This window comes from Phoenix dactylifera, chromosome 15 (genome assembly GCF_051530095.1).
Source record: "Phoenix dactylifera cultivar Ajwa chromosome 15, Ajwa_hap1_PhDact_Kaust_v1.1, whole genome shotgun sequence".
In the NCBI taxonomy this organism is placed as follows: Eukaryota; Viridiplantae; Streptophyta; class Magnoliopsida; order Arecales; family Arecaceae; genus Phoenix; species Phoenix dactylifera.
The window spans coordinates 11,316,113-11,460,291 of record NC_143204.1 but is presented as its reverse complement, the minus strand read 5'-3'; the positions used below and the strand labels follow the sequence as shown (position 1 = coordinate 11,460,291).

Genomic DNA, 144,179 nt, shown 5'->3' with positions numbered 1-144,179 from the left:
TTTTGGGACTCTGAGATTCGAGTCGACTCCCGCAGTACGCGAGTCGACTCCGAGACTCCGCGATCATCAACAGACAGAAGATCAAGTTACTGCCTCTGAGATTCGAGTCGACTCCCAGACATCTCGAGTCGACTCCAAGACAGCTTCACATCAAAAGGCAGAAGACCAAGTTTCGGAAACTGAGAGCCGAGTCGACTCCGAGGAAATTCGAGTCGACTCCAAGACTAGACGAGCCAAAAGACAGAGGATCGGGAGTTCGGGCTCTGAGATTCGAGTCGACTCCCAGGACAGTCGAGTCGACTCGAGTGGACAAAATTCAAAATTGGATCCACGGACTTCAGTGGATGAGCCGACTCCAAAATTGCCAAGTCAGCTCCAGAAGTTGGCGAGTCAACTCCAGGTCAAGACGAGTCGACTCCCAGTCGTGAAGGCAACTTTAATTCAAATTTGGAACAGTTGCCGAGTCGACTCCGGAAAAGCTCGAGTCGACTCCCGCTACAGCCGAGTCGACTCCTGATCGCGCGAGTCGACTCCAACCCACCAACGGTCATATTGTCAGGAAGTGCAGACTGTGTCCAACGGCTCTATTTTTGTCTCTAACGGCTAGATTCTTGTTTCCACGCCATCAAAAGCTATAAAAACAAGAGGAGAGCTAGGGGAGAAGGCATGGAAATGGGAGAAAACATTTAGGAAAGAGATTACAAGAGAAATCTCCCATAAGCACAAAAGGGCCATCCGAAGTGAAATAGAGAGAAGAAGAGCATCCAAGCGAATCCCAAAGCTTCCTCTCCATCCGTGTGCTGCCTCGGTGATCTCTACTTCGTGCAAAATCAGAAGAGGGTCAAGTAAAGAAGAAGCCGAGCTCCTTCATCTTCAAAACTCGTTTGAAGGCTTCTCTTTACTCTATTTGTTTATATTGTTATATTTGCTTATTTAATAAGCTTTGATTTGTTTTAAACCTTTATTTTAATATCTTGTAACTTGATTCAATCAAGGGATTGAATCAAGGGGTTAAGGTTTGTTGGTGAGCCAAAGGGAAAACCAACGGTGTTAGGTTTGTTGGTGAGCCGAGGGTAAAACCAACGTGTAAGGGTTCGATTGTGATCCCGGGAAAACAATCGGGGTGGTTCTAGTCGGTGAGCCTGAGAAAACCGACCGAGTTCGTTGTGCGCTCGTAAAACAACAAGTTGGGTTGTGAGCTTGTAAAACAACCGGCTGTAATCTGTAGGATTATAGTGAAATTCCCAAGAGGTCTTGGGGAGTGGATGTAGGTGCTGGGATGCACCGAACCACTATATGTTTGTTGTGTTTGCAATGCCTCTTGTCATTGTCTAACTAACACACTTACTTACTTAGAAGATTGCTTGCTTAACTGTTATCCGCGCATCCTTTAGTTGCAAGCATATTCAATCAAGTCACATTCTATACATCAAACTGTTGCAAAGTTTGACTTTCACTGTGCATCCATACAACTTAGCATAATTAATCAAAAACTTTCAGAAGTAGGTTAAAAGTTTTAAAAGACCCAATTCACCCCCCATCTTGGGTTGTATCTACTGGGCAACAGGCGCCCATTGGATCACACACACCTACAGAAAAGCGAATGGTGCAGCTGGTTGGGTTGCATCCTATGCGGCCCACCATTCTGAAGGATTCGTATAAATGGAGCATGACAGAGTGTCGGGTGCTTTATCTACTTTGTTGTTTTCTAATTTTGGCTGCATCAACACCCGTAGGGTATGAACCGCCGTTGTACCAGAAAAAAAAGGTGGGCAAAGGAAATTCTATATAAAGTGTTTTCAAATTTATCATTTTTTAGTATTTATATGATTTGATGAATACACTCTCACTTTTTAGATATACGCATTATCTATTTTTTTAGTTCAAATATAGTAAAAGCTTAACCAAGGGTTGAATTTATCATAGACAAGATGAAGAGAGGAGATGTGAAGGATGGTAGAGGTAGAAAATATCTCGTGCATGCGTATAAGAGTTGGTCCATACGCATTTGACAAAAAGCTTTAATGAGATGATGAGATCAGCTTTTGATATTTAAATGAGATGTTTTCAATATTTTATAGGTATATATAAAGTGGATGTTTTTAGAGTGTTGCTTGATAAAATTATAATTTGGCCTTTTCTATTACTAAAATTTGACATGTTTGTTTACCCGTGAGAAAAGATAGATTTGTGCTGAAGGAAAGAAATTTTGCATCCTAAATCATTTTCCAACACATTGGAATCAACCTCACATGCAGCCACAAAACAATGCATATATCCTTCATGTTATATTATTGATCTTGGTATGTGCAATGCTGTGAGATGAATCATGGATGAACGTGATTTTGTTATATGATTGATGTGTCATTATTTTATAACTTGATAATACACATTGAGTTCTATCCAGTGCAGTACAAAGCAAGATCTAAGATAAGTGATGTGTATTTATTAGATGGAAGAGTACCTATAAAGTGTTAATAGTGCTATGGTAGAGATGTGGACCATAGTTTCGGGCTAATATGTGTCAATTACGTACAAAGATTAATTCTGATTTAGAAATGCAGTTATAAGGCGGTTATATTTCTATATGAATACCTTTAGAAATAAACATTGATCTAAACCATCAATCATGTACATATCGTCTATCTTTACCAAATAATGCAACTGTCCGGCTTTTCTTAATCATTTAACCCATTATAACAACTAATATCAGCCATTATACCAACTACTATTAATTGGGAGGAGCTTCATGTTACTACTTGTATCCAATTATCTGGTAACATTGTTTGTTCCGTGATCATTACTGAATTCCAAATCAAAATTTTATCCAAGGCTGGCTGCTCAAGTTAGGTAGATGAAGGATGTGTTTTCTTTTGTTTCCTTCTTCTTCTACTTGTTGTTCTTTTAGGTTTTTATGATGCGTTTTTTCTAACAGTCAATAATACTAATAGTGAGGGTATTATTAAGGGAGAGCAGCAACATTGAAACCTATTCCAAGGATGTGATGATCTAAGGTTAGAAGTTTGGGTTGGATCAAGATTCAATATTGATTGTGATACAGCTTGGACCAACTTCTGAGTCTAATAGTTGGACACTGATAATTGGATACCAATACATTCGCTTAGTATTGGGTTAAGTTGTATCCATTTTTGAATTAGGACCATGCCATGTCCAAGTGCATGGTGCTAGACAAAAGTTCTTGAACTAATTTTCATTTATCTACTTGGGTATATTCAAGTTTAATTGAGCCAGGTTAATTTTTACAAGATCCATTACTAGCGTGATAGGGCTTTAAGCATCAATTAGTTTGGGACCAATAATGAGTCCATGTCCACAAGTCGAATTGGAGAAGCGTTAGATCTAGATTTACTCAACCTATTTACACCTCTGGCTACAGAGTCAGTGTCATTTGGAGTAAAACCAATTCTTTCATAATAGGGTATGGCAAGTTAATTAATCTAATTTTCAGCTTGATTCAACTAATCAAGATTATACCCTTATCTAAAATTACGTGTATACCCTTGCAATTTACTATTTACATATACTTTTATAGATTTTTTTTTTTTTTTTTTTTTGCATATATAGCCTTAACTCATTAAGAGAAGATATGCAAAATGAAATAATTTATAAGGGTATATGCACAAAAAAGAAATTTGCTGGAGTATATATGCAAAAAGAAATAATTTATAAATGTGTACGTGCAAATAGCAAATTTATAAATGTATATGTCTAAATAGCAAATTTATAAGGACATTCATATAATTTCAGAGATTTATCAGAATATACCTGTAAAAACAATAATGATAATGATATATACACAAATAGTAAATTTGTAAGGCTATGCATGTAATTTTAGAATTTTAACATTCATAAAGGTATACATGTAGAAAGAAAGTCAAAAAATCATATCTTTAAGCTAAATTTCAAACTGATCACAAATCGATCAAAGCTTTAACTCCACTTAGAATGTGAGAATAGAATTTTATTTGGGTCAAAATGATTTAGGCCGGATTTGAGTTATAATCTTAGATATTTTGAATAGATGATCTTATTATAGAAGTAGTTGTTTAAAACATCTTACAAATTATTCACTAAAAATTGTAAGAACTAGATTAGGCATATTAAATTGGGTCCACTAGGATTGAGTCTTATAAAATGAATTAGGCCATGGGGCAGATGATATAGATTGGGTCATGGGTGTTGCTGATCCCATGGGTGGCTATGTATCAAGGAATCTTGACACAATACTAGGTCAGGTTTGACATGGTCGAGGGTTTTGTATGTTCCTAACTTAAGCAAACATTAACACAAATGATTGCCTCTCATATTTAATAACTAGATTGATTTCAGATTTACTGTACAACTAGTATTAACTAGCCCTAATTAAAAATGGGTTGCTACCGTGTTTGCATTTGTTCATGCTAGTATATGGCCGAAAGCTCTTAAAGAAATCCTGTGGTTACTCAAGGTTTGGAATTAAACAAAAGTTTTCTTTAAGAGGAGTCTTGACCAAACACAAGTCAAGATGAGTTTGCTCTAGGAGCACAAAATGCTGACCTTTGTGGCGACGCTCGTGAAATATATGGCATGTTGAATGAGTTCGAGTTTTGTTTGAAAAAGAACATCATGGGAGTCCTTTTCCGATGCCAAGTTTTACGCTAATAAAGGCATGTTTGGATAGTCTTATAGGATTAGACTAAAAATCCTACATTAATCAAACTTGCTGGCCCTTGTAGCTTGTATTTTCTAAGAGCATATACAAACTCAGCTCAGATTCTAACCTTTAGGTTGTACGAAGAAAAAAAAAGACCCATGGAGATCTTTTTTTTTCTTCTTACGTGATTTGGGCTGAGTGGTGTTTGGTTGATACAGGGCCATGCTTAAATGGATGGCCCAATCCATGAACGCACAGGATGTTTATCCTATTTCTATAATCCAAACAACCCTAAATGGTGTGCAATTCCTTGGAAACAGGGTTGTATAGGTTGATTGTGAAAATAGCTTTAGAATGTGAGTGTGAGGGTGAGCATTATACTGTCATTTTAAATAATATCTTCCAAGCCTATTATCCACATCCTCCTTAATTGTTTCTTGCTTACCAAACCCATTTTTTTAATTTCTCTTTCTTGATCCTCCTTAAATGATTAGAACAACGAGGCAGTCATAATGTTAGGGTGCATGGCACATTGGGTTCAGCCCATGTGGGACTCGTGTAATAAAAAAATAAATAAATAAGTGAAGGATGTCCGATTAGGAAGGAATAATGTTGGGGTACATGGCACATTGGGTTCAGCCCATGTGGAACTCCTGTAGTCAAAAAATATATATAAAAAAAGGGAAAGAAGCCCGATTAGGAAGAAAGTTGTTTTTGGCCATAAAAGAGCTGCCCGATTCTTTTAGGATTATTCTTTTTCTTCGCTTTATGGCGCTAGGTTTTGGCTTATACTTTAAGAGCAATGCTTTTGTCCAGAATTCTTTGAGTTTGGCTTGCCTGGAAAGCTGGACGTTTAGTGTGATTATGGAGGAACTGTAGTACTCATCCCAAAATTCAAGTGTTGGTCGTCATCTTCTCATCAATTGCACCAGGAGGAATTTTTTCTTCATTTTGTCTAATTTCACCATTGTTGATTGCCCCAAAAAGTGGATAGGTGATTTTGAGAAATATTTATTAAGACATCTAATGAGGTAACCTTTGTATTTATGTCCAATCAATGCATACCTCAAGTTCTTGGGCATAATACTTGAGAGGATCCTCTTGCAATCACTATTTTATTTATAGTGAATTTTATTTGGAGTTGCCCTATGAATTTTTCCTCCATAAAGAGAGGAGTTTTCACGCAAACTTTGGCGTCTGCTCTTTTGCCCAATTTTATTTATTTATATTTATGAATTTGGGCCCTTCAAAGTGGTATCAGTACAGTTGGTTTTGTTGTTATAGTGAATATGGCAGGTACAAAATTTTTGAGATTGGGAAATTCAATGGTAGAGTTGATTTTTCCCTCTAGAAGTGGAGAATAAAAGATCTACTAATACAACAAAGTGTACATAAGGTACTATTGGGTAAAGAAAAGCAACTAGAAAAATTATCTGTCGAGGATTTTGAAGAGATGGTTGAAAGGGCTCCTAGTGCTATCCGGTTTAATTTGTCAGATGATGTTTCAAATAATTTGAATGATGTGGAGACGACCATAGAGATTTGGCAAAAGCTAGAGAACTTGTACATGGTGAAGAATATGACAAATAAGCTATATTTGAAGAAGTAGGTATATTCACTTTAGTTGGAGGAGAGATGGGTTTTTTGGTACATTTGAATGTGTTTAATGTCCTGATCATGCAGTTGGCAAATATTGATGTGAAAATTAATGAAGAAGATAAAGCCCTACTTCTTTTAGCTTCTGCCCAGTTCCTATGATAATTTGGTTTTGATCATGTTGCATAGGAATGCAACTCCTATGTTGAAGGATGTTACATTTGTACTATTGCTTAATGAGAAGATGAAAAAATAAGAATCGTAGGCTCTTCTGATAGAGAACAGAAGTACAAGTAAGAGTAGAGGATCTAAGGGTCACAGTACATCCGAAGGTAGAGCAAAGTCAAAAAAAGACAGAAGATGCTACCATTGTGGTAAAGAAGGGAATCTAAAATGAAATTGTAGGTTCTTAAAGTGGAAGTAGGAAGAAGAGAAGAATCATAAAAAGGTGGATGATACAAATACTACAGCAAATGTGCCAAAAAAGAGAGTGATGATTCTAACATTTGGAGATGAAGAGTGCAATTATGTTTCTGACCATGATGTTGAGTGGGTTGCTGATTCTACGGCTTCCCATCATGCCATTCCCACAAAAGAGTTTTTCATATCATACAAAGCAGGAGACTTTGGGTATATGAGGATGGGTAACAGTAGTCATGCACAAATTGTGGAAATCGGTAATGTTTGTATAAAGACTAATTTTGGGTACATATTGACTTTGAAGGATATGAGTGACGCGCTTGCAAAAATGCTTTCGCGAAACTAATCTCCCAAGTATAGGAGAATGCACAAGTAGTAAATTCTCGAGAGTCCAAGGTCGAATCCTCAGGAAACGAAATATATATGAGATTATTTAGTATAATTTCAGATTAATTAATTCAATAAATTTATGGATTAAGATGATGTTTTGATTTTCAGAAATTAAAAGCAGAGAATAATATATCAATAAACAAAGTTCTATGAAATAAAAATGGTAGGGATCTGAAATCCCCCTTGATGATATTGCATCCAAGAAATAAACTCTATGGTTCTTGATTAAAGATTAACTGTAGGATAGATCTAATCATGGTATATGTTTCATGAACATATGAACTCAATTTCTAAGCATTCATCGTGCTTTCTACGTCTATGACGAATCAAATACTAAAGCAATCCATATATCAATAATCATAATCCATTAAAGAGCTTTCTACGAAATAACTACGCATGGATCAAGAACATATCAGTAAATATAAGTCATTCAAAGCAAAAGTTTAGAGTTTACTTCAAAGAACAATACATCAAAAGTTCCTCCATCACCCTTCCTAAGAAATCAGCCACTCATTTCAAACATTAGTCCCCCTTTTCTCTTTTTTTTTTTCTTTTTCTTTTCGAAAATAGGGGATGCCCTGTTTCCTTTTTTTTTTCTTTCTTTAATGGCTCCTCTATTTTTCCGAATGAGAACTCCCCTCTCGGTTTTTCGAATGAGCACTCAGAGACTTTCAGCCGAGGGAGAAGATGATATAAATATCCTCCCAAACGACTTCATCCTCCCTGATCGCACGTGGTGGATACCCATTGGCTGAGATGAATCCTCCGGAGAAGATGATGGACGCGGACGGCTGGATGAGGCTGTGGATGCGGGAGAATCGGACGGGAAACCTAAGATCTGGGACTCGGATGATTGCGAATCCGGGAGAGCTGGACGCACGGAATGATCCCAGTGCCTTGGACGCGGGAATATGAGATCTGGAAGGCTTCACGGACGGCTGGGAGGTGCATGAGACGGGCGGATGAAATCTGGATGAGCGGAAGTGAGCTAATCACGGGAGATTCACATGCGGACGCGAGGACCTGAGATTCCGGAAGATTGCGATCGCCTGGGTGATCTGATCGTGGATCTTGAAGCAAGGGATGCGGAAGGGAAGATCGGGACTTTGCTGGGAGGTTGCACGGACGCGGAATGATGGGCTGCACGCGGACGCTGGGAGAAGCTGGGAGACGCGTGAGGCGGGCGGACGCTTGGAGACGCTAGGATTCAGATGATGCGTTGGATGGTCACCGAGCTGAAGATGAAGCTTGGAGTGATGTGGATCACTCACGGGTTAGGCGGACGACTGGAAGCTGAGACTTGGGATGCTGGATGCTTCGTGGACGCACGGGAGAAAGACCTGATCGCGGGTTTCAAGAGCGAGAAAGGCTGATCACGGCATGATTCGATCACGGATCCTGAGACGCGGACGGGTCTTGAGAGGGCTGATGTGGCTCACGGACGCGGCAAGGATGCTGAGGTGCTTGCGAACGGCTAAATCTGGGCTCTGTTCTGCAGCTGGGAAGAGATGAATTTATATAATGATAAAAATTATAATAAGTGCTAAGGATAAAATATTTAATCATGTAAATGTTAACACCTATTATTTATCATTATTTTGCTAGCATTAGGCTAAGTTAATTAGTACTTAGATCGCACTTTTGTGTTCTCATCACACCCCCCAACTAGCTTATTGCTAGTCTCTAGCAATTAACGAGCAAATAATAAAATGAGAGTGCAAAATGTGTGGTTTAACCTATGATGTTTTATTAGAACTAATTGCATAAAATTAAGATAAGTACTCACTTTCGTAGGAATTATGATTGCATTTAGCACGTGCAACAAGCCGTTAAACCTCTAGGTTATCCTAGTGGATGAGTGTTGTCTCATGAGGGTTTTCAGGGATGTTACCCACAAACATCATAAATTATATGACATAATATTCTAATAAAAATAAATTCTAAGCTAATACACATGTAATTAATTGATATATATTTTCAAGCATGGCAACTGTCAAAGCAAGGAAATATAAAAGTGCAGTGTGCATCAAATCGCATGACTTTCTCAAAGTACTAATACCTCCACCACAATCGGGCACCGCCTGAGTTTTAGGTGTACTACTCAAGTCCACAAGTGTTTTCTACAATTTATTAGAACCTGATCCATCAAATTTTCAGAATATCTCATGTTGTCTAAATTTGTCAAGAATGGTTCGCATGTAAAGAAAGAGCTATCAATCCCAACTAAACAACCCTGGTACAGAGAGGTCCAAAACAATGGAGTCAAACCAGTCATTACCACATGTCACTGGGTTCAGTCCGACCAACCCTATTCATGCTTATTTATTTTTAAACACGTATGACGATTACAATAGTCCAACCCCATTAGGTTCTAGTAAGGTCCATGTAGCGAGCTTTCAGCCAATGACCCCCAATCCAGTTGGCTCAAGACATTAGGTGAAACACCCCTCAGGCTTAATTACTCGAACTAGACTACGCCACGAGGCCAGACTTTCATCATAAGGATTTTTTTTTTATTATGCAAGAAAAGAGAAGATAGACTGAACCATATAGATATATTTTTATTATTATTATTATATATGTGACTGCATCGTGACTATAGGTCAACCAAGGTCGGATCATAAGGCACCTAAGTAATCTAACTGGGATATTCAACCTCTATCTTTATGTGAAAACCAAATCATGAATCTTATGGTACGAACAAGGATACTCGTACTTCTTTTACGGATAAAACTAACAAAAATGCAGTTAACAAATGTGAACTCCTGAGGCCTTCCTATTGTTATTAAGTACACGTGTGGGGATCTAATAATAGGTCTCTGATTAGTCATAGTATGCATGTGTTCCTTGCCTTAATAGTTGCACAAACTTAATATGAAAATACACGTGCATTTGCTCAGAAAAGAAAGTAATAGAATAAATCAAATGTAAAAACAAGTTTTTTTTTTTGCAAAATATTTCCCTCCCCCCAACTTAAACATTGCATTGTCCTCAATGTAAAAGATGCAAGAAAACTATATATGAGAGACAATAGAGAAAATAATATTGGAGAGAAGAGAAATACCTTGAGCTGTTGATATCCAGAAAACAAGACCTACAAAATCAGAAGTAAACTAGAAATAAAAGAAAAATAATTCTAACTAATATACACATACCTTTATCGTCAAGCTCAGTCATAAGAAGGCTCCCCCAAGAAAAATGAGTCCTCTTCATCTGCAAAATTCTCAAGAAAAGATTTTAATCTGTGTCCATTTACCTTAAAAATTTTGCCATTCTGTGGATTCTCAATCTCAACTGCCCCATGTGGAAAAACAGTTTTTACAATGAAAAGACCTGTCCATCTTGATCGTAACTTTTTAGGAAACAGATGTAAGCGAGAGTCATAACAAAGAACTTTTTGTGCAAGTTCAAAAGATTTTCTTAGAATTGATTTATCATGCCTAATTTTCATTCATTCTTTATAAAGTCTAGCATTGTCATACGCATCCCGACGAATTTCATTCAACTCACTTAGTTGTAATTTTCTAGCTAAACCAGTATCTGACAATTTAAAGTTTAATTTTCTAATGGCCCAATACGATTTATGCTCTATTTCAACATGTAGATGACATGCTTTTCCATAGACTATCCGATATGGGGACATACAAAAATAGTTTTATAAGCAGTACGGTAAGCCCACAATGTGTCAGAAAGTTTTAAAGACTAGTCTTTGCGTGATGGATTCACCGTTTTCTCTAAAATTCATTTAATCTCCCGATTGGCTAACTCTACTTGGCCACTAGTCTGCGGGTGATAAGGGGTTGCAATTCTATGGGTGATACTGTACTTTCATAATAAGATCTCAAAAGGCTTATTACAGAAATGTTTTCCCCCATCACTAATTATAACCTTGGGCATCCCAAACCTAGAAAATATGTTTTCTTTAAGAAATTTTAAAACTGGTTTGTGGTCATTTGTTCGACACGACACAGCTTCTACCCATTTGGACACATACTCAACACCAACTAAAATGTACTCATATCCAAAAGATGGTGAAAACGGACCCATGAAATCAATGCCCCACATGTCAAAAATTTCAATAGCAGTAATGGGCTGAAGAGGCATCATTTGCCTGCGAGTTAGACTCCCAATACGTTGACATTGGTCACATGTCCTACCGAACTCGTGGGCATCTTTAAATAGTGCAGGCCAATAAAAACCACATTGCAACACTTTAGCTGCCGTTTTCTTAGATGCAAAGTGTCCTCTGCAAGCACTGGCATGACAAAAAGAGAGTACACTTTGTATCTCATGATCCGGAATGCATCTTCTAAAGATTTGATCATTGCAATACTTGAATAAATAAGGGGCATCATAATAATAACTCCTTACTTCACGCAAGAAATTATTCTTATCATTCAATCCCCAATGCTCCGGCATCCGGTTCGTGACAAGAAAGTTTACAATATCAGCATACCATGGCATAGTAGAAAGTGCAAACAACTGCTCTTTGGGGAATGAGTTCTTGATGGAAAACTATGGCACCGAATCATTAAAAACTAGCCGTGATAAATGGTCAGCAACCACATTCTCTACTTCCTTTTTATCTTTGATAGTGATGTCAAATTCTTGGAGTAGAAGTATCCATCGTATTAAGCGTGGTTTGGCCTCTTTCTTATCTAGCAAATATTTTAGCGTTTTATGATCCGTAAAGATAACAATTGGAGCACCAAGGATATAAGAGCGAAATTTGTCTAATGCAAATACTACTGCAGGCAATTCCTTCTCGGTGATGGTGTAATTCATTTGAGCACCGTTTAAAGTTTTGCTTGCATAGTAAATGACATATGGCTTATTATCCTTGCGTTGTCCCAGGACAGCTCCTATCGCATAGTCACTAGCATCGCACATGATCTCAAAAGGTAATGACCAATCGGGTGGTCGCACGATGGGTGCAGTGCCAAGCATAGACTTCAACTTTTTGAATGCCTCTTGACAGGTTTCAGTCCAATTAAATGGTGTATCAAGGGATAGGAGGTTACATAATGATCGAGCTATGATACTAAAGTTCTTGATGAACCTCCTATAAAATCCGGCGTGACCCAAAAATGATCTAATATCTCTAACCGTCTTGGGTGCAGGTAGCTTGGCAATTAGGTCAATCTTAGCTCTATCAACTTCTATGCCCTTCGATAAAACAATATGTCTTAGGACAATTTCCTTTGGTACCATGAAGTGACATTTCTCCCAATTCAGTATCAAATTCTTTTTTATACACCGAGCTAAGACAACTTGTAAATGTAATAAACAATCATCAAAAGAATCGCCAAAAATAGAAAAATCATCCATAAACACTTCCAAAAACTTCTCGTTCATGTCTTCAAAAATACTGAGCATGCATCTTTGAAACGTTGCAGGTGCATTACACAACCCGAATGGCATTCGTCGGAAAGCGAATGTACCAAAAGGACAAGTGAAAGTAGTTTTTTCTTGATCCTTAAGTGAAATTTCGATTTGATAGTACCCGGAATAGCCATCGAGAAAACAATAGAATTTGTGTCCTGCAACTCTTTCCAAAACTTGGTCTAGGAAGGGTAGGAAAAAGTGATCTTTCCAGTGACCAAATTCAATTTTCTGTAGTCAACACACATGCGCCAACTCGTCGGAACGCGAGTCGGGACTAACTCACCCTGCTCATTTTTGACTACCGTCAGACCTGCTTTCTTAGGCACGACTTGAGTAGGACTCACCCACTTGCTGTTGGAAATTGGGTAAATAATACCCACATCAAGCAACTTGAGGACTTCTGTTTTAACCACGTCTCTCATTGTAGGATTCAGCCTACACTGCATTTGCCTTTGGTTTTGGCATTGTCCTCCAAATATATCTGGTGCGTGCAAATTAAAGGGTTAATCCCCTTCAAGTCGGCAATAGACCACTGATGAGAGTACAAAAGTACAATCATCGTATCATCCTAAGTAGTATTATAGTTAATGATAAAATTAATTAATTAACGTTGTATTTTTGTTTGAGTGCAAGGAATCCAAGAGATCCAATAACATTGGGTTTGAGTCCAATGCTCGGCAGCCCGAGCTCAACAAAATTCTCCAACTGCCATACAAGCATGAAATCCCGCGCCGTCCATCAGATCACCTTCCAAATCAGTCCCACATCAAGGCCTCGTGATTATTTCCTTCTCAACCATCCAGCCAATCATCAACATCCCAAATAAATCCATTCCTCCCAGCCTCCCGCAGTGCATCACGGTCGTCCATCCTCCCTAGCTCCAAGCTTCCAGATTCTCACAAGCATCCTGTAAACCTAGCTCACCCCACGCGCGCCCCATTCCGTGCGATCACGGGAGACCCCATCCCACGCGCATCTCCATCCTTCTATGATTGATCCAGCATCACACGCTCGTGAATAGCTCCTCCAATGATCCTAGCCAGCCGTCCGTGTCATCCTTCCGCATCCCGGACGACCCTCTTCCCTGATTCCAGCGATCCCGCGCCCATCAAGCATGCTGTGATCAAGCCGCCGTCCCAGCCAAGAGCGCGTCCGCCCTCTCCTTCCGCCCATGATCCAGCCATCCACGTTTGCCGTGGCGCTATAAGGAAGGAAAAATGGGAGGAGAAGAGGGGGCTGGAGGTGGTGGCCGGCGGGTCCAAGGAGGAGAAGGTGTGCTCGGCGGGTTCAAAAGAAAAACAGAGGAGGAGTTCTGTTTTGGGGAAGAAGAAAGAAAAAAAAAAGGAAATGAGTATTTTATGTTCCACCGTGAGAGAGAGAGAGGGGGAAAAGAGAAGTAATTTATTTTTTTGTTTTCTTTTCTTTATTTTATTTGCAAAATAGAAGGAGTATTAGGCCTCTAATCTCCATTTTTATTTGTAATCAGTTTTTCTTTTTATAAAACTCATCAATTTTCTTTCATGCAATCCCTGTTCTAGATTCAAGTTAATTTATGTTTTTTTTTATGCAATCTTTTAATTTTTCTTTTATGCAATACATGTTTAAGTTTTAATTTAATATTCTACAATTTTATTATATGCATTCTAGAATTCTTAATTTTAAGATAACTTTGGAATGAATCTTTGCAGTTCGATTGATGATTTTAATTTATATTCTGTCTTTAGAAATCGACTCCTACTCTGCATCAAATTTTAATTGCAAGTTTTCTTTCTTTTCTTTGTTTATTTTCAAATAGAAAACATTCTCTAATAGACTGGAGAATTATTCCACATCCCCGAAGTAATGTTTTTCCTTTATCATTCAAAAATCGATTTCAAATTCGAGTGAACGTTCTAATTTTTATGCAACTCCAATCGCCTTCCTGTGGATCGACCTCTTACAACCGCTATTCTTCGAGTAGGAAAGGTAAGAGTAAAATTAAATTAAACTTTGTTTGTCGGTTCTAACAACGATCTGTTTAGCATATTTTTAAGTAAACAGAAATCAGATAACAGAATTTTGGCGCCATTGCCGGGGAGGCAAATCGAGAAGCAAGAACGATCACGAAAATCAAATCGAATTTTGGATGCCCGGAGTGAATGCACTCTGGTAGTAAGTTTTTATTTTTATTTTTATTAATTTTTCTTATTTTGATAATTTTTAGTTAATAATTTCGTAGTTATTAAATTCTGAAATTTGAAATTTGAAATTTAAAATTCAAAAAAATTAAAAATAAAAAAAATTCAAAATTCTAAAATTCAAAAAAAAATTAAATTAAAAATTTGAATTCTGAATTTTGAAATTCAAAATTTAAAATTTTGAAAAAAAAATTAATTAAATTAAAAAAAATTATTATTTTTGCTAGTAATTGATAAGGTGCAATCCCCCGAGGTTATCATACCTCTATTGGGACTCCTCACGGAGTAACCTCCAGAGCTTATTCAACGGGCATTCAGAGATTGACTGATGCATAAGGATTGTGTTTAGTTTATATTCAAGTTATTGCTATATAAAAATTTAAATAAAGAAAAAATAAAAAAAAATTAAGAAAATAGTAAATATATATAAAAAAATTTGCTTGCTCATTTAATTAGTACAACCTAATGACATTGCATAAACTTTAAAAAAATTATTGATTATTTGCTGCATTGAGTATTAAGCATTTGCATAAAATAATTTAAGGGCAAAATTCATTAAAAAGATAAGGTCGGAAAGTCATTACCTTTCCTTAGCCCAAAAATCACCACCTTGCATACTTATCCAAAGCCAAATTAAATTAAAATCAAATTAGACGTTGGCCTTAGGATTTTCGAGTTTGGAAAGAAGCGGCTGAAAGCCACTGCAGTGAGAATTTAGTAATTGGTGATGTCTAGAAAAGTTTTACAACAGTGAGAACTGTTATGGATATTGTGGTATCGGTGTATCCCTTCTAGCACCACCACATACCCCGGGACTTTCCTGATCACTGGTTACTAGATTGCTTAACTGGTAAGCTCAAGCTTAATCTGAAAGGGAGATTAGGAGCTGTCTAATCTAGGAGAGAATTTCAGAAACTTTTTAACCTGATAAATCTCTGTGCAACTAGATTTAAGAAGCTACTAAACCTCACTTAATTCTAAGACTAATAGGGTCAAATTGTTGTGTGGTGTTGGTTGTGGTCATCTGTGTCTAGCCCTTCTCTTCTCTTAGGATTTCATTTATTTTAGGAGTCAAATCTAATAAATTGTTGATAATGTATGCATGGTAGAAGGTCATTAAGGGATAAGTTAACCCCATTTGATCCTGAGATTGACAGAACTTTTCATTACAATCTGCGAACTGTAAACCAACCGTCAATCTCTACAATGGGTGAACATATTAGAACTTTGAATGAGTTGTTTGCACCCCCATCTGCTAGTCCCCCTACTTGCATAGTATTACCAATTAATAATGCAACCCAATTCAAGATTCGGGCTGCAACAATAAACATGTTACCCAAGTTTTATGGGTTCGAGAGTGAACAAACCTACATTCATCTAAACAAATTTTTGACAATCTGTCAAACATTTAGAAATCAAAACTTAGATAAAGAGGGTATTAAATTAAGGTTGTTTTCCATGACTTTAGAGGATCGTGCCGCTGTATGGCTGTATTCTCTTGCTTCTAATTCCATCATATCATGGGAACAACTATCTAGGAAGTTCATGACTAAGTTCTATCCCATGGTAAAAACTGAAAAAATTAAGGATGCCATCAGAACTTTTAGAGGAAAATTTGAAGAGAAATTTTTCCAACTTTGGAAAAGATTCCATGATCTTCCCGCACCATGGGCTTGACAAGGCTGATCTAGTACATTTCTTTTACAAAGGACTACCTCCGGCACATAGAAACATGATCGAGTCCATGCACAAAGGTAGGTTCATGAACCAAACTCCGGATCAAGCCTATGAATTTCTTGTTGACTTAGCCGAGAACGCCCAAAATTGGAGTAGCTATGGTGAGGAAGTAAATAGAGATGAGTTCGGGTCTAGAAAACCAGGCAATTATGAAATGAAAGCAGACCCAGAACTAAAAAATGTCATGTCCAATCTGGTGACTGGAATGAACAACTTAAGCAAAAAGTTTGATGCTTTCACTGTTTCCACTAGCTCAAGTTCATATAAAGAGTTAAATTCCATCATAAAAGTGGATCACGAGTCACAAAGTTTATGTATCTTGTGTAACAGTTCTGAGCATCTAGTGGAGTGTTGTCCTAGTTTACCCAACATTAAGGCTGAGCAGGAAAATGCTCTAAACTCATATAGTGCCTTCAAGAAGCCCACTCCCAAATCATTCAGCCCAGTCTGCCACCCTGATAATAGGTTCCACCCAAATTTCTCACACAAGCAAAATGAACCTATTCAGCATCAAGGTGGTCCACCAGGTTTTCAGAAAAATTTTTCCAGAATAGGTCCATCACAAATAAACCAATCATTGGCTCCACCTATTCCTACTTATAATGCCCCTATCCCTCAGCAAACTACATCATTGGAAGCCATGATAGCTAACATGATGAAGCAGCAACAAGACTTCATCCAACAACAACAACAGACCAACATGGCTCAAACCCAGACTAACCAATTTCATGCGCAAGCGATTGCAAAACTTGAGGTTAGTCTGAGCGAAATAGCTAACTCTCTAGGGGATAGGAAGAGAGGTGAATTGCCCAGTCAGCCAGTGCCTAACCCTAGTAGGCAACAGAATCAAGGGCCGAGAGGCCAGTTTCAGATTGATTCTAATGGAAACCCTACCCATGAAGTCCAGGCAATTACCACTTTACGGTCTGGCAAGCAAGTGGACAACAAGGTCCAACTTCCTGTACAAGAAAAAGAAGAAAAGCATGAACCAAACCCCACTCAGAAAAAGGCACAAGAACAGGGAACACAAGAAATAGAGGAAAAACCAATAGAGACGTACACACCCAAGGCTCCCTTTCCTAGTAGACTACAAGACTCAAAGAAAAAATCTCAGTATGATGAAATCATGGAAGTCTTTAAAAATGTCCAAATAAATTTACCATTTCTAGATGCCATCAGACAGATCCCCTCCTATACAAAATTCTTAAAAGACTTAACCACAGTAAAAAGAAAAACCAGTATTCCTAGGCAAGCTGTGATGGCGGCACAAGCCTCATCTCTTATTCAACAACAGATTGCCCCAAAATACAAGGACCCTGGTTGCCCACTGTTGAAATTAAAATAGAAGAAACTATCATTCGGAGAGCCCTATTAGACTTAGGAGCAGGTGTAAACCTATTACCCTATTCTGTCTACACCGAACTAGGTTTGGAAAAATTAAAGCCCACAAACATTACTTTATCATTAGCAGATAGGTGTTAGAAACCCGCCCATGCCGCAGAAAAATTTCAAAAATTTCAGATGCAGCGGAAGAGGCATGCGCGGGATCAACCGTTCATCGCATGAACGTTGTTTAAAACCGTTCGTAGATAGATAAGGATTAAAAACTTTTTAAAAATATTAGAAGATCAGATCTTCACCTTGTGCGGGTAGATGATCACTGCAAACTGATGATCGTGGTTTTTGGATGAAGGTTCACTTGAAGCCGTTCAAGTGTCCGGCCTCTACGGGTATCCACACGAAGCAGGAATCGATCCAAGCTTTTTATCTCTCCGGGGTGCTAGCTCCCTTGCAGAGATAACTTTTGATGGCTAATGTACTCCCTCTTAATCAACCCTTGATTGTGCTTGGGAGGAGGAAGAAGAAGGATGAAGAGATGAAGAGGATCAAAGCCCTTGGCAGCCTTCTTCTCTTCTCATGCGTTGAAGCCAAGGAAGAAGCCCAAGAGGAGGGAGACGCCTCCTCTTCTTTTCTCTTGCTGTTGGCGGCTGAAACAAAGGGGGAAAAGGATGGCCACGGCTGGAGAGGAGAGGGCTTTCACATGCCCTAGGGCGCCTCCCTTCACCTCCTTTTAAAGGGATCTAGGGCTCCTACAAATTAGGAGCCCTTGATGCCTAATCATGAGGGCGTCGGCCCTCCTTCTTGCCGCACCCAAGAAGAGAAGGAGGAGGGGCGTGATCCCCTCCTTATGATGCCCTAATCCTCCTCTAAGGAGGATTAGGTGTCCCTCTTATGGCTAAGTCTTAATCCAATTAAGTCTTAACCAAATCATGAATCAATTGGGTTCAATCCATGCTAGTCCTAATCCAATTAGAACTTGAATGAACCATGACTCAATTGAACTCTTCAATCCTAATCCAATTAGGAGTCATGTTGATTCATTAGATTAATAATTAATTAGGACTTAAGAAACCCTAATCCAATTAGGACTTATTTAATTTTAGTCCTAATCCAATTAGAACTTTAATTTGAATTCGAAGTCCTAATCCGATTGGGACTCTAGGAATCCTACTACAAGTAGGAATCCAAATTTAATTCAAAACTCCTAATCTAATTAGGATTATAGGAATCCTACTCCAAGTAGGAATCCTAGTCCTACTCCAAATAGGATTTCCAGTCCAAGTAGAAATTCTAGTCCAAATTCAATTAGGACTCTAGGAATCCTACTCCAAGTAAGACTCTTGTTTCAAGTCCAATTAATTAATTTCCTTTGTTCCTTCTTCAACTTATTATCAATCGAATTGATTACTTGTGATTCCTGATCACGATTCAACCATCGGATCGTTCAATACCTCTAGTGTGTGTGACCCTATAGGTTCTACTCTGACTGGTAGTGAGATATATTGTGATCTCTTATCACAATATCATTGAAAACTTCTTTCAATGGATCGAAACGATTCCAACTCTACTCATTAGGGTTAATCGATCATCGAGATAATCCCTGTGAGTCCCACCATCCACCAGTGACTCCTAGCAGCATGTAGTGGCTACCCAGCAGAATAGAATGATGAACCTCAAGGTGCAGTTATCATGTGATACAGTCCTTCTATCGTGGATCCCTACAGGACGGAGGTCATGGATAACTCGTCAAACCCCTTCGTCTGTCATATGTCAAGATTTATTCGACTTAAGCTCGAGAGTGGATAACTCTTTTTTCACTGTGCAATCTGCCCCGGCCGAGGTCTTACGAACTCAGTCTTATAAATCACATAGGATCTCTCCTTATCTATCAAGGTCGATAGATTCCTTGTAGATGCATACCCTACTCCTACAGTGAACCTACTGCAGCCAATCTATACTGCATGGACCCATATGGCTAGAGACCATGTATATGTGCAGTCAAACTACAATAACCTCACTGTGAGTAGCCGAAGCATCGCAGGTCAAAGGACCAGTCACACTACTGCAACATCAAGCAAGTCACTGACAAGTGGATAGACATCCAAGTGACTTCTTGTCTTGGTCACGCTCAGTACCTTTGTTCTTAACAAGCATCTGCACTATTACTTCAGTGTCGCCACACTGTGGACTCGAGTCTCGTCCATCCATAAGGAAAGCAATGTGTGCACTGATCGGATCGATCACCATCCTTGTGATGATCCATTGATCAGGAGCATTCAGAAATTAATCACCAATGATGCATGGCTCAAATTCTTAACTCTTAAGGATACGCATCATCATCTTGTTAATTCTTGGACGATTCATAGACACATAAACAATATGAATAAAAAGATGCCTTTCATTTATTCAATAATAAATAGTCGAGTACAAAATTATGTCCCTAGAATTAACAATGTGTCAGCCAGATTGGCTTCTAGGGCATACATCTAACAATCTCCCACTTGCACTAAAGCCAATTGGTCATATATCTTAGGCCCATCTTCTTAAGTGGGCTTCAGTCTTTTGCTGACTCAGCTGCTTAGTGAATGGGTCTGCCACGTTGTCTGCGGAGTCTACTCTCTGTACCTCGACATACTTCTTCTCAACATAGTCGCGTATGAGGTGGAAGCGCCGCTCTATATGCTTGGACTTCTGATGAGACCTTGGCTCCTTAGCAAGAGCTATGGCGCCATTATTATCGCAGTATAGTGTTATGGCATCTGATGTCATCACGTCCAACTCTGCAATGAATTTCTTGAACCAGAAGCCTTCTTTAGCAGCTTCAGATGCGGCGATGTATTCAGTTTCCATAGTAGAGTCAGCAATGATCGGTTGTTTAGAACTCTTCCAATTTACTGTACCACCATTGTACAAGAACACATATCCAGATGTTGACTTTCTATCATCGACGTCAGTCATGAAGTCTGAATCTGTGTACCCTTCTACTTTTAACTCTGATGATCCTCCAAAGACCAAGAATAAATCTTTAGTTCTTCTCAAGTACTTAAGAATATTCTTCATAGCTGTCCAGTGTTCTTCACCTGGATTCGACTGATATCTGCTTGTGACACTCACAGCAAGGGCTATATCAGGTCATGTACATAGCATGGCATACATGAGGCTCCCTATTGCTGATGCATAGGAGATCTTGCTCATGCGTTGAGTCTCTTCAGATGTGTTGGGGCACATCTTCTTGGAGAGATGAATTTCATGCCTTAGGGGTAAGAGACCCCTTTTAGAGTTTTCCATGCTGAATCTTTTCAGCACTTTCTCTATGTACATCTTCTGTGATAGGCCAAGCATCCTTTTAGATCTATCTCTATAGACCTTTATTCCCAAAATATAGGATGCTTCCCCAAGGTCTTTCATGGAGAATTCTTTTGACAACCAGACCTTGACCGAGGTTAGCATGGAAATATCATTTCCTATCAGGAGGATGTCGTCCACGTACAGTACGAGAAATACGACAGCACTCCCACTAACCTTTTTGTAAACACACGGTTCCTCTTCGTTTTTGATGAAATCAAACGTTTTGATTGTGTCATCGAAACGAGTGTTCCAACTCTGAGATGCTTGCTTTAGTCCATAGATGGACCTTTGCAGCTTGCAGACCTTGTGATCTCCATCACTGGTAGTGAAACCCATAGGCTGTTCCATATAGATGTCTTCATCAAGATATTCATTCAGAAAAGCAGTTTTCACATCCATCTGCCAGATTTCATAATCATGATATGCTGCAATGGCAAGCAATGTTCGGATGGATTTTAGCATGGCTACAGGTGAAAAGGTCTCCTGATAGTCAATGCCTTCGCGTTGACTATACTCTTTCGCCACTAGCCTTGCTTTATAGGTCTCTACCTTTCCATCCGAACCTATTTTTCTTTTGTAGATCCATTTGCATCCAATAGGTACAATACCTTCTGGTGGATCTACTAAGGTCCAGACTTGGTTGGTATGCATGGAGTCTAACTCTGACTTCATAGCTTCCAGCCATTTCTTGAAATCTGATATCGTCTCGTTGTAGGTTTTGGGATCCTATATGTGATCCCTATCTCCCACTAGGAACATTTCCTCGATATCCTCTTCTAGTATACCTAAGTATCTATCGGAAGGATGGGAGACCCTACTAGATCTGCGAGGTGGTTGAGGGACATCGTGTACTGGCTCTATATGAATGGGTTTGATAGGATCCATGACTCGTTGCTTTTCAGAGACTCTCTTTTCAAGCTCAATTTTCCTCCCACTGCCTCTATCAAGGATAAACTGGTTTTTCAAGAAGATGGCGTGACGGCTCACAAACACATTGTGATCCTCTGAGACGTAAAAATTGTATCCTAATGACTGTTGGGAACCCGCCCATGCGGCTGATATTTCAAAAAAAAATTCAGATGGCAGCGGAATCGGCATAAGCGGGATCGACGTTCATCGCATAAACGTTGTTTCATGAACCGTTCGTAGTTAGATAAGAATTAAAACTTTTTAAACCTTTAGGAAGATCAGATCTTCACCTTGTGCGGGTAGATGATCACCGCAAACTGAAGTTCGTGGTCTAGGATGAAGGTTCGCTTGAAGCCGTTCAAGTATCCGGCCTCTACGGGTATCCACACGAAGCAGTGATCCGATCAAAGCTCTCTTGTCTTCCCGGGGTGCTAGCTCCCTTGCAAAGACTTCTTTTGATGGCTGATTTCCTCTCTTTCAATCAACCCTTGATTGTGCTTGAGAGGAGGAAGAAGAAGGATGAAGAAGAGGAAGAAGAAGAATCCCCACGCAGCCTTCTTTCTTTTCCCTGCGTTGGAAGGAAGAAGGGAGGAAGAGGATGCCGCCAACACCTTTGGCTTTTATCTTCCTTGCTTGTGGCTGAACCAAGAGGAGAGGAGAGGGAGGCGTACGGCAAGGAGGAAGAGGACTTCTTCTATGCCCTAGGTGCCGCCCACAAGTCCCTTTTTATAGACATGTGGAGCTCCTAACATTTAGGAGTTCTTGATGTCTTTCCTAAGAGGGGGCGCCGTCTCTTCTCCCTTCTCCACGTGGAAAGGGGAGGGGCTTATCCCCTTCCTCATGGTAAACCCTAATCCATATTAGGTAGGGATTGGAATGCCCTAATGTGGTCAAGCCCTAATCCAATTAGGCTTAGCCCAAGGGTGAACCAATTTGGATCCAATCTAGGTAAGTCCTAATCCAATTAGAACTTAAATCAATTTTGACTCAATTGAACTCTTCAATCCTAATCCAATTAGGAGTCTTATTGATTCATTAGATTAATAATTAATTGTGACTTAAGAAACCCTAATCCAAATTAGGACATATATAATTTTAGTCCTAATCCAATTAGGACTCTATTTGAATCCGAAATCCTAATCCGATTAGGACTCTAGGAATCCTACTCCAAGTAGGAATCCAATTTTGATTCAAAACTTCTAATCTCATTAGGATTGCAGGAATCCTATTCCAAGTAGGAATTCCAGTCCTACTCCAACTACGATTCCCAGTCCTAATCCAATTAGGACTCTAGGAATCCTACTCGAAGTAGGACTCTTGTTTCAAGTCTAATTAATTAATTCTCTTTGTTCCTTCTTCAACTGAATATCAATCGAATTGATTACTTGTGATTCATAATCACTTTTCAACCATCGGATCGGTCAATACTTCTAGTGTGTGTGACCCCATAGGTTCTACTCTGACTGGTAGTGAGATATATTGTGATCTCTATCACTATATCATTGAAAACTCCTTTCAATGGGTTGGAACGATTCCAACTCAACTCATTAGGGTTTATCGATCATCGAGATAATCCCTGTGAGTCCCACCATCCACCAGTGACACCTAGCAGCATGTAGTGGCTACCCAGTAGAATAGAAAGATGAACCTCTAGGTGCAGTTACCATGTGATACAGTCCTACTATCGTGGATCCCTACAGGACGGAGGTCATGGACAACTCGTCAAACCCCATCGTCTGTCATATGTCAAAATTTATTCGACTCGAGTTCGATAGTGGAAAACTCTTTCTCCACTTTATATTACTGCCCTGGCCAAGGTCTTAGAACTCAGTCTAACAAATCACATAGGATCACTCCTCTTCTATCAAGGTCGATAGATTCCTTGTAGGTGCATACCCTACTCCTACAGTGAACCTACTGCAGCCAATCTACGCTGCATGGACCCATATGGCTAGAGACCATGTATGTGTGCAGTCAAACTACAATAACCTTACTGTGAGTAGCCGAAGCACCGCAGGTCAAAGGACCAGTCACACTACAGCAACATCAAGCAAGTCACTGACGAGTGGATAGACATCCAAGTGACTTCTTGTCTTGGTCACGCTCAGTACTCTTGTTCTCTAACAAGCACCTGCACTATCACTTCAGTGTCCCTACACTGTGGACTCAAGTCTCGTCCATCCAGAAGGAAAGTGATCTGTGCATTGATCGAATCGATCACCGTCCTCGTGATGATCCATTGATCAGGAGCATTTAGAAATTAATCACCAATGATACATGGCTCAAATTCTCAACTCTTGAGAATATGTATCATCATCTTATTAATTCCTTGGATGATTCATAGACACATAAACAATATGAATGAAAAGAATGCCCATTTATTAATCAATAATAATAAAGTCAAGTACAAAATTATGTCCCAGAATTATTAATGTGTTAGCCAGATTGGCTTCTAAGGCATACTTCTAACAATCTCCCACTTGCACTAAAGCCAATCAGCCATAAACCTAAGCCCCATCTTCTCAAGATGCGATTCAGTTTTCTGTCGACTTAGCTGCTTGGTGAATGGGTCCGCCACATTTTCTGTGGAGTCTACTCTCTGATCCTCTACTTATTTTCTTTCGAGGTAGTCGCTTATTAGGTTAAACTGCCGCTCTATGTGCTTCGATTTCTGGTGAGACCTTTGGCTCCTTAGCTAGTGCTATGGTGCCTTTGTTATCGCAGTAGAGTGTTATGACATCTGATGACATTATACCTAACTCTGCAATGAACTTTTTAAACCAAAAGATTTCCACTGCACCCTTAGAGACGGCTTAACATTCAGCTTCTAAGGTAGAATCTATAATGATCGGTTGTTTGGAACTCTTCCAATTTACTGAACCACCATTGCACATATTCTGATGTAGACTTTCTATCATCAATATGTGTGCATCCTTCTACCTTCAACTCTGATCTTCTTCCAAAGACCAAGAACATGTCCTTAGTTCTTCTCAAGTACTTAAGACTGTTCTTCACAGCTATCCAGTGCTTTTTGCCTGGATCTGATTGACATATGCTCGTGACATTCACAGCATGTACTATATCAAGTCATGTACATAGCATGGCATACATGAGGCTCCCTATTGCTGATGTAAAGGGGATCTTGCTCATGCGTTGAATCTCTTCAGATGTGTTGGGGCACATCTTCTTGGAAAGATTAATTCCATGCCTTAGGGGTAAGCGACCCCTTTTAGAATTTTCCATGCTGAACCTTTTCAGCACTTCCTCTATGTACATCTTCTGTGATAGGCCAAGCATCCTTTTAGATCTATCTCTAGAGACCTTTATTCCCAAAATATAGGATGCTTCCCCAAGGTCTTTCATGGAGAACCTTTTTGACAACCAGACCTTGACCGAGGTTAGCATGGGAATATCATTCCCTATCAGGAGGATGTCGTCCACGTACAGTACGAGAAATACGACAGCGCTCCCACTAACCTTTTTGTAAACACACAGTTCCTTTTCGTTTTTGATGAAATCAAACGTTTTGATTGCGTCATCGAAACGAGTGTTCCAACTCCGAGATGCTTGCTTTAGTCCATAGATGGACCTTTGCAGCTTGCAAACCTTGTGATCTACATCACTGAAAGTGAAACCCAAAGGCTGTTCCATATAGATATCTTCATCAAGATATCCATTCAGGAAAGCAGTTTTCACATCCATCTGCCAGATTTTATAATCATGAAATGCTGCAATGGCAAGCATTGTTCGGATGGATTTCAGCATGGCTACAGGTGAAAAGGTCTCCTGATAGTCAATGCCCTCGCGCTGACTATACCCTTTCGCCACAAACCTTGCCTTATAGGTCTCTACCTCTCTATCCGAACCTATCTTCCTTTTGTAGATCCATTTGCATCCAATAAGTACAATACCTTCTGGTGGATCTACTAAGGTCCAGACTTGGTTGGAATGCATGGAGTCTAACTCTGACTTCATAGCTTCCATCCATTTCTCGGAATCGATATCAGATATCGCCTCGTCGTAGGTTTTGGGATCCTGCGTGTGATCCCTATCTCCCACTAGGAACATTTCCTCGGTATCCTCTTCTAGTATACCTAAGTATCTATCGGGAGGATGGGAGACCCTACTTGATCTGCGAGGTGGTTGAGGGACATCGTGTACTGGCTCTGTATTAATGGGTTCGATAGGATCCATGACTCGTTGCTTTTCAGAGACTTTCTCTTCAAGCTCAATTTTCCTTCCACTGCCTCTATCAAGGATAAACTGATTTTCCAAGAAGATGGCATGACGGCTCACAAACACATTGTGATCCTCTGAGATATAAAAATTATATCCTAATGACTCTTTAGGATATCCTATAAAACGAGCACTTATGGTCCTAGCCTCTAACTTGTCTGCCTGTAGTCTCTTGACGTGGGCCGGACATCCCCAAATCTTGAGATGACCAAGACTTGTTTCTTACCATGCCATATCTTATACGGTGTGGTAGGAACGGATTTAGAGGGAACTCTATTCAACAAGTAAATAGCTGAAAATAGGGCATTTATCTAAAGAAACAAGGGTAAATCAGTGAAGCTCATCATAGACTGGACCATATCAATAGAGTCCAATTCCTCCTCTCTGACACTCCATTGAGCTGAGGTGTACCAGGAGGAGTCCATTATGAAACTATACCATTCTCCTTGAGATAATCACGGAACTCTCCATTAAGGTATTCACTTCCTCGATCTGATCGAAGAACCTTAATGAGTTTTTGTGCTTATTTTTCTACTTCATATCTAAGCTTTTTGAACCTTTCAAAAGTTTCATATTTGTGTCTCATACACATATCCATACCGTGAGTAATCATCGGTAAAATGAAGTAAAAATTACAACCCCTAGCCTGCTCATCGAATGGGCCACACACATCAGTGTGCACTAGGATAAGTATTTCAGTGGACCTCCCTGTGTCCTATAAAGGATAATTTGGCCATCTTTCCTTGAAGGCAGAATTCACAAATCAAATATGACTCGAAAGTCAATGAGCCCAAAAGCTCATATTTCTCCAATTTATTTATTTTGTCTTCTCCTATATGGCCAAGCCTGAGGTGCCATAAATACTTTAGATTTATCTCATTTTTGGATCTATTAGATCCTATGGTATTCACTGTTTGCTCAGATATATTCACAGATACATCTATATGTATGTGATAGAGACTATGAATCATAAAACCATTTTGAATCAATTTAATTTTTAAATAAATAAAAATCTTTCTGTGCTAAATAAAATACAGAAATCAAATTTCTGCTAGCAATAGGTAACAGTCCCTAAGTATCCTGAGCATATCTGACATACCTTCTGAAGGTCTGTCACCCTTTATGTTCTTTATGCTTTTCCATGTATGTAGGACAGTTCCTCTTCCAATGGTCGTCCATGATGCAATGAAAACATTTTTTCTTGCAATTGGCCTTTTCTTGGAACTTCCTTACTTGGTGTTTTCTTAGTCTTCTGCTTCTTCGCAGGCTTCTTCTTCTTCCAAATAGACTCTCTTTTGGAACCAGAAGTCAACTCAGCAGCAAGGACATTGCCCCTTGAACCTTTCAAGGCTCCCTCATGTAGTTACCAATTTATTTAACAATTCTATTTTAGTGCATACAACCTTATTCATATGGTAGTTTACTATAAACTATTCATATGAAACTGGAAGGGATTGCGGGATCAAATCTGTTTGCAATTCCTTGTGCATGGTCATGCCAAGCTTCTCAAGCTTCTCTAAGTCCTTTATCATGGTCAAACCATGATCATGGACAGACTGCCCATCATGCATCTTGGCTTTGAAGAGCCTCTTGGACACTTCAAATCGAGCTGCGTGACTCTGATCACCATACAACTTTTGCAGGTGATTTAATATGTCCCTGGCAGTCTCATGTTCTCATGTTAGCATTGTAATGCATTGGACATGGATGTCATTGTGCAGCACCTAACTTTATTTTCATTGTTCGTCCACTTAACAAGCGTCTTACGCTGATCAGTGATCGGACGGATTGGTAACATGGGGATTCCATGGTCTAGCATATACCCGAATTTCTCACAATTCAAAACTATTTTGAAATTTACTGAGCCAATCTTTATAATTGGGTTTGGTCAAACGGTTGTTCTATAGGATATGAGTTAAGAGTCTAGAAGCTGACTTTATAATCCTCAGAGAGTAAAGATTCTAGTTAGACTTTTGTACTTGATCCTAATCTATTCTAAGGTCTTTTAGAACAAATGTAACTCCCACTATTTTCTCGAATTTCTCACACTCCTCTGGTAGGAAAACGGAAATCCCACACGACTAGGATTTCTAGTGGGTACTGCGGTCCCACCGATTTACATGCCACCTCACCTAACAGTTATTGGTGACACATAAATTGATGAATGTACAACTCTTGTACAATGCTTTTCAAGCATGTTGTAGTGCTACTTGGTCTCTAAGCCATGAAGACCTCACCTAACAGTTATTGGTCCCATTTCTTAGTTAAGTCAGACCCACCGTATAACCGTAGGAATAAAGTCGTCATTGGATCCTCACCTAACAGTTATTGGTGCCCAACCCCACCTTTACTCTACAACATCTCATGTCTATAGAGAGGTCCAGTCCCCCGATGCAACTTGACCACTGTATCCAGCCGAGACAAATCAACATCAGAAAGGCCTTAGCTGCTCCACTACAGTGGAAGACCTATTGACTTAATATTGGTTAATCAGGTCTTAGTGTTTGCAACTTGAGCTCTTCATAAGAGGTAATCAAACAATTGGCCAGGTAAGCAGGTGGGAGGCTCCCCTTACTCAGAGAGTAAGGTCCTAATTAAGTAACCACCTTTCATGCTTTCCTAGACACCAATTAGATCAATTAATCTAATATGACTCGCTCATGTTGGTTCACTCTCGACTTGATTGAGGAGGTTTTAATTTAGGTCTCAATTGGATTTGCTACATCACATGTAAACCTATCTACCCGACTCTCATTCACATCACATGCAAACGGCACATTGCAGGCAGTTATAATCGCAGCAATAATTAAAGCTAAACTTTAAATGGGTGATGATCATGGATTCTAGTTAGGTCGTATTACAAGCACATGCACGTCAATCGATCAACTGGTCTTCAACTCTTGAATTGGTTCAAAGCCTCCTTGATCCGATCCTCGCTCGACTCTTGATCCAATCGCCATCAACCGCTTAGATCACCTGTTCATCTCATGCCTAGTCTTCAACTTGATCATTGACGTACATCACATCACACAAATACAACCAGATTGTAAAATAAAAATAAAAATAAATTACATCTCCTTTTAGGAGGCACGCAGGCCTCTCAAAACATCAAATAAGATGCATGCAAGCATCTGAAAAATTACATGACATTGCAGATCACATCGCAGGTCATTACATTTATACCAAAAGGGTTTAAATCCTATGATCATCACCATATGCAACAATTATAATTTTCAGATCTGAAAACTAACTGATTATATCATGACATAGGTTGCTGATCATGCTGATCATGATTCTAAACTTTGTAATCTCATTAACAACGCAATTAGAATCATCATTTTATCACATAAAAATCAGCATGCAAAAATCAGCACTCCTGAAAAATCTGCATGCAGAAATTTTCAGCATGCATGATCATTCAATTTTCAGATCTAATAAGCCTTTAAATAATTAATTCTTACCTTAATCTACGAAGCCTAGGCTCTGATACCACTGTTGGAAACCCGCCCATGCCGCTGATATTTCAAAAAAAAATTCAGATGGCAGCGGATTCGGCATAAGCGGGATCGACGTTCATCGCATGAACGTTATTTCATGAACCGTTCGTAGTTAGATAAGAATTAAAACTTTTTAAACCTTTAGGAAGATCAGATCTTCACCTTGTGCGGGTAGATGATCACCGCAAACTGAAGTTCGTGGTCTAAGATGAAGGTTCGCTTGAAGCCGTTCAAGTGTCCGGCCTCTACGGGTATCCACACGAAGCAGTGATCCGATCAAAGCTCTCTTGTCTTTCCGGGGTGCTAGCTCCTTTGCAAAGACTTCTTTTGATGGCTGATTTCCTCTCTTTCAATCAACCCTTGATTGTGCTTGAGAGGAGGAAGAAGAAGGATGAAGAAGAGGAAGAAGAAGAATCCCCACGCAGCCTTCTTTCTTTTCCCGGCGTTGGAAGGAAGAAGGGAGGAAGAGGATGCCGCCAACACCTTTGGCTTTTATCTTCCTTGCTTGCGGCTGAACCAAGAGGAGAGGAGAGGGAGGCGTACGGCAAGGAGGAAGAGGACTTCTTCTATGCCCTAGGTGCCGCCCACAAGTCCCTTTTTATAGACATGTGGAGCTCCTAACATTTAGGAGTTCTTGATGTCTTTCCTAAGAGGGGGCGCCGTCTCTTCTCCCTTCCCCACATGGAAAGGGAAGGGGCTTATCCCCTTCCTCATGGTAAACCCTAATCCATATTAGGTAGGGATTGGAATGCCCTAATGTGGTCAAGCCCTAATCCAATTAGGCTTAGCCCAAGGGTGAACCAATTTGGATCCAATCTAGGTAAGTCCTAATCCAATTAGAACTTAAATCAATTTTGACTCAATTGAACTCTTCAATCCTAATCCAATTAGGAGTCTTATTGATTCATTAGATTAATAATTAATTGTGACTTAAGAAACCCTAATCCAAATTAGGACATATATAATTTTAGTCCTAATCCAATTAGGACTCTATTTGAATCCGAAGTCCTAATCCGATTAGGACTCTAGGAATCCTACTCCAAATAGGAATCCAATTTTGATTCAAAACTTCTAATCTCATTAGGATTGCAGGAATCCTATTCCAAGTAGGAATCCCAGTCCTACTCCAACTAGGATTCTCAGTCCTAATCCAATTAGGACTCTAGGAATCCTACTCGAAGTAGGACTCTTGTTTCAAGTCTAATTAATTAATTCCCTTTGTTCCTTCTTCAACTGAATATCAATCGAATTGATTACTTGTGATTCATAATCACTTTTCAACCATCGAATCGGTCAATACTTCTAGTGTGTGTGACCCCATAGGTTCTACTCTGACTGGTAGTGAGATATATTGTGATCTCTATCACTATATCATTGAAAACTCCTTTCAATGGGTTGGAACGATTCTAACTCAACTCATTAGGGTTTATCGATCATCGAGATAATCCCTGTGAGTCCCACCATCCACCAGTGACACCTAGCAGCATGTAGTGGCTACCCAGTAGAATAGAAAGATGAACCTCTAGGTGCAGTTACCATGTGATACAGTCCTACTATCGTGGATCCCTACAGGACGGAGGTCATGGACAACTCGTCAAACCCCATCGTCTGTCATATGTCAAAATTTATTCGACTCGAGTTCGATAGTGGAAAACTCTTTCTCCACTTTATATTACTGCCCTAGCCAAGGTCTTAGAACTCAGTCTAACAAATCACATAGGATCACTCCTCTTCTATCAAGGTCGATAGATTTCTTGTAGGTGCATACCCTACTCCTACAGTGAACCTACTGCAGCCAATCTACACTGCATGGACCCATATGGCTAGAGACCATGTATGTGTGCAGTCAAACTACAATAACCTCACTGTGAGTAGCCGAAGCACCGCAGGTCAAAGGACCAGTCACACTACTGCAATATCAAGCAAGTCACTGACGAGTGGATAGACATCTAAGTGACTTCTTGTCTTGGTCACGCTCAGTACCCTTGTTCTCTAACAAGCACCTGCACTATCACTTCAGTGTCCCTACACTGTGGACTCAAGTCTCGTCCATCCAGAAGGAAAGTGATCTGTGCACTGATCGGATTGATCACCGTCCTCGTGATGATCCATTGATCAGGAGCATTTAGAAATTAATCACCAATGATACATGGCTCAAATTCTCAACTCTTGAGAATATGTATCATCATCTTATTAATTCCTTGGACGATTCATAGACACATAAACAATATGAATGAAAAGAATTCCCATTTATTAATCAATAATAATAAAGTCAAGTACAAAATTATGTCCCAGAATTATTAATGTGTTAGCCAGATTGGCTTCTAAGGCATACTTCTAACAATGACTCTTTAGGATATCCTATAAAACGAGCACTTATGGTCCTAGCCTCTAGCTTGTCCGCCTGTAGTCTTTTGATGTGGGCCGGACATCCCCAAATCTTGAGATGACCAAGACTTGGTTTTTTACCATGCCATATCTCATACGGTGGGGTAGGAACGGATTTAGAGAAAACTCTATTCAGTAGATATACTTCGGTAAGTAAGACATCTCCCCAAAGAAATATTGGTAAATCAGTGAAGCTCATCATGGACCGGACCATATCCAATAGAGTCTGATTTCTTCTCTCTGACACCCCGTTGAGTTGAGGTGTACCCGGAGGAGTCCATTGTGAGACTATGCCATTGTCCTTGAGATAGCCCCGAAATTCTTCACTAAGGTATTCTCCTCCTCAATCTGATCGAAGAGCCTTAAGAGGTTTTCCAGTTTGTTTTTCTATTTCATTTATGAACTTTTTGAACTTTTCAAAAGATTCAGATTTGTGTCTCATAAGATACACATACCTATATCGTGAATAATCATCGGTAAAGGTAATGAAGTACGAATAACGTCCCCTGGCTTGCACATCGAATGGGCCACACACATCTGTGTGTATCAGGATAAGTATTTCAGTGGTCCTCTCCCCATGTCCTACAAAGGGTAATCTAGCCATTTTTTCTTGAAGACAGGACTCGCAAACGGAATATGACTCGGAAGTCAATGAGCCGAGAAGCCCATCTTTATCCATTTTGTTCATTCTGTCCTCTCCAATATGGCCAAGCCTGAGGTGCCATAAATATTTTTGGTTTATCTCATCCCTGGATCTCTTGGATCCTTTAGCACTCACTTCTTGCACAGACACATTTACAGATACATCCATATGCAAATGATAGAGATTGTTAATCATAAAACTACGTGCGACTATTTTATTTCTAAAATAAATAGAACAGCAGTCTTTGTCAAATGTAAAAACATAACCTTTCTGTGCTAGACATGAAACAGAAATCAAATTTTTGCTAGCAGCAGATACATAATAGCAGTCTCTAAGTAATAAACTAAAACCAGACGGTAGTCGCAGATGGTAGGTGCCCACAGCCACAGCAGCAACTTTTGCACCGTTGCCAACCCGAAGGGTTACCGCACCTTCCTCCAGCCTTCTACTTTTCTTTAGATCCTGCATGGTAGTGCACAAATGAGCACTAAAACCAGAATCTATTACCCAACTAGAAGTAGAAGAAACCGTTAGATTAGTTTTAATTATGAGCAAGTCTATACCTTCTGAAGGTGTGTCACCTTTCTTGTTCTTCAGGCTCTCGAGCTATGAAGGACAGTTTCTCTTCCAGTGGCCGTCGACATTGCAGTGGAAATATTTTCCTTTGTCATTAGCCTTTTTCTTTTGAACTTCCTTCTTTGGCTTCTTGTCTTTCTTCTGCTTCTTAGCAGGCCTCCTTTTCTTCCAAGTAGACTTTCTCTTGGAACCAGAAGTCAACTCAGCAGCAAGGACATTGCCCCTTGAACCTTTCAAGGCTCCCTCAGCAGTTACCAACATATTTATCAGTTCAGTCTTAGTGCATTCAATCTTATTCATGTGGTAGTTTACTATAAACTGACCAAATGAATCAGGTAGGGATTGAAGGATCAGATCTACTTGCAATTCCTTGTGCATGTTCATACCGAGCTTCTCAAGCTCCTCTAGGTCCTTGATCATAGTCAGACTGTGATCATGGACAGATTGCCCCTCGCGCATCTTTGCTTTGAAGAGCCTCTTGAACACTTCAAAATGAGCTGTGCGACTCTGCTTACCAAACAACTCTTGCAGGTGTGCTAGTATGTCCCTAGCAGTCTTCATATTCTCATGCTGGCATTGTAGGTCATTGGACATGGATGCCATGATATAGCACTTGACTCTGATGTCATCATCTGTCCACTTTTGATGCATCATACGCTGATCATCAGTAGGACGTGCTGGTAGTATAGGGATATCATTTTCGAGTATGTAGCCCAGTTTCTCACAATTCAAAACAATTTTGAGGTTTCTTAGCCAGTCCTTGTAATTGGTTCCAGTCAATCGGTTGGTCTCAAGAATACAGGTCAAAGGGTTTGAGGCTGACATTATGATCTGCAGAGAGTAAAGATTCTAGTTAGACTTTTGTACTTGATCCTTAATCTGTTCTAAGGTCTTTTAGAACAAATCTCCTGGTAAGAAAACGGAAATCCTACGCGACTAGGGTTTTTAGTAGGTACTGCGGTCTCACCAATCTACATGGCACCTCACCTAACAGTTATTGGTGACACATAGATGGATGAGTGTACAACTCTTGTACAATGCTTCTCAAGCATGTTGCAGTGCAACTTGGTCTCTAAGCCATGAATACCTCACCTAACAGTTATTGGTCTCATTTCTTAGTTAAGTCAGACCCACCGTATAACCGTAGAAATAAAGTCGTCATTGGGTCCTCACCTAATAGTTATTGGTGCCCAACCCCACCTTTACCCTACAACATCTCATGTCTATAGAAAGGTCTAGCCCCCCGATGCAACTTGCCCACTGTATCTAGCCGAGACAAATCAATATCAGAAAGACCTTAGCAGCTCTACCATAGTGGAAGACCTATTGACTTAATATTGGTTAATCAGGTCTTAGTGTTTGCAACTTGAGCTCTTCATAAGAGGTAATCGAACAATTGGCCAGGTAAGCAGGTAGAAGTCTCCCCTTACTCAGAGAGTAAGGTCCTAATTAAGTAACCACCTTTCATGCTTTTCTAGACACCAATTAGATTAATTAATCTAATATGACTCGCTCATGTTGGTTCACTCTCGACTTAATTGAGGAGGTTTTAATTTAGGTCTCAATTGGGTTTACTACATCACATGTAAACCTATCTACCCCGCTCTCATTCACATCACATGCAAATGGCACATCACAGACAGTTATAATCGCAGCATCAAATAAAGCTAAACTATAAATAGGTGATGATCATAAATTCTAATTAGGTCATATTACAAGCACATGCACGTCAATCGATCAATTGGTCTTCAACTCTTGAATTGGTTCCAAGCCTCCTTGATTCGATCTTGATCAACTCTTGATCCAATAGCCATCAACTGCTTAGATCGCCGTTCATCTCATGCCTTGTCTTCAACTTGATCGTTGACGTACGTCACATCACAGAAATACAACCAGATGTAAAATAAAAATAATAATAAATTACATCCCCTTTTAGGAGGCACGCAGGCCTCTCAAAACATCAAATAAGATGCATGCAAGCATCTGAAAAATTACATGACATTACAGATCACATCGCAGGTCATTACATTTGATACCAAAAGGGTTTGAATCCTACGATCATTACCACATGCAGCAATTATAATTTTCAGATCTGAAATCTAATTAATTATCTCATGACATAGGTTGCTGATCATGCTAATCATGATTCTAAACTTTGTAATCCCATTAACAATGCAATTAGAATCATCTTTTTATCATATAAAAATTAGCATGCAAAAATCAGCACCCTAGAAAAAAAATCTGCATGCAGAAAATTTTCAGCATGCATAATCATTTAAATTTCAGATCTAATAAGCCTATTAATAATTAATCCTTACCTTAATCTACGATGCCTAGGCTCTGATACCACTGTTAGAAATCCGCCCATGCCGCAGAAAAATTTCAAAAATTTCAGATGCAGCGGAAGAGGCATGCGCGGGATCAATCGTTCATCGCATGAACGTTGTTTAAAACCATTCGTAGATAGATAAAGATTAAAAACTTTTTAAAAACATTAGAAGATCAGATCTTCACCTTGTGCGGGTAGATGATCACCGCAAACTGATGATCGTGGTTTTTAGATGAAGGTTCGCTTGAAGCCGTTCAAGTGCCCGGCCTCTACGGGTATCCACACGAAGCAGGAACCGATCCAAGCTCTCTATCTCCCCGGGGTGCTAGGTCCCTTGCAGAGATAACTTTTGATGGCTGATGTCCTCCCTCTTAATCAACCCTTGATTGTGCTTGGGAGGAGGAAGAAGAAGGATGAAGAGATGAAGAGGATCAAAGCCCTTGGCAGCCTTCTTCTCTTCTCATGCGTTGAAGCCAAGGAAGAAGCCTAAGAGGAGGGAGATGCCTCCTCTTCTTTTCTCTTGCTGTTGGCGGCTGAAACAAAGGGGGAAAAGGATGGCCACGGCTGGAGAGGAGAGGGCTTTCACATGCCCTAGGGCGCCTCCCTTCACCTCCTTTTAAAGGGATCTAGGGATCCTACAAATTAGGAGCCCTTGATGCCTAATCATGAGGGCGCCGACCCTCCTTCTTGCCGCACCCAAGAAGAGAAGGAGGAGGGGCGTGATCCCCTCCTTCTTGTGATGCCCTAATCCTCCTCTAAGGAGGATTAGGTGTCCCTCTTATGGCTAAGTCCTAATCCAATTAGGTCTTAACCAAATCATGAATCAATTGGGTTCAATCTATGCTAGTCCTAATCCAATTACAACTTGAATGAACCATGACTCAATTGAACTCTTCAATCCTAATCCAATTAGGAGTCATGTTGATTCATTAGATTAATAATTAATTAGGACTTAAGAAACCCTAATCCAATTAGGACTTATTTAATTTTAGTCCTAATCCAATTAGAACTTTAATTTGAATTTGAAGTCCTAATCCGATTGGGACTTTAGGAATCCTACTCCAAGTAGGAATCCAAATTTAATTCAAAACTCCTAATCTAATTAGGATTATAGGAATCCTACTTCAAGTAGGAATCCTAGTCCTACTCCAAATAGGATTCCCAGTCCAAGGAGGAATGCTAGTCCAAATTCAATTAGGACTCTAGGAATCCTACTCCAAGTAGGACTCTTGTTTCAAGTCCAATTAATTAATTCTCTTTGTTCCTTCTTCAACTTATTATCAATCGAATTGATTACTCGTGATTTCTAATCACGATTCAACCATCGAATCGGTCAATGTCTCTAGTGTGTGTGACCCCATAGGTTCTACTCTGACTGGTAGTGAGATATATTATGATCTCTTATCACAATATCATTGAAAACTTCTTTCAATGGATCAGAACGATTCCAACTCTACTCATTAGGGTTAATCGATCATCGAGATAATCCCTGTAAGTCCCACTATCCACTAGTGACACCTAGCAGCATGTAGTGGCTACCCAGCAGAATAGAATGATGAACCTCTAGGTGCAGTTATCATGTGATACAGTCCTTCTATCGTGGATCCCTACAGGACGGAGGTCATGGATAACTCGTCAAACCCCTTCGTCTGTCATATGTCAAGATTTATTCGACTTAAGATCGAGAGTGGATAACTCTTTTTTCACTGTGCAATCTGCCCCGGCCGAGGTCTTACGAACTCAGTCTTATAAATCACATAGGATCTCTCCTTATCTATCAAGGTCGATAAATTCCTTGTAGATGCATACCCTACTCCTACAGTGAACCTACTGCAGCCAATCTATACTGCATGGACCCATATGGCTAGAGACCATGTATATGTGCAGTCAAACTACAATAACCTCACTGTGAGTAGCCGAAGCATCGCAGGTCAAAGGACCAGTCACACTACTGCAACATCAAGCAAGTCACTGACGAGTGGATAGACATCCAAGTGACTTCTTGTCTTGGTCATGTTCAGTACCCTTGTTCTTAACAAGCATCTGCACTATTACTTCAGTGTCGCCACACTGTGGACTCGAGTCTCGTCCATCCATAAGAAAAGCAATGTGTGCACTGATCGGATCGATCACCGTTCTTGTGATGATCCATTGATCAGGAGCATTCAGAAATTAATCACCAATGATGCATGGCTCAAATTCTTAACTCTTAAGAATACGCATCATCATCTTGTTAATTCTTGGACGATTCATAGACACATAAACAATATGAATAAAAAGATGCCTTTCATTTATTCAATAATAAATAGTCGAGTACAAAATTATGTCCCTAGAATTAACAATGTGTCAGCCAGATTGGCTTCTAGGGCATACATCTAACAATAGGACTGTGAAGTATCCTAAGGGAATTGTAGAGGATGTAATTGTAAAGGTAAATGAGTTTTATTACCCTGTGGATTTTGTAGTCCTCGAAACTGAACCAGCGAAAAATCCAGGTAGTCACATCCCGGTAATTCTTGGTAGACCATTTTTGGCCACTTCAAATGCTGTGATCAGTTGCCGAAATGGGATAATGACTTTACCATTTGGAAACTTGACCGTCCAATTCAATGTCTTTTACAGTAGTAATCAACCATCTGAGATGGACGATTTAGAAGAAATTCACATGATTGAAAACATAATCAGCAAGTCCTTCGAGGAATCAAGTTATTCTGATCCACTAGAAAAATGTTTGAATTCAGTCAAGATTTTGAGGAAGGAGAGACGAATCAGGAGGTTAATGCATTGCTAGATTCCATTCCTGTAATGGATACTAGCAGATGGGCTACTAAATTTGAATCATTACCTATACCTGAATCCCAGCTAGTACCTTCAAGTGTCAAACCTCCCCAGCTTGAACTTAAAGATCTGCCTGAAAACCTAAAATATGCATTTCTAGGGGACAACAACACCTTACCTGTTATTATTGCATCAAATTTAACTAAAGAACAGGAAGAGAAGTTGTTAAATATCCTTCAGAAAAATCAAGAAGCGATCGGCTGGTCTATAGCTGATATTAAGGGGATTAGCCCTTCTGTGGTCCAACATAAAATTCATCTAGAAGAGGATGCAAAAACCTCTAGAGAACCGCAAAGGCGACTTAATCCAATCATGAAGGACGTAGTTCGAGCCGAGGTCATCAAGCTTTTAGATGCAGGGATTATATATCCTATTTCTGATAGCCAGTGGGTGAGCACAATTCAAGTCGTACCCAAGAAATCTGGAATTACTGTGATCAAGAATGACCAAAATGAGTTAGTCCCAACTCGAATCCAAACTGGATGGCGAGTGTGCATCGACTACAGAAAGCTGAACGCCATGACTAGGAAAGACCACTTCCCACTACCCTTCATTGACCAAATGTTAGAACGTCTAGCTGGCCACTCTCATTACTGTTTTCTTGATGGTTATTCTGGATATAACCAAGTTCCAATTGCTCGAGAGGATCAAGAGAAAACCACATTCACCTGTCCTTATGGCACTTTTGCCTATCGTCGCATGCCTTTTGGGCTATGCAATGCACCAGCTACATTCCAACGGTGTATGATGAGTATTTTCTCCGACATGGTGGAGAAATTTTTAGAAGTTTTTATGGATGATTTTTCTGTATCTGGATCCAATTTTGATGAATGTATGCACCACTTGACACTTGTTGTAGAACGCTGTAAAGAGAAAAACTTAGCTCTTAACTGGGAGAAGTGTCATTTCATGGTAGAATCAGGTATTGTTTTAGGACACATTGTGTCACAAAAGATAATTGAAGTGGATAAGGCCAAAGTAGAATTAATTGCTAAATTGCCACCTCCTAAGACTGTTAGGGAAATTCGATCATTTTTAGGGCATATAGGTTTTTACCGCCGCTTTATCGAGGATTTTAGTAAAATATCAAAACCCTTATGTGATTTGTTGGCTAAAGATGCTGTTTTCAATTTTTCACCAATTTGTGTAACTACTTTCGAAAGACTGAAGTCTGAATTGACTTCAGCACCCATCATAAGGTGTCCTGATTGGAGTCGTCCTTTTGAAATCATGTCTGATGCATCCGATTATGCCATAGGTGCTGTCTTAGGTCAGCGAGTAGAGAAGCTTCCCCATGTTATTCATTATGCGAGCAAAACTCTGAATGACGCCCAACTCAACTATTCCACCACTGAAAAAGAATTGTTGGCAGTTGTTTTTGCCCTAGATAAATTTCGCCCCTACCTGATAGGATCTAAGGTTCTTGTTTATTTCGATCATGCCGTCCTTAAGTACCTTCTCACAAAGAAGGATGCTAAGGCAAGGCTTATTCGTTGGATCCTATTGCTCCAAAAATTTGATCCTGAAATTCGAGACAAAAAGGGATCTGAAAATGTAGTAGCTGACCACTTGTCCAGATTGATTGTTGAGTCATCTACAGAATCCTTATCTGTATCCGAAACTTTTCCGGATGAACAACTAATGATGATTTCCCATACCAATGTTCCATGGTATGCTGACATAGTCAACTACCTCGTTACTGAACAAATGCCCAGCTCTTGGACCAAACAGAAGAAATTTCGCTTCCTAGCTCGTGTGAAATGGTATTTTTGGGATGAACCATACCTATTTAAATATTGCTTTAATTAGATCGTTCGACGGTGTATCCCTGAATACGAACAAAGGAAAGTCCTTTCCTTTTGCCATGACCACGCTTGTGGTGGTCATTTCAGTGGTAAAAAGATGGCTGCAAAGGTTTTGCAGTGCGGATTCTATTGGCCCACACTATTTCATGACTCACACGAGTATTGTAAAGCATGTGACCGATGTCAAAGACTAGGAAAAATTTCAAGAAAAAATGAGATGCCCCTGAATCCGATCTTAATTGTAGAAATCTTTGATGTTTGGGGTATTGATTTTATGGGTCCTTTTCCTATGTCATTTGGGCACCAGTACATACTCCTAGCTGTTGACTATGTGTCTAAGTGGATTGAGGCTATCGCATGTAAGACCAATGATCACAAAGTAGTGATCAAGTTTCTTAAGGAGTCTATCTTCGCTCGCTTTGGCACCCCTCGTGCTATCATTAGTGATGGGGGGAAACATTTTTGCAATAGAATTTTTAAAGCCCTTGCTAGGAAGTACAACATCACCCACAAGGTCGGTACATCATATCATCCACAAACAAGTGGACAAGTTGAGATTTCCAACAGAGAAATCAAGACCATCCTTGAAAAGACTGTCAACCCATCTCGAAAGGATTGGTCCCTTAGGTTAACAGATGCATTGTGGGCATATCGAACGGCCTACAAAACACCAATTGGAATGTCCCCATGTAGAATTGTCTGTGGCAAGGCTTGCCATTTACCTGTCGAGTTAGAACACAAGGCCTCTTGGGCAATCAAACGCCTAAATTTCGATCTCGACAAGACAGGAGAACATAGAAAGCTACAGCTCGACGAGCTTGAAGAAATTAGGAACGATGCTTACGAGTGTGCCAAGAAGTACAAAGATCGCATGAAGATCATGCATGATAAAATGATTATTCATAAAGAATTTCACCCAGGACAGAAAGTTCTTTTATATGACTCTCGATTACATCTGTTCCCGGGGAAACTTAAATCCCGTTGGACTGGCCCATACATTGTGGAGAAAGTGCATCCGCATGGTGCGATAATTATAGGCAGTACGAAGGATGGCAGATCTTTTTAAGTCAATGGACGTCGTTTAAAACCATACCTTGAGTATCTGAGTCCAAAAGTCGAGGAGACACTTCTGACCGATCCTGTCTATTATGAATGAATTAGAATTGTCTGGCTGAAGACATAAAACTTAGCGTTCTTGGGAGGCAACCCAATATGTAAATATTATAAAAAAGAAAAAAATCATAAAATAAATAAATAAATAAATAAATAAATAATTTACTAACATGTAGGTTTGGGGATTTTTTGGCTCCAATTGTCACTTTACCCACCCATATCAAGTAACTTCTCCTCTGTCCTATTACTGCTTTAAATCTTCTTTAACATTGAGAAAAATGTTAGATTTAGGTATGGGGATAAGAATATTTTTAATTTTTTTATGCCAAAAAAAAATTAAAATTAAAATTTTAAAAAAAAGAAGTTCAAATTTTTAACTCAAACTCTAATCTTTTTGGCTGTACAAACTAGGAATTGCTTTGACAATAGCTTTGAGTTAAAGAATATGATAGCAGTTCTAGCTTGAGTTTTCGTCCCACCTATCTTCTGCTAATATCATACAAGATGATTTAGAACCAACACGTAAGCACATGAATAGTGGGGTATGTATACTTGCAACTAATATGAATACTTTTAATCTTCGGGATAATTTAAAGTTATATGTGTGATGAACACCCTAATAAAAAAAAGAAAGATAAAATAAAATAAAAATAATGAGTTTATTTTAAGTCTTCTTACTGAGTAACCGGACCTCTTGCCTGGCAAGCAGCGAGTGTTCGCGTAAAAAGATGAGGATGATTGAGATTAAACTCTGAGTAACTAATTTGGTCTTGAAGCCTAGTTAACTTGAGTTATTAAGCCTGTTAGGGTGTCTCTACACCTAGTGCCCTGAGCCATCTGGATCGGAAGTCATTGGCCTAACACTCGCTACATGGGTCAGCTAGAAAGCTTAATAAGGCTAGATATTGCACAAGTCATTCTTCTTAGCATTCAGTCTGATAAATAAAAAAATAAAATAAATAAATAAATAAATAAGGGTGTTCATTACCATTTAACTCTAGAAAATCTTGAAAATTAGAGTGATCATGTTGGAAGTAAGTGAAAGCCACTCATTTATATGATACTATCTTGCACCTCACTATATTCTTGACTTGTTAGCAGATAGATGGGGGGTAATGAAACTTGAGTTAGAGTCTGTTTAAATATGATAACAACAGGTCTCTATTGTCCCTGCAATTCTAGTTTCATACAGTAACACTTGTTCAAATTTTGAGTTAAAATTTGGAAATCCCTGACTAATGAAGTTTGTGGGTAACTTCTCTGCAAACCCTCACGAGACAACACTCGTCCACTAGGATAACCTAGGAGTTTTAACGACTTATTGTACGTGCTAAGTGCAATTGTAATGCTCTACGAAAGTAAATATTTATCTTAGTATATTTATATAATAAATAACACTTTTGCACTCTTATTTTATCATTTTCGCACTAAATTGCTAGAGACTAGCAATAAGCTAGTTGGGGGGTGTAATGAGAGCACAAAAGTACAATCGTCATACCATCCTAATTAGTATTATAGTTAATGATAAAATTAATTAATTAACGTTGTATTTGTGTTTGAGTGCAAGGAATCCAAGAGACCAAAAAACATTAGGTTTGAGTCCAATGCCCGGCAGCCCGAGCTCAACAAAATTCCCCAACTGCCATACAAGCATGAAATCCCGCACCATCCATCAGATCACCTTCCAAATCAGTCCCACATCAAGGCCCCGCGATTATTTTCTTCTCAACCATCCAACCAATCATCAACATCCCAAATAAATCCATTCCTCCCAGCCTCCCATAGTGCATCATGGTCGTCCATCCTCCCCAGCTCCAAGCTTCCAGATTCTCACAAGCATCCCGCAAACCCAGCTCACCCCACGCGCGCCCCATTCCGTGCGATCACGGGAGACCCCATCCCACGCGCATCTCCATCCTTCTATGATTGATCCAGCATCACGCGCTCGTGAATAGCTCCTCCAATGATCCCAGCCAGCCGTCCGCGTCATCCCCGCCTTGCAGCCGGCCCGTGCATTGCCTCCCATCGATCACGGCAGACCCCAGCTCCTCCTCAGCCCGCGTTCTTCATGCGGTGAACATCCCGTGATCAGCTCCTTCCTCTTCGGCGCATCCCGATTTCTTCCGTCCCAGCAGCACCCGTCAACAAGCATCAGCCGTCCGCGTCTCTCCCGGAGTCCCAACTGCAATCACCCAGCGCATTCCTAGTAGCAAGATCAGCGGCCTCTTCTTCCATATGCATTCACAACATGAGCCATTCCGGACATCCCGCCACCAGCTCTAGTGATCCCACGGCATCCTAGTTTTCGGATTAGCATCTCCTCCGTGATCAAGTATCCCATGATGCATGCAGAGATCCAACCCGTCCCAGCCTCCTCTGGCCATCCACGTGTGTCTCGCATTCATCCTTCCGCATCCCGGACGACCCTCTTCCCCGATTCCAGCGATCCCGCGCCCATCAATCATGCTGTGATCAAGCCGCCGTCCCAGCCAAGAGCGCGTCCGCCCTCTCCTTCCGCCCATGATCCAGCCATCCACGTTTGCCGTGGCGCTATAAGAAAGGGAGAATGGGAGGAGAAGAGGGGGCTGGAGGTGGTGGCCGGTGGGTCCAAGGAGGAGAAGGTGTGCTCGGCGGGTTCAAAAGAAAAACAGAGGAGGAGTTCTGTTTTGGGGAAGAAGAAAGAAAAAAAAAAGGAAATGAGTATTTTATGTTCCACCGTGAGAGAGAGTGGGGGAAAAGAGAAGTAATTTATTTTTTTGTTTTCTTTTCTTTATTTTATTTGCAAAATAGAAGGAGTATTAGGCCTCTAATCTCCATTTTTATTTGTAATCAGTTTTTCTTTTTATGAAATTCATCAATTTTCTTTCATGCAATCTCTGTTCTAGATTCAAGTTAATTTATGTTTTTTTTTATGCAATCTTTTAATTTTTCTTTTATGCAATACATGTTTAAGTTTTAATTTAATATTCTACAATTTTATTATATGCATTCTAGAATTCTTAATTTTAAGATAGCCTTGGAATGAATCTTTGCAGTTCGATTGATGATTTTAATTTATATTCTGTCTTTAGAAATCGACTCCTACTCTGCATCAAATTTCAATTGCAGGTTTTCTTTCTTTTCTTTGTTTATTTTCAAATAGAAAACATTCTCTAATAGACTGGAGAATCATTCCACATCCCCGAAGCAATGTTTTTTCTTTATCATTCAAAAATCAGTTTCAAATCCGAGTGAATGTTCTAATTTTTATGCAACTCCAATCGCCTCCCTGTGGATCGACCTCTTACAACCGCTATTCTTCGAGTAGGAAAGGTAAGAGTAAAATTAAATTAAACTTTGTTTGTCGGTTCTAACAACGATCTGTTTAGTATATTTTTAAGTAAACAGGAATCGGACAACAACCACCCTAAAGCTCTTTTATGATTCTTTAGAACACCAAGTAATTTTCTTTCTTGGTCATGATTAAGATCAGACGAGATGATTATAGGGTAAGTGTCCTTGGGTCCAAGAAAGGCATACTTGAGTTCCTTCGGTAAAGGTTTTAACTTGAGCTTAGGTACTTGCTCATGGGATGGTACTATCTTTGCTTCTCGAGGTGGCAACTGTTCAAATTCTTCTACTTTTGGTCTCCATCCATTGATCATCATGGCATCCGAATTATCTAAAACAGGTGGGACCACATCATCAGCAGTACCTTCAGAATACCAATCTATTAAACCATTGTCAGCCGATTCAGTAAATATTTTTTTTAATAGATATTCTTCCGCAATGGTTTCAATCCATTCAACCTCTTTACTTTCTTCATGATCACTGGGTTGTTTGCCTATACTAAAGACGTTCAGTTCCAAGGTCATATTGCCAAAAGAAAGCTTCATGACACCATTCCTACAATTGATCAATGCATTAGAAGTTGCAAGGAATGGACGTCCTAAGATGACCGGAATCTGAGATGGTGAATTGGAAGCCGGATGTGTGTCCAGTACGATAAAGTCAATAGAAAAATAGAACTTGTTTACTTGGACCAACACATCTTTGATAATCCCTTTAGGGACCTTCACTGACCTGTCAGCTAATTGTAAGGTGATAGTTGTTAGCTTCTGTTGAGTTACGCCCCGTTTGATGCGACGTTCGCAGCGGAATTTAAACGGGATGTTGTTCATCGCATGAACGCGCATCGGATTGTAGAATTCAAAAAAATTTTCTGGATCCAAATCCAGAAGATCTTTGAATTCATTAGGGAGGAGAGATTAGGATCTGAGGAAGCTTGATTAAGATTCATAAAACTGAAACTAAAATCAGAAAAAATTAATTTGAAGATCTCATCTTCAAAAATTCTGCAGGTGAAGAACACCGCAGCCTGATGATCTATCTAGGTTCTTGTTTGAGCCACACAATTGTCCGGCCTCTACAGATATCCACAAGATCTAATCATCTAAGATAGGGTCTTACCGGAGTGCTAGCTCCTTGCAAAGACCTCTCATGACTATCATATAGATTAGAAGATAAAAATTTGCAACATACCTCCTTAAAGAAGAACCCTTTCTTCTTCAACCCCGCTCGCGATGGAGAAGAGGAAGGAGGAACCTTGCACGTGGATCTTCCTTGCCTTGCTACCATGGAAGAAGAGGAGGATGAAGACCCCTTGCTGCCGTGGAGAAGGAGGAAGAAAGAAGAGGAGGCATGGAGAGGAAGAGGAGAGAATTAATTCATAACTTCTCCCTTGCTATCCTTTTATAGATTGGGTTTAGGGCTCCTCCTATTCTTATTAGGAGTATGGGACTATAACCCATCCTTGGATTAATGCCAAGTGTCCAATCCTTGTGCTCATAGATGCATGACATGTGTCTATTTAATCAATTGATTAATTTCCTAATCATATTAGGATTTCTAATCTCATTAGGAGAATTAATTGATTTGGGAGCATGCATCCTACGACGCCATGTGGACTTTAACGTCCGCATAGTGTGAACATGACTTAAGTCATATTCATCCTACAACGACATGTGGTATTTAAAATCCGCACAAACCTTAGTTTAATCAAATTGACCCAATCATGAACCCAAATCAATTTGGATCGAACCCAATTTGATTTGGCTCATTAAATCAGCCCAATTGCAATCCAATTGCAATCAATTCCACTTAATTCTTCTTCCATTAACTCACTAATACTTAGTGGGTTAATTCAATCACCAATCATATTGATGATTGATTTCTATTATGATTCCAAATCACAATTATGATAGTCTGACTAATTAAATCCTCTATGTGTGTGACCCCGTAGGTTCTATTCTGACTGGTAGTGAGAAATATTGATATCTCCATCTCAATATCACTGAAACTCCTTTCAGTGGACTGAAACGATTTCAGTTCTACTCTTAGAGTTCACTGATCACCAAGTGAATGCCTTCGAGTCTTACAATCCACTAGTGACACCTAGCAGTATGTGGTGGCAACCCAGCAGAATGGAATATCTGAACCTCTTGGTGTAGTTAGCGTATGATACAGTCCCTCTATCATGGATTCCGACGTGACGGAGGTTGTGGATATCTCGTCAAACCCCATCGCCTGTCATATATCAAATTTATACGACTTCCAGTTCGAGATATGGAAAACTCTTTTTCCAAAATACCTAGCCAGAAATTTATCGAACTCAATCTCATAAATCACATAGGATCACTCCTAATCTATCAGGATCGTTAGATCCCATCTAGATGCAACCCTATTCCAAAATGAACTTGCTGCAGCCAATTCGCACTACCAGGATCCGAATGACTAGAGCCCAAATTCACATGCTCGTCAAACTACAGCAACCTCACAGTGAATAGCTGAGGCATCACAGGTCAAAGGATCAGTCATACAACTGCAGTATAAGTAGTCACTGACGAGTGGATAGGCATCCATATGACTACTATCTTTGGTCACGCTCAGTATCTTGTTCTCTAACAAGTACTTGAATAATCGCTTCAGTGTCTCTAAACCGTGGACTCGAGACTCGTCCATCTGACTAAGTGATCTGTGCACTAATCTCAGCGGATCGATCACCGTCCCTCGTGATGGATCCATCGATCAGGAGCATTTAGAAATTAATCCCTAATGACACATGCCTCAAATTCTCAACTCCTTGAAATTATGTGTCATTATCTATTAATTTTTTGGACGATTCATGGACACATACAAACATGAATGAAAAATAAATTGCCCAATCTTATTTATTAAGATGTGTCAAATTATAAATTTATACCCCAGATTACAAATATGCGTCAACCACGTTGGCTTCTAGGGCATACTTCTAACAATCTCCCACTTGCACTAAAGCCAATTAGACATATATTTAAGTCCCATTTTTTTCAAGATGGACTTCTAATTTCTTCTGACTCAGCTGCTTAGTGAATGGGTCCACCACGTTATCAGTGGAGTCTACTCTCTGCACCTTTATATATTTCTTTTTGAGGTAGTCGCGAATTAGATGAAATCGCCGCTCTATGTGCTTGGACTTCTGGTGAGACCTCGGCTCCTTAGCCAGTGCTATGGCGCCGTTGTTGTCGCAGAAAAGGGTTATGGCATCTGATGACATGACTCCTAGCTCTTCGACAAACTTCTTGTACCAGAATGCTTCCTTCGCAGCATTCGATGCAGCAATGTACTCTGCTTCCATGGTAGAATCTACAATAATCGGTTGCTTGGAACTCTTCCAATTTACCGATCCTCCATTGCATAAGAATACATATCCTGATGTAGACTTTCTATCATCAGGGTTAGTCATGAAGTCTGAATCAGTATATCCTTCTACCTTTAACTCTGTGCCTTCCCCAAAGACCAAAAACAGATCCTTAGTCCTTCTCAAGTACTTAAGGATATTTTTCACAGCTATCCAGTGCTCCTCGCCTGGATTTGACTGATATCTGCTTGTGATACTCACAACATGTACTATATCAGGTCGAATATATAGCATGGCATACATGAGGCTCCCTATTGCCGATGCATAAGGGATCCTACTCATGCGCTGAATCTCTTCAAATGTTTTGGGGCACATCTTTTTGGAGAGATCTATCCCATGCCTTAGGGATAACAATCTTCTCTTAAAATTTTCCATACTGAACCTCTTCAGCACTTCCTCTATGTACATTTTCTGTGATAGGCCAAGCATCCTCTTAGATCTATCTCTATAGACCTTAATCCCCAAAATATAAGATGCTTCACCTAGATCTTTCATGGAGAACTACTTAGACAGCCATAACTTGACCGATGTGAGCATGGGAATATCATTCCCAATTAGGAGTATATCATCCACGTACAATACGAGAAATACTGTAGCCCTCCCACTGACCATTTTGTACACACATGGTTCCTCTTCGTTCTTGATGAAATCAAACGATTTGATCACATCATCGAAACGAGTGTTCCAACTCCGAGATGCTTGCTTTAGTCCATAAATGGATCTTTGCAGCTTGCAAACCTTGTGATCATCATCAGTGGAAGTGAAACCCTGAGGCTGTTCCATATAGATATCTTCCTCAAGATATTCATTAAGAAAAGCAGTTTTCACATCCATCTGCCATATCTCATAATCATGATAAGCTGCAATGGCAAGCAACGTTCGAATGGACTTCAGCATAGCTACCGGTGAAAAGGTACCTTGATAGTCAATGCCTTCGCGCTGACTATAACTTTTTGCCACCAACCTTGCCTTATAGGTCTCTACCTTGCCATCCGAACCCATTTTTCTTTTGTAGATCCATTTACACCCAATAGGTACTAGACCTTCAGGCGGATCTACTAAGGTCCATACTTGGTTGGAATGCATGGAGTCTATTTCTGACTTCATCGTATCAATCCATTTTTCGGAGTCGATGTCTAACATCGCTTCGTTGTAGGTCTTGGGATTATTACTTGGATCTCTTTCTCCCATGAGGAACTCTTCCTCTATTTTCTCTGTAAGCATACCTAAGTATCTTTCAGGAGGATGGGAGATCCTACTGGATCTATGAAGTGGACGAGGTTCTTCATGTATTGGCTCAATGTGAATAGGTTCACTAGGCTCAATTGCTCGTTGCTCTTCAGAGACTTTCTCTTCGAGCTCAATTTTTCTCCCACTGCCTCTATCAAGGATAAACTGTTTTCCCAAGAAGATGGCATGTCGGCTTACAAACACTTTGTGATCTTCTGGGATGTAAAAATTGTATCCTAACGACTCTTTAGGATATCCAATGAAACGAGCACCAATTGTCCTAGACTCTAACTTGTCTGCCTGTTGTCGCTTGACTTGGGCTGGACATCCTCAAATCTTGAGATAACCAAGACTTGGTTTCTTACCATGTCATATCTCATACGATGTGGTAGGAACGGATTTAGAGGAAACTCTATTCAATATATAGATAGCTGTAAGTAGGGCATCTCCCCACAAGAATAAGGGTAAGTCAGTGAAGCTCATCATGGATCTGACCATATTCAATAGGATCTGATTCCTCCTTTCTGACACTCCGTTGAGTTGAGGTGTTCCAGAAGGTGTCCATTATGAAACTATACCATTTTGTTTGAGATAATCGCAAAACTCTCCACTAAGGTATTCTCCTCCTCGATCTGATCGAAGAATCTTAATGAGTTTTTCTGTCTGTTTTTCTACTTCAAATCTGAATTCTTTGAACCTTTCAAATGCTTCAGATTTATATCTCATAAGATAGACATAACCATACCGTGAGAAATCATCAGTAAAAGTAATAAAGTAGAAAAATTGATCCCTAGCCTGTATATCGAATGGGCCACACACATCAGTGTATACTAGGGCAAGTATTTCAGTGGACCTCTCCCCATGTCCTACAAAGGGTAATTTGGCTATTTTTTTCTTGAAGGCAGGATTCACAAATCGGATATGACTCAGAAGTCAATGAACTCAAAAGCCCATGTTTCTCCAATTTGTTAATTCTATCTTCTCCTATATGACCAAGTCTGAGGTGCATAAATACTTTTGATTTATCTCATCTCCAGATCTTTTTGATCCTATGGTACTCACTGTATGCTCAGATACGTTCACAGATACATCCATATGTAAGTGATAGAGACCGTCAATCATAAAACCACGTCCAAACAGTTTATTTCACAAATAAATAGAAACATAGTCTTTATTGAAATTGAATTCATAATGTTCCTATGCTAGACAAGATACAGAAATCAGATTGCTGCTAGCACTAGGTACAAAATAATAATCTCTAAGTATCAAACTAAATCCTGACGGTAAATGCAAAGAGAATGTGCCCGCAGCAACAGCAGCAACTCTTGCTCCATTGCCAACCCTTAGGGTTACCGCACCTTCCGTAAGCCTTCTACTTTCCTTTAGACCCTGCATGGTAGTGCACAAGTGAACACTAGAACCAGAGTCTATAACCCAACTGGAAATAGAAGAAACCGTTAGATTAGTTTCAATAATGAGCATATTAGACATACCTTCAGAAGGCGTGTCACCCTTCTTGCTCTTTATATTTTCCATGTAGATAGGACAGTTCCTCTTCCAATGGTCGTCTTCATTGCAATGGAAACATTTTCCTTTGGATTCGGCCTTCTTCTTAGAAACTTCCTTCTTCGGCTTTTTTTTTGGTCTTCTGCTTCTTCGCAGGCTTCTTCTTCTTCCCAGTAGACTTTCTTTTGGAAGTAGAAGCTAGCTCAGCAGCGAGAACTGTGCCCCTTGAATCTTTCAAGGCTCTCTCAGTTGTCACCAACATATTCAACAATTCAAGTTTGGTGCATTCAATTTTATTCATATGGTTGTTTACAATAAACTGTCCATATGAAGATGGCAACGATTGTAGGATCAAATCCATTTGCAAATCCTTGTGCATGGTCATGCTAAGCTTCTCAAGCTCCTCAAGATCCTTGATCATGGTCAAACCATATTCATGGATGAGGATCCTAGTGTTATTTTGATGCTTACAAAGCCATTGAGGCCATATGGAAGTGCTAATGCTATTAACTCAATTGATCCAGTACATAAGTGAGTAAGGAAGAAATATTCGATACATCATTGATAAATGATACACCTCGATACATAACCTGAAACTCATGTTTTATCTCAAATTTTTGGAGTTTCATCTTTAATGAATTATAAATGAAAGGGAGAGTAATTCAAAAAGTCAAATTGGCAACATTTGAATGATATAGGGGGAGACTTCACTCTTATATTTTGAAAAGCTGAAATTCAGCAAGTTAAGCCCTTTCAAAAACTAAATTTAAGATAAGTATCAATAGGCTCATACTCTTTATTTTGTAATCATCAAAAAGGGGGAGATTGAGGATGATAGTGTTATTTTGATGATTAACAAGCAATTATCTAGAGTATGTTATAAGTTAAATCGATACTACATTTATAAGTCTATTACTCTCAGTATATTTGTATAAATTGATATAGATACATTTCATTGTTTATTTGAATGAATCTAACCTTGAGATGCAGCAAAGTGTGGATTGAGTCGACCCAAAGGATGATTGGGTCGACCCCGGCACATCAAGAAAGCATTTGGCACACTTCTGCAAAAATGGCACAGATGAACAGTGAGTTGGGTCGACCCAAGGAAAGCATGAGTCGACCCAAACATCAAGATACTCAAAACAACTCAGAAAATGGTTCTCTGGATTTACTGAGAGGGTCGACCCAAGATATAGTTGAGTCGACCCAAGCTTGAGTCGACCCAAACCCTGAGAGGGTCGACCCAAAGGCAAGACAGAAAAGAAGACAGAATAGGTTCTCTGGAAACCCTGTTAGGGTCGACCCAAGAAGAAGTTGAGTCGACCCAACTGAACCTTGAGTCGACCCAAAGAAAGGTTGGGTCGACCCAAGTGAAGGAAGGCTGAATTGCAAGTTTCTGTGTTTCTGAGAGGGTCGACCCAAGGAATGGTTGAGTCGACCCAAGTGAAAGTTGGGTCGACCCAAGGACAGGTTGAGCCGACCCAAGCACGGGCAGAAGCATAATGACTAGTTGTGCAGAAGTGCTTTTTGGACTCCCAACGGCTATAAACGGCTAGTTTCTTCAATCCAACGGTCAGGAAGGACTATTTGGAGGTTGGAGAAGTATTTAAGAGGGAGTATTCATCAGAGAAAGCAAGCTTTGGAAAATACATCAAGTGCATTCAAGAGAAAACCCTAGCAAGGCAAGCTTCATTCAATTGCTTCATTCCAAGAGCCAAAAGAAAGTGGTTGAGCAGATTCCAAGAGACATTAAGAGCTCCACCAACCCTTGAAGAGTGAAACAATCTTGACAAAGAAGAGAAGAGCCTTATTAAAGGGATAACTATATTCTAAACTCTTCTTTGTTGCTCATAATTATTTTATTTGCTCATTTAGGAGCTTTCATTCTTTACTTATCTATTCTTATTGTAAGGTTTGTTGGTAAGCCCGTAAAACCAACGGTGTAGGTTGTTGGTAAGCCCGTAAAACCAACGTAGGTTGTTGGTAAGCCCGTAAAACCAACGTAGGTTGTTGGTAAACCCGTAAAACCAACGTAGGTTGTTGGTAAGCCCGTAAAACCAACGTAGATTGTTGGTAAGCCTGTAAAACCAACGTAGATTGTTGGTGAACCCGTAAAACCAATTGTGAAGGTTCGTTGGTGAGCCCGTAAAACCAACATAGGTTTTTGGTGATCCCGAAAAACCAAATTGTAAAGGTTTTGGATTGTGAGCCCGGAAAACAATCCTACTGTAATCCGAGGGGTTATAGTAAAATTCCCAAGGGGACGCTTGGGGAGTGGACGTAGGTGCCTTGGGGTGCACCGAACCACTATATATCGCTGTGTTTGTGTTGTGCTTGTTCTTATGCTTATTCTTGCATTATCTTTCATCTTTACTCTAGTTTAATTCATTCAAGTAATTTAAGAAAACATTTAAAGCACCAAAAATTTAGAAAAACCCAATTCACCCCCCCCTCTTGGGTTGTCACCTTGGGCAACAAGTGGTATCAGAGCAGGTGCTCTATAATTCCTTGCCTTTTTGATCTTGACCTAACCGTCAAAGAGCCAAAGATCATGACAACTCAAATAGACAGTTTTCTAGGAGAGGGACAGTTAATTGATCGACCTCCACTATTTAATGGCATAAACTACACACATTGGAAAGCACGCATGCGCATTTTCATTCAAGCACATGACTATGATTTATGGAGTATCATAGTCAACGGGCTACACACAAACACTAATCATGATAAGAAAATGGCTCAGCAAAATGCAAAAGCCATGAATATTCTATATTGTGCATTAGATGATAGTGAACTTAATAGCATATCTTTTTGCATAACTGCTAAGGAAATCTGGAATATGCTTGAAGGTAAATATGAATGCACTAACATTTTTAGTGAATCTGCAACTAGCTCTGAAGAAGAAGAGCAGCAAACTGAAATTAAAAATCCTTGCTTTATGGCACATGAAGATAAGGTATGTATTGGAACACAAAGTGATTTCTCATTCCAAGATAAAGTACATGCTGAAACTCAATCTGATTTTACATTTGATGAACTTCATGATGCTTTTTCTGATCTATACTTAGAATATAAGAAGCTTAGTTTAAAGAATAAAAAGCTAAATCAGAAAAATCTATCTCTTGCTGAAAGCTATGATATAATTCAGAAAAATAATAAATTGCTTTCAGAAGATAATGAAAGGTTAACTAAAGAAGTTAACAAATTTAAGCCTATAGTTGAAAAATTTACTATCAGCTCTGAAAAGCTGAACTTAATGATAAATAATCAAAGAGCTGAATTTGAAAAGGCTGGATTAGGATATCAATCTTGGTACACACAAAAATTTCTTAATAACATATGTGTTAAATCCTCCACTATCTATTCTAAAACAGATTCTAATTTTTCTGATGAACCTAATAGGCAAAAACAGAAAATTGTAAGTTTATCTACTACTGATGTTAAATTTAACAAGAGGATGCAGAAATACACTCCTTGTAATCCTAAAATCTGCAAGCCTATGGACAAAATAGCTATTAAGAAAATATGGGTTCCAAAAGGAACAATAATAGCTAACCTACAAGGACCCAAAAGAGCTTGGGTTCTTAAATTGAAAATCTAAATATTTTCTGTAGGTGTGTCTAGCACTCAAGGCTCCAACAAAAGATGTTAATTTAGATAATGGGTTCTCTAGACACATGTTAAAGAATGAAACTTAAAATGTAATTAAGAAGAGTGACTAAAATGGAAGAAATAATGAAATTAGTAATCCTTGCATCCTCTTATATTGAAATTGTAGCTAGTATTAATCATTTCTGTGATATAAGTGATACTTTTGGCATGAAAAGAAAATATATCCAAATCACTCCATCTTTCTATATTATGCTTCAGTTATTGATGGATAATTTGCTTAATCAATACTCTTAGAATAACTCTTTAAATTCTCTATATGCTTGATTGAGAGTTCTTATCCATGGCATTATCTTCTATTGATCATAAACATAAGAATGTCTACTTGGTATATTTTTTAAATATATGCATTAAGAATACCAAGATTAAAGAGTCTAGTTTTGGCATATAAAATCAACTCATACTAGTATGGACTTAATCTCAAAAGACCTTGTCATTGGTTCACTTAGATTAATTTTTGCAAGGTCAAAGTTTGCTATGTATGTCATCTAGAAAAAATAAACTAGAATCATTTCTAAATCTGAAAACATTGTTTCCACCTTTTAGCCTTTGAAAATTCTCCATAAGAACTTATTTAGATCTCTAGGATTGTGAACCTAGGAGATAAGCTCTCTAATTTTGTAATTATGGATGATTTCTCAAAGCTAATATTGGTTTTTGGCACTTAAATTGAAATATTTTCTGCTTTGGCACAAACTTACAAAAGGTTTCAAATGAAAAAGGTTTGCAAACTGTGAAAATTCATGACACAGCTTTGAAAATCAATTTGTTAATAAGTTTTGTACAGAAAATAGTATTGAATACAATTGTGCTTGCACCAAGAACACCATTGCATATAGGGTTATAAAAACATAAAAATAGAACCCTTGGAAAATTTGTGTAATAACAATGCTTTGTGATAGTATAATTAATGCTATCATCACAGCTTGTCATATTATAAGGTTTCTATTAGATCTATGTTTGAAGAAAACCCCTTGTGAACTCAAAAAAAAAAGGAAAATCAAATGTTGCACACTTTCATGTTTTTCAATTGTACATGTTATGCTCTCAACAATGAAAGATATGCCAAATCTGATAAAACAGTGTTTCTTTGGATATTACTCTCCAAGCAATGCATATAGAATATTCAATGAAAAGATACTAGTTGTAGAAATATCAATTCAAACTATTCTTATTAAAACTAGATCCTTTATTGAGAATATAGTTTATCATTTTGATTCTATGTAACAATCTGAATTTTGAAAGAAACAACTGTTTAAGATAATTTGATTAAAACTTAGCTAGCACGTCTTATTGATAATTATCTTAAGCAAATAGAATCTAAGCTAAATTGATTCTGAAAACAAAAAATTGATTTGACCTTGATAAATCTTCCTATTGCCTCACATGCTTGTTCTTGAACCATCTTGGTTAATGAAACTATCTCTTTAGTTCAAGTGACATGTGCTTGCTTATATTTAGACAATCTCTTGAGTAAAGTGACTCAAATTCAATTATTGTCATGTCTCATGTTGAGTCATCTAGTTAAGAAATATGTTGTATGAATGTTTTTGTATCCTAGAGAACCTAATGAATTGCCTTCAAGAAAGGAAAAAGATTTTGCTAATGATACAGGATTTATGAGCAAGAAATTTCAACTTGAAGGACACCTCGATGAAAGATACAATAAACATTCCCTTGGAAACAAAAAAAGAATGCTAAATGCACTGGTAATCTAAACTCTTCTCTTGTGAGTTAGTTGAGCAAAATCAATAGTCTGAAATTATATGGTAGCATGATTAAACCTTTAATTGCTGATCATCTTCATATCATGCTTCATTCTCATGCTAGTGATAATTGTTTCATGGTGTGATTAAATTGAAGTTTACTTTTTCCTATATAATGCATAATCATGAAATACACAAGTTTATGCCTCAAATCTCTAATTCAAAATAACTTGTGATAAGCTATGAATCATTGGGCATAATGAAAATGCTGTTTGCATGATATACATTTATATGCAGCATATTAGATTAATTCTTTATTCTGCTCTTTCATGTAAATTACTTGAGAATAACAAAAAGAGGGAGAGATAAAGAAAAGAAAATGAACAATTATTGAAGAGAAGTAAAATCTAAGTAAAGGCAAATACTCCAATCTTTAGGAAAAGCAAAACAAGCATAATATATTTGGCACATTTGTGAGACTAATATGAACATTCCTTTGGAAGAGATAAAATCCGTAATTAATTACAGAAAAAGTTTGAAGTGAACATTTTAACCCTTCTATATTGCTCATCATAGGGATGGTGTCAATGGGGAGGCTAGTGGTAGTACCCGACACTATTTGACCCAACTATTCGGTGTAGGTCATATTAGGGACGGCACAAGAGAGAGGCTAGTGGTAGTACCTCGTGCCCCTTCCAACTCCACCGGATAGGGAGCAAATAGAGTATAGAGCATAGAAAAGTAAAACCGAAAGAAATGAAGATTAGAATGTTCACTAAGTGGTTAAAGGAAGAAATTCAAAAATGAGAAAATGAATGACAAGATAAATGAAAGTATATATATATAAAAAAAAAACTTGTGAAAAGCTAAATGAAGTTTCGATCTCTTGAAAACACGCCTTAAGGATAAAATCAGTGTAGAATTATATATAAATAGGGAGAGTTTATTTGAAAAGAATAAATTTTGATCCTTGACATGCTTGCTCTTAATGTTTTAATACATGATGTTATGACTTAATGCATATTATGTTTTGCATGTGACATGATGTTATGAATTATGTATTTTTAATATTCAAATAACAAAGATCTTTCCTAAATATAACTTGTAATGCTTCATGCCTATAAAATTTGATTGAAACATGTTATTATCAACAACAACATCATTTTGTTTTAATGAATATATTTTGAAAAATAAAAGAAAAGAATAATTTGAATTTGCAAATTAGGCAAAATGAATTGATTCTGATTTATCTTTTATCTTGCCTAACATTAGTACATAATGTCCTCCAATTTGTACCAAAATTCAATATGAATTACAAAGATTCTGGATGTGCTCTAATATTCTTGAAATATGTGTTTTCAATCTTAATAATTTAAGATGAGCTACAATGTAGAAGATGCATATCTCAAATTATAATCCTGAAAGCCTCCTTGAAAATTTTTATGAAATTCAGAATCTGATTTTATATAAAAGCTTAAACTTAATTTAAAAATGCTTCTATCGTTGTATTTTTGTAACTTTCATTATATGCTTAAATGATTGCATCATGCTGGAAAATAATTTACTATGATTCTTAGATAAAAACTACAGCTTAAGAAAAATAGAATTAATTTTGATACCTTGGTTGTTTGCTCCGATACGCATCTGAAACATATCATTTCTTATCTTCAAAGTGTACTAATATTGGTCTAAATATGTGTCTTTCGATGATCTTGATTGCAAACAAATATTTTTAAATATATGATTTTATTTTGATATTGAAAAGATTTATTGTGCTTCATATATACATTGCTGAAAAACTTTGATTAAGAAATTGAGTTCTATAAATATATATACTTCAATGATCATCTATATGTTTTTTTTTTCTTCCTACATTATTAAAGACTTCCATCAAAATATATATGTATATATATATTATTAAAAGAGTGAATGATCTTAAGTCTAGAAATATTTCAGCTCACTCAAATGATTCTTAAAAGAAAGAAAATGTAAATGCTTTTGAAAGAATTTGAGCTTCAAATGAATCATTTTCTGATTAATATTTCAGTACATTTTCTCAAAGATTAAGAGGAAGCATAACTTGTTCTTAAAAGATTAAAAAGAGTGATTGCTATAAATTTTGAATAATTCTGGATCACTCTACATTCTTGATATCATAGAAGAAAAGAAAGTTTGAAAGAAAATGCATCTTTTGAGGGAGAGCTTTAAATACTCAATCTCTTTATTGAAAATTATCTTCGAACTCTAAACTCTCAAATGGGATAATTAATTGAGGAGGAGAAATAAAATTTTAGAGGAAGAGATCATATAGAACTTAATCGTGTAAATTCATATTAATGATTACTCTATGTAAATTTGGCAAAGGACTTTTAGCATGCTTTTAATGTCAAATTGGTTTCAAACTGATATCAATTTAAGCATATTTTGGTATTAGACTTTGTGCTTCATTGAATATCTTTTGAAAGTTGGATTTTCATCTGTACTTAATTGGTAAATCACTTGTTTGAAAACTAAGTGAAAAGGATTCCATTTGTCTTAGTATTGGAAATTTACTTTGGAATCTACAAATGAGCTCTTATTGGCTTGCACTTTAGTGTTTCAATCCTGAGCCAATTTATTTTAATTGATTTTGATGCTATGATCTTTAAAGGAGTAAAAGAAAGTCTTTAAGAGAGCTTTAAAAGAACTTTCAAAGTCCTGAATTTTATGTATCCTAAATTGCATAAATTCATATTTTGGTATCTATGCCTCAATACTTTTATATCATGAAAGAACCTTGAAGTCATTAAGAATTAAGGATTCAACATAATCTTATATTTTTCGAGTATATAAGTTTTGATCTTTATCTGCTCTTATACTATACTCTGAAAATTAATTAGATTGCTCTCACATTGCTATATACTTAATATATTAAAAAAAAGGGGTGTTAGATTTTCATTCGTGCTTTCTTTGAATATTATTCTTGATACTCCTTGAAATAACTTGAAAAAGATTCCATCTACACTTGATTTGAAAACTATCTTTGGAATCTACATTTAGAGATCATTTCTGGCTCACATCCTAAACGTCTCATTCTTAAAGCCAAACTTTTCATCCTTGATTTTGATGATATCTATTATCCCTGAAATTGTTTCAGATTTACTCTTTTTTTAAAGAAAGGTAAAAGAACTTTAAAAGAATGTTAAAATCATCAAATTTGATGTGATCTCATCATAATTTTGAAACTACCTTAATTGGCTCTGATCTATACTCATTATCTTGCCCTGACATTATTGCCTTGAGTTACGTGATTCATATGCTTGCAATAATTTGACATCCACTGAATGAAATATTGCCTTGTGCTTTATGTTCATAATGCTTTATGTTTTGAATTGAATATAAATCAGCTTAGATTGAAATATGTTGAATATGTTAAAGCTGATTAACTCTAAAGCATTATCATGAAGTATGTTCTTAAAGTATCTCTCAAACTTTGTATTTGTTTTGACTTATATTTGTTCTTTGTGGTAGTTTGTATTTCTTTTCTAAAACATAGTGCTTTTGGCATAGACAATGTTTCTCTTGAGTCATGATCTTTGTGATTGTCCTAACAATACTATCCATTGCTATTCATTCTTTTTGATGATGACAAAAAGGGGGAGAAAGTATAAGAGAGAAACTAGAAGCAAATTCTATAGGAAAGATAATTCTATAAACAAAGACCGTAATAGGGGAGAAAATATAAAAGGTATATATTGCATACTTAAGGGGGAGACACGTATTATACACTTAAGGGGGAGACATTTGACAAAGAGAAAATCTGAATTTGGCATATAATCATAGAGATTTTTCTTGCCTCGATACATAGCTTGAAACTCTTGCTTTAAGGGGAAGCAAAGCTAAAATTCATTAGGCATTCTACTTGGATAAGATAGGGGGAGCTTTTGGTTCATTGATACATTCTCTAAATTGGACTATTTGAAACCATTATACCAAAAGCATTTTCTATACATTAAACCTTACTTCTCACATGAATATCAATTTGCTTATACTCAATGTTTTGTAATCATCAAAAAGGGGGAGATTGAGGATCCTAGTGTTATTTTGATGCTTACAAAGCCATTGAGGCCATATGGAAGTGCTAATGCTATTAACTCAATTGATCCAGTACATAAGTGAGTAAGGAAGAAATATTCGATACATCATTGATAAATGATACACCTCGATACATAACCTGAAACTCATGTTTTATCTCAAATTTTTGGAGTTTCATCTTTAATGAATTATAAATGAAAGGGAGAGTAATTCAAAAAGTCAAATTGGCAACATTTGAATGATATAGGGGGAGACTTCACTCTTATATTTTGAAAAGCTGAAATTCAGCAAGTTAAGCCCTTTCAAAAACTAAATTTAAGATAAGTATCAATAGGCTCATACTCTTTATTTTGTAATCATCAAAAAGGGGGAGATTGAGGATGATAGTGTTATTTTGATGATTAACAAGCAATTATCTAGAGTATGTTATAAGTTAAATCGATACTACATTTATAAGTCTATTACTCTCAGTATATTTGTATAAATTGATATAGATACATTTCATTATTTATTTGAATGAATCTAACCTTGAGATGCAGCAAAGTGTGGATTGAGTCGACCCAAAGGATGATTGGGTCGACCCCGGCACATCAAGAAAGCATTTGGCATACTTCTGCAAAAATGGCACAGATGAACAGTGAGTTGGGTCGACCCAAGGAAAGCATGAGTCGACCCAAACATCAAGATACTCAAAACAACTCAGAAAATGGTTCTCTGGATTTACTGAGAGGGTCGACCCAAGATATAGTTGAGTCGACCCAAGCTTGAGTCGACCCAAACCCTGAGAGGGTCGACCCAAAGGCAAGACAGAAAAGAAGACAGAATAGGTTCTCTGGAAACCCTGTTAGGGTCGACCCAAGAAGAAGTTGAGTCGACCCAACTGAACCTTGAGTCGACCCAAAGAAAGGTTGGGTCGACCCAAGTGAAGGAAGGCTGAATTGCAAGTTTCTATGTTTCTGAGAAGGTCGACCCAAGGAATGGTTGAGTCGACCCAAGTGAAAGTTGGGTCGACCCAAGGACAGGTTGAGCCGACCCAAGCACGGGCAGAAGCATAACGGCTAGTTGTGCAGAAGTGCTTTTTGGACTCCCAACGGCTATAAACGGCTAGTTTCTTCAATCCAACGGTCAGGAAGGACTATTTGGAGGTTGGAGAAGTATTTAAGAGGGAGTATTCATCAGAGGAAGCAAGCTTTGGAAAATACATCAAGTGCATTCAAGAGAAAACCCTAGCAAGGCAAGCTTCATTCAATTGCTTCATTCCAAGAGCCAAAAAAAAGTGGTTGAGCAGATTCCAAGAGACATTAAGAGCTCCACCAACCCTTGAAGAGTGAAGCAATCTTGACAAAGAAGAGAAGAGCCTTATTAAAGGGATAACTATATTCTAAACTCTTCTTTGTTGCTCATAATTGTTTTATTTGCTCATTTAGGAGTTTTCATTCTTTACTTATCTATTCTTGTTGTAAGGTTTGTTGGTAAGCCCGTAAAACTAATGGTGTAGGTTGTTGGTAAGCCCGTAAAACCAACGTAGGTTGTTGGTAAGCCCGTAAAACCAACGTAGGTTGTTGGTAAGCCCGTAAAACCAACGTAGGTTGTTGGTGAACCCGTAAAACCAATTGTGAAGGTTCGTTGGTGAGCCCGTAAAACCAACATAGGTTTTTGGTGATCCCGAAAAACCAAATTGTAAAGGTTTTGGATTGTGAGCCCGGAAAACAATCCTACTGTAATCCGAGGGGTTATAGTAAAATTCCCAAGGGGACGCTTGGGGAGTGGACGTAGGTGCCTTGGGGTGCACCGAACCACTATATATCACTGTGTTTGTGTTGTGCTTGTTCTTATGCTTATTCTTACATTATCTTTCATCTTTACTCTAGTTTAATTCATTCAAGTAATTTAAGAAAATATTTAAAGCACCAAAAATTTAAAAAAATCCAATTCACCCCCCCTCTTGGGTTGTCACCTTGGGCAATAATGGATGAACTGCCCATCACGCATCTTGGCTTTGAAGAGCCGCTTGGACACTTCAAACCTTGCTGTGCGACTCTGTTCACCATACAACTCTTGTAGGTGATCAAGTATGTCCTTAGCAGTCTTCATGTTCTCATGCTGGCATTGCAATTCGTTGGACATTGATGCCAAAATGTAGCATCTAACTTTATTGTCGTCATCCAACCATATTGCATGCGTCTCACGCTGCTCATTGGTTGCACGGGTTGGTAACACCGGGAGTTCATGGTTAAGAACATAAGCTATCTTTTCGCAACTCAAGACAATCTTCAAGTTGCGGAGCCAATCTTTATAGTTTGATCCGGTCAACCTATTGTTATCTAGAATTCGAACTATCGGGTTGGAAGCCATTGACATCTGCAGAGAGTAAAGATTCTAATTAGAAATTTATATTTGACATTAATTTGTTTTAAAGACTTTTAAAACAAAATTGGATCAAATCCTCCCACTATTTCTCGGATCTCTCACACTCCCCTAGTAAAGATACGGAAACCTGCGACTTAGGATTTCGAGTGGGGTGCTGCGGTCCCACCAATCTACATGTCACCTCACCTAACAGTTATTGGAGACACATAGACGATGAGTGTACAACTCTTGTACAATGCTTCGTAAGCATATTGAGCTAACCTGGTCTCCAAGTCATAAGAACCTCACCTAACAGTTATTGGACCCGTTCCTTGGTTAAGTCAAACCTACCGTATATCCCGTGAAAATAAAGCTGTGATTGGGTCCTCACCTAATAGTTATTGGAGCCCAACCCTACCTTTACCCTACAACATCTCATGATAATAGAGAGGTCCAATCCCCCGATGCAACTAGCCCACTGTATCCAGCCGAAACTAATCAACGTCGGAAAGATCATAGCAACTCTACTACGGTGGAAGACCAATCGACTTAATATTGGGTAATCAGATCTAGTGATTCCAACTTTGAGCTTTCCATAGGAGGTAATCGATCAATTGGCCAGGTAAGCAGGTGGGAGGCTCCCCTTACTCAGAGAGTAAGGTCCTAATTAAGTAACCACCTTTGAGCTTGCCTAGACACCAATTAGATCAATTAATCAAATATGGCTAGCTCAATGTATCGTTCACTGTCGATTGATTTAGGGAGGTTTTAGATCTCTTGGAATTTACATCTAATATAACCATCTATCCCATACCATATGTCATTCGATTTACATCTTATGTAAATGTCACATTGGTTCAGGTTTACATCCTATGTAATTATGAAACCCTTTCATATATTATGTGATTACATCTTATGTAAATGACATAATTGTTTCAGTTTACATCTTATGTAAATATCCTATTGTTTAAGAGTTTTATTGACATCTCATGCAAATAAATTTTTGTTTAACTAATATATACATCTCACGCATACGTTGTTTTAAACATAACCTTAAACAAGTATGAACATTATGATTACCATATGCATCTCATGTATATTTTCAGATCTGAAATTTTAAACCTATTATGCTATTCTCTAGATTTCAGATCATGCATTACTTGATTTAAAACATTGTAATCTAATTGCAATTCTAAAATAATTTGCAACATTATAGCAAATAAAAATCTGCATGCTGAAAATTTCAGCAACCTGAAATTTCAGCACGCAGAAAATCCAGCAAGCATAATTCCTTTAAAAATCAGATTAAAAACGTGGTAACCAATTCTTAGGTCCTAATCATGCTTCCTAGAACCATGGCTCTGATACCACTGTTGAGTTACACCCCGTTCGATGCGACGTTCGCAGCGGAATTCGAACGGGACGTCGTTCATCGCATGAACGCGCCTCGGATCATAGAATTCAAAAAAAATTTCTGAATCCAAATCCAGAAGATCTTTGAATTCATTAGGCAGGGAAGATTAGGATCTGAGGAAGGTTGATTAAGATTCATAAAACTGAAACTAAAATCAGAAAAAACTAATTTGAAGATCTCATCTTCAAAAATTCTGCAGGTGAAGAACACTGCAGCCTGATGATCTATCTAGGTTCTCGTTTGAGCTACACAATTGTCCGGCCTCTACAGGTATCCACATGAAGATCTAATCATCTGAGATAGAATCTTACCGGAGTGCTAGCTCCTTGCAAAGACCTCTCATGGCGATCATATAGATTAGATGATAAAAATTTGCAATATACCTCCTTAAAGAAGAACCCTTTCTTTTTCAACCTCGCTCGCGATGAAGGAAGAGGAAGGAGGAACCTTGCACGTGGATCTTCCTTGCCTTGCTACCGTGGAAGAAGAGGAGGATGAAGACCCCTTGCTGCCGTGGAGAAGGAGGAAGAAAGAAGAGGAGGCATGGAGAGGAAGAGGAGAGAATTAATTCATAACTTCTCCCTTGCTACCCTTTTATAGATTGGGTTTAAGGCTCCTCCTAATCTTATTAGGAGTATGGGACTATAACCCATCCTTGGATTAATGCCAAGTGTCCAATCCTTGTGCTCATAGATGCATGACATGTGTCTATTTAATCAATTGATTAATTTTCTAATCATGTTAGGATTCCTAATCTCATTAGGAGAATTAACTGATTTGGAAGCATGCATCCTACGACGCCATGTGGACTTTAAAGTCCGCATAGTGTGAACATGACTTAAGTCATATTCATCCTACAATGACATGTGGTCTTTAAAATCCGCACAAACCTTGGTTTAATCAAATTGACCCAATCATGAACCCAAATCAATTTGGGTCGAATCCAATTTGATTTGGCTCATTAAATCAGCCCAATTGCAATCCTATTGCAATCAATTCCACTTAATTCTTCTTCCATTAACTCACTAATACTTAGTGGGTTAATTCAATCACCAATCATATGGATGATTGATTTCTATTATGATTCCAAATCACAATTATGATAGTCTAACTAATTAAATCCTTTATGTGTGTGATCCCGTAGGTTCTATTCTGACTGGTAGTGAGAAATATTGAGATCTTCATCTCAATATCACTGAAACTCCTTTCAGTGGACTGAAACGATTTCAGTTCTACTCTTAGGGTTCACTATTCACCAAGTGAATGCCTTCGAGTCTCACAATCCACTAGTGACACCTAGCAGTATGTGGTGGCAACCCAGCAAAATGGAATATCTGAACCTCTTGGTGTAGTTAGCGTATAATACAGTCCCTCTATCATGGATCCCGACGTGATGGAGCTTATGGATATCTCGTCAAACCCCATCGTCTGTCATATGTCAAATTTATACGACTTCCAGTTCGAGATATGAAAAACTCTTTTTTCAAAATATCTGACCAGAAATTTATCGAACTCAGTCTCATAAGTCATATAGGGTCACTCCTAATCTATCAAGGTCGATAGATTCTATCTAGATGCAACCCTGTTCCAAAATGAACCTACTGCAGCCAATTCGCACTACAAAGATCCGAATGACTAGAGTCCAAGTTCACATGCTCATCAAACTACAGCAACCTCACAGTGAATAGCTGAGGCATCGTAGGTCAAAGGACCAGTCATACAACTGCAGTATAAGTAGTCACTGACGAGTGGATAGACATCCATGTGACTACTATCTTTGGTCAGCTCAGTATCTTGTTCTCTAACAAATACTTGCATAATCACTCCAGTGTCTCTACACCGTGGACTCGAGACTCGTCCATCTGACTAAATAATCTATGCACTAATCTCAGCGGATTGATCACCGTCCCTCGTGATGGATCCATCGATCAGGAGCATTTAAAAATTAATCCCTAATGACATATGCCTCAAATTCTCAACTTCTTAAAATTATGTGTCATCATATATTAATTTTTTGGATGATTTATGGACACATACAAACATGAATGAAAAATAAATTGCCCAATCTTATTTATTAATAAGTGTCAAATTACAAATTTATGCCGCAGATTACAAATATGCGTCAGCCACGTTGGCTTCTAGGGTATACTTCTAACAGCTTCAACTCACCCAAATCGAGTTGCTCATATACCGTATATGGCAACAAATTCACACTCGCTCCTAAATCTAGTAATGCTCGCTCAATCCTAAAATTGCCAATGATGCACGAGATAGTTGGGCAACCTGGATCTTTATATTTAGAAAGAATGTTATGCTGTAAAATCGCACTCATATTTTCAGCTAAAAATGTCTTCTTCTTGACATTTAATCGACGCTTGACAGTGCACAAATTCTTCAAAAATTTTGCATATGAAGGCACTTGTTTGATTGCATCAAGAAGAGGTACATTGATTTTTACTTGCTTAAAAAGCTCAAGAATTTCAGAGTTTGGTTCAAGCTTTTGCAAGGGCTTTAATCTTTTTGGAAATGTTGCTGGAAGAGGATATTTGATTTTTTCAATAGATGTTGGTGCTTCAGTTTCTTCGTTATCCTTTTCTTTTGTCTTTAAAGGGTCAGAATCAGGTATGGCTTGAGTTTGTTCTGGGTTTGGTCGGTCAATAATCTTTCCACTTCGCAAAGTTATTATTCTCTTCGCTTGTTCTTTATGCGAAGTTGAAGATGATGCATTGCTACCGCCGTAGACTTGAGGGTTAGGTTGTGGTTGAGTTAGTAGCTTACCCTTCTCTTGAGAACTTAAAGCAGTGGTCAGCGTTGTCAGTTGATTTCTTATTTCATCATTGATTTTAGCTTGACCTTGCATGAAAGATTGCAAAGTTTCTTCGATACTGGGTTTTTGAGGGTGCGTGTGTGCATAATGAGGTTGCGGAGGTGGAGGAGTTGGGTTATATACTTGTTGAGGTTGGTCATTCCTCCACCTGAAATTTGGATGGTTCTTCCATCTAGGGTTGTAAGTACCCGAAAAAGGATTATTAAAAGATTTTTGATATGTATTCATAACATTGGCCTGATTGTGCAAGACTTCCTTGAATGCGGGTATTGTGGGGCAATCAATGGTGAGATGGCCAGGCATCTCACAAATCCTACAACACTCGCTGTTATGTTCTATGGTCTTGACGGGTTCAATCCTTCTAAGTTCAATTTCCTCTACCTTCCTAGTAAGGGCTGCCATTTTAGCCTGAATATCATTCTGAGTACTAAGGTTGTAAAGGCCCCCGTGTCCAACGCTAGTAGGCTTAGGCAAAGGTTTATTCACTCTATCCCCTATATCCCATAATTGTGCAGTCTCTGCGAGAGAGTCTAAATAGTCCCATGCCTCATCGGGTTGCTTTTCCAAAAATAGACTATTGCACATAGTATCTATAAATTGTTTTAACTGTGGAGACAACCCTTCGTAAAAGAAACTAATGGTTCTCCATGTTTCAAACCCGTGATGAGGACAAGAGAGAAGCAACTCTTTAAATCTCTCCCAGCATTCATAAAATATTTTATGGTCTTTTTGTTGGAAATTACTAATGTGCCTTTTCAAAAAGTTAGTCCTTTATGCGGAAAAGAATTTTTTCAAGAATTCTCTTTGTATATCATGCCATGTTCCTAGCGATCTAGGTCTCAAGGAGTTCAGCCATGTTTTGACTTTATCCTTTAAGGAAAAAGGAAACAAGGTCAATTTAAGGACGTCTTCTGATACATTTGGCACTCTAAATGTGATGCTAATTTTCTTAAACTCCTTAAGGTGAAGATAAGGGTTCTCGAATTCCATCCCATGATACTTGGGCAGCAATTGAATTACTCCTGGTTTGATTTCAAAGTGTCCAACATTTTCAGGAATAATCATGCATGAAGGTTGACTAGTTCTAGTAGGGTGTAAGTATTGTCAAAGTGTCATAACTGGAGGTCTACCTTCATCACCATAGTGACTTTCTATATCATCATCAGCCATCTCACCATATCTGAGATTTTGCGAAAGAGTTTCAATAATATGATCTAAGGAATTGTCAAAAGTTTGTCAATTCAGACACCCAATGTTGTCCCTATTCCAACCTAGCATACAAAATTTTAGAGTTTATTTATTTATTTATTTATTTTTAATGATCACCCTTAATCTTTTTTTAAAGTTCTTATCAATTTTCAACTAGCAACAAGGGTTAATGAGATATGATAATAATAAAATTCTGATTCTAAAAAAAAAAATTAAATACAAAAAATTCAAAACAGACACCAGCAAAGTTTCATATTAATCTAATGGTCTTTAAAGTCTCAGAATATCAATCAGACCGTTCAGATGAAAGAAACATGTGTCCTGCACCAGCCGACCAAATTTGAGTCCAATCAGACTGTGAATTACTCTGATATCAGAGTTTGATGCAGACTATGCAGGGGAAAAAATTAGCAATAAAGATTCAATTTTTTTTTTCCGAAAGAAAAAGACTAACTACTAAAGTACTAATTAAATCTAAAATTATACTAATAACTCAGCCGTTTTCCGGCAATGGCGCCAAAAACTTGACGCGCTCGCAAAAATGTTTTCGCGAAACTAATCTCCCAAGTATAGGAGAATCGCACAAGTAGTAAATTCTCGGGAGTCCGAGGTCAAATCCTCAGGGAACGAAATATATATGAGATTATTTAGTATAATTTTAGATTAATTAATTCAATAAATTTGTGGATTAATATGATGTTTTGATTTTCGGAAATTAAAAGCAGAGAATAATATATCAATAAACAAAGTTCTATGAAATAAAAATGGTAGGGATCTGGAATCCTCCTTGATGATATTGCATCCAAGAAATAAACTCTATGGTTCTTGATTAAAGATTAACTGTAGGATAGATCTAATCATGGTATATGTTTCATGAACATATGAACTCAATTTCTAAGCATTCATCGTGCTTTCTACGTCTACGAATCAAATACTAAAGCAATCCATATATCAATAATCATAATCCATTAAAGAGCTATCTACGAAATAACTACGCATGGATCAAGAATATATCAGTAAATATAAGTCATTCAAAGCAAAAGTTTAGAGTTCACTTCAAAGAGCAATACATCAAAAGTTTCTCCATCACCCTCCCTAAGAAATCAGCCACTCATTTCAAACATTAGTCCCCCTTTTCTCATTTTTTTTTCTTTTTCTTTTCGGAAACAGGGGATGCCCTGTTTCTTCTTCTTTTTTTTCTTTCTTTAATGAAACCTCTGTTTTTCCGAATGAGAACTCCCCTCTCTGTTTTTCGAATGAGCACTCAGAGACCTTCAGCCGAGGGAGAAGATGATATAAATATCCTCCCATAGGACTTCATCCTCCCTGATCGCATGCGGTGGATACCCGTCGGCTGATATGAATCCTCCAGAGAAGATGATGGACGCGGATGGCTAGATAAGGCTGTGGATGCGGAAGAATCGGATGGAAAACCTGAGATCTGGGACCCAGATGACTGCGAATCCGAGAGAGGTAGATGCACAGAACGATCCTAGTGCCTTGGATGCGGGAATCTGAGATCTGGAAGGCTTCACGGATGGCTGGGAGGTGCATGAGACGGGCGGATGAAATCTGGATGAGCGGAAGCGAGCTGATCATGGGAGATTCACATGCAGATGCGAGGACCTGAGATTCCGGAAGATTGCGATCGCCTGGGTGATCTGATCGTGGATCTTGAAGCAAGGGATGCGGAAGGGAAGATCGAGACTTTGCTGGGAGGTTGCACGGACGCGGAATGATGGGCTGCACGCGGATGCTGGGAGAAGCTGGGAGACGCGTGAGGCGGGCGGACGCTTGGAGACGCTAGGATTCAGATGATGCGTTGGATGGTCATCGAGCTGAAGATGAAGCTTGAACTGCTGTGGATCACTCACGGGTTAGGCGGACCGCTGGAAGCTGAGACTCAGGATGCTGGATGCTTCGTGGATGCACGGGAGAAAGACTTGATCGCAGGTTCCAAGAGCGAGAAAGGGTGATCGCGGCATGATTCGATCACGGATCCTGAGACGCGGATGGGTCTTGAGAGGGCTGATGTGGCTCACGGACGCGGCAAGGATGCTGAGGTGCTTGCGAACGGCTGAATCTGGGCTCTGTTCTACAGCTGGAAAGAGATGAATTTATATAATGATAAAAATTATAATAAGTGCTAAGGATAAAATATTTAATTATGTAAATGTTAACACATATTATTTATCATTATTTTGCTAGCATTAGGCTAAGTTAATTGGTACTTCGAATTGTTCTGGGTTTGGCAGCGAGCTTGGATTTTGAGCATAGGCTTTGCATAGAGCTCATTAGCATGGACTCCAAATAAGGATTTGTGGTGCACCTTCCCTATGGACTAGAGGGGGAGATTGTTGGGGTGCGCAGCATGTTGGGTCCAACCCATGTAGGACCTATGCAGTCAAAAAATAAATTAAAATAATAAAGGAAAAGAAGGGAAGGAAGTCTAGCTAGGAAGGAAGCCATTTTTGGCTATGAAAGAGCCTCTCTATTCTTTTGGGCTTCTTCTTCTTCCCTTCACCGTTCTAGGGTTTGACTTATGCTTTAAGAACAGTACTTCTATTTGGATTTCTTTGAGTTTGGCTTGCTGTTGGCTGTTGTCTATTCAGCAATCACACTAAAAGGAATTTAGCCTTTATCCATGTCTGATTTCACAGTTGTTGATTGCCTCGGAGGGTGGACATGTTGTTTTGAGAGGCATCTTATGATGTAACCTTTGTATATGTCTCCAATCAATATATACCTTAAGTTTTTGGGTATAGTACTTGAGAGGATCCTATTTTAGTCACTATTTTAATTATAGTGGATTTTATTTGGATCTCCTCCACAAAGAAAAGGTATTCTACATAAATTTTGGTGTTTGCTCTTTCACCCAATTTTATTTATTTATATTTGTAAATTAGGGCCCTTCACATAATACATGCTTAGGATAACTTTTGAGGCTCAAACATGACATAAATCTAGAAGGATGTGCAAAAGGTCAGGCTCCTGAGGAGAAGGTCTAGCTCCTCAATAGAAGGTCTATAGAGTCAACAAAGTGCTATAGAAGATGTGGTTGGGAGTATGGGTTACAAGTACTTAGGGCTGGAAATGGGCTAGGCCACACCCCTTCTCGAGCCTGGATCGAAATTCTTTTTCGAGCCTCGAGTTGGGCCTAGGCCCAAAAATTTTAAAAATTCTATGCCCGAGCCTAATTAGGCTAGTCTGATGGAATAGGATGTTATACACTCTCCATCCTGGCCTAAGCCGGCTCGAGCTTCGTTGGGTCTAAATGACGTCTAGATATATAGATACAGATCTGCATTTCAAATGACATCCAGGTAGATACACATCACAAGTTATCTAGGTGAAACTAGTCATTGTAATAGGCTACTGAAATCAAAGTAAAATTTACCAATCTATAAAAGGCTATTTAAACAATAATAATAATGTCATTCCAATAATTAAAACAATGAAGAACAAATAAATCCATCAGAACTACTATGAACATTGAACCTTTTGGGCATGTGTCCTCTATAAGATAAAATGCAAACAACTAATATTGCTTTTGTTATAGCTATAGATATTAAATAACATACATATTAACAAACATGACATTAAAGAAAGAGACCGTCAGCCATGGTCACTACAACCATAACCATGATCAAACCATAAACATATGATCAATGTGTGTCGAGAAAATTGACAAATTGCGCAAACAAAATAAATTAGTTAGGAAATTATCAATGCAATAGCTAAACAAAATATTTCTCAGCAAATATTTTTGTCCATCTTCATTCATCAATTGTCATAAATACTTACATTTTGAATAAAGTAATAATTAGAACATGAAGAAAGTTAAATATGGAAACTTGTAAATTGATATGGACAAAAAAAATTATGAAGATGATTACTAAATATCCGTGTCTGATATTCTCATATTTATTGCTAGGCCCGCTTCGGGGTGACAACATCTACATTCAACTTTAAAAAACTCGAGCAATTTGTAACTTTTAACACACATATTAATTATAAATCATTGAAATATAAGAACAATAAGCAACTAAAAAATATTACATAAATATAAAGATTTATATACCTTGTTCATATTCTTCATGAAGCCAATCCTAGGTACAAACCAAGGCTCTACCATAGATGAGCTTAAACAATTTCGATACTGATCCACAACTCTACTACCAATGCTAAATGCCGACTCAGATAACATAGTGGAGATTAGAATAGCTAGATATCTCAAGCCATTCTTGATAGTATAGGATTTACTGTTGCATTGCTCTTCCACCATGCCAAGATATCAAACTCTTTATCCCTAAAATCAGAAAGCACATCATCATCCAAATAACTATCTAGCTTAAATCCTTTTGGGCGTTTCAAAGAACTTGACTTCTAAACTGAGCAAAATCCATGCTAAGTATTTTTTTTACCCAAGTTAAGAGAATAAACTGACCTTGTATCACTTTGTCCATGAAAATCAAATGTTAGCTCACTTGAACTCTCAAAGGGCTGCACTCTTACTGCATCTATATACTCATTATAAAGTTTATAAAGGCAAGCACGAATATATCAATCTTTTTCTTGCTCTCCATATAAAATGCCCTTTCATACCAAAACTCTACAAACATCAACTTTGATCTGGGATCCAAAATAGAAACTATTACTAACAAATTATTGCACTGAGACCAATATTTGTTGAACTTCTTTTGCATCTTATTTGTTAGTTGCTTTACTATTTCATTAGTATGAATACTCTCATCCATCAACAAAGCCCTAATTCTCCATACTTCTTTTAGGTACAAATTAGATGCTGGATACTTACAACTAGAAAAATACTTTAGTGGCATCAAGAAAGCTTTCTAAGAATTTAAGAATTACATCAGCCTTTTTCTATTCATCAATGGTGAAAAATACACATGAATGCTCAGTTGCATATCTAATAAAAATATATTTGTAGCTAAGTGCATCATGCAACATTTCATAAGCAGAATTCCACCTTATAGCAACTTCCAAAGCGAGTCTTTTTCGGGCAGGAAGTTTTGTATGCTGCGCAATTTTATTAGATGCTTGCATTCGAGATGGGATGACAGAAATATATCTAACAATCTCTCTTATGCATTCAATAGCTTCATGAATTATTTTCATCACATCCTAAACTATAGTATTTAATATATGTGCCCAATATTTAATATGACTGTACTCCCTACCAAACAATATTGTATAACAAAAGTGATCTTGGATCCTTCTAATTACAGCATCATTTGTGGTGCAATTATCCAAAGTAATGGTACATATTTAGAATTCAGTTTTCATTCAAAAAGACACTTTCTAATAGCATCTTCATCGCAAAGTTTGTATGAGGGTATAGTAGTTTCTTAAAGCTAATTATCTTCATATGCAAAACGAAATCAAAATCAATATAATATGCTGTGATAGTTTTGTAACCGATTTTTTGATTTGATGTCAAAATATCACTAGTGAAACTAATCCGAGAACTTAATTTCTTAAATACATCATGCATTTTTTTTCTCTATTCTTGAGACAAAGCCATATGATCATTTTTTACAGTCTTATGACCCGTACTATTGAATAATAGCTAAAGATATCTTATAAAGTCTAGAAAATTTGGATGCTTAACAATACAAAATGGAAGCTCAGCACATATGATAAATTTCGCAAAAAAATTTCTATTCTCATTTTGATTGAACTTAAAAAGGCTTCACCGGCTCTTTTGAACTTGCTACTATGAACATTTGATTAACTGGATTCTTTTGATTCTTCTTGCAAACATTTTTAAGATGGCGTTTTAGATGACTCATTCCTCCTTTAATACTACTATTTAATACTTTTTCCAATGTTTGCACTCAGGTATTGATCCGTCAGGTTTTTTCCCTCATCAAAGTGATTCCATATCCAAGACCTTTTTTTAGAACTTTTATCAAAATCATCTTTAGTATTATCTTCATTTCTATCATCCTTAACTCTTATATTTTCCACAGTCTCATTTTCACCCATTTTAGAATGAGACATTACTAAAAACAATCTGCCCAAATTACAACATAAATTACAAAAAAACATCAATAGTCACAAAATGACACTATAGAGATTAAAAAAAAGGCAAGTATCTGTAAAAGCATGTACGTCAATAAAACAGATTTGCCTGGCATACATATTGAGCATGAAAAGAAATAAATCTTGGATGCAAGGAGCCTTCCAAATATAGCTGCTTTGTTTGTAAGCAGTAAAGCAACAAATGCTATCCAGCAACATGTACTACTCTCTATTCAACAACAGCTAAGAATTGAGATTTTTTTGGTTCCCATCACACTTGAGAACATTTAATCAGACAATGAGACATAAGATTGAGTTATTACATTTTGTTTTCCAGTTTTCTCAAGGTGAACTTTGACGGCAGTGTCAAAGAGAATGGATGCAGCGGTAGTGCCGGGTTTGTCATTAGAGATCAGAAGAGCAGATTGATGGCGGCCAGGGGTCGGCGAATCTTCGATCAAGCTGTCAACGGTGCCGCGATCGGAGCCACTTGGGATGGTGTCTTCTATGCGAGGTGGATGCTTGGTGCGGATCATGTTATCCTTGAGGGAGACTCTACTATGGTGATCGAAAAAATTCCGGATCCGGGCATGTTGCCGGTGGGATGCGGTTGTTGTATGACATCCGTCGTCTTTTAAGTGAGTGCGCCTTCCATTGGGCTACTCATGTTTACAGGGAGGCCAACAATGCTGCGGATTGGGTGGTATCCTATGCAGCTTGTCATTCTAGAGATTTTATTTGAGAGAACCACGTTTCTATTCCATCTTCCTTGTAATTACTTTTATTTTCTAACTTTATGGGCTGCACCCACATCCGTTGTGTGTGAGTCGCTGATGTACCAAAAACAAAAGGTTACTCATGGAACTTTTTCCTCTCTTTTCAAAGAAAATTGAGTTTCCAAAAAGTTTGAGCCCAATTTTACACACATGCTTACTTCCTTATACATAATCCCTTAGTTTATAGTTGATGACCCAAAGATTGATTCATAGATTGATTTTGATGATCACAAAACCTTGAAGTATAGATACTAATGTTTATGTTGCAAGGAGAAAGATATTTATTTTGCAAGGAACATAGCAAGTTGGAAGAACACAAGAAGGCCTCCAAAGCTCTCAAGTTGGAAGAAAGCTACAATTTATTGGCCCAAGCTTAAAGTTCAAAGGATTCAATTTGGAAGAGTAAAATCAAAGAAAAAAATTCAAAAGAATAGTCTTCGAGTCGACTCCTGAGGATTTCGAGTCGACTCCAATGTTTACCGAGTCGACTCCGGGGAAGTATGAGTCGACTCCTAGGAATCACCGGCAGAAAAGTCAGAGAGCAGTTTTCGGGTCTGAGATTCGAGTCGACTCCAGTGGAACGCGAGTCGACTCCGATGGTTGGTAGGTCGACTCCAAAGAAAGCAAGAGTCGACTCTCAGCGGAACACAAGGAAAAAGTCAGAGAGCATTTTTGGGACTCTGAGATTCGAGTCGACTCCCGCATTGCACGAGTCGACTCCGAGACTCCGCGACCATCGACAGACAGAAAACCATGTTACTGCCTCTGAGATTCGAGTCGACTCCCAGACAGCTCGAGTCGACTCCAAGACAGCTTTACATCAAAAAGGCAGAAGACCAAGTTTTGCAAACTGAGAGCCGAGTCGACTCCAAGGAAGTTCGAGTCGACTCCAAGACTGGACGAGCCAAAAGACAGAGGATCGGGAGTTCGGGCTCTGAGATTCGAGTCGACTCCCAGGACAGTCGAGTCGACTCGAGAGGACAAAATTCAAAATTGGATCCACGAACTTCAGTGGATGAGCCGACTCCGAAATTGCCAAGTCAGCTCCAGAAGTTGACGAGTCGACTCCGGGTTAAGACGAGTCGACTCCCAGTCGAGGATGCACCATAATTCAAATTTGGAACAGTGGCCGAGTCGTCTCCAGTAAAGCACGAGTCGACTCCTGCAACAGGCGAGTCGACTCCTGATCGCGCGAGTCGACTCCGATCCCAACGGTAATATTGTCAGGAAGTGCAGACTGTGTCCAACGGCTCTATTTTTGTCTCTAACGGCTAGATTCTTGTTTCCACGCCATCAAAAGCTATAAAAACAAGAGGAGAGCTAGGGGAGAAGGTATGGAAGTGGGAGAAAACATTTAGGGAAGAGATTCCAAGGGAAATCTCCCATAAGCACAATAAGGGCCATTCAAAGTGAAATAGAGAGAAGAAGAGCTTCCAAGTGTATTCCAAAGCTTCCTCTCCATCCGTGTGCTGCCGCGGTGATCCTCTACTTCGTGCCAAATCAGAAGAGGGTCAAGTAAAGAAGAAGTCGAGCTCCTCCATCTTCAAAACTCGTTTGAGGGCTTCTCTTTACTCTATTTGTTTATATTGTTATATTTGCTTGTTTAAGAAGCTTTGATTTGTTTTTATTCTTTGTTTTAATATCTTGTAACTTGATTCAATCAAGGGATTGAATCAAGGGGATAAAGGTTTGTTGGTGAGCCGAGGGTAAAACCAACGTGTAAGGGTTCGATTGTGATCCCGGGAAAACAATCGGGGGTGGTTCTAGTCGGTGAGCCTGGGAAAACCGACCGAGTTCGTTGTGACCTCGTAAAACAACAAGTTGGGTTGTGAGCTTGTAAAACAACCGGCTGTAATCTGTAGGATTATAGTGAAATTCCCAAGAGGTCTTGGGGAGTGGATGTAGGTGCTGGGATGCACCGAACCACTATATTTTTGTTGTGTTTGTGATGCTCTTTGTTGACTGACCTCCTCACTCACTTACTTAGATATTAAGCTTGCTTAACTCTTCTTCGTGCATCCTTTAGTTGCAAGCATAATCAATTTACTCAATCATTAAATTGAATAGCATACTAGGGCAAAATTAGACTAATCTTTTATTGAACCCACTGCTTAATAGTTGATTAGATTAGAATCATACTCTTGCTAAGGTTAAGCTTCACTAACCATCCATATAACTTAGCATAATTAATCTAAAAGATTAGAAGTAGTTTAAAAGTTTTTAAAAGACCCAATTCACCCCCCCCCCTCTTGGGTTGTCACCTTGGGCAACAAGTGGTATCAGAGCAGGTGCTCAAGATTAATTATTGATCTCACGATCAAGAGCCAAAGATCATGACAACTCAAATAGATAGTTTTCTAGGAGAGGGACAGTTAATTGATAGGCCTCCACTGTTTAATGGCATAGACTACACATATTGGAAAGCACGCATGCGCATTTTTATTCAATCACAAAACTATTATTTATGGAAAATCATAATAAATGACCTTCATACACTCTCTAAGACTATTAATGAAAAGGACTTAGCACAATTGAATGCTAATGCTATGAACATATTATATTGTGCTATTCATGAAACGAAGTTTAATGAAATTTCTGCATGCTTATCTGCTAAGGAGATCTGGGATACATTAGAAAATATTTATGATAAATCTCAGATTAGCTCACATGTGCTTCAATTACATACTAACAATGAGACTGCAGAAAAAGGTGTTGAATCCTCCACAGTAGCCGAGTCGACTCCCCGTTTGTCCGAGTCGACTCCTAGAGAAGAACAGTCTGAAAGGCAGAGACACAGTCTTGAAGACCCTGTGAACGAGTCGACTCCAAGTATTTCTGAGTCGACTCCCAAGTTAGCCGAGTCGACTCCAACAAGGCTCGAGTCGACTCTGAGGCAGATTAGTTCAAAAAACAAAGAGTCCGGTGATGGAAACAAGGATCCATTCGCAAACACCGAAAGATTCAAAAGCTTCCTAAAGACAAGGAAGAAGAGGAAGCAAGAAGAAAGGAGGAAAAAGATAAAAAGCAAGAAAGTCTTGACCAAGGAAGAGTCAAGCAAGAAATTGAAAGCTAGAAGCAACAATCAACTACAAGAGGTAACTAACTTATATTTTATGGCACTAGAAGATAAAGTAGAATCTGAATCTAATGAACTTCATGAAGAATTTTCTTATGATGAACTCTTAAATGCTTTTCATGATTTGTATGGTGAATGTAGAAAATTAGCTATGAAAAATAAAAATCTTAAAAAGCTAAATTTGCAAATTTCAAAAGAAAGAAATTCTATTGCTGAAATACAAGACAAACTAAATTCTGAAAATGAAAGTTTAAGGTTAAATTCAGAACAATTGATTCAAAAAAACAGTATTTAATTAAAGAAAATCAAAAGTTAAGTGAAGAAATTAACCAATCAAAATATCTTATTAACAGATTCACTGTAAGTTCAGAGCGATTAAAAATGATGTTTGAAAGCCAATATGTTGCTTATGATAAATCAAAACTTGGCTTGACTCCTTTACTTAACAATAAATCTCTAGAGAAAAAGATTATCAATTCACCAAGCAAATCATTAAATAAGATAACATATTTCAAACATGAAAAGAATGGACATAACAACTTTACCTATCGTTCTAACATAATTAAATCAAGTGGTAAAGTTATTACAATTAAACAAATTTGGGTTCCAAAAGGAACCTTATGTTCTAACTCTCAAGGATCCAAGCAAGCTTGGGTACCCAAAATGAAAATATGAGGATGTAGACATAGGTGTGCCAAGATACCCATGGAATAAATAGAACTTTCATACAAATGGGTGTTCTAGTCACACGTCAAAAATGAAACTTAAAACATACTTATGAAAAGTAATTTTAAATAATAAAATAATAATAATAATAATGAAATCAGTAAACCTTGCATTTCATCATTATTTTTGCTTTAGTATTTGATTAAAATATGAATTGCAAGTATTGACCAATTTTGTGATATAGAAAATACTTTTGGAAATATAATCAAATCACTTCATTTTATAGTATACTTTACTCACTATTGGATAAGTTGCTAAAAGATTAATCAATTTATTAAGAATAACTCTATGAATTCTCTATATGCTTGATTGAGAGTTTTTATCCATGGCATTATTGTTTATTGATCATAGATATGATAATGTGTACTTGGTGTGCTTTTGAATATATGGACTATGAATACCAAGATTAAAGAAACCATCTTTGGCATATAAAATCAACTCATGCTAGTATGTACTTAATCTCAAAAGATCTTGCCATTGGATTACTTAGATTATCTTCTGAAAGGTCAAAGTTTACTATGTATGCTAACTAAGGAAACAAACAAAAATCAATTTCTAAATCTAAAGATGTTGTTTCCATCACTAAGTTTTCAAAAGCTTACATTGGATGTGTTCTTGGCAAATAAAATTGAAATATTTTCTGTATTTGCTAAATCTTGTAAAAATGTTTCAAATGATAAAGGTTTCCAAACTGTGAAGATAAAGAGTATCATGGCACAGTGTTGAAAACTAAAATCCTGATAAAGTTTATACAGAAATTAATTATTTCAGCACCAAGAACACCTTAAGTAAAATAGGATTAATAGAATTCTTGAAGAAATGAAAAAGACAATTGTGTATGATAGTCATCTACTTAAATATTTTTTTTTAGGCTATCATCACTGCTTGTCATACATATGACTTCTATTAGATCTACTTTTGATGAAAACTTCTTTTGATCTTCTGAAAAATAGAAAATGAACCATTGCATATCTCTCATATTTTTCAGTCGTACATACTATGCTTGATATGGTCTTATGAAAATAATGCCAAATCTGATAAAGATATTTCTATTCTTGGATATCATTCATCAAGCAATGCATATAGAATATTCAATAAAAAGATTTTAGTTGCAGAAATATCAATTCATTTTATTCTTTATGAGACTATTGATTTATTATCAAGATACTAAAATCAAATTATATATGTATATGGTTAATCTTTTACATATAACAATCTGAAAACATGTTAATAATTAGAACCAAATTGAGCTTTTCAGAAATGCACTTAATGAAGAAAAATTGATGACTACTAAAAGACTAAATCAAGAAAAGATGTAATAGATCTTGATTCTTGCATGACTAAAAGTAAAGATCACCACTATCATTTGCTTGCCTCATGAGCTTTATATTCTGTCAAATGAATGTGTAGAATTCACTCCTATGTGGTTATTTTATTAAAAAGGAGATCTAAATAAAATAACCACCATATTTAAAGATTACACATTACATATATGATAAAGCAATATGTGATTTGGAACAAGCATCAAAAGCATGATAGCTTAAGTAACCTTTTTGATAGAAAGTAATCGTGATAAATCTATGCATCAAAAAGAAGAACCTGTGAGGTCTTATTTGCTCAAAGTATACATAATTTTTGGTTCTACTAATGAAAAGTTATATGAAGATTTTACTTAGCTCATGTTAAGTGAGTTTGAAATATATATGATGAATGAATCAACATCTTCTCTCAAACTCCAAATTAAGACAAACAAGAAAGGAGATCTTCATTGACCAACATTAGTCCACAAGAAAACTCTGATAGAAGATTGGCATGAAGAAGGTATGTCTATGACCCCATCTTGTAGAATTTGTAAAGGATGAGCAAAGTAGATCTATTGTTTAAAGTTGTATTAAAGCATGATAGAGTAATTATTTTATCATACAGCTAGTAGACCAGATTGTATGCTCATTATGTGACCTTGTGCAAGACTTCAATCTAACTTTAATTAATCATATTTTATCGATAACAAATACGTCATAATCTGAATTTTGATAGAAACAAACGTTTAAGATAAGTTGATTAAAACTTAGTTAACACATCTTATTGATAATTATCTTAAGCAAATAGAATCTAAACTAAATTGATTTGACCTTGATAAATCTGCCTATTGCCTCACATGCTTGTCCTTGAATAGTCTTGGTTAATGAAACTATCTCTTTAGTTCAAGTGACATATGTTTGCTTATGTTTAGGCAATTTCTTGAGTAAAGTGACTCAACATTCAATTATTATCATATCTTAGGTTGAGTTACCTAGTTAAGAAATATGCTATATGAATGTTGTGTAAGAAACTAAAGACTTTCTTTCAAGAAAGAAAAGGAGTTTGGTAATAATGCAGAATCCTTGAGCAAGAAAATGAGTGATTTTAGCTTGAAGGACACCTCCACATAAGATACAATAAACATTCACATGCAAACAAGAGAGAGGATCTTCTTCAGCCAAAAGTTCACACATAAGAAATCTAGTTTGGCTTGAAGAACATATAATGAATAAGTAATTCTAGATATCTCTCTCATAAATTAGCTGAGCAAAGTCAATAACTTTAAATCTTATTATGACATGATTAAAATCATTAATTGTTAATCGTTTGATATCATGTCCATATATGTATTCATTGACTTATGCTTTCAGAAATTGATTCATGGTTTGCTCAAATTAAAATGCACCTTTGCCTATATCATAACCATGAAATACACAAGTATATGCTTAAAATTTTGATGTAAGATAACTTGTGAGAAGTTATGAATCCTTGAGCACAATGAAAATATTGTTTGCATGATATACATCTATATGATACATAAGATTATTTCTTTATTCTGCTCTTTCATGTAAATTACTTAAGAATAACAAAAAGAAAGAGAGATAAAGAAAAGATGATGGATATTATTCAAGAGAAGTAAAATCTAAGTAAAGGCAAATACTTATCTTAAGGAAAAGCAAAACAAGCATAATATATTTGGCACTTTTGTGAGACTTGTGAAAGGGATAAAATTTGTAATGAATTACACTTAAATAGAGGGAGAGTTTAAAGTAAATAGTTTAACCTTTCTATATTGCTCATCATAGGGATGGTGCCAATGGGGAGGCTAGTGGTAGTACCCGGCACTATTTGACCCAACTATTCGGTGTAGGGCATATTAGGGACGGCACAAGAGGGAGGCTAGTGGTAGTACCTCGTGCCCCTTTCCAACTCCACCGGATAGGGAGCAAATAGAGTATAGAGCATAAGAAAGTAAAAATGAAAGACAAAGTTAATAAAAGTATATAAGAAGAATCAAGTCAATTTTTTAAACACTTGAAAACATACTTTAAGGATGAAATCAGTGCAAGATTATATATAAATAGGGGGAGTTTATTTGAAAAGGAATAGATTTTGATTCTTGACATGCTTGTTCTTAGTATTTTAATGCATGACTCAACACATGATATATTTTGCATATGGTATGATGTCTTGATTTATGGGTTCTCAATATTTTGTAATGCTCCATGCTTGGACAACTTGATTGAATGTTTGGAATATTACATAAAATTTTTGTTTGGCATTATTGAAAAGAAATTTTCAGATTGGTTGTTAACAATCATCATTAAAACCTGAAAGTTGAATAAAGGAGAAGAGAAGGATATCTCTATTTAGGGAAAATAAATTGATTTTGTTCTATCCTTCAACTTGCCTAAATTTGGTGTATAATATTCAAATTCGTACCAAAACTCAACATTTAATACAAAGATTCTGAATATGCTCTTATATGTTTGAAATATGTATTTTCAATCGTAATGATTTAAGATGAGCTATAATGTGGAAGATACATATCTCAAATTATGATTTTGAAAGCCTCAATTGAAAATCCTATGTAATTCAGAATCTGATTTTATATACAAGCTTAAACTCAATATGATTTCTAAATAAAATCTTAATGTAAGAAAAACAGAATTAATTCTGATGCCTTTGGTTGATTGCTCCGATACGCATCCGAAACATATCATTTCTTATCTTCAAAGTGTACTAATATTGGTCCAAATGATGTGTCTTTCGATGATCTTGATTGCAAACAAAAATTTCTAAATATATGATTTTATTTTGATATTAAAAAGATTTATTGTGTTTCATGAATACATTGGTGAAAAACTATGATTAAGAAATTGAGTTCTATAAATATATATACCTCAATGATCATCTATATGTTTTTCTCCCCTACATTATTAAAAACTTCCATCAATAGAGTGAATGATCTTAAAACTAGAAATATTTCAGCTCACTCAAATGATTCTAAAAGAAAGAAAATGTAAATGCGGTTGAAAGAAACTAAGCTTCAAATGAATCATTTTCTGATTGATATTTCTATACATTTTCTCTAAGATTAAGAGAAAGCATAACTTGTTCGTAAAGAATTAGAAAGAGTAATTACTACAAATTTTGGAATAATACTAGATTACTCTACATTCTCGATATTACAAAATTTCAGTGTTATTCACGTTTATCACTATAATCTGAAATTCAACAATTTAAAATGATTAAAGAAGAATGCATCTTTTGAGGGGGAGCTTTAGATATTCAGTATCCTATCCCAAAGACACTTTAATTTGATGCATACCTTGATTTTTATGGATTGATTTTGATGAACATCCTTATATTGCAATACATGCTTTAATTATAAGTTTATACCTTAAGATGAGTTCTATAAAGGTTGTCTTATCTCAAACCTTGAGTCTTATGAAAATAAGCTGAAACTTATAGAAAACATATTTTTGAGATTGACAATTTTATTGAACATTATCTACAAATTCTAAACTCTTAAAATGGAATGATCAATTAAGGGGGAGAAAGAAAATTTCAGAAGGAAAGGTCTTATTGGACTTAATTGCATAAATCTATAGCTAAAGGAGAGAGAAAGAATACTAAATGAAAAGTAATCCTAATACTCTCCAATATGTATCATCTGAAACTTAAATCTGAAAATTTTTATGATACACCTTGAGGCGTGTTATTTGGTTAGTATATCTTATGCATCACTCATGAACCAAATTACAAATCTTGAGAGCCTCTAATTTAATGAAACAGGGGGAGAACAATGTATTAAATTTTCTTGAGTATCTCTTATAAAATCTATTTTGAACCTCACTAATGAGTTTTAATTGGCTTGCTCTTTAGAACTTCTATTTTGTGCCAATTCATTATTTTATGTATCAAATTGTGCTTATTTTCTAAAGGAATAAAAGAAAGTCTTTAAAAGAGCTCAAAGATGTATCAAAAATTGCATAAACTCATATTTTGGTATTTGTGCCCCAATGCTCTTATTATCATATAAGAACTTTGAAGTCATTAAGAATTAATGATCCAACATGATGATATGTTTTTCCAAATATATAAGTTTTGATCTTTTACTCTGAAAATTAATTAAATTGCTCTCATGTTGATAAAATACTTAATAGATTGGGCAAAAGGTCTTAAATGAACAAGCTTTCATACTTAGTGAAGAGAGGTTAGATTTCCACTCATATTTTTCCTTGAATATCATGTGGTACTTCTTGAATTAACCTAAGGAAGATTCCACCTACACTTGATTAGAAAACTATCTGTGGTATCATATTAAAAAACCTCTTGAATTCACACTCGATGTGTTCTGCTCTGATCTTTGTACTTAATGTTTCACTATCTTTTTGATGATGTCAAAAAGGGGGAGAAATATCTAAGTATATGCTATATACTCAGCATGCTTTATTACTTTGAATTGAATACAAATCAGCTTAAAATTTAAATATGTTGATTGTGTTAAGCTGATTAAATCTAAAGCATTATCATGAAGTATGTTTTTAAATATATATGTTTTCTACTTCATGCAACTTAGCTATGTATTACTTCTAGAAATCAATATCTTTTATATTGCATATACTCCAAGTTTTGTCATCATCAAAAAGGGGGAGATTGATGACCCAAAGATTGATTCATAGATTGATTTTGATGATCACAAAACCTTGAAGTATAGATACTAATGTTTATGTTGCAAGGAGAAAGATATTTATTTTGCAAGGAACATAGCAAGTTGGAAGAACACAAGAAGGCCTCCAAAGCTCTCAAGTTGGAAGAAAGCTACAATTTATTGGCCCAAGCTTAAAGTTCAAAGGATTCAATTTGGAAGAGTAAAATCAAAGAAAAAAATTCAAAAGAATAGTCTTCGAGTCGACTCCTGAGGATTTCGAGTCGACTCCAATGTTTACCGAGTCGACTCCGGGGAAGTATGAGTCGACTCCTAGGAATCACCGGCAGAAAAGTCAGAGAGCAGTTTTCGGGTCTGAGATTCGAGTCGACTCCAGTGGAACGCGAGTCGACTCCGATGGTTGGTAGGTCGACTCCAAAGAAAGCAAGAGTCGACTCTCAGCGGAACACAAGGAAAAAGTCAGAGAGCATTTTTGGGACTCTGAGATTCGAGTCGACTCCCGCATTGCACGAGTCGACTCCGAGACTCCGCGACCATCGACAGATAGAAAACCATATTACTGCCTCTGAGATTCGAGTCGACTCCCAGACAGCTCGAGTCGACTCCAAGACAGCTTCACATCAAAAAGGTAGAAGACCAAGTTTTGCAAACTGAGAGCCGAGTCGACTCCAAGGAAGTTCGAGTCGACTCCAAGACTGGACGAGCCAAAAGACAGAGGATCGGGAGTTCGGGCTCTGAGATTCGAGTCGACTCCCAGGACAGTCGAGTCGACTCGAGAGGACAAAATTCAAAATTGGATCCACGAACTTCAGTGGATGAGCCGACTCCGAAATTGCCAAGTCAGCTCCAGAAGTTGACGAGTCGACTCCGGGTTAAGACGAGTCGACTCCCAGTCGAGGATGCACCATAATTCAAATTTGGAACAGTGGCCGAGTCGTCTCCAGTAAAGCACGAGTCGACTCCTGCAACAGGCGAGTCGACTCCTGATCGCGCGAGTCGACTCCGATCCCAACGGTAATATTGTCAGGAAGTGCAGACTGTGTCCAACGGCTCTATTTTTGTCTCTAACGGCTAGATTCTTGTTTCCACGCCATCAAAAGCTATAAAAACAAGAGGAGAGCTAGGGGAGAAGGTATGGAAGTGGGAGAAAACATTTAGGGAAGAGATTCCAAGGAAAATCTCCCATAAGCACAATAAGGGCCATTCAAAGTGAAATAGAGAGAAGAAGAGCTTCCAAGTGTATCCCAAAGCTTCCTCTCCATCCGTGTGCTGCCGCGGTGATCCTCTACTTCGTGCCAAATCAGAAGAGGGTCAAGTAAAGAAGAAGTCGAGCTCCTCCATCTTCAAAACTCGTTTGAGGGCTTCTCTTTACTCTATTTGTTTATATTGTTATATTTGCTTGTTTAAGAAGCTTTGATTTGTTTTTATTCTTTGTTTTAATATCTTGTAACTTGATTCAATCAAGGGATTGAATCAAGGGGATAAAGGTTTGTTGGTGAGCCGAAAGGAAAACCAACGGTGTAAGGTTTGTTGGTGAGCCAAAGGGAAAACCAACGGGGTTTAGGTTTGTTGGTGAGCCGAGGGTAAAACCAACGTGTAAGGGTTTGATTGTGATCCCGGAAAAACAATCGGGGGTGGTTCTAGTCGGTGAGCCTGGAAAAACCGACCGAGTTCGTTGTGACCTCGTAAAACAACAAGTTGGGTTGTGAGCTTGTAAAACAACCGGCTGTAATCTGTAGGATTATAGTGAAATTCCCAAGAGGTCTTGGGGAGTGGATGTAGGTGTTGGGATGCACCGAACCACTATATTTTTGTTGTGTTTGTGATGCTCTTTGTTGACTGACCTCCTCACTCACTTACTTAGATATTAAGCTTGCTTAACTCTTCTTCGTGCATCCTTTAGTTGCAAGCATAATCAATTTACTCAATCATTAAATTGAATAGCATACTAGGGCAAAATTAGACTAATCTTTTATTGAACCCACTGCTTAATAGTTGATTAGATTAGAATCATACTCTTGCTAAGGTTAAGCTTCACTAACCATCCATATAACTTAGCATAATTAATCTAAAAGATTAGAAGTAGTTTAAAAGTTTTTAAAAGACCCAATTCACCCCCCCCCCCCTCTTGGGTTGTCACCTTGGGCAACAATAGTGTCATTAAGTTATTAATACAATACAATAATTTCAAAGAGATATTTATAATGATACATCCCTTTTGATATTTCACTAGCCTATCTCCCATAGAATAGTAGGTTACAAGAAATCTCCAAATAGTGGTCATGCCTCCACCACTTGTAATCAGATAATAACATAACAATGGTAACTGATAATTTTTTTCAAGTGGTTTATCAAAAAGTGGGAGAAGCACTATAAACTGCCAGAGTTTAGACTATCAGAGATTTAACCAATTGCCACAAATAATATGAAGGATATCCTCGTTGAATCCCTCAATTAAGTTACTTCACTAAATCAAATGTTAAAATAGAGCATGTGACCAAAATGTTACAGCACATGTAACCCACGCCATATAAGATCTCTCGTTACGTCACGTTCTTGTTTTTTAACCTGTATAATGCAAAGCCCCTAGCTAGATTGTTCTATTGCTTAGATAGAAGATGAAACCATAAAGAACTCTTTTATCAAAACTCTATATGTCACTGAATAATTGATATTGAAACTTATACACCTCTAAATATAACCACTGCTTACTCATCATGGCCTTGAAAGAATTATTTTCTCAATAAAGTAACTAGTAAAAACACTAAGGAGGCATCCGTCACCTCTGGACAAACCTCCGGTGTCCGCCACCGCCAACCCCACCAAGGCAGAGCAACGACATCATTATGAGTGATAAGAGCAAGGTGATGCTCAAGGAGGCCGTGGTAGTGGGGAGGCTGGCGGTGGAGGTGGGCTTTAGCCCTATCAAAGATGAAAACGAAGATAAGGGGGAGAAAGATGAAAGATAGGGGCTTCATCCCTTTCTAGTCATCAACGAAAGCTTAGCAGTGAAAATGAAGATGAAAGGGAGTGGGGAGAAAGATCTTCATAGTACCTCGGGTCCTCAATGGAATTGCAGTCGGCTGATGATAGGGGGCTCGTCCTCAATGGAACAAGCTTCAGAGAAGACCGACAACTGGAGACCAATGATGAGGGACTGCCGGATTAGATTTTGGAGTGGCCGTGGAGGTGGAGACACAAGAAATCGAGGAGGAGAAGTGGAGAACAAGGTACCCTAGCCCTAAGCTTCAATTTGGGACTTAGGAATGGCCGAGTGGGGGAGTCAGGACTTCGATTTGGGATTTAGGAGTCACCGAGTTGGGAGTTCGAAACTCTTTTGAGGGAAGGTTAGAATAAAGTAGAAAGCCTAGCTAATCATCTAATCCACTTCGACTCTTTGATCGAGCCTAGATTCGGGCTGAGCCTAGGGCTGGAACAAACCCATTTTGGAATTGGTTTGGGCTGAGTTCAGGCTCCATATCGGGTCTTATTCGGGCTTGGGCTTGGGCTTGGGCTGGGCCTGGACTGCGCCAAGGATATAGTTGAGCCCGGCCCGAAATATAAATGGGTGCATAATTAAGCCCGAACCCAACCCAAAACTTTTCAGGCATAGCTCATAGCCCGACCCAAAGTCAGCCCGGCCCGAGCTCACTTCCAGCCCTATAAATACTATTTTTTTCTATGTAGTAAGAGGAGAAGAATTGTGGAGTTCGAATAGAGAGAGACTGCAAATGTTTCAACAAACCTTTTCGTTTGAGAACAATGATGGCCATGGAAGGATGAACACCATAAACTTTTTGAATATGATTGTTGTGATGGATTCTTGCCTATAGTAAATATGCCGTGGCCCGTACTTCTTGGAGATTATGCAAACTTTCTTTTCAAATAATTATGAAGGTTTTCAACTTAACCTTATTTATATTTTTGGTAGGAGCATGTAGAAAGATTAGTCATTCAAATGACCAGAATTTCTTACCTTCCCCACCCCCCGCCCCCACCAAATAAAAAGAAGACAACAAGCCAAATCTGCTTTTGTCAGCTTAAGATTGGAATTTTAACAGTACATGACCCGGAGCATGTAGCTTAGAACTAGGGGTGGCAATCGGGTCGGGTCAGGCATAAACAGGTCGGGTCAAATACAGGTCGGGTCAGAAAACTATAAATCTGAACCCGACCTGTTTATTAAATGGGTTAGGAATTACAAACCTGAACCTGACCTATTTATTAAACAGGTAACCCGACCCGACCTGTTTAACCTGTTTAATAAACAGGTAACCTGTTTATCCAACCCGACCCGACCTGTTTAACCTGTTTGCCCAACTTGACCCGTTTAACCTATTTAGACCTGTTTAATCTGTCCAACCCAGCCTGTTTAACCTGCCCAATCCGACCTGTTTAGACCTGTTTAGACCCTTTAACCTGTTTAGACCTGATTAACTTGTTTAACCCGTTTAACCTGTTTAACCCGTTTAACCTATTTAGACCTGTTTAACCGGCCCAACAGTTAAACGGGTTAAACGGTTTAAACGGGTCAGACATCTAAAACCCGTATCCGACCCAATTAATAAACAGGTTAAACGGGTCGATCTGTTTACGATCTGAACCTGTTTAGGCCAAACCCAAACCTGTTTATGGCGGGTCGAACACGGGTCGGGTTGGCGGGTCGGGTCATATTTTGCCACCCCTACTTAGAACGCTCATATACTAGTGCTGGTTGTAGGGAAATATTATGACTAAGAATTATAACTAATTTTGATTGCTTCGTTGTGCATCCTGCAATTTCCAATAAGTATGCCAAACATGCAACGTTGTATGAATAATAATTTTGCCTTTTATTTCAATGGTTATGCATACTTTTGAAGATGCAGGGTGAGACATTGCTTTCTACAAAGAAGATGGCTATTTACGATGTTTGAACTTTAGGCTAAAGGAGGCTCTTCTTAAGCATCAGGAATTACAAGTGAGTAGGGTGATAGAATTGAGACCGACACTATAGTAAAAGAAGAAAACGCCGACGCTTATCTGCCGACGCTAGGAAAAAGCGTCGGCAAATTTCGCTCCCGCGCCCAATGTTTCCAACGCTTTGTAGGAGCGTTGGTAATTCGAAGCAATCAACGACGCTTAAAAGCGTCGTCGCGGACCTAACACCAAACGACGCTTTAATGCGTCGTTCTTTTTTCCTAAGACGACGCGTATAAGCGTGGTTAATAATACGACGCTTATAAGCGTCGCCGAAGCCCACTTAATACCCAGCGGCCGACCCCGAGCCCGCAAAATTGTCCTAGCTACTCCCGAGCACCCTCATCTTCCTCGTCTCCGGCGCTGCCTTAGCCCCCATTCCTCGTCTCCGGCGCTACCTCCTCTCCGGCGCGGACCGATCCCAACCCGCTCCGCCGGAGGTATTTTTCTCCTCCTCCCTCCTCTCCCACCGTCTCGCTTGTTCTCCTTCTTCTCCTCCTCCTCTTCTTCGGGTGTTCTGGGTTTGTTCTCTCTCCTTTCCGGCGTCGACCGACCGGCCCCAAGTCCCGATCGATTCAGGCCCGCCTCCGCCCGAGGAGAAAACTTAGATCCAACCCACCGCCTATCTCGGGGTAGAGGAAGGTACGGATTGGAAGTTCGATGTCCTGTTGGAGTTTATATTTTAATTTAATTCAATCCAGCGTTCTTTTAAAGCTAAGATAGGGGCTGAAAACTCTTGGTCTGCTGCATATATATAGCAAAATACTTGTCACGAAATTAATCGATTCGTATCTTCTATCGTCGCAGATCCACATCCTCTCCGTCTCAGCGATTGAAGAGAGTTCGCAGCCATTTTCAGTATTTATGCTTGATTCTCATTATATTTGGGTTGAACTGCGTGAATGGCTGCTATCTACACTTCCACTAATTTAGTTCTTCTTTGCTATTTTAATCCTCTTGCCAACCGTGTTCATGGGGCTTGAAAATAATATAGGATGTTGATCTAGGAGCATGTCTGTATTTATTTGGGATCATGATGGGGTTATTTGCTGAACCATATAGGCACTGTTGGGTGCAAGCATTTGGAAATTGTCTCCACAATGACAATAGTTTGATGATGCAGTATATCCCCATCCCTGCTATTGTTAATTAAATCTGATTTATTAACCATAATGCAAACAAGCTCAGGTTTTGTATGTAAGTAGTCATTCTAAGAACCCATTGCATGTTTACAGCCAATTATTTTGGAATTTTTTGGCATAATCTCAATTTCAATGCACACGGTAATCTGTATTTGCAATGATTTTGGTATTGGACTTTGTGGAAACTTGGCACAACTGAATCTGCCAAAAAACCAAATATATATATTTTAAAAAACTACAAATCCGGACCCGAAACCATATTTTCATTCAAATGAGTATAGCCTGAATCTGCTAATGAATTCATGTCAGCCTCTTTAAACAGACAGCTGTGACATTCTGAGGTTTGTCAAAAGTGTTTTGATAAGAATGTATTTTACATATAAAATAACTATAGAGTATATTTATGGTTTTTGCAAATATTTTGGAAAAATAGTTTCTCCGGTGCACGCAGCATGATGCTATGTGACGAACTTTGTTCGTATTCTTTATTTAATGCTTGTGAAATTTTTAAGGCAATGTGAGTGTTCATTGTCCTCGAGTGACATGGATATTGGGTCTGCATTACCATTCACAATTTTTTGGGATGATCCCTCTGTGAGTTCAATTGGACAGAAGATGCAGTATTCTCAATTGTTTATTGGTTCTTTAAGCCACAACCACAATGTGGATCACAAGAGAATTTCTGGTACAAGCAGTAGGGTCCTATTGATCTACTACCATAAACAATTGCTTTGCATCAGAATTTTGAATCTGTTGCCTGTTGTGACCGTTTGTGTGCCGTAGTCCAAATGCATTTTCCTTTATAGATGTGGAGTTAACCAAATATTGATTCTTTTTTATGCATACCAGGTAACATTATGCCCTGAGGGAGACGATTTAGAGATGTGGAGTTCCAGCATTCTCAGGTGGGATCTACTTCTGATCAGTCCCTACAGTCCCAGCAGCCATGTGAGCATCAGTAGCACGAGTCAGGATCTCAGCGCGAGCCTCCTGCTGATTGCCCAGAGGATGAGCTCCGGATCTAGGGTAATTCGATTTAAAGTTCATATTTTATATTCATATTTGTCTTCAACTTTTTAAGACATATTTTATTTAATTTTAATAGATGGACAAGGGACGGTGAGGACGAGACGGGGACCCACTCAAGCAAAGGATGTGTGAAAGCTTCCTCCGGGTGAGAAGATCATCATCCGATGCAACGAATTGGGGCAGCCCATCAATAGAGCTGGAAGTCTACTATCAAGCTTTTTAGGATCGGTTGCACGCAAGGGTCAGCTGTGTCCACTCAACTATACGAAGTGGAATGACATGCTTCCTTCGTATAAGGTTGAGCTTCTTAGACTTATACAGGTAATGAATTGAATTTATTCTTTTTAATTTGACACCTTCTGTATATTAATTTGCTTAGTATCATAATTTTATTTTAGATGTTTAATATTATTATAACATTCTGAATCTTATTGTAGGGTAAGTTTGTACTCCCTCCAGAGAGCCATGATTGGGTGCTAAAGTCCCTCAATCGCAAATGGAAAGAATATAAAGCAAAATTGAAGACGGACTTCAAGCGCGAAGGTATGACAGAGGAGGAGGTTGCTCGTGTGACTCCTCCTGATGTATACCCTCAGCAGTGGAGGGAGCTTGTTCATTACTGGTTTTCTGAAAGAGGACAGGTCACGTATATTGTTTCAATATCTTCTATTATCTTTATTATTAATATAGATTGCAAATATATACATTGAATCATATTATACTGTGTGCTTTTATTTTGGCAGACATATTCTAATATTGGTAGAGCTGCACGAGCATCTCAAGCAGTTCCTCATACTTCAGGCTCGAAGAGTTATGCGAGACGTAGAAATGAATTCGTAAGTTCTTTTGAAACTATTTAAAATTTTACTAACATATAGCACGTATCATGATATATAGTTTGCGAATATACTTTCCGTATGTGTAGATGGTAGAGCATGGAAGGGAGCCTGGTGAGGTAGAGTTTTATAAGATGACCCACACTCACCGAGATGGCAGCTTTGTCCGGGACGAGTCGAGAGATATAGTTGTATGTATTCATTTTTTATTTGTTCAGAATTTTTTTATTAATTTTACTTCTTTTAAAATATTAATGTGACTGTTTTTTTTTTCTTGAGAGAGATATAGGAAAGAGCTACAACTCTTATTTCAGAGCGCGTCGGGGAGTCATCATCATCCGACGCGGCCAGTCGCGTCGAGGCTCAGGTCTATGCTGAATTGATGGGCCCAGAACGCTATGGTCGCGTGAGGGGTTACGGTGTCGGAGTTACCCCCACTCAGCTGTCTACAGTGAGCCGATATACCCAAGATGCCAGACAAGGTACTAGCACTGCAGAGGTTTGTAGTTTGAAGACAGAGATGGCACAGATAAAGAAGTCATATGAGACAAGGATAGAGGAGATGAGGCAGAGTCATATGACTGATATGGCGGAGTTGAAGCAAAGCCAAGAGTTGAAGATACAATCTTTGCAGGACCAGCTTGACCATATTTCATCCTTTTTGCAGAGATTTGCTCCTCCGGTACATAACTAAATCTATTTGAATATTTTATGTAATTATAATGTATTCTTGTATGAGCGTGATGACTTTCGTATTTTTAGTTTCTAAAATATTTTTTTTTCTTGTAGGTTGATGATACTTCATCTACTCGTAGAGATGATGATGCCGACCCTTGATACATATTGTAGATTGTGTACTTAGGAATTTGACTTGTATGTTTTTAAAATTTTGGAGATTCCTTTGATTAATCTTGTATGATGATCATGAGATCTTTTTTGAGCAACATGATAAGTAGAATCTATCAAAACCTATGTGTCGAATGCAACATCCATTCATTTGCTTTTCTAATTAATTGCTGTGAGTTCATTTTGAATCATATTTTATTCTATGAGCAGGTCACTTGACAGCTAGGAGTGATGTCTACAGCTTCGGGGTTGTCCTTCTTGAGCTCTTAACAGGACGCCGGTCTGTGGACAAGACTCGCCCGAGCAAGGAGCAGAGCTTGGTTGACTGGGCTTGCCCCAAGCTTAATGACAATATTGTAGAGATGATGATGCCGACCCTTGATACATATTGTAGATTGTGTACTTAGGAATTTGACTTGTATGTTTTTAGAATGTTTTTGAAGTACAATGTAATCAAATATGATACTATGAATGTAATCAAAGTTCTTGTTTGTGACTCGTATTTTGTTATATATGTGATTCAGTGTATTTGTTTCTATTGTTTTGTTAGAATTTAATGTACACAGAGTATTTAGAAATTACTTTTACAATTTTTTTTTTTAAAAAAAAATTTAATGCCGACGCTTATAAGCGTCGGAAAAAGCAACCGGAAATTAAACTGGCACGCCTTTAACGACGCTTTTAAGCGTCGGCCTAAAATCATAGTAAACAACCCTTCTCGCTGACGCTTATAAGCGTCGGAGTATTAGAACGACGCTTTTAAGCGTCGGCCTAAAACCATAGTAAACAACCCTTCTCGCCGACGCTTATAAGCGTCGGAGTATTATAAAAGAAACGACGCTTTTAAGCGTCGGAGTCTTATAAGAGGAACGACGCTTAAAAGCGTCGGCATAGACCGACGACGCTTTTTTGACGCGTCGGGTTAAACCCGACCCACGCCCACCTGCCCGACGTCTGACCCACGCTTTGTGAAGCGTGGGCTGGAAATTCGCCGACGCTTATAAGCGTCGGTAGAGACAAAAAAAAGCGCCGGGAGTTATTCCTTCTTTTGTAGTGCGATAGTCTCGCCTTGCGTGCTATCTTTAGCCATCTTTATCTATGGTTTCAAATCTTGAAGATGCATATGATTTATTCCAACATTAAATCCATCATATACGAATAATAATATTACGATTGGAAAGCACAAAGGAGTAGTAAAATCTAACCAACTTCAGACAGCCACTCCTCCCCCCTCCCTCCCTCTCTCTCTCTCTCTCTCTCTCTCTCTCTCTCTCTCTCTATATATATATATATATATATATATATATATATATATATATATATAACACAATAGACGCATCTAATGACCCAACATGGGTACGCAAGGAGTAGCGATCAAGCACAAGGGTGATTTCCGGCCCACGACTGCCCCAAAGGTCTCGGTCATTTCCACATCGTTGGGGCGCATTCCATTCGGAAGCTTCCAGTCAAAATAGTAGAGTAGGTGGGACAGGATCAGCTCCATTTCGGCCAATCCAAAGTTCATCCCAGGGCAAATCCTCCTTCCCCCTCCGAAAGGCATGAACTCAAAGCTGCTACCCGTGAAGTCCACCGAGCTGCCGTCGAACTTCTCTGGCTTGAAGCTTTCTGGGTCCTCCCAGTACTTTGGATCCCTTCCTATAGCCCAAGCGTTGATCATTACCCGGCTTCCCACTGGAATATCATAGCCATCCACTTGGCAACTCTTGGTGCAGACTCTCGGCAGCTGCAGCGGAAGTGGTGGGTGCAACCTCAGAGTCTCCTTGATCACCAGCTTCATGTAGTGGAATTCCCTCATGTCCCCCTCCTCAATCTTGGCCCTTCCCTTCAGCACTCGCCGCACCTCCGCTTGAGCCTTCTCCATCATCTCAGGGTGCCTCATGAGCTCCGCCATCGCCCATACCATCGTTGTCGACGCTGTCTCGGTCCCTGCGATGAACATATCCTGAAAATTTATGATGAGAAACAAGAGAATTCGAAGCAGCATATGTCTCGCCATAAACACTTTCTAAGTAGCGTGAAACTAAGTAATTAGTTAGGCATACTGACCATGATTACGGCCTTGATGTTGGTGTCCGTGAGAGGGAACTCAAGTCCACCATTTTCCTTCAGCCCCAAAAGAACGTCGACAAGATCTTCCTCTCGTTGATCATCCCCTTTGTTGCTAATTGTGGCGGCTCTCTTCTCTTGGTGCTCCTTGATTATCTCCTCAATGATCTCATCCATCTCACGCCGAAGATTCTCTAACGCGGATCTCAATCCACTGAGAGTGTCGATAAAGCTCAGCGAGGGGAACAGATCAGCTACACAAAATCCAGAGGCCAAAGCCATCATTTTCTTGCACGCCGAGATAAAACTCTGCCCATGCTTGCATGTGTTGCCAAATGCGATTCTTGCGATCACGTCGTTGGTTAGTACGAAAAGCTTCTCGGAGAGGTTAACAGGAGATTTGTTCATCATGGAGATATCTCCCATGAGGTTCGAAATCTCTTCTTGTTGAAGCGTCGCATAGGACTTGACACGCTTTGTGCTTAATAGCTCGACGATGCATATCTTTCGCAGCTGCCGCCAGTAGTTACCGTAGGGAGCGAAGGCGATGTCGGTGCAATTGTGGAACACCTCGGCGATGAGTAGTCTTGGTCGGGTGGCAAAGATGAGATCATGGGTCTTCATGATCTCTCTGGCGGCCTCCGGAGAGGAGATGATTACATGGTCGACTTGTCCGAGCTTGAGATGCATGACAGGCCCATATCGCCGGGACAGGTTTCCGAAGGCACGGTGAGGGATATTTCCTAGCAAGTAGTGCAAGTGTCCTATGATGGGGAGCTTCGGTGGGCTTGGAGGCATCTTCATTGCTGTGGATTTGGCTGCCTTGAACACTACAAGAAGAAACAGGAAGGAGGAGAAAAGAAAGGGGAAGGAAAGGAAGTTGAGTTCCATGGCTGGTATTAGTCGAGTTCTAGGTTTTCTGATGCTTTGTTAATGCCCTAATGGAGTGTTGGCTGCTTATAGGAGCCTATATAAATAAAAGCATGCAGAGTTGCTCACCGATGGAATGGAGCGGGCAGTCAATAATGTACAGATGTCAAGCAATCTTGGTCTGACCCGCTGGTCTCCATCGGCGGCTGCAGACTAGACCGTTGGCAGTAAGCGACGGTGATAGTAAACAACAGTATTTCCGCCGCTCCTTTTGAAGTGAATAGTGATTTACCAAGTTTGTCGAGCCACGCGCGCAACGTGCAGATGCTCGTGATAGCAAGGCAGCGGAGAAAAAGTGACCAAGTTCATTGATCAAGATCCCTAAATCAAAAGGAATGTACAAGATTTAAATTTGGTCATTGATATGATACGTTTAAAAAAAATCTACATAAATATGTGCAATCTTGAACTAGAATCAAGCAATAAAATTTGATTAAGGAATGGAATGTGTATGGATTTATAACTAGCCATGAGAACTCTCACTATGAGCATGTAAGTCACTTCGAATTCTAATTAAATAGCAAAATTAAAAGTCTTACAAAACTAATAATATTCTAAAATCTTATATCAACTCTAAAATAAAATCTAGTCTAATTAAAGATATCAAAATCTTATCTCTAATCGCTCTCTCATTATAAATCTTTGAGTAGAGCTAATTCTTTGGATATGTAAAAATAATAAAAAATCGTAATGAGCTAGACAGCTGGTGCATTCGCAAAATTGCTCTCCCAAGTGCAGGAGAATTGTACAGGCAGTAAAACTCGGAAGTTCGAGGTTGAATCCTCAGGGAACAGTATAAGTATTATTAGTATAATTTCAGATGTGATTGCAAACGGTTTTTAGAAGTTTAGAGAAACTAATTACTAGATTAAGTTCGATAATATGGAGATGGCTAGGGATCCGGAATCCTCCTTGACAATATTATTTTCAACAAATAAACTCGACGATTCTCGATTAAGGATCAAATAAATAAAATAGTTCTGATCATGGAATATGTCGATTGAATACATGAACTCAACTTCTAAACATTCATCGTATCGGTTATGTCTACGACAAATCAAATATCGGAGCAATTCATGCATCAATAAATATAAACCATAACAAATCTATCTAATAAATAAATATGAGAGAATCAGAACATATGAGAAGATGTAAATCAATTAAAACCAAAGTTCAGAGTTTACTTCATGAGAGCAATAAGTCAAGGGTTCTTCCATCACCCTTGACCAATGGGGTTAGCTAGCCATTGACATGAACATACTAGCCATTGACATGAATATCTCCCCTGTTCACTTTTTTTTTTCTTTTTTGAAGCAGAGCCTCCCCTGTATTTTTTGTGTGGGAACCCCAACAACATCCGAGAGAGCCAAACCAGATCCCCCCATTTATACAATGAAACATCTCCCCCCCATTTCAAAATAGAACTTCCTCAACACTCAAAACCCAAAAAATTCCAAACTAAGGATGCTGGGAGGAGGAGATCGTCCGGGATGCGCATCCCGGCTGGCCGCGGGATCCGAGAGGCTCGGATGCGGTTCCATCTGGATGGAGAGATACAAAAGATGCTGGAAGGAGGCAGATGGGGTGCGGGGATCGCTGTGAATCATCTCCGAAAGCTGGAAGCGCGGAAGGGAGTTGATCCGGAAGGAGCAGGGATTCGGACGGATGAGTGAAGCTGGGACAATCGCGAATCCGGAAGACTAGGGGAGGCCGAGAGGCACTGGGCGCGGAGGATGCTAAGTTCAGATGATTGAAGGAATCTGCCACAGGATCTTTGGCATGTGTCGTGGGAAGGAGCTGATAACGAAAGATTGTGGATGCTGCTATGAACCTCACGAACGGCTGGGAGGCGCGTGAGGCGGGTGGAAGAAGGGGGCGTTGATCGCAGGTGCTTCGCGAATGCTATGGAGGAGGCGGACGGCTGGGAGGTGATCGGGATGCTGGGAAGCTTGACGGGAGAAGACGTATGCGGTGAATACGGACGCGACGAGGACGGGATGCTAGGATCGCATCCTGGGAAACTTCTCGGGAGGAGGAGATGGATGCACTGGAACGTGGATGGTGAAGATGGAAAACAACTGATGCTGGCGTTTGGGATGATGCTGATTTGGAATCATAAAGTCAATTGACTGCAGATGGCTGGAAGCTTGGGTTGCATCGCGGAATATGGAAAGTCGCTCAGGTGCACGGAAAAAGAGTCATGGACTCTGTTCTGCAGTTGGAAAGATGCATTCTTTTTAGATGAATTTATACAAAATAATGATAAAAATTATAATAAGTGCTAAGGATAAAATATTTAATCATGCAAATGTTAACACCTATTATTTATCATTATTTTGCTAGCATTAGGCTAAGTTAATTGGTACTTAGATCACACTTTTGTGCTCTCATCATACTCCCCAACTAGCTTATTGCTAGTCTTTAGCAATTTAGAATAAGCAATAAAATGAGAGTACAAAAAGTGTTGGTTGATCCTTTGATGTTTTATTAGAACTAATTGCATAAAATTAAGATAAATACTCACTTTCGTAGGAATCACGATGCACTTAGCACGTGCAACAAGCCGTTAAACCCCTAGGTTACCCTAGTGGACGAGTATTGTCTCGTGAGGGTTTTCAAGGATGTTACCCACAAACATCATTCATAAAATGATATATAACGAAATCTAAGACAATACACACGTGATATATATTTTTCTCAAGCATGGCAACTATCAAAGCTAGAGGAATACTAAAGTTTAGTATGCATAAACAGAATGACTTTCTTAGAGCACTAATACCTCCATCACAATATGGTACCGCTTGAATTTTAGGTGCACTACTCAAGTTCACAAGTGTTTACTAAAGTTTATTAGAGCCTGATCCATCAAATTTTCAGAATATCTCATGTTGTCTAAAATTGTCAAGAATGGTTCGCATAAAAAGAAAGAGCTATCAGTCTCAACTAAACATCCAAAGTATATAAAGTTCCAAATTAATGGAGTCAAACCAGCCATTACCACATGTCACTGGGTTCAGTTCGACCAATCCTATTCATGCTTATTTTTATTTTTAAACACATATGACGATTACAATAGTCCAACCCAATTAGGCTCTAGTAAGGTCCATGTAGCAAGTTTTCGGCCAATGACTCCTGATCCAGTTGGCTCAAGGCATTAGGTAAAACACCCCTCGGGCTTAATTACTCGAACCAGACTACACCACGAGGTCGGACTTGTCATCTCTTTTTTCTTCTTTTTTTTATACAATAAAAAGAGAAGGTAAACTGAACCATATAACATAACTGCATCGTGACTATCGGTCAACCAAGGTCGGAACATAAGGCACTTAGATGATCTAGCCGGAATATTCAACCTCTATCTTTATGTGAAAACCAAATCATGAACCTTATGGTACGAACAAGGATACTCGTACTTCTTTTACGGATAAGGCTAACCAAAATGCAGTTAACAAATGTGAACTTCTGAGGCCTTCCTATTGTCATTAAGTACACGTGTGAGGATCTAATAATAGGTCTCTGATCAGTCATCGTATGCTTGTGTTCCTTGCCTTAATAGTTGCACAAACTCAATATGAAAATATATGTGCATTTGCTCAGAAAAGAAAGTAATAGAATAATTTATTTTTTTCTTTTAAACATAATTATTTCCCTCCCCCCAACTTAAACATTGCATTGTCCTCAATGTAAAAGATGAAAGAAAACTATATATAAGAGACAATAGAGAAGATAATATTGGAGAGAAGAGGAATACCTTGAGCTGTTGATATCCAGAAAAGAAGACCTACAAAATAAGAAAAAAACTAGAAATAAAAGAAAAAAATAATTCTAACTAATATACACATACCTTTGCCGTCAAGCTCAGTCATAATAAGACTCCCCCAAGGGAAAGGAGTCCTCTTCATCTGCAAAATTCTCAAGAAAAGGTTTTAATCTGTGTCCATTTACCTTAAAAATTTTGCCATCATGTGGATTCTCAATCTCAACTGCCCCGTATGGAAAAACAGTTTTTGCAATGAAAGGACCTGTCCATCTTGATCGTAACTTTCCAGAAAATAGATATAAGCGAGAGTCATAACAAAGAACTTTTTGTGAAGGTTCAAAAGATTTTCTTAGAATTGATTTATCGTGCCTAATTTTCATTCGTTCTTTACAAAGTCTAGCATTGTCATACGCATCCCGATGAATTTCATTCAACTCACTTAATTGTAATTTTCTTGTTAAACCAGATCTTGCAATTCAAAGTTTAATTTTCTAATGGTCTAATACGATTTATGCTTTATTTCAATAGGTAGATGACATGTTTTTCCATAGACTAGCCGATACAGGGACATACCAAGAATAGTTTTATAAGCAGTATAGTAAGCCCATAATGCATCTCATAGTTTCAAGGACCAAACTTTTCGTAATGGACTTACCGTTTTCTCTAAAATACGCTTGATCTTCCTATTGGCTAGCTCTACCTGGCCACTAGTTGGTAGACGATATGGGGTAGCAACTCTATGGGTGACACCATACTTTTTCAATAAGATCTCGAAAGGCTTATTACAAAAGTAATGGGTTGAAGAGGCATCATTTGTCTACGAGTTAGACTTTCAATACGTTGACATGGATCACATGTCCTGCAGAACTCATGGGCATCTTTGAACATGTAGGCCAATAGAAACCACATTGCAAGACCTTTGCAATAGTTTTCTTAGAGGCAAAGTGTCCACCGCAAGCATCAGTGTGGCAGAAAGAAAGTACGCTTTGTATATCATGATTCGGTATGCATCGTCTAAAAATTTGGTCATTGCAATATTTATATAAATAGGGTTCGTCATAGTAATAATTCCTCACTTCGTGCATAAAAATTTTCGATCTGTCGACCCCCAATGCTTCGGGATCCGGTTCATAACAAGAAAATTTACAATGTCAGCGTACCAAGGCACAGTAGCGAGTGCAAACAACTGCTCTTCGGGGAAGGAGTCCTTGATGGAAAACTATGGCACCGAATCATGAAAATCTAGCCATGATAAATGGTCAGCAACCATATTTTCTACTCCCTTTTTATCTTTGATGGTGATTGACGCGCTCGCAAAAATGTTTTCACGAAACTAATCTTCCAAGTATAGGAGAATCGTACAAGTAGTAAAATCTCGGGAGTCCGAGGTCGAATACTCAGGGAACGTTCTATGGATTATTAGCGTAATTCTTAGATGTAATTTTGGATTGATTTTCAGAAATTAAAATCAAAGAACAAGATAGCAATAAACAAAGTTCAATGAAATAAAGATGGTAGGGATCTGGAATCCCCCTTGATGATATTACATCCAAGAAATAAACCCTATGGTTCTTGATTAAAAATGAATGGTGGGATAGATCTAATCATGGTATATGTTTCATGAACATATGAACTCAATTTCTAAGTATTCGTCGTGCTTTCTACGTCTACGACGAATCAAATACTAAAAGCAATCCATATATCAATAATCATAATCCATTAAAGAGCTATCTACGAAATAACTATGCATGGATCAAAAACATATCAGTAAATATTATTCATTCAAGGCAAAAGTTTAGAGTTTACTTCAAAGAGCAATACATCAAAGATTCCTCCATCACCCTTCACCTAAGAAATCAGCCCTCCATTAACATAAAAGAAAACTCCCCTCTTTTCTTTTCTTTTTTCTATTCTTTTTGGAAACAGAGCATGCTCTGTTTCCCTTTTTTTCTTCTTCTTTGAATAGCCGGCTGAGGCTCTCTGTTTCTTCGAATGAACTCCCCCCTCTCTCAGCCGAGAGGTAATATCCTCTTTTCCTTTGATCCCCCGATTTCGCACGCGGTGGATACCCGTCGGCTGAGATGGATTCCTGATCCCACGGGATACGTGGAGATGCTGAGTATCTCGAATGCAAGAAGGCCGATCGAGGACGAGATTGGGGCTTGGACGCGGAATGGGTTGCTGGCCGCAGGATGAGATTTGGATGCACAAATTTGAGGAAGGCTGAAGATCGTGGGATGCTGGGATGCATGAGCTTGCGGGAGAATTGGACTCGGATGGCTGGATGAGGCTGTGGATGCGGGATCTTCGCGGGATGATGACTGCACGCGGAGAAGACGAACTGCTGGCGCTTGGGATTTGGATGATGTGTGTGACCTTTGCTAGTAGCTGAGACGCGGATCTGGAAGACCTAGCTGATCGCAGATGCGGAAATCGCGGGATGATGAGCTGCACGCGGACGCTGGGAGCTGATGTGGCTGGAACTCGGGAGAAGCAGATGGATGCGAGGAGGATCGGACGTGGCATGCTGGGAGAAGCTTCATGGGCAAACCGCTGAGAAGAGGTGGACGGCTGAGCTTAAGCATTGGAGCCGGGACGCGTTGTGAACTGGGATGCGTGGGAGATTCGCACGCGGAGAAGACGGACGCGGTTCCTGGGGTCCCGAATCCGGAAGATGTGCGGATGGGCTGCACGCGGGCTGCTTCAAATAGATGCATGGGATGAGACGGGATCTGAGGAGGCTGGGACTCTTGGATGCTACGCAAGGAACGACCGTAGGGCATTGGATGCTGGGAGCTGATCACACGCGGAGATGCTCACGGGATGCATCACGGACGGTTGAATATGGGCTCTGTTCTGCAGCTGGAAAGAGATGAATTTATATAAAAATAATGATAAAAATTATAATAAGTGCTAAGGATAAAATATTTAATCATGCAAATGTTAACACCTATTATTTATCATTATTTTGCTAACATTAGGCTAAGTTAATTGGTACTTAGATCGCACTTTTGTGCTCTCATCATACCCCCCAACTAGCTTATTGCTAGTCTCTAGCAATTCAGAGTAAACAATAACATGAAAGTACAAAAAGTGTTGGTTGATCCTTTGATGTTTTATTAGAACTAATTGCATAAAATTAAGATAAGCACTCACTTTCGTAGGAATCACGATTGCACTTAGCACGTGCAACAAGCCGTTAAACCCCTAGGTTACCCTAGTGGACGAGTGTTGTCTCGTGAGGATTTTCAAGGATGTTACCCACAAACATCATGAATTATATGACATGAGATTCTAATAAAAATATGAAATAAATCTTAAGCTAATACACATGTAATTAATTGATATATATTTTTAAGCATGGCAACTATCAAAACAAGAAAATATAAAAGTGTAATGTGCATCAAATTGCATGACTTTCTCAGAGTACTAATACCTCCACCACAATAGGGCACCGCCTGAGTTTTAGGTGCACTACTCAAGTCCACAAATGTTTTCTACAATTTATTAGAACCTAATCCATCAAATTTTCAGAATATCACATGTTGTTTAAATTTGTCAAGAATGGTTCGCATGTAAAGAAAGAGCTATCAATCCCAACTAAACAACCCGGATATACAGAAGTCCAATACAATGGAGTCAAACCAGCCATTACCACATGTCACTAGGTTCAGCCTGACCAACTCATTCATGCTTATTGTTATTTCATTCATTTTTTTTTTCAATACCCATGACGACTACAGCTATCCAACCCCATTAGGCTCTAGTAAGGTCCATGTAGCGAGCTTTCAGCCAATGACCCCCGATCCAGTTGGCTCAAGACATTAGGTGAAACACCCCTCGGACTTAATTACTCGAACTAGACTACGCCACGAGGCCAGACTTGTCATCATAAGGATTTTTTTTTTATTTTTTTTCATAATTATGCAAGAAAAGAGAAGATAGACTGAACCATATATATATATATTTTATTATATATGTGACTGCATCGTAACTATAGGTCAACCAAGGTCGGATCATAAGGCACCTAAGTAATCTAACTGGGATATTCAACCTCTATCTTTATGTGAAAACCAAATCATGAATCTTATGGTACGAACAAGGATACTTGTACTTCTTTTATGGATAAGGCTAACAAAAATGCAGTTAACAAATATGAACTCCTGAGGCCTTCCTATTGTCATTAAGTACACGTGTGGGGATCTAATAATAGGTCTCTGATCAATCATAGTATGCATGTGTTCCTTGCCTTAATAGTTGCACAAACTCAATATAAAAATACATGTGCATTTGCTCAGAAAAGAAAGTAATAGAATAAATCAAATGCAAAAACAAGTTTTTTTTTTTTTTTTTGGTCAAAATATTTTCTGCCCCCAACTTAAACATTGCATTGTCCTCAATGTAAAAGATACAAGAAACGATATATGAAAGACAATAGAGAAAATAACATTGGAGAGAAGAGTAATACCTTGAGCTGTTATTATCCAAAAAAGAAGACCTACAAAATAAGAAGAAGACTAGAAATAAAAAAAAATATATAATTCTAACTAATATACACATACCTTTATCGTTAAGCTCAGTCATAAGAAGGCTCCCCCAAGAAAAAGGAGTCCTCTTCATCTGCAAAATTCTCAAGAAAAGGTTTTAATCTGTGTCCATTTACCTTAAAAATTGTGCCATCCTGTGGATTCTCAATTTCAACTACCCCGTGTGGAAAAATAGTTTTTACAATGAAAGGACCTGTCCATCTTGATCGTAACTTTCCAGAAAACAGATATAAGCGAGAGTCATAACAAAGAACTTTTTGTGCAGGTTCAAAAGATTTTTTTAGAATTGATTTATCATGCTTAATTTTCATTCATTCTTTACAAAGTCTAGCATTGTTATACGCATCCCAACGAATTTCATTCAACTCACTTAATTGTAATTTTCTAGCTAAACTAGCATCTGACAATTCAAAGTTTAATTTTCTAATGGCCCAATATGATTTATGCTCTATTTCAACAGGTAGATGACATGCTTTAGACTAGCCAATACGGGGACATACCAAGAATAGTTTTATAAGCAGTACGGTAAGCCCACAATGCGTCAGAAAGTTTTAAAGACCAGTCTTTGCGGGATGGATTCACCGTTTTCTCTAAAATTTGTTTAATCTCCCGATTGGCTAACTCTACTTGGCCACTAGTCTGCGGGTGATAAGGAGTTGCAATTCTATGGGTGATACCGTACTTTTGTAATAGGATCTCAAAAGGCTTATTACAAAAATATTTTCCTCCATCACTAATGATAATCTTGGGCATCCCAAATCGTGAAAAAATATTTTCTTTAAGAAATTTCAAAATAGGTTTGTGATCATTAGTTCTACAGGCAACAGCTTCTACCCATTTTGACACATACTCAACACCAACTAAAATATACTCATATCCAAAAGACGGTGGAAATGGGCCCATAAAATCAAAAAGATGCCCCACATGTCAAAAATTTCAATAGCAGTAATAGGCTGAAGAGGCATCATTTGCCTACGAGTTAGACTTCCTACACGTTGACATTGGTCACATGTCCTACAGAACTCGTGGGCATCTTTAAATAGTGTAGGCCAATAAAAACCACATTGCAACACCTTAGCTGCCATTTTCTTAGATGCAAAGTGTCCTCCACAAGCACTGGCATGACAAAAAGAGAGTACACTTTGTATCTCATGCTTCGGAATGCATCTTCTAAAGATTTGATCATTGCAATACTTGAACAAATAAGGAGCATCATAGTAATAATTTCTTACTTCACGCAAGAAATTATTCTTATCATTCGATCCCCAATGCTCCGGCATCCGGTTCGTGACAAGAAAGTTTACAATATCAGCATACCATGGCATAGTAGAAAGTGCAAACAGCTGCTCTTCGGAAAATGAGTCCTTGATGGAAAACTGTGGCACCGAATCATTAAAAACTAGCCGTGATAAATGGTCAGCAACCACATTCTCTACTCCCTTTTTATCTTTGATAGTGATGTCAAATTTTTGGAGTAGAAGTATCCATCGTATTAAGCGTGGTTTGGCCTCTTTCTTATCCAGTAAATATTTTAGTGCTGCATGATCCGTAAAGATAACAATAGGAGCAACAATAGGAGCACCAAGGATATAAGAGCGAAATTTGTCTAATGCAAATACTACTGCAAGCAATTCCTTCTCGGTGGTGGTGTATTTCATTTGAGCATCATTTAAGGTTTTGCTTGCATAGTAGATGACATATGGCTTATTATCCTTGCGTTGTCCTAGGACAGCTCCTATCGCATAGTCGCTAGCATCGCACATGATCTCAAAAGGTAATGACCAATCAGGTGGTCGCACGATGGGTGCAGTGCTAAGCATAGCCTTCAATTTTTCGAATGCCTCTTGACATGTTTCAGTCCAATTGAACGGTGTATCAAGGGATAGGAGGTTACATAATGGTCGAGCTATGACACTAAAGTCCTTGATGAACCTCCTATAAAATCCTGCGTGACCCAAAAATGATCTAACATCTCTAACCGTCTTGGGTACAGGTAGCTTGGCGATTAAGTCAATCTTAGCTCTATCAACTTCCATACCCTTCGATGAAACAATATGTCCTAGGACAATTCTCTTTGGCACCATGAAGTGGCATTTCTCCCAATTCAGTATCAGATTCTTTTCCATGCATCGAGTTAAGACTGCTTGTAAGTGTGACAGGCAATCATCAAAAGAATTGCCAAAAATAGAGAAATCATCCATAAACACTTCTAAAAATTTCTCGTTCATTTCTTCAAAAATGCTGAGCATACACCTTTGGAATGTTGCAGGTGCATTACACAACCCGAATGGCATCCGACGGAAAGCGAATGTGCCAAAAGGACAAGTGAAGGTAGTCTTCTCTTGATCCTCAGCTGAAATTTTGATTTGGTAGTACCCGGAATAGCCATCGAGAAAATAATAGAATTTGTGTCCTGCAACTCTTTCCAAAACTTGGTCTAGGAAGGGTAGGGGAAAGTGATCTTTTCTAGTGACCAAATTCAATTTTCGGTAGTCAACACACATGCGCCAACTCGTCGGAACGCGAGTCGGAACTAACTCACCCTGTTCATTTTTGACTACCGTCAGACCCGACTTCTTAGGAACGACTTGAGTAGGACTTACCCACTTGCTGTCGGAAATTGGGTAAATAATACCCACGTCAAGCAACTTGAGGACTTCTGCCTTAACCACATCTCTCATCGTAGGATTCTACCTGCGTTGCATTTGCCTTGTGGTTTTGGCATTGTCCTCCAAATATATTCGGTGCGTGCAAATTGAAGGGCTAATCCCCTTCAAGTCAGCAATAGACCATCCTAAAGCTCCCTTATGATTCTTTAGAACACCGAGTAATTTTCTTTCTTGGGCATGATCAAGGTCAGATGAAATGATTATAGGAAAAGTGTCCTCGGGTCCAAGAAAGGCATACTTGAGTTCCTTCGGTAAAGGTTTCAACTCGAGCTTAGGTGTTTGTTCATGGGATGGTACTATCTTTGTTTCTCGAGGTGGCAACTGTTCAAATTCCTCTATTCTCGGTCTCCACCCATTGACCATCATAACATCCGAATTATCTAAACCAGGTGGGACCACATCATCAGCAGTACCTTCAGAACACCAATCTATCAAACCATTGTCGGCCGATTCAGTAAATGTTTCTTTTAACAGATATTCTTCTGCAATGGTTTCAACCCATTCAACTTCCTTACTTTCTTCATGATCACTGGGTTGTTTGCCTATACTAAAGACGTTCAGTTCCAAGGTCATATTGCCAAAAGAAAGCTTCATGACACCATTCCTACAATTGATCAATGCATTAGAAGTTGCAAGGAATGGACGTCCTAAGATGACCGGAATCTGAGATGGTGAATTGGAAGCCGGATGTGTGTCCAGTACGATAAAGTCAACAAGAAAATAGAACTTATCTACTTGGACCAACACATCTTCGATAATCTCTCTAGGAACCTTTACTGACCTGTCAGCTAATTATAAGGTCACAGTTGTTGGCTTCAACTCACCCAAACCGAGTTGCTCATATACCGTATATGGCAACAAGTTCACACTCGCTCCTAAATCTAGCAATGCTCGCTCAATCCTAAAATTGCCAATGATGCACGAGATAGTTGGGCAACCTGGATCCTTATATTTAGGAAGAATGTTATGCTGTAAAATTGCACTCACATTTTCAGCCAGAAATGCCTTCTTCTTGACATTTAAACGACGCTTGACAGTGCACAAATCTTTTAAAAATTTTGCATAGGAAGGCACTTGTTTGATTGCTTCAAGAAGAGGTACATTGATTTTTACTTGCTTAAAAAGCTCAAGAATTTCAGAGTTTGGTTCAAGCTTTTGCAAGGGTTTTAATCTTTGTGGAAACGGTGCAGGAAAAGGACATTTGATTTTTTCAGTAGATGTTGGTGCTTCAGTTTCTTCATTATCCTTTTGTTTTGTCTTGGGAGGGTCAGAATCAGGTATGACTTGTGTTTGTTCTGGGACTGGTCGGTCAATAATCTTTCCACTTCGCAAAGTTATTATACTCTTTGCTTGTTCTTTATGCGAAGTTGAAGATGATGCATTACTACCGCCGTAGACTTGAGGGTTAGGTTGTGGTTGAGCTGGTAGCTTACCCTTCTCTTGAGCACTTAAAGCAGTGGTCAGCGTTGTCAGTTGATTTCTTAATTCATCATTGATTTTAGCTTGACCTTGCATGAAAGATTGCAAAGTTTCTTCGAGACTGAATTTTTGAGGGGGTGCGTGTGCATAATGAGGTTGCGGAGGTGGAGGAGTTGGGTTATATACTTGTTGAGGTTGGTCATTCCTCCACCTGAAATTTAGATGGTTCTTCCATCCAGGGTTGTAAGTACCCGAAAAAGGATTATTGAAAGATTTTTGATAGGTATTCATAACATTGGCCTGATCGTGCAAGACTTTCTTGAATGCGGGTATTGTGGGGCAATCAGTGGTGAGATGGCCAGGCATCTCGCAAATCCTACAACACTCGCTGTTATGTTCTACGGTCTTGATGGGTTCAATCCTTCTAAGTTCAATTTCCTCAACCTTCCTAGTAAGGGCTGCCATTTTAGCCTGAATATCATCCTGAGTACTAAGATTGTAAAGGCCCCCGTGTCCAACGCTAGTAGGCTTAGGTAAAGGTTTATTCACTCTATCCCCTGTATCCCATAATTGTGCAGTCTCTGCGAGAGAATCTAAATAGTCCCATGCCTCATCGGGTTGCTTTTCCAAAAATAGACCATTGCATATAGTCTCTATAAATTGTTTTAACTGTGGAGACAACCCTTCGTAAAAGAAACTAATGGTTCTCCATGTTTCAAACCCATGATGAGGACAAGAGAGAAGCAAGTCTTTAAATCTCTCACAGCATTCATAAAATATTTCATGATCTTTTTGTTGGAAATTGCTAATGTGCCTTTTCAAAAAGTTAGTCCTTTGTGCGGGAAAGAATTTTTTCAAGAATTCTCTTTGCATATCATGCCATGTTCCTAGCGATCTAGGTCTCAAGGAGTTCATCCATGTTTTGGCTTTATCCTTTAAGGAAAAAGGAAACAAGGTCAATTTAAGGACATCTTCCGATACATTTGGCACTCTAAATGTGATGCTAATTTCCTCAAAATCTTTAGGTGAAGATAAGGGTTCTCGGATTCCATTCCATGATACTTGGACAGTAATTGAATTACTCCTGGTTTGATTTCAAAGTGTCCTACATTTTCAGGAATAATCATGCATGAAGGTTGACTAGTCCTAGTGGGATGTAAGTATTGTCGAAGTGTCATAACTGGGGGTCTACCTTCATCACCATGGTGACTTCCTACATTATCAGAAAAATTTGCCATCTCACAAGGTGTGAGATACTGCGAAGGAATTTTAAGGATGTGTCCTAAGGGATGATCTAAAGTTGTACGACTTAATCGACCGGTGTCGTCCCTATTCCAACTTAGCATACAAAATTTAAATTTTTTTTATGTTTTTTTAAATAAATATAAATATAAGTACCAACTAAAGATACCCTAAAACGACACCCTAAAACAAAAATCTATTCACAATCAAACATGCAACTAAACATTACACCTCAATTTCTAATGTTTTTCTTAAATTTCTAGACAGCTCCTAACTGGTTTGAAGAGGGCACCTAAGCCTCCAATCTGGTCTAATGAACCGAGTTGACCAGGTAAGCTCCCAGGTAAGTGGAGGGGTCACGATGCGTTCGCAAAGGTCCCACTTAAAACCCACTTGCCTCGAATAGATAAACTGTCTTCCTTATAGGGACAAAGCTTGCCTAGACATCAACTAAGCCACAGAGCAAAATTGGTGCAACTTTCGGTGGTCTTCGTCCTATTGAGCTCGAATGTCCTTAGGGGCCAACGTCTAGTTGATTTTAGTTAAGCTTAGGATATTTATGCAATTGGACTAAGGACGAGTGATGAAATTCCGACCTTATCTTTTTAAATAGGTTCAGCCCTTAGAATATTTTATGCTAATGCCTTATACTATATGCAACAATCAAGAGAATTTTTTTTTTAATATTTTATGACATGACATTAAATTTCATTGAATAAGTGATCAAGCAAATTATTTATTTTTTTAAAAAAATTTTATGAGTTGAAGTTTGAAATTTGAATTCTGAAATTTGAAATTTGAAATTTTAGGTTTTTTCTCTTTTTTTTAATTTTTGAATAATCACCCTTGATCTTTTCTTAAAGTTTTTTTCTTAAATTTTCAATTAGCAACAAGGGTTAATGAGATATGATAACAATAAAATTCTGATTCTAAAATAATTAAATGCAGAAAATTAAAAACAGAAAGCAGTAAGGTTTCGTATTAATCTAATGGTCTTAGAAGTTTCAGAATGGCAATCAGACCATTCAGATGAAATAAAAATAGGTTCTGCACCTGAATACCAAATTTGAGTTCAATCAGACGGTTAATTACTTTGATATCAGAGTTTGATGCAGACTATGCAGGGAATTAAAAAAACAGCATTAAAGAATTTTTTTTTTGTTTTTCGAAAGAAAAAGACTAACTACTAAAGTACTAATTAAATCTAAAATTATACTAATAAATCAGCCATTCCCCGGCAACGGCGCCAAATGCTTGACGCGCTTGCAAAAATATTTTCGCGAAACTAATCTCCCAAGTATAGGAGAATCGTACAAGTAGTAAAATCTCAGAAGTCCAAGGTCGAATCCTCAGGGAACGTTCTATGGATTATTAGCGTAATTCTTAGATGTAATTTTGGATTGATTTTCAGAAATTAAAATCAGAGAACAATATAGCAATAAACAAAGTTCAATGAAATAAAGATGGTAGGGATCTGGAATCCTCCTTGATGATATTGCATCCAAGAAATAAACTCTATGGTTCTTGATTAAAAATGAATAGTAGGATAGATCTAATCATGGTATATGTTTTCATGAACATATGAACTCAATTTCTAAGCATTCGTCGTGCTTTCTACGTCTACGACGAATCAAATACTAAAGCAATCCATATATCAATAATCATAATTCATTAAAGAGCTATCTACGAAATAACTATGCATGGATCAAAAACATATCAGTAAATATAATTCATTCAAGGCAAAAGTTTAGAGTTTACTTCAAAAAGCAATACATCAAAGGTTCCTCCATCACCCTTCACCTAAGAAATCAGCCCTCCATTAACATAAAAGAAAACTCCCCTCTTTTCTTTTCTTTTTTCTATTCTTTTTGGAAACAGAGCATGCTCTGTTTCCCTTTTTTTTTTCTTCTTTGAATAGCCGGCTGAGGCTCTCTGTTTCTTCGAATGAACTCCCCCCTCTCTCAGCCGAGAGGTAATATCCTCTTTTCCTTTGATCCCCCAATTTCGCACGCGGTGGATACCCGTCAGCTGAGATGGATTCCTGATCCCACGGGATACGTGGAGATGCTGAGTATCCCGGATGCGAGAAGGCCGATCGCGGACGAGATTGGGGCTTGGACGCGGAATGGGCTGCTGGCCGCAGGATGAGATTTGGATGCACAAATCTGAGGAAGGCTGAAGATCGTGGGATGCTGGGATGCATGAGCTTGCGGGAGAATTGGACTCGGATGGCTGGATGAGGCTGTGGATGCGGGATCTTCGCGGGATGATGACTGCACGCGGAGAAGACGGACTGCTGGCGCTTGGGATTCGGATGACGTGTGTGACCTTTGCTGGTGCTAAGACGCGGATCTGGAAGACGCCCTGATGCTAGTTGATCGCAGATGCGGAAATCGCGGGATGATGAGCTGCACGCGGACGCTGGGAGCTGATGTGGCTGGAACTCGGGAGAAGCAGATGGATGCGAGGAGGATCGGACGTGGCATGCTGGGAGAAGCTTCATGGGCAAACCGCTGAGAAGAGGTGGACGGCTGAGCTTAAGCATTGAAGCTGGGACGCGTTGTGAACTAGGACGCGTGGGAGATTCGCATGCGGAGAAGACGGACGCGGTTCCTGCGGTCCCGAATCTGGAAGATGTGCGGATGGGCTGCACTCGGGCTGCTTCAAATGGATGCATGGGATGAGACGGGATCTGAGGAGGCTGGGACTCTTGGATGCTACACAAGGAACGACCGCAGGGCATTGGACGCTGGGAGCTGATCACACGCGGAGATGCTCACGGGATGCATCGCGGACGGTTGAATATGGGCTCTGTTCTACAGCTGGAAAGAGATGAATTTATATAAAAATAATGATAAAAATTATAATAAGTGCTAAGGATAAAATATTTAATCATGCAAATGTTAACACCTATTATTTATCATTATTTTGCTAACATTAGGCTAAGTTAATTGGTACTTAGATCGCACTTTTGTGCTCTCATCAGTGATGTCGAATTCTTGGAGTAGAAGTATCCATCGTATTAGGCGTGGTTTGGCCTTTTTCTTATCCAGCAAATATTTTTGTGCTGCATGGTCCGTGAAGATAACAATAGGAGCACCAAGGATATAAGAACGAAATTTGTCTAATGCAAATACTACTGCAAGCAATTTCTTTTTGGTAGTGATGTAATTCATTTGAGCATCGTTTAAGGTTTTGATTGCATAGTAAATGACATATGGCTTATTATCCTTGCGTTGTCCTAGGACAGCTTCTATCGCATAGTCGCTAGCGTCGCATATGATCTCAAAAGGTAGTGACCAATCGGATGGTCGCACGATGGGTGCAGTGCTAAGCATAGACTTCAACTTTTCGAATGAATCTTGATAGGTTTCAGTCCAATTGAACGGTGTATCAAGGGATAGGATGTTATATAATGGTCGAGCTATGACACTAAAGTCCTTGATGAACCTCCTATAAAATTCGGCGTGACCCAAAAATGATCTAACATCTCAACCATCTTGGGAGCAGGTAGCTTAGCAATTAAATCAATCTTAGCTCTATCTACTTTCATGCCCTTCGATGAAACAATATATCCTAAGACAATTCCCTTTGGCACCATGAAGTGGCATTTCTCCTAATTCAATATCAAATTCTTTTGCATACATCGAGCTAAGACTGCTTGTAAATGTGACAGGCAATTATCAAATGAGTCGCCAAAAATAGAGAAGTCGTCCATGAACACTTCCAAAAACTTCTCGTTTATGTCTTCAAAAATGCTGAGTATGCATCTTTGGAATGTTGCAGGTGCATTACACAACCCGAATGACATCCGTCGGAAAGCAAATGTGCCAAAAGGACAAGTGATGGTAGTCTTCTCTTGATCTTCTAGTGAAATCTCAATTTGGTAATATCCCGAATAGCCATCAAGAAAACAATAGAAATCATGCCCTGCAACTCTCTCCAACACTTGGTCTAGGAAGGGTAGAGGAAAGTGATCCTTTCTTGTGACCAAATTCAGCTTTCGGTAGTCGACACACATGCGCCAACTCGTCGGGACACGAGTTGGAACTAGTTCACCTTGTTCATTTTCTACTACCATCAAACCCGACTTCTTAGGAACGACTTAAGTAGGGCTTACCCACTTGCTGTCAGAAATTGGATAAATAATACCCACGTCAAGCAACTTGAGGACTTCTGCCTTAACCACGTCTCTCATCATAGGATTCAACCTTCGTTGCATTTGTCTTGTGGTTTTGGCATTGTCCTCCAAATATATCCGATGCGTGCAAATTAAGGGGCTAATTCCCTTCAAGTCGGCAATAGACCATCCTAAGGCTCCTTTATGATTCTTTAGAACACCAAGTAATTTTTTTTTTTGGGTATGATCAAGTCCAGACGAGATGATTACAGGAAAAGTATCCTCAGGTCCAAGAAAGGCATACTTAAGTTCCTTTGGTAAGGATTTCAATTCGAGCTTGGGTGCTTGCTCATAGGATGGTACTATTTTTGCCTCTCGAGATGATAGCCTCTCAAATTTTTCTACTTTCGGTCTCCACCCATTGATCATCTTGATATCCAGACTATCCACAATAGGTATGACTGACAAATCATCATCATCGGTGCCATTAGGACACCAATCAATTAAACCATCATCGGATGGGTCGTTAATTGCTTCAGCTAACAAATACTCTTCCGTGATGGTTTCAACCCAATCAACCTCCTTACTCTCTTCGGGATCATTGGGTTGTTTGCACATATTAAAAATGTTTAGTTCTAAGGTCATGTTACCAAAAGAAAGCTTCATGACGCCATTCCTATAATTAATTAATGCATTAGAAGTTGCAAGGAATGGACGTCCTAAAATGACCGAAATCTGAGACTGTGAGTTCGAAGCCGGATGTGTGTCCAATACGATAAAATCGACAGAAAAGTAGAACTTGTCTACTTGGACCAATACATCCTCGATAATCCCCCTCGGAATTTTAACTGACTAGTCAGCTAATTGCAAAATGACGGAGGTTGGCTTCAACTCACCTAAACCAAGTTGCTTATATACAGAATATGGTAATAAATTCACACTCGCCCCTAAATCTAACAATGCTCGCTCTATCCTAAAGTCGCCTATGATGCATGAGATGGTTGGGCAACCTGGATCTTTATATTTAGGAAGAATGTTGTGCTGCAAAATAACACTTACGTTTTCAGTTAAAAATGCCTTCTTCTTAACATTTAATCGGCGCTTGATAGTATACAAGTCCTTCAAAAATTTGGCATATGAGGGTACTTGTTTGATTGCATCGAGAAGAGGTATGTTGATCTTTACTTGCTTAAAAAGCTCAAGAATTTCAAAATTAGATTCGAGCTTTTGCAACGGCTTTAACCGTTGTGGAAAAGGTGGAGGAAAAGGACATTCAACTTTCTCGGTAGAAGTTGGGACCTCAACTTCTTCTTTGTCCCTTTCATCGACTTTGGGAACATCAGAATTAGAAGTGACCTGCGGTCTCAATGGGATGGTCTGATCAATGACTCTTCCATTATGCAAAGTCATGATGCTCTTTTCTTGCTCTATATGCGAACTAGAGGGAGCCGTATTATTACTACCATGCACTTGTGGGTTAGGTTGGGGTTGAGCTGGTAGCTTACCCTTCTCCTGGGTACTTAGGACGGTAGTCAACATTGACAATTGGTTCCTTATATCTTCAAAATTTCAAGTATTTTGAGCATTGATATTAGCTTGACCTTGTAGAAAAGATTGTGTGGAGGAGCTGAATGGTGTGACTGTTGAGGATGATTGTTTCTCCACCTAAAATTTGGATGATTCTTCCAACCAAGGTTATAGGTATTCAAGAATGGATCGTTATAAGGCTTTTGGTAGGAGTTCATAGCATTTGCTTAATCGTACAAGACTTCCTTGAATGCCAGTATAGTGGGGCAATCTGTAGTGGTATGACCAGACATATCGCAGATACCACAACATTCATTTCTAAGCTCTATAGTCTTGACCGGCTCAACCTTTCTAAGGTCAATTTCTTCTACCTTCCTAGTGAGTGCTGTCATTTTAGCATGAAGATCATCCTCAGTTCTGAGGTTGTAAAGGCCTTCCTGTACAGAGTTAGTAGGCTTAGGCAAAGACTTATTGTTTCTATCCCCGTTATCCCAAAGTTGGGCAGTCTCAGCAAGGGAATCCAAATACACCCATGCCTCATCAGGTTGTTTTTCTAAAAATTCACCATTACACATGGTCTCTACAATTTGTTTCAACTGTGGAGATAGACCTTCATAAAAGAAGCTAATAGTTCTCCAAGTTTCGAACCCGTGATGAGGGCATGAGAGAAGGTCTTTAAATCTTTTCCAACATTCATAAAATGTTTCATTGTCTTTTTGTTGGAAATTGCTTATATGCCTTTTCAAAAAGTTGGTCCTTTGTGCGGGAAAGAACTTCAAAAATTCTCTCTGCATATCTTGCCAAGTTCTTATTGATCTAGGTCGCAAGGAGTTTAGCCATGTTTTGGCCTTATCCTTTATAGAGAAAGGGAGCAATGTCAGCTTGAGGACATCCTCGGTGACGTTCGGCACTCTAAATGTAATGCTCAATTCTTTAAAATCCTTTAAATGAGATACGGACTCTCGGACTCTAACCGTGAAACTTGGGCAGCAATTAGATTACCCCTGGTTTGATGTCAAAATGTTCTATATTATCAGAAAAAATTATGCATGAAGGCTGACTAGTCCTAGTTGGTTGTAGGTATTGTCTCAGAGTTATAACATGGGGTTCACGTTCTCGATTGTGGTGACTCCCCGCATCTTCATTTAAATCAGCCATCTCACAAGGTGTGAGATACTGCAAAGGAATTTTAATCGACTGGGGTCGTCCCTATTCCACTTTAGCATGCAAAATATTTCTCTTCCCTTTTTTTTGTGTAAGTATAAGTACCACCTAAAGATATCTAAAATGCCACCCTAATACAGTAAAACAAAAATCTATTCACAATCAAATATGCATCAAAAATTACACCTCAATTTCTAATGTTTTTCTTAAATTTCTAGACAGCTCCTAACTGGTTTGAAGAGGACACCTAAGCCTCCAATCCGATCTAGTAACCTAATCGACCAGGTAAGCTCCCAGGTAAGTGGAGGGGTCACGATGCGTTTAGCAAAGGTCCCACTTAAAACCCACTTTTCTCGAACAGAGACTGTCTCCCTTAGAGGAACAAAGCTTGCTTAGACATCGACTGAGCCATAGAGCGAAATTGGTGCAACTTTCGGTGGTCTTTGTCCTATTGAGTTCGAATGTCCGTAGGGGCCAACGTCTAGTTGATTTTACTTAAACTTAGGATATTTATGCACTGAGGTGATTTTTGGGCTAAGGACGAGTAATGAAATTCCGACCTTATCTTTTTTAATGGGTTCAGCCCTTAGAATATTTTATGCTGATGCCTTATACTATATGCAACAATCAAAACATTTTTTTTAATTTAATGTTTTATGACATGACATTAAATTATATTGAATAGTTGATCAAGCAAATTATTTATTTCTTTTTTTTATTAGTTAGAATTTGAAATTTGAATTCTGAAATTTTGAGTTCTTTTTTTTTATTAATAGAACAGAAACTTACCTAAACTAAATCTCTAATTGGATCTGAAAATATGCTAATAAATCAGCCGTTCCCCGGCAACGGCGCCAAAAACTTGGTGCGTTCGCAAAATTGCTCTTCCAAGTACAGGAGAATCGCACAAGCAGTAAAACTCGGCAGTCCGAGGTCGAATCCTCAGGGAATGGTATAAGTATTATTAGTATAATTTCAGATGTGATTTCAGATGGTTTTTAGAAGTTTAGAGAAACTAATTACTAGATTAAGTTCGATAATATGGAGATGGCTAGGGATCCGGAATCCTCCTTGACAATATTATTTTCAACAAATAAACTCGACGATTCTCGATTAAGGATCATATAAATAAAATAGTTCTGATCATGGAATATATTGATTGAATACATAAACTCAACTTCTAAGCATTCATCGTGTCGGTTATGTCTACGACAAATCAAATATCGGAGCAATTCGTGCATCAATAAATATAAACCATAACAAATTATATCTAATAAATAAATATGAGAGAATCAGAACATATGAGAAGATGTAAATCAATTAAAACCAAAGTTCAAAGTTTACTTCATGAGAGCAATAAGTCAAGGGTTCTTCCATCACCCTTGACCAATGGGGTTAGCTAGCCATTGACATGAATATACTAGCCATTGACATGAATATCTCCCCTGTTCACTTTTTTTTTCTTTTTTGAAGCAGAGCCTCCCCTGTTTTTTTTGTGTGGGAACCCCAATAACGTCCGAGAGAGTCGAACCAGATCCCCCCATTTATACAATGAAACATCTCCCCCCCATTTCAAAATTGAACTTCCTCAACACTCAAAAACCCAAAAAAATTCCAAACTAAGGATGCTGGGAGGAGGAGATCGTCCGGGATGCACATCCCGGCTGGCCGCGGGATACCCGGACACGGGATCTGGAAGGCTCGGATGCGGTTCCATCTGGATGGGAAGATACGAAAGTGAGGATGATAGTGTTATTTTGATGATTAACAAGCAATTATCTAGAGTATGTTATAAGTTAAATCGATACTTCATTTATAAGTCTATTACTCTCAGTATATTTGTATAAATTGATATAGATACATTTCATTGTTTATTTGAATGAATCTAACTTTGAGATGCAGCAAAGTGTGGATTGAGTCGACCCAAAGGATGATTGGGTCGACCCCGGCACATCAAGAAAGCATTTGGCACACTTCTGCAAAAATGGCACAGATGAACAGTGAGTTGGGTCGACCCAAGGAAAGCATGAGTCGACCCAAACATCAAGATCCTCAAACAACTCAGAAAATGGTTCTCTGGATTTACTGAGAGGGTCGACCCAAGATATAGTTGAGTCGACCCAAGCTTGAGTCGACCCAAACACTGTGTGGGTCGACCCAAAGGCAAGACAGAACAGAAGACAGAAAAGGTTCTCTGAAAATCCTGTTAGGGTCGACCCAAGAAGAAGTTGAGTCGACCCAACTGAACCTTGAGTCGACCCAAAAAAAGGTTGGGTCGACCCAAGTGAAGGAAGGCTGAATTGCAAGTTTCTGTGTTTCTGAGAGGGTCGACCCAAGGAATGTTTGAGTCGACCCAAGTGAAAGTTGGGTCGACCCAAGGACAGGTTGAACCGACCCAAACACGGGCAGAAGCATAACGGCTAGTTCTGCAGAAGTACTTTTTGTCCTTCCAAAAGTGAGTAACGGCTAGTTTTTGAATTCTAACCATTGGGGCTTGTCCAATGGATGTAAGAAACTATTTAAAGTGGCACTATTCATCAGATAGAACATCCTTTCCAAAGAATATCAAAGAGTACACAAGAAAGAGAAAGTGCCCTAATCTTCCTCATCCAAGTGCTTCATTCAAGAATCAAAGAAAGGGGTTTAGCAGATTCAAAGAGTCATCAAGAGCTCCATCCTCCCTTGAAGAGTGAAGCATCCTTGACAAAGAAGAGAGAAGTCACTACAAGCGATAAATACTTTCTAAACTCTTCTTTGTAGATTACATTGTTTTATTTGCTCATCTAGGAGTTTAAATCTTCTTCCTTTGTTTGTTAAACAACTTGTAAAGGTTGGTTGGTTAGCCCGCAAAACCAACGGAATAGGTTGATTGGTGAACCCGGAAAACCAATTGTAAAGGTTCATTGGTGAGCCCGTAAAACCAACATAGGTTCGTTGATGAGCCCGTAAAACCAACATAGGTTTTTGGTGAACCCGAAAAACCAAGGTGTAAAGATTTTTGGATTGTGAGCCTGGAAAACAATCCAACTGTAATCCGCGGGATTATAGTGAATTCCCAAGGGGTCGCTTGGGGAGTGGACGTAGGTGCTAAGAAGAGCACCGAACCACTATACTTCGTGTTGTTTGTATTGTGATTTGTTTTAGCTTACTAACCATTCATTTGACATAAGTAAGATAGTTAAGAATCAAAAGAAACCAATTCACCCCCCCCCCCTCCTGGCTTGTCACCTTGGGCAACAAGTGGTATCAGAGCGAGGTGCTCCAATAGTACTCATTGATCTCACAATCAAGAGTTAAAGATCATGACAACCCAAGTGGGATATTCTATGAGTGAGGGTCAATCCACAAATAGACCACCTCTATTTAATGGCACAAACTACACATATTAGAAAGCTAGGATGAGGATATTCATTCAAGCTTCAGACTATGAATTATGGTACATCATAACTAGAGGACCTCACACACCCACACTTAATATAGAGGGCACTATCATACCCAAACCAAAAATGGATTGGAATGAAAGTGATAGAAGATTGGCACAGTTAAATGCAAAAGCTATAAATGTACTTTATTGCTCATTAGATGTAAGTGAATTTAATAGAATATCTACTTGCATTACTGCTAAAGAAATTTGGGACAAACTTGAGGTCACTCATGAAGGGACCAATCAAGTTAAGGAGTCAAAAATAAACATATTAATACACAAGTATGAATTGTTTAAAATGGAATCTACTGAGTCCATAACTGATATATTTACTCGTTTTATTGAAATTATAAATGGGCTTAAGAGTTTGGGAAAGTCTTACACTAACTCTGAATTGGTGCGAAAAATTCTCAGGTCTCTACCAAGAATTTGGGAGGCCAAGGTTACCGCAATTCAGGAAGCTAAGGACCTCAACACACTGCAATTAGAGGAGCTTCTAGGATCACTCATGACCCATGAGTTGACAATGAGGCAAAATTCAGAAGATGAGGTTAAGAGAAGAAAGCCCATTGCCCTAAAGACTACCACCCCTAAACAACAAACTGAATCGGAAGATTCAGATGATGATGATGAATTTGATGAAGAAGGGATGGCTATGCTTGAAAGAAAATTCAGAAAATTTATGAGAGGTAAGAATAGATTTTATAGAAAGAAACCCTTCCTCAAAGGTAGCTCAAGCAAAGAAAAGGATAAGGACAAAGAAAAGGAAAAAGAAACTCCTATTTGCTATGAGTGTAACAAACCCGGGCATTATAAGATAGATTGCCCAGATTTGAAATGGATGGCAAGAAAACTGAAAAAGAAGAACTTCATGGCTGAATGGAGTGAAAGTGAGGGGTCAAGTTCGGAAGAGGAAGATCATCAAGAGACGGCCCAAATGTGTCATATGGCCAATGACGATGAGGGGTGTCTTGCAGCTGATAAAGTGGAAAAACGATGGTATCTAGATAGCGGCTGTTCAAGACACATGACCGGTGACGTAGATCAATTTGTCACCTTGGAATCAAAGAAGGGTGGAGTAGTAACCTATGGAGACAATGGTAAAGGGCATATCATTGGAAAGGATAAAATTTTCATTACTCCATCTATTTTTATAGAAAATGTCTTATTAGTTAAGGGTTTGAAACATAACCTGCTTAGCATAAGTCAATTTTGTGATAAAGGGTTTAAAGTCACATTTGAAGCATCAGTATGCATAATCACAAATCCTAAAGATAATAGCATTGTACTTGTAGGACAAAGGCAAAGAAATATTTACTTAGTAGATCTTCATGAGTTAGGCAAGAAAAATGGATTATGCTTAATTACTAATGAAGAAAAGAAAAATGAAACAGGTTGGCTTTGGCATCGTAGACTAGGACATGCTAGTATGGAATTAATATCAAAACTAGTCAAGAATGAACTAATAAAAGATGTGCCAAAATTGATTTTTGAAAAGGATAAAATCTGTGGACCTTGTTCATTGGAAAAACAAACTAAATCATCTTTCAAATCAAAGAATATAGTATCAACAACTAGACCATTTGAACTCATACACATGGATTTATTTGGACCCACTAGAACTGCGAGTTTAGGAGGGAAGAAGTATGGACTAGTTATTGTTGATGATTTTTCAAGATACACATGGGTTTCATTTTTGGCACATAAGAATGAAGCATTTTCAGAATTCTTGAAACTATATAATAATATCATAAATGAAAAGAAACTCACCTTAGTAGCAATTCGAAGTGATCATGGTACTGAATTTGAAAATCAACACTTTGAAGAATTTTGTAATAAAAATGGTATTTCACATCAATTTTCAGCACCTAGAACGCCTCAACAAAATGGGGTTGTTGAAAGAAAAAATAGGACATTGGCAGAAATGGCACGCACGATGTTGTGTGAGTCAAATCTTCCAAAGTACTTTTGGGCTGAAGCTATAAGCACTGCTTGCCATATTCTAAATCGAGTTTTAATACGACCAATAACCAAGAAAATTCCTTATGAACTTTGGAAGAATAAGAAACCAACTGCTAAATATCTTAGAGTATTTGGATGTAGATGTTTCATCTTAAACAATGGCAAGGAGGATCTAAGTAAATTTAATGCCAAGTCAGATGAAGGTATCTTCTTAGGATACTCCACATCTAGCAGGACATACAGAGTATTCAATAAAAGAACTCTAGTAGTGGAAGAGTCAGTCAATATTATATTTGATGAGTTTGATAGTGAGTCTGCTAGGAAAGAAAATATTGTTGATGATGATACAGGAATTATTGACTTTGAAAAATTGAATATTAATGACGTGCCAATTCAAGATAAGGGAGATGATTGCGTACCACCACAATCTCAAAAATTGCCAAAGGAATGGAGGTATGCATATGGACACCCTAAAGACTTAATTATTGGTGATCCATCTCAAGGGGTAAGAACTCGATCATCTCTTAGAAATTTAAATGATTATCTTACTTTTGTTTCACAATTAGAACCTAAGACTTATGAAGAAGCTGAAAAAGATACTAATTGGATAAATGCCATGCAAGAAGAATTAAATCAATTTAAAAGAAGTAATGTATGGACATTAACTGAAAGACCAAAGCATAACTCAGTAATTGGAACAAAATGGATATTTAGAAAAAAATTAGATGAAAATGGATTAGTTATAAGAAATAAGGCTAGACTTGTAGCTAAGGGATACAATCAAGAAGAAGGAATAGATTTTGATGAAACATTTGCCCCTGTAGCTAGATTAGAGGCTATTAGATTACTTCTAGCATTTGCATGTTTCATGGATTTCAAATTGTATCAAATGGATGTGAAGAGCGCATTCTTAAATGGTTTTATTGAGGAGGAAGTATATGTAGAACAACCTCCTGGTTTTGAGAATCATGAATTGCCAAATCATGTGTTTAAACTACATAAGGCATTATATGGATTAAAGCAAGCTCCTAGGGCTTGGTATGATCGATTAAGCAAATTTCTGCTTAATAATGACTTTAGTAAAGGAAATGTAGATAAAACACTATTTCTCAAAAGAAAGGACAAAAATCTATTAGTGGCTCAAATATATGTAGATGACATAATCTTTGGTGCCACAAATGATACTCTTTGCAAAGAATTTGCTGATTTAATGCATGGAGAATTCGAAATGAGTTTGATGGGAGAACTAAGCTTCTTTCTAGGATTACAAATCAAACAAACTAAGGAAGGCATTTTCATTCATCAAACTAAGTATACAAAGGAAATACTAAAGAAGTTTGGGAATGAAAATCATAAGGGAGTAGGCACTCCAATGAATCCTACCAGTAAGCTAGACAAAGATGAAAAAGGGAAGAGTATTGATATTAAGCTCTATAGAGGACTAATTGGATCCTTGCTCTATCTTACAGCTAGTAGACCAGACATCGTATTTAGTGTAGGAATATGTGCTAGATACCAATCAGATCCTAAGGAATCACATCTAAGTGTTGTTAAAAGAATCCTTAGATATTTAAGAGGAACTACAAATATTGGATTATGGTACTCTAGAGACTCTTGTCTAGATTTGTTTGCATACTCAGATGCTGATTTTGCTGGATGCAAATTAGATAGGAAGAGCACAAGTGGCACATGTCAATTCTTAGGAAACAACTTAGTATCATGGTTTAGCAAAAAGCAGAATTCAGTGGCACTGTCAACAGCTGAAGCTGAATATATAGCTGCTGGTAGTTGTTGTGCTCAAGTACTATGGCTTAAGCAACAACTAGAAGACTATGGAGTTAAGCTAGATAATATTCCTATTAAGTGTGATAATACTAGTGCCATCAATCTTACTAAAAATCCGGTTCAGCATTCTAAAGCCAAACACATAGAAGTAAGATATCATTTTATTAGGGATCATGTGCAAAATGGAAACATATGTATTGAGCATATATGCACTGAAAAACAATTAGCCGACATTTTCACAAAACCATTGAGTGAAGATAGATTCTGCATGCTAAGGAGGGAATTAGGCATATGTGATCCTTTTTATTGAAGAAATATAAAAGGGAGCAAGTAGTCTCATGATACATTCCTCCAATTTCTAAAAATCCATGAAACATGAGTCAAACTTGTCATCTATAGATTCCTTACTCATGTATCATTGTCCCAGAAAGAATTTATAAGGATTGGAAGCAAGAAAAATTTTTAGAAGCAAAAAGAAAGAGAAAAGAAAAATTCTGTACTTGGGTCGACCCAACCCAAAATAGGGTCGACCCAACGTTGAGTCGACCCAAGAAATTTCTTGAGTCGACCCAACGTCGGGACCCCACTGTTAAAAGGGGGACCCGAGAGCTCTATTAGGGCACTGTTTGCCCTTGTCCTCTTCTGAATACTCTATTCCCCACTCTCCAAACTCCTCCAAACTCCTCCAAACAGTAGATTACCTTAAGATCTTGGAGAAATGGGACCCAAAAGAGCCGTAGCCAAGAGATCCGGAAGAGTCTCACGGATCCAACGTGAGAAAAGGCAACCTACGGAGCCATCTACAGTGTCTCCACAATGTGAGGCACGTGCGGAGCCACCTCCTCCTCCTTCCCCCTCAGTTATACTTGCAAGATTTGCGGGGAGACCAGTTACAATGGGGAGAAGGATCCATTCCGAGTTCTTTGATCAAGAAGGGTTCCGGTTGAGGGAATGGATCCAAAGGCAAGGTTGGGAGTATCTTTGCTCCCTATATGTGATGATCTACTCCAGATTAGTTCGGGAGTTCTATGCCTTCCTTAAAACTAGAATGGGAGGGCTTATTTCGGAAGTTCGAGGAATTAGGGTTCGAGTTTCCGAGGAGAGTTTGAGTGAGCTACTTCATCTACCCTGCGAAGGAGCCACTCCGGAAAAGCCTGAAAATAAGATGAGAGCCCTTCAGTTGATAATGGAAAATGAGGACTTCGACTTTTCGGAGAAGGTAATAGCTAGCTCTCTTTCTGCTGAAATGAGATTACTACTCAGCATTATAAATAGAATTTTATTTCCGAAGAGCGGGAGATTCGATCTCATCACTGAGCGAGATCTAGTAGTGATGGAGCACATTATTCAGGGTATTCCCCTGAATCTCCCGGCCATGATACTGAGACAGATGAGGAAGGTGATCTGCAACTCCAGAGTATCACTACCTTATGGTATGATACTCACATTGATTTTTCGACAGCACGGTATATCTGTCGAGGAGGAGGCATCCAGGAGTCTGCTTCATACTGACACATACACTGCACGGACACTTATACGCATGGGATATGAGAAAGTGAACGGGCAGTGGATTAATACTGGAGCAGGGATTTAGGGTGAGGCACCAGAGGGTGATGCACCAGATCATGGAGACCCTATCCCTGAGGATGAGGAGCATATGGATCATCCTACTGCACCTTCAGAGGCTGGACCATCGTCATCTGTTCCTCCGAGAGACACAGATGAGTTCTGGAGTAGGATGACTGAGCTTGTGTCAGCTCAGGCGAGGACTATCACAGACGGGCTGACGAGCAGATTAGACAGTATGTCAGCTCAGGCGAGGACTATTACTGATGGGCTGACGAGCCGATTGGACATCATGTCTGCTGAGATCAGTGATCTAAGGCAGCAGATAGGAGCACTTCGGAGAGAGAGAGACCCATGGACCATCTGTGCCACAGGCTGCTGAGTCAGAGATTTCGGCACAGAGTCATCTAGCTCGTCGTGCTCCACGCCAGACACAGTCTCACCAGGCTCGACCTCCCCTCGCCACGTACACTAGGAGGATGAGGACTAGATCCCAGCCATTAGATACTCTCTAGGCTGATATTAGCATTTCTGTTTAGAGCCTAGGCTAGATATCTAGTTCTCATATGTATTTTGCTTTTATCATGTATCTTTAAACTTTGATTAAGGAACATTGTATTTGTTTTTGTTTTTGGGCATGAATGTACTAAAATGTTTCTATTTTGATCAATGACGTTTGAATGTTTGTTATTTATTATGTCTTCTCTCATGCATCTATTTGATGATAACAAAAAGGGGGAGAAGTAAAGAAAGAGTAATAGGGGGAGAAGTAAAGATAAAGTGATAAGAGGAGAAGTAAAGAAAGAAGGAGAAATAACGAAATAACTTGTAAAACAAATTGAAAATCATATAGGAAAGCATATACATCCAAGGGGGAGCAATTTGCAACAATGAAAATGATCAAGTCAAAAATTTCTCTCAAATTTCAGAATTTGGCACATAGAATTTCAGAATTTGGCACGCACCTTTCACACCTCGATACATAACCTAAAACTCATGTTTTATCTCAAATTTTTGGAGTTTCATCTTTAATGAATTATAAATGAAAGGGGGAGCAATTCAAAAAGTCAAATTGGCAACATTTGAATGATATAGGGGGAGACTTCACTCTTATATATGAAAAGCTGAAATTCAGCAAGTTAAGCCCTTTCAAAAATTGATTTTAAGATAAGTATCAATAGGCTCATACTCTTTATTTTGTAATCATCAAAAAGGGGGAGATTGAGGATGATAGTGTTATTTTGATGATTAACAAGCAATTATCTAGAGTATGTTATAAGTTAAATCGATACTTCATTTATAAGTCTATTACTCTCAGTATATTTGTATAAATTGATATAGATACATTTCATTGTTTATTTGAATGAATCTAACCTTGAGATGCAGCAAAGTGTGGATTGAGTCGACCCAAAGGATGATTGGGTCGACCCCGGCACATCAAGAAAGCATTTGGCACACTTCTGCAAAAATGGCACAGATGAACAGTGAGTTGGGTCGACCCAAGGAAAGCATGAGTCGACCCAAACATCAAGATCCTCAAACAACTCAGAAAATGGTTCTCTGGATTTACTGAGAGGGTCGACCCAAGATATAGTTGAGTCGACCCAAGCTTGAGTCGACCCAAACCCTGTGTGGGTCGACCCAAAGGCAAGACAGAACAGAAGACAGAAAAGGTTCTCTGGAAACCCTGTTAGGGTCGACCCAAGAAGAAGTTGAGTCGACCCAACTGAACCTTGAGTCGACCCAAAGAAAGGTTGGGTCGACCCAAGTGAAGGAAGGCTGAATTGCAAGTTTCTGCGTTTCTGAGAGGGTCGACCCAAGGAATGTTTGAGTCGACCCAAGTGAAAGTTGGGTCGACCCAAGGACAGGTTGAGCCGACCCAAACACGGGCAGAAGCATAACGGCTAGTTCTGCAGAAGTACTTTTTGTCCTTCCAAAAGTGAGTAACGGCTAGTTTTTGAATTCTAACCATTGGGGCTTGTCCAATGGATGTAGGAAACTATTTAAAGTGGCACTATTCATCAGATAGAACATCCTTTCCAAAGAATATCAAAGAGTACACAAGAAAGAGAAAGTGCCCTAATCTTCCTCATCCAAGTGCTTCATTCAAGAATCAAAGAAAGGGGTTGAGCAGATTCAAAGAGTCATCAAGAGCTCCATCCTCCCTTGAAGAGTGAAGCATCTTTGACAAAGAAGAGAGAAGTCACTACAAGCGATAAATACTTTCTAAACTCTTCTTTGTAGATTACATTGTTTTATTTGCTCATCTAGGAGTTTAAATCTTCTTCCTTTGTTTGTTAAACAACTTGTAAAGGTTGGTTGGTTAGCCCGCAAAACCAACGAAATAGGTTGATTGGTGAACCCGAAAAACCAATTGTAAAGGTTCGTTGGTGAGCCCGTAAAACCAACATAGGTTCGTTGGTGAGCCCGTAAAACCAACATAGGTTTTTGGTGAACCCGGAAAACCAAGGTGTAAAGGTTTTTGGATTGTGAGCCCGGAAAACAATCCAACTGTAATCCGCGGGATTATAGTGAATTCCCAAGGGATCGCTTGGGGAGTGGACGTAGGTGCTAAGGAGAGCACCGAACCACTATACTTCGTGTTGTTTGTATTGTGATTTGTTTTAGCTTGCTAACCATTCATTTGACACAAGTAAGATAGTTAAGAATCAAAAGAAACCAATTCACCCCCCCCCCCCTCTTGGCTTGTCACCTTGGGCAACAGAAAGATACTGGAAGGAGGCAGATGGGGTGTGGGGATCGCTGTGAATCGTCTCCGAAAGCTAGACGCGCGGAAGGGAGTTGATTCGGAAGGAGCAGGGATTCGGACGGACGAGTGAAGCTGAGACGATCGCGAATCCGGAAGACTAGGGGAGGCTGAGAGGCGCTGGGCGCGGAGGATGCTAGGATTCGGATGATTGAAGGAATCTGCCACGGGATCTTTGGCATGTGTCGTGGGAAGGAGCTGATAGCGGAAGATTGTGGATACTGCTATGAACCTCACGAACGGCTGGGAGGCGCGTGAGGCGGGCGGAAGAAGGGGGCGTTGATCGCGGGTGCTTCGCAATGCTATGGAGGAGGTGGACGGCTGGGAGGTGATCGGGTTGCTGGGAAGCTTCACGGGAGAAGACGTATGCGGTGAATACGGACGCGGCGAAGAGGGGATGCTGGGATCGCATGCTGGGAAACTTCTCAGGAGGAGGAGATGGATGCGCTGGAATGTGGACGGTGAAGATGGAAAACAACTGATGCTGGCGCTTGGGATGATGCTGATTTGGAATCACAAAATCAATTGACTCTAGATGGCTGGAAGCTTGGGTTGCATCGTGGTATATGGGAAGTCGCTCGGGTGCGCAGAAGAAAAGTTATGGACTCTGTTCTGCAGTTGGGAAGATGCATTCTTTTTAGATGAATTTATACAAAATAATGATAAAAATTATAATAAGTGCTAAGGATAAAATATTTAATCATGCAAATGTTAACACCTATTGTTTATCATTATTTTGCTAGCATTAGGCTAAGTTAATTGGTACTTAGATCGCACTTTTGTGCTCTCATCAACAGCTTGACAAATAATGAACACTTTAGCTAGATAAATCGAGCAATAAAATAATAATAATAATATACTACAATTAAGCATGCAAAATACAATTATTCAAAACCAAATCGGTACGCTATCCGTTCATTTCAAATTTTAAATCTTGTTTATAAATCAAATTCTTTCAAATCATTATGTTCATCTCGATAGCCATAAACTATGCCCAAATTTCTACCTTGTGGCTAGGCCAAAATATGAGCTCATCAAACTGCCAACGTGTAACACCCACTTGCAGGGTGTCGATATGCTAACGTAAAATGCCAATGTATAACCCCTATTTATAGGATATCGATATACTAACGTATAACCCCCACAAGCAAAATGTCGATATACCAACATATAATCCTCACTAGAAGGGTGTCTATATGCTAATGTATAACCTCCACTGATAGGGTGCCGATTTGTCAACGTATGACTCCCACTTGCAGGAAGGGTGTCGATATCGTAGCGAATAACTTTCACTGGAAGAGTATCGATATATAGTCTGGCTGTGAGTCTAAATTCATTTTAAAGCAAAACTCATTTTTTTTATATTAAGTGTTCCAAATCAAAAAATATATAAAATCATACAACATCGAAATTAATCAAACGTAATCCATATCAAAATCAAAATGTGCAATTAAGAATCATACAATATTCCAGAAAAAAGCATATGTAATAATAAAATACTATGCTTCAAAAAGGATAATTCGATTCAAAAAATATTTATGCGATAAATCTAGAAAAAGAGTTACGTTACTTACTTTCCGAGCGAATCCAAAGTATCAGTCCAATCAGTTTCAAAAATTCTTCTAATATTTTGGTATTTAGAAATTATCAAATTTATTATGATTATTCCAAAAATAGAAACCTTAATTTCAATACTCTCATAGGACTGACCAAACGAAAGTGCCCGACACTCGGGTTGGTCTAATCATGGCAAAACTCATCTAATCATGTTTGAACTAGGATAGAGATAGTTCAATAGAGATCGGAGGTGACCAAATCTAATATTGTTTAGAAAGGGTCAAGATGAGGCTAGCATGCTGCCCGTTGACCATAGATTAGGGCCTTTCACCGATGTTGATCCAGAATCACAAAGAGAAGTATCTTACTAGGTCTATCATTTCTAGAGTAAAAGTAGAGAGAATGTCCAGTAGAGAGAGAATCAAGAGAGAGAAAAGAAGGAGAAGATAGAGAAAGAGAGAGAACAAGCTTCTCTCTCTAACCAAAAAAAAAGAAGAAAAGGAGGTGGCTGCAAGTGGTGCCCGAAGATAGGAACCCACGACCGGCCAACAGGTGGTGCCTAAACCATTAGAAATAGAAGTTTCAACTCCTTAAATCACAGAATCGAGGTGTCTCGGTGGCTGGAACTTCGACCAAGGCTACAGACCGCCATTGAGGAATGGAGGGAGCCCTTAGTGACAAAATAGGCAGCAGAACCAGCCAAACTTGGAAGAAAAAAAGAGCTTGCTTTCTGAAAATAGGAGAAACAGGGGCTTTGCCCCTTCTTGGCCAAATTCTGGCGATCATAGGCTCGAATTGGACTTCCAAAGGTTATAGAGGAGGGAGAGAAGAGTTATCTAAAGATTGTCGAGTTCTTACTTGGCTTTCTGGCGATGAATGGCAGCAGCGATGATGCAATGGCAATCGATGATCGAGAAAAAAAATCTAAAAAAATCAATAACTACTCTTCGATTGGAGTTAGTTCTTCAGCAGGGGGATGGGGAGGGAGGGGAGAAGCTTATATAGAGCGAAGATTAGAATTTTCTAATCTCCGGTAGAGTCCAAGGAGGAGGAGGAGGACTCATCCTCCTTTGCCATGCTCAACTAGGGCTCTGCCATGGTTCTGGTTTAGACAGGCCTTCAGGCTACATTCGGATGTTAGGCTGGGCCAACAGGCCAGCCCAATGAGGCTAGGCCTTACAAATAGCGATCTTAGTTCATAAGACTTGAGATTATTTGCTTCGTAATTGTCATCAACTCCTAAGCTTGGTAACTTATTTGCTGGTTTGTTGGCTTCTCTAAAAAGTGTGGCTTACATAGAAATGATCAACAGAAGTAGCAAAATAGATGATATGAGGATACTTTCTAACCATTGAAAAGCTATTGGAAGACTCCCTTATCTAATTAAGTATAGTACTTAAATCTCCTTCTAACCAATTTTTTTGTTAATTTAAGATGGTCGATGGTTGTTTGCATTCCTTCACATCCTGCTCTAAGTTTGGTATCTAGAGCTAAAAAGCTTTAAATTTCCTTGCTCCATGAATTTCGGGGCCTATTATGATCTCAAATAACAAAACTTGCCATGACTTCTCCATTCTTCCATGAAGCATCAAAATTGAGCTTCGTGACTTCATAAGAGGGGGTATCCTTGTAACCAATTTAGATTATTGTGGGATTGAGCTCACTAACCTGTCGGTTCCTCAGAGCTATGACATGCTGAACACAGTTGTGCTCATTGTAGCTTCATGCTATTCTTTTGCAATCCAAAGCATCCATCCCACAAAAAACATAAATCATCTATCAATGTTTGGCACTCTCTTATCAAAAAGGTGTCCCACCAGGTTTTGCATGGAGTTGAAGGCTGGTATTGTTGGGTTGTTCCTTCCAATGTCATTTTCCCGACTTCTTTTGCAACTGAGCAAGTAACTATATATGTTCAATATCTTTCTTTATACACTAGCATAGATCACAATCATTGCTTTAATTATGGAAGAGTCCCCTTCCTTCTAAAAGATTTTTGCATGGTAATTGGCCCCGAGTTATTTCCACCAATAAAGCTTCACTATTGGAGCTGCTTCTATTTTCCAAACCCATTTTAAATCATTAGTTTGATCTATAGGTGCTGCAAAATCCTTCTTGATCATTCTATTGACTTCTCTAACTTTCAGATTAGTAGAACTAGAATCCTTCTAAATCAATCTATCTTCACATTGTTGCTTGGCAATCGGTATAGACATCACTTGTTCCGCTGTCTCCTTGGCTTATACTTGCATTAATTAGAAGTTGCTAATTCCATGTCCCACCCGTGTTAATTAGATTTGAAACTTTCTAGTTGTCTTAGCACCTATTTAGATTGGGAGAGATGCAGCTTCGATTAATAGGAATGTTACTAATCCAAGGGTCTTGAAACACATTAATCTTTCTGCCACCTCTAACCTGCCAATAGAACCCACATTGACGCAGAATGTATAGCTCTCTGTATTTGTTGAAGACCCTTTTCTATATTGATAACTGTCCCAACATGTGAAATTATATTTGGCTGGCTCCACTTTGCTCCAAATTATTTCTTTGCTTAGTATCAAGCTTCCACCTGCCTTCGCCTTGAAAGCATCTCTTTTGATCTTGATCTACTGAAGTCCAAGATCTCCTTAGCTTTTGGTCATACATACTTTCTGCCATGATAAAAGATGAAGTTTCTTTTATTATCAAATTTATTCCTTGTTTAATACCAAACTTCCAGCTGCCTTTGCCATGAATGCATTTCTTCTGATCTTGATCTGCTTGTCATGCCCCAGATCCGGAGTATGACACGGCCATGCTACTGAGGGGTACAATCCATGATAATACTAAGCCAAACGTTTCATTTAGCTTCCAATTCCATCTCAGAAATAATAGAATAAATAGGAGTCTAATTTTATTATCCATTAAATGCAACCATTATTGGTTCAGAGCTTCCAAATTCAAACATAAATACCAAACCTATAATCCTTAATATTTAGAAAATTATTGACTACAAATTCATAGTCAATTTAAAATATTAAAATTCTTCTATTAAATTACCAAGGTTGCTAGCGTGAACTCCAAGCCTGGACTAACTTTCATCCCTACTGATCCTATTTCTCTGAGGAGAGAAAAAAATAGAGATTTATGAGCGACACAACTCAGTAAGTAAATCTTTCACTATTTTACCAGATCAAGCATAAGATTTTGCATGAATCGATGAATTATATAAAGAAAATAATAATTATTGCAAAATAGAATATATCATAGTATCATATAATGAAGTCATAAAGTCACTTATGCCTATATAAATCATCAATATGTCATAAACATGGTTCCAGATGTACAACATAAATAAAATCATATTATTTATCATTTAACCATATCATTAATTAAATTACTTCTTTTAGCCTAAATGTTAAGGTCACTATTATACCTATAACAGGGTCGTAATTGATAAATACCAACTACTATTATCCATTGGTAGGGTCATATGCTAACTACTATTATAAGTTCAAAACAATTATGGAACTATTATTTCACAATAAATCATGAGTTTCATAATATCATATCTTTGATTTTTGATTTTAAGAAAATATGATATTATCAACATTTAATACTATTTTCATATTTTCATAATATCAGAAAATAAGTAAAAATTTTAAAAAAATAATAAGGAGCGTAAGATCTACTTACAAGTTTAAAAATTAGTAAGAAGTATAAGGCTTGCTTATCTCTTTTGTCTTAGACTGTTACACCTCGCTGGACGACTCCGCTATACCTATTTAAAATATTAACAGCCATGGTGGGACGATAGAGAGGTAGCTATCTAAAGTAGGGATGGAAACGTTTGTCGATAGTGCAGAACTTTCTGCCATGGTGGTGGGAAATAAAGATTAACCAAGTAAGAGTTGTATTATTGCAAGAAAAAAAAAAGGTGAAATTTGATGAGCCCTCAAAGTGGTAGGAAAAAAAAACTAGAATTTTGGATGTGGGGAAATTTAAGAAAAGAAAGGAAGTGAGCAATTTCCTACTCTAATACCATGCGAAGGAGGAAATTTGTTGCCAAAAGACGTAGTTTTCATATTAGCTAGGATAATAGGCTTATATAAAGAAATTTAGCAACATATAAAGGGGTAAGTAAGTTGGTCAATGATACAATACATATAAAGAAAATCTACATAAAGATGTATAATCTTGGGCTAGAAGCATGTGATGAGATTTGATTAAGAAATAGAATGCATATGGGTTGCATAGCTGGCCATAATAAGAAATGATTTTTATCACATGGAATTGCATAGCAAGTCATGTCTGTTGAATCTAGTTGCATGAATATCAAGAAATAATTTTTATCATATGGGATTGCATAGCTAGCGATATCTGATGTATTTGGTTGCATGATTTTCATTATTCAGGTTGGCTAAGTAACTAAGCAACATAATCTCTAGGGTATTATCCTAGAGAGCATGCAATGGCTACAACTGCTTCACTCAACTATCATGCCCAAACTATCCAAAACTAAGCATTCTGCAACTCTGAAAAAATACGATAGAGTGAGATGAGCTTAACAACCTAGTAAGAATTCTCCTTGTACACCAATATAAATAAAATAAAGATAAAAATTGGCAAATAAAAAATCTCAAAGTGAGGCAAAAATTATAAAATTCTATCCCAACTATCCAGCTCAATAAACGGGTCCACACATACATATATACATCATTAATCATCAAATGTCCATTTAAATAAAGTGTTATATCATTTCTTTTTCAAATAAAACTTTTTGTTCAATAGTGGTTGTAAGTATCTGATCTTCCATTTCTCAATACAATGGTCTAGATCTGACAATAGCAAACCTTTTTTTTTGGACTAACCACGATCATGCTATAGCTTGTGACCGAAAATCCACAACACCCATGCATTATGCTAGGATAAATACACGTAATACCTACGCATCAGCCCATGGCGGTTATAGATAACTTACATGTCAGTCTATAGCGGTTATACATAGTACATATTCATAAGCTTGTGGATGATCCGATCGGAAAAAGAAAGATTTTCTTCAAACCGCTTAACTTGAATCTCTCAAAAGAAACTAGAAGAAGATGGAATATTGTGAAAGTAGGATTTAAGTCCCCTTTTCTTTTATTAATCATTAAAAAAAGAAGGTACATAGTCTCTATTTATAATGTGAGGTCCGCTCTAAGACAATTTGAGTCGAATTCTTCTTCCAAACCTAGTAGGACTCTCTTTTTCTAAAATAGACATTTTTAGTAGAAATTTTCTAAAAAAGCTAAAAATTTTGAGGAGGTAGATATCAACTTCTACATTAAATCTTTCTTCTGTTGCTTCGTATGATTTTTCTCATATAGAGATCTACACTTGGTCAAAGTTTTATTGAAAAGAAAATTTCTAATTTGACAAGCCTTTTTTAGGATCTCCATGATGGAATTTTATCCTAATTCAACTTTTTAGTTGTAGATCTATAAATGATACCCAATTCTAAATCTCAATCGGGTATCGTATGACCAAATTATAGCATCCTAAAGTTTGGCCTGCGAGCGGTTTTTCGATATGGCAGATTTTACTCTTAAACCCTATCCAGCCTTGTTAGTAGTGGCTAAAATACACATCGAGTCTAGTGATCCTTTTAAACACTACAGGAAAAAGGACCTTACCCGACGCTTTTGTGGAGCTTTGCCGACGCTAATTAGCGTCGGCTAAAACACCCCCGACGCAAAGCCAAGCGTTGGCAAAGCGTCGGATATACCAGAGTGGCAAAAGTTTTTGCCGACGCTTGAGTAAAGCGTCGGCACAAACATGGCTTTACCGACGCCTACATAGCGTCGGCGATAAACCGACAGAGCGGTTTCCCCGACGCTTTTTTGCGTCGGCAATTCCTGATTTACCGACGCTTGTATAGCGTCGTCGGCATTAACCTTTCCACGACGCTTTTAAGCGTCGGAAATTGCTCAATTGCCGGTGGTGCCACGACCTTTTTTACCGACGCTTTTTTGCGTCGGCAATTCCTGATTTTCCCCGGGCGTTTCCCCGACGCTTTTTTGCGTCGGCACAAGCATCAGGGACCTCTTTACTCATGGACCTCTTTATTCCGTGTACAGAGAGCAAGATGATATGATCCATAGGAGATATCCATCAGAATTCATCCCCAAAACACTGTTTTTTTTTTTGTTTGTTTCTTTCGGTGAGCAACGTTCTTAAAACACATTCATTATACTGCCAAATCAGAAAACTAACAGAGTACAGAGAAGTAATAATTAACCACATTTTCTGGACATGACAATCCTTCCTTTCTACACACCGCTTGATTACAATTCAGAAGTGAACAAGACTAAAAAAGTCCTATAGTTTAATCTATCTGACATCACCCAAGATACAAAGCCCCTTACAAAAGATAGTTTCAAAGACTTCACAGAAGACCTCACAGATAGAAATTATTCTCGAACTCCCGCGAGTTGACTTATATAACACTGCATGTCCATGTGGATATTTAGAATTCACACTTCTTCATTGGCATTGAGAGCTCTTTCTAATCGGAATCAGTCCAAGGCCTACACGAAAAATGAACCAAAAGACCACTCCAACAGCACTTGGTTTAGATCAGCTCGGTAGTATCACCTAATGGCATGTCAATTAGTTCTACCTTCACTGAACCAAAAAATTCATCCAAGAGCCAGGTCTCAAGCGAGGAGAGTGGCATGTGTGAATCTGAGATTGTACTGCTTTCACCTTGGAAGAAGCTTGTTTCAGACATCTCTGGTGTCGACGAGTCCACATTGAGCAATGATTCAAGCATAGTTGGCGCTGCAGTGAGATCATGGTTGGCTGCACTGGCTGATTCCTCGCTGGAGGATGAGTCAGTCCCAACCATATTGTTGATCGAATGTTGCGTAGACTCCGAATTGGTCTGAGCTGCTCTCGACTTGGGTGGATTCTTCATCCACCCTTCGAGCAGTCGTGATATGTTCTCAGTATTTGATGCATAGGGTGTCATCGATGACGATGTTGCCGGTTGGCTTAGTTTTGTAAAAGAGTAGCTGCCATTGGAGGGCTTCAATTCTGCTAGGCAATTGGGCTTGTCTAGCAGACAGTGCCTCTCTTAAAGCTTGCTTTGCCATATGGATGTCAGTTTGGAGCCTCCTCTCCCACTGGCCTTTGGGGACAGATTGATCACAAGAAAGCCCACCACTCATTGAGCTGCCATCACCAGCTTGGAGCTTCTTTAGTTTCTTCTTCAGATGGGTGTTCCAATAGTTCTTGATGTCATTATCAGTTCTCTCTGGGAGATAAGAAGCTATGGCTGCCCATCTAACACACCAATATAGGCATAAACCACAGTGAGCCTAGGACCAAAGTACTTCATATTATATGATAAGAACATATATTAATTTATAAGTTGACTCAAATTGTGCAAAGAAAGCTCATATATTCTAAAGTTTTTTTTTTCGGGATCTAAGGCATGTTTGCTGATATTTTACCTATTGCCAAGAAGAGCTTGGAGATGGATTATGAGCTTCTCCTCTTGTTCTGTGAAGTTGCCTCGCTTGATCCCTGGCCTCAGGTAATTAGTCCATCTTAGCCTACAGCTCTTGTTGCATCTCATCAGCCCTACCAAACACAAGAGAGGATTTAATAAACGAATAACTACACAGCGTAAACAAAATTGGACACTAAAGACCACCTTTTTAGATCTAGAGTTGTAGACCCTCTGCATCCAAACTAAATTAGGGTCTCAATTAGTAACAAGCTCACCATGTGGAAGGAGAGATTGAAGAAGAAGTCAAGAGGATATCTAATCAACACACTAACACATCACGACAGAATCAAGAAAACTAACCAAGAAGAACTCAAAAGGATATCTAATCAACACACCAACACATCACAATAGAATCAAGAAAACTAACCAGTTCACGGAAGGCCACCCTTTTTGGTGATCCAAAACTACATAAAGCCTCAGCAAATAGCTAACTCATTTTGGATATGATGAGAGGCCATCCTGTCAAAAGGGGACGCAGAAGGGCGTGATAGAGAGGTTAGAGGAGCTTAATTACCAGTACTAGTAGGCACATCCCTCCAGTTCCCAGGGAATTCCTGATTTAAAAAAAAAATAAAACAATAATCAGTATTATAAAATACAAATTACAAAACATATATTATAACAATATGAACCTGTATTACATTGATACATTGACACAAATACTCAGATCATTCAAAATATGAATATTGATATATCTGATTAAAACTCCATGTTTTTAACTCATGTATCAGAAAAGCTGCCATACAAATTACAATGTACTCTGAAAAAGCAAATTACAATGTACTCTGAAAAAGCAGAAACATATACATATCAAACTCATAAAAGATAATCTAGAATGCATCAGGGACGGGATTCAGCTCCATCATCATCATGTCTACAAGCGTTTGAAGAATCAGGAATCTACAAAAAAAAAAAAGAGAAAACATAAAAGTAAGGAATAATGTGATACATTAACTCATATCATAATTGATAATATGTAAAGTATTGAAATATAATAAAGTTAATTACCTGAGAAGGTAGAAATCGTTGTAACATGGATGTAATATTCGTAAGCTGAGACTGCAAATTTGCTTGGTTTTGCTTCAGCTCTTCAATAGTTGCTTGAAGATGACGAACTTCTGCAGTGTTACTACCTTCTCTGGCATTTCTTATATATGTGCCTACTGAAGACAACTGAGTGGGGGTAACTCCAACGCCGTAACCCCGCACTCGACCATAACGCTCTGGGCCCATCAATTCAGTAAGCACTTGAGCTTCAATATGATTGTTCGCGTCGGATGATGATGACCCCCCGACGCGCTCTGAAATAAGATTTGTTGCCCTATCCTATATCTCTCAAAAAAAAAAATCAAATTAATGTATGCGAATAATAGAACCAAAAAAAAATACAGCACAAGTCAAAGATGAATACATACAACTAAAGCATCCCATCTCACAGCAAGTATCCTGCATAAAAAAGTGCAGAAGACTGGAAGTATTAGTCTTATTGTTCATGGACATGACATCTTCAATCTAAAGTAACTATCAAGTTGCACACTTCATAGAAGGGCATTCACCATTTAATCATTTCTTTCACGATAATCTTTCCCAAACCAATGGTCTCACCTCTTAATGATCCTCAAGTCAAAGTTTTATTCACTTCTAGTTTTGCCAATTTACTCCTCATCTGCTGACAGTGTTTTTAGAAGAATATAAAAGAAATAAGCAAGCTATGTCAAATCTACACAAAGAAATACTCCAATGGGGTAGATTCAATTACATCAAGAGTTAGCGTAAACAAAATTAGTCAATGGAAATCATATCGTATTGTATATTGTATTACAAGCAAATACCCAATAAACCCATATATAACATACCAATTTTCTCAACTTGAAAATACCATACAGACTGACATCTTTAACATTAGCAGTAGAAAGAAATAACTAGGACAAGAAAAATGATGGTCAACCAGGGTAGCACTTCTAATTCCAAAATGTGCAAATTAGGAGATAGTTCTTTATAAATTATTATAAAAGTTACTTTCATTTCTGAATTTAGCAAAATGTTTTTAAAAAAAAACAGAATGGAAAATGCCTTTGTTGTATAATTTTCCAACATTAAATGCTACAATATAATTATACCAAGTGACTCCATCTAATCAGTATGAAGGTACATACTCTTTGTTGTTTATTATAGGCATTTGAGATTAATATATTTTAGAAAATGTAATTTGGCTAGATGTCAATTAGTTGAGATTATCACAATGTAACTTTCACCATATAAAATTCAAACGTTAGATTTAGATGGCATCATAAAGATCATTTATTTTTATCAAAGTTTCTTCTCGCAAGTTCATTAGGAGATACAACATCTGAATTATTCCTCATGATAATAGTCCTAAATGCTCTCCTTGAGATGATCGGAGAAGAAACTACTACAAAATCTAACATTAGTTGCTTAAACTGTTGAACCCATGACTTAGAACAAAATCTTTCCTTTTGTTTATTAAGTTCCACTACAAGAAAATACACTTTCAGCGACTAAGATTCTAGTCGCCGAATAACCATATTTGGTCGCCGAAACCTTTTCGCGACTAGCATACCCTTCGTCGCCGAACCCTAGTCACTGAAAGGTTTTAGCGATCAATATTGTGTGGTCACCTAAGGTACACCAACAACGACCAACGTTTGGTTGCCGAAGAAAATTATCAGCGACCAAATTTGTTGTCGCTAATTTCAACGCCGACCAAATAGTTGGTCGTGGAAGGTTTGTCTTCCGCTACCAAAAAATGGTCACTGAATGTCTATCTTCCCCCACCAATAGTTTGGTCGCAGAATGTATTGGAATGCATTGGCAACAAACATTTTTTAATGGCAGAAAGTATTAACCTGTATTTAATTAACAATTCAAAATATAAGCGTAATATTTATTTTTGGGCTCATTCCAAATCCTGTACAAACAACACAGCCTATCCAATATCCATATTGTACAATACATTTGCTCATCCAAATAGAAGTATACACAATGTTAGAGAATCCATAATCATTCATTATAAATATCATCATCTATAAGTCTAAAGTCAAGCATACCTATTAACCATACATCAAAATGTTTCATCCATACCATATGTTAAGGTGATAATCATCACCAAACACATCAAAATGTAAATTAAAAATTCTAAAATATCTGATGTTGCTATTCATCCAAACAAGCATCATGTAGACAAAAATATTCTTATACCAAAAACTAGATTCTGCTTGTAGATAACTCCACCATGATCATCTGAACAAAAGCTATCCATGCACCAGAAACTAGATTTCACATGCTCATAACTCCACCATGTATCTGAGAAAGCAAAAAAGAATACACAATCAATAACCACATGTGAATAATAATAAACTAAAATTCAAGTATAAGTTCACAATGACATTTCGTTTAATTTGGTCCAAATCTCTAAATAATCTACGTAATATAAATGAGAATACGTACCAACGAGTATTTGTACCACCAGTTGAATACATGGCCCCATCATGATGGATAGATGACTTGTGCGTTTGAGTCTTTCCTTTTAAGAACCCTGTCACCAAACTTGTAAGATGTGCAATTTGCTTCTGTTTTTCCTCTCGCTCTTTCTTTTCCTCCTCACGCTCTCTCCTCTCCTGCTCCAATTGCCTCCGCAGCTCCTCACGCTCTATCTCACGCTCCGTCTTCATCTCTTCCATCTCAGCTTTAAGTTTCTGCAACTCCCCAACATGGTCTTGTGAAAAAAAGTTTCTGCAATTTGCTTTAAGTTTCATCAAGTTAGATTGATTAGTTTATAGATTTATTTTTGTACCCTCCAAAAAAAACTGGCAGCAGAAATCCTATATAAAATGATGGGTAAACAGATAACAACTATGCAGCCAGACCTTCAAATGCACCTAAAGATTAGCATGTATCTTGAAGCATTTGTCACCTTCCATTCTGGAATCAATATCAATCAGAGAAAGAAGTGAAAATCTCTGAATGTACTGAAGCAGAAGTACTTTCTACACAGCAGCGATGCACATGACATAATAAGCACATGGTAGATTGAGTCAGGATCCTCTCGAGTTTTCGACTGAACTGGAGTCTCTCAGTTGTCAATTACTAACAGAGGACATGAAGATTGAGAAGCCCTGCGGTGGCCGCGGTGGCTGCGGTGGCAGCGAAGGAGGAGAAGCCTGCGGTGGCTGCGGCGGCGGCGAAGGAGGCGGCGAAGGAGGAGAAGCCCTCCGCGGTCGCTGCGGCGGCGGCGAAGGACGAGAAGCCCCCCAACGACCCCCACCTCTCCCTCTCCCTCTCCCTCTCCCTCCCGGCCTCTGCTAAATCAAACAACGGCGGACCCCCACCTCTCCCTCTCCCTCTCCCTCCCGGCCTCTGCTAAATCAAACAATGGAGGACCCCCACCTCTCCCTCTCCCTCTCCCTCCCGGCCTCTGCTAAATCAAACAATGGAGGACCCCCACCTCTCCCTCTCCCTCTCCCTCTCCCTCCCGGCCTCTGCTAAATCAAACAACAAAGGACCCCCACCTCTCCGTCTCCCTCTCCCTCTCCCTCTCCCTCCTGGCCTCTGCTAAATCAAATAACGGAGGAGGAGTACATACCTTGAAACGCCGACACCGGGCGAACGGAGAGGCGACGGGCGAACGGAGAGGCGACGGGCGAACGCGATGGGTGAAGGCGACGGGTGAAGGCAGAGTTAAAGCTTTACCAAATTAAAAAAAAAAAAAGTAAAAGCAGAGTGGAGGAATAGGGAATTAGAATTTGTTTGGGTTAAAAAAAAAAAAATTAAGCAGAATTCACCTGTATGCAAACTTTTCGCAACTAAATTTTTTTTAGTCGCTGGAGGGGAACCTTTAGGAACCAAAATGTAGTCGCCAAAAATTTTACCTCCAATCCGTCAATTTGATTTTGCTTTTCCGTGACTAAATATATATTTAGTCGGTGTAGGATAATTATTCCGTAACTAACAAGAATGTTGGTCACAGATAGCCTTATTTTCAGCGACCAAACTTTAGTCGCCAAACGTTTTACCTCCATTCCGCCAATTTGGTTTTGATTTTCCGCGACCAAATATGCATTTAGTCGGTGTAGGACAATCATTCAGTAACTAATAAGGATGTTGGTCGCAAATAGCCTTATTTGCAGCGACCACTATTCATTTAGTCGCCGAAAGTGGTCGCTGAAAGTGTATTTTCTTGTAGTGTTCGGATCTGTTTAATCATTGAAATATATTACTATTATTGATATATATCTAGGATGTAAAGAACTGAATCGCTCCTTCAAACCTGGACTGATGGATCTGAGCTCATAATGAATATATTACTATTTTTAATGTAATATCAGATGACTTTTATCAAAGATATTGGATTCGGCTATCAATTTAAAATTTCGTTATCTTCAGACCACAAGTGCCAGATATGCAATAAGGGTTAATTTAAAGCATACGCCTCTAGTTCCATGCCCGATGAAAACAAAACATCAAACCAAACAATTAGAAATTAACCAATATAAATATAACTATTTTTTTCATAGCCATCACTACTGATGTTGCATGAACAAGAATACAAGCATCGGATTCAGATTTGTACCTAGCTAGCTAAGACAAAACAGAATATATGTATATATATAACTGAGACTCAACTAGAAAAAAACAGAGAGAGAAATATCAAAATATAAAAGATAATATATAAATTTAACTAAATTTAAATATTAATTTTTTTGCAAAGACATATATTTCTCCTTCAAATTTTCTAATTAACTTAACAAATTTATAAAACTGTTGGGGTATGTGGAGACCTTTAGTGATGAAGAGAATTGAAGGAGAATCAATTCTGAATAGTTCCGTCTGGTGGACTGTCGGAGTCGACTCGAGTTACAGTCGAGTCGACTCGGGAACAGTCGAGTCGACTCGAGGTCTGTCGAGTCGACCCGAGAGGAGAAAGCCGCAAAAACCATGTTTCTGTCTGGACTGTCAGAGTCGACTCGAACTACAGTCGAGTCGACTCGGAGCATCGTCGAGTCGACTCGAGATACAGTGGAGTTGACTCGAGATCGTGCCAGTCATACTGGAAGTTGTCCAGACGTGCCCGAGTCGACTCGAACTAAAGCCGAGTCGACTCGAGCTCGCGGAAATCATACGGATGAGTTTTCTTTTGGTGTTTTGTTGGCGTTTCGACGGCTATGATCATCTGAAGGTCTTGAGACTATATATAGGACTCATGAGAGCCCTAGGGTTATAGCGATTGGCCGTATATTTGAGAGATACTCTTGTTTGTGAGGCTAGGGTTCTAGAGAAGAAGAGGATTGGGATCCTACTTCTTGTGCAAAGGGAATTCTGTGTGAATCTCTTGTAGATCGATCGCTTGTGATCGTTCGGGTGTGTGCTATCTCTGTAATCAGTTCATCCTTATTGAGATTTGGAGCGGTGGAGGACGTAGGCTATTTGTAGCCGAACCTCGTTACATCTTTGTGTTTGCTTTGCTATTTTCTTCCTTCTTCTTCCTTTGATCTTTGATAATCCGTTGCGATGCTCAAGTGTTTTACCCTACTGATACCACGGGGTAATCTTTTGCCCTTCGTAGGCGGAGCGAAGAGGTGATCCTTGAGTCCGGAGTCGAGGGAGCGAGAGAGTGCTTATC

At 38.6% G+C, this 144,179-nt stretch overlaps 2 protein-coding genes, 1 long non-coding RNA gene and 2 pseudogenes across 7 annotated transcripts; 1 reads left to right on the top strand and 4 right to left on the bottom strand.

The window, feature by feature from the left end:
- Positions 1-50,091: 50,091 nt before the first annotated feature.
- LOC149751228 (uncharacterized) lies at positions 50,092-88,032 on the bottom strand. 4 transcript variants are annotated; one of them, XM_089927432.1, is made up of 2 exons: positions 87,743-88,032; positions 50,092-87,609 (listed from the first exon to the last, which is right to left on the bottom strand). In XM_089927432.1, exon 2 carries the CDS (start codon positions 67,461-67,463, stop codon positions 66,174-66,176), a length of 1,290 nt encoding a protein of 429 aa, XP_089783558.1. In that variant the 5' UTR covers positions 67,464-87,609; positions 87,743-88,032; the 3' UTR covers positions 50,092-66,173. The 4 variants fall into 4 exon arrangements, with proteins under 4 accessions (XP_089783558.1, XP_089783559.1, XP_089783560.1 ...); XM_089927433.1 differs by having other exon boundaries at positions 50,092-81,933; XM_089927434.1 differs by having other exon boundaries at positions 50,092-70,188.
- A 6,749-nt stretch (positions 88,033-94,781) lies between these two features.
- On the bottom strand, positions 94,782-96,514 carry LOC103698034 (premnaspirodiene oxygenase-like). The gene is made up of 2 exons (XM_089927646.1): positions 95,567-96,514; positions 94,782-95,462 (listed from the first exon to the last, which is right to left on the bottom strand). Exons 1-2 carry the CDS (start codon positions 96,455-96,457, stop codon positions 94,839-94,841), a joined length of 1,515 nt encoding a protein of 504 aa, XP_089783772.1. The 5' UTR covers positions 96,458-96,514; the 3' UTR covers positions 94,782-94,838.
- A 13,095-nt stretch (positions 96,515-109,609) lies between these two features.
- LOC120110709 (small nucleolar RNA R71) lies at positions 109,610-109,707 on the top strand (annotated as a pseudogene).
- Positions 109,708-136,253: 26,546 nt separating this feature from the next.
- Positions 136,254-138,190, bottom strand: LOC149751227 (myb-related protein 306-like; annotated as a pseudogene). The gene is made up of 4 exons (XR_016398561.1): positions 138,146-138,190; positions 138,054-138,093; positions 137,481-137,610; positions 136,254-137,310 (listed from the first exon to the last, which is right to left on the bottom strand). The product of XR_016398561.1 is annotated as a myb-related protein 306-like (transcript).
- Positions 138,191-140,487: 2,297 nt separating this feature from the next.
- LOC149751226 (uncharacterized) lies at positions 140,488-141,860 on the bottom strand. The gene is made up of 2 exons (XR_016398422.1): positions 141,008-141,860; positions 140,488-140,863 (listed from the first exon to the last, which is right to left on the bottom strand). It is a non-coding gene; the product is annotated as an uncharacterized LOC149751226 (long non-coding RNA).
- Between the last annotated feature and the right edge of the window lie 2,319 nt (positions 141,861-144,179).

Coding starts and splice junctions, on each gene's coding strand:
- LOC149751228 (XM_089927432.1), bottom strand. CDS start 67,463: ATGTGCAATAGTCTATTTTTGGAAAAGCAACCCGATGAGGCATGGGAC.
- LOC103698034 (XM_089927646.1), bottom strand. CDS start 96,457: ATGGAACTCAACTTCCTTTCCTTCCCCTTTCTTTTCTCCTCCTTCCTG. Junction 95,463..95,566: donor ACATCAAGGCCGTAATCATG/GTCAGTATGCCT, acceptor ATAAATTTTCAG/GATATGTTCATCGCAGGGAC.